The 125495-nt window shown below is 42.7% G+C and overlaps 3 protein-coding genes and 5 long non-coding RNA genes across 11 annotated transcripts in view; 4 read left to right on the top strand and 4 right to left on the bottom strand.

Moving 5' to 3' along the window:
• Positions 1-2308: 2308 nt before the first annotated feature.
• Positions 2309-3631, bottom strand: LOC306831370. The gene is made up of 2 exons (XR_013780076.1): positions 2601-3631; positions 2309-2509 (listed from the first exon to the last, which is right to left on the bottom strand). It is a non-coding gene; the product is annotated as an uncharacterized lncRNA (long non-coding RNA).
• Positions 3632-5718: 2087 nt separating this feature from the next.
• On the bottom strand, positions 5719-7070 carry LOC306831944. The gene is made up of 5 exons (XR_013780152.1): positions 6964-7070; positions 6780-6854; positions 6614-6670; positions 6437-6496; positions 5719-5756 (listed from the first exon to the last, which is right to left on the bottom strand). It is a non-coding gene; the product is annotated as an uncharacterized lncRNA (long non-coding RNA).
• Positions 7071-7425: 355 nt separating this feature from the next.
• Positions 7426-8959, bottom strand: LOC306831849. The gene is made up of 3 exons (XR_013780134.1): positions 8832-8959; positions 7592-7756; positions 7426-7503 (listed from the first exon to the last, which is right to left on the bottom strand). It is a non-coding gene; the product is annotated as an uncharacterized lncRNA (long non-coding RNA).
• Positions 8960-10878: 1919 nt separating this feature from the next.
• LOC306831892 (vacuole membrane protein 1-like) lies at positions 10879-82634 on the top strand. 4 transcript variants are annotated; one of them, XM_079356152.1, is made up of 12 exons: positions 10879-11335; positions 13522-13624; positions 14053-14185; positions 17990-18080; positions 19973-20083; positions 38587-38829; positions 43088-43219; positions 53444-53524; positions 53842-53958; positions 58513-58574; positions 78644-78746; positions 79904-82634. In XM_079356152.1, exons 2-12 carry the CDS (start codon positions 13543-13545, stop codon positions 80045-80047), a joined length of 1299 nt encoding a protein of 432 aa, XP_079212278.1. In that variant the 5' UTR covers positions 10879-11335; positions 13522-13542; the 3' UTR covers positions 80048-82634. The 4 variants fall into 4 exon arrangements, with proteins under 4 accessions (XP_079212278.1, XP_079212279.1, XP_079212280.1 ...); XM_079356153.1 differs by having other exon boundaries at positions 13519-13624; XM_079356154.1 differs by lacking the exons at positions 10879-11335; positions 13522-13624; positions 17990-18080 and having other exon boundaries at positions 14102-14185.
• A 2688-nt stretch (positions 82635-85322) lies between these two features.
• LOC306832072 lies at positions 85323-85691 on the top strand. Its single transcript, XR_013780177.1, has 2 exons — positions 85323-85372; positions 85415-85691. It is a non-coding gene; the product is annotated as an uncharacterized lncRNA (long non-coding RNA).
• A 10860-nt stretch (positions 85692-96551) lies between these two features.
• On the top strand, positions 96552-109625 carry rps6kb1a (ribosomal protein S6 kinase b, polypeptide 1a). Its single transcript, XM_079356151.1, has 15 exons — positions 96552-96986; positions 99585-99628; positions 99885-100005; positions 102141-102209; positions 102895-103042; positions 103798-103855; positions 104423-104523; positions 104673-104763; positions 104867-104957; positions 105940-106047; positions 106265-106327; positions 106421-106498; positions 106593-106700; positions 107842-107954; positions 108515-109625. The coding sequence occupies exons 1-15, from the start codon at positions 96915-96917 to the stop codon at positions 108771-108773; spliced, it is 1524 nt and encodes a 507-aa protein (XP_079212277.1). The 5' UTR covers positions 96552-96914; the 3' UTR covers positions 108774-109625.
• A 3200-nt stretch (positions 109626-112825) lies between these two features.
• rnft1 (ring finger protein, transmembrane 1) lies at positions 112826-118048 on the bottom strand. The gene is made up of 9 exons (XM_079355548.1): positions 117840-118048; positions 116395-116861; positions 116237-116313; positions 116046-116146; positions 115115-115268; positions 114881-115039; positions 114726-114791; positions 114535-114636; positions 112826-113926 (listed from the first exon to the last, which is right to left on the bottom strand). The coding sequence occupies exons 1-9, from the start codon at positions 117863-117865 to the stop codon at positions 113792-113794; spliced, it is 1287 nt and encodes a 428-aa protein (XP_079211674.1). The 5' UTR covers positions 117866-118048; the 3' UTR covers positions 112826-113791.
• LOC306831439 overlaps positions 117208-125495 on the top strand; it is a 34964-nt gene continuing 26676 nt past the window's right edge. Inside the window, exons 1-2 of the long non-coding RNA XR_013780084.1 lie at positions 117208-117320; positions 117475-117515. This is a non-coding gene — a long non-coding RNA (uncharacterized lncRNA). The remainder of the gene's footprint in view (positions 117321-117474; positions 117516-125495) is intronic.

Here is a 125495-nt window from a genome sequence, read left to right as displayed (position 1 = left end):
TGTACCCAAGGAACGAAACTGAAGACGTGTGAAATTCACATTTCTCGGGTTTAACAAACAATTTGTTATCCAGCAGTCTTTGAAGGACTTGGCGGACATGGGTTATATGTTCCTCCAGGTTACGGGAGAAAATAAGAATGTCATCCAGGTAGACGAACACTGACCTGTTCAGGAAGTCTCTGAGAACATCATTGACCATTGCCTGGAAGACAGCAGGGGCGTTGGTTAGACCAAAGGGCATTACTAGATATTCAAAATGCCCAAGAGGTGTGTTGAATGCTGTCTTCCATTCATCTCCCTCCTTGATCCGGACCAAATGATACGCATTGCGTAGGTCCAACTTTGTGAAGACTGTGGCGCCAGACAGGGGTTCAAAAGCAGAGTTGATTAGAGGCAGGGGATACTTGTTCTTGACAGTGATGTTATTTAAACCTCGGAAATCAATGCAGGGTCTCAGGGTCTTGTCTTTCTTAGAAACAAAAAAGAAACCTGCTCCTAGAGGAGATGATGATGGTCAAATGATTCCAGATTTCAGTGAGTCATTGATGTACTGTTCCATTGACTCACGTTCCGGGGCAGAGAGATTGTATAACCTGCTGGTAGGTAATTGAACATTGGATAGCAGGTCAATGCCACAATCATAGGGACGGTGTGGAGGCAGAGATGAAGCTCTTCGTTTACTGAATACCTCAGCTAAGTCATGGTAAATGGGAGGCACAGAGGTGACATCAGGGGGTTCTGGTGGTACAGCACAGACTGAGCTAGTATGCAACGGCTGAGCTGACTTAAGGCATGAAGCATGGCAGAAAGTACTCCAACTCACAATCTTACCAGCAGCCCAGTCGATAACTGGGTTATGTCGTTGGAGCCAGGGCAACCCGAGAACAATGGGAGCATTAGCTGATGGCATAATGTGGAAGGAGATCTCCTCATGGTGATTACCAGCTAACAACAGGGGTAGGGTACAGGTCTGATGAGTTATGCGAGCTAGAACGTCACCATTAAGTGCATTAACAACCAGGGGAGTCTCTAAACGTTCAGTGTCAATGAGAGTTTGTTTGACTAGCTCAGAGTCAATGAGGTTGGAGTCAGCACCTGAATCCACTAGGGCCTGACGATGTACACTGGTACCGTTAACACAAATACTCGCCTTGAGATTAATACGTTGTCGGGGAAGAGTGGGGACCACTGTATGACTCACCAGAACCCCGACTTTGACTGGTGAGGATTGTAGTTTAACCGCTGGGTGCAGTTAACCAGTTGGTGCCCCTGTTCGCCGCAGTAGAGGCAGAGTCTCTCTCTGAACCTTCGATTTCTCTCCTCCACCGAAAGACGGCTTCGACCCAGTTGCATGGGTTCCTCCGGATGTTGAGTAGACTGCCCTGGTGGTACACTGGACTTGTTAGGACTTACAGGCCAAGGAATGGTTTGGGTGAAAGGTGTGTTAGAAGCTAAGGGTTTAGCGGGACCTGACTGCACTCTCTCTCTGCGACGCTCTCGGAAACGGTTGTCTATTTTAATGGCTAAAGCTATTAGCTCCTGCAGGCTCTTAGTCTCCGTCCTCCCAATAAGACCATCCTTTACTGACTCGTTAAGCCCTTTAAAAAAAATGCTTTGCAATGCCTTGTCGTCCCATCCCAGCTCCGCTGCTAATGTGCGAAAATCTACCGAGTAATCAGCAGTGCTTAAAGAACCCTGTCTAAGACTGAGTAAGCGGTTACTGGAATCACTACTTGTGACTGGGTGATCAAAAACAGAGATAATTTCTGAGGTGAACTCGGCGTAAGAAGAATTAGCTTTACCAGGACTATTCCAAAAAGCAGCTCCCCATGATCTAGCCCGCCCCGTAAGAAGACCTAGCACATAGGCTATCTTAGTAGCATCGCTAGCATAAGTGAGTGGCTGCTGACCAAAAACTAAGGAGCACTGAAACAAAAAAGACTTACACTCCCCTAAATCCCCATTATAGCGCTCTGGTGCTGGGACGTAAGGTTCGCGAGGCTGATAACTACTCCCAGATGCCGCAGAGAGAGGAGCAGAATGAGGCAGTGAAGCTGATGCTAGCCCAGGCTGAGAAGACATGTGGAGTTGGCTTTCCATACGGGAGAGGCTTGCCGATAGAGTGGAGAGGGACTCCATAATACTATGCAGGGTCTGGTCATGATGGCCCAACAGAACTCCTTGTGACGACACAGCTTGTCTCAATGAGTCCACCTCTGGCTCCGAGTGTGCTGGGTCCATGTTGGCCAGATCGTTCTGTTACGATCTCCGACTGGATCGGACCCAAATGCACCACTCGTAAAACAAGTTCAAGCAAGTGTCCAATTTAATAAACAATTAAGTGACAGTGAGGGGGAGGGGGTGATGAATCCAGGAATCCCAATGGTGAGGTGAACACTCGGTCCGAGTGTGATGTGAGTCTCCAATCCCGTGGTGCAGTTCCTCCTGAGAAAATCAGCAGGCAGTGAGCAGGTAGTGAAGAACACACACGAATCCAAACAACGACGATCTAAAGTGGGGAAGCACAGAGGAGTTAGTTCCCAGCTTAACCAAGCCAGATAAACAAGCAAACAAGGCCGTGATCCACAAAACACTACTACCACACTGGTAGACGCAACGATCTGGCGCCGAGGCAGAGGAATCACAGGTTTAAGTGCAGCCAGGGTTGATGAGGAGATTCGGTACACCTGGTGCAGCCAGCACCCAGTTAGCCACGCCTACAGCCACACACACAGAGACTAACAGGGGAAAGAAACATGAGGATCACAGACAGGGAATACAAACAACACAACGGGGAAGAAGGGACCTGCCATGATGGGATCATGACAGATATGCAGACAAAGAATGGGGCGAAATATTTAAAAATATTTTGTTTTATTTGAAAAATATTTATGGTATAAAATATATAGGATAAAAAATATATATATTTTAAAAAACTAAAAATATTACAAATATTATATAATCTACGCAGAAACAAAAATATAAGTTTAAAATACTGTTCTAAAATATTAAATATACAGAGCTAAAATAATAAATAAACTAGATTCTTCTTCTTTTAAGATGGCCCGCCTTCAAGAGGGAGAAATAAAAAACGTGACGAAGTGGAAGACGCCTCATTCGATGCCAAGTGGTCCAATGCTCCCCACCTGACCATCTCAGATTTTGATGAAAATCGATATACGAGTTGGTCCTTGGCTGAAATGAATGTGTGCAAAAATGTTTAGCTCTGTAGGTGGTATAGTTCCTGAGATACAGTATTCCCATTTCCCCCCAAACGATGGACTGTGGAACGGCCCTTTCACTAGGACCCCTTTACTCAATGGCTTTCTGCTTTGTCGTGGTGAAAATGACAATACCTATTTAAATTTTCACAAGGATTTAAAAAATGAAATAAGATTTGGCCGAGGTGGCTTAGTTTTTGCACAAACTAAGAGTTAAAACAGAAAAGCATTACAATGACACTGAACTGTGTCACACTTATAAGCCTATATCTCCTGAACATGGTGATTGTAAAGAAAAACCAGAATTTTTCCCCTGCTGGCATATAACTTTAAAGCTTTGGCTATATAAGAAATCTTTCCGTCATATTGTCTCTGCATTAGAATCCATCAAAGTTGGCCTTGGACTGAAAAATGCATGTATTTGACCATCACACCAGATTTAGATCCTCTTTTGCTTGGTATCATTGAAAAGATGCCAAGCATACAAAGCCCAGCCTGCGCTCCGAAAGGCCAAAAACAAGGCAGAATTTAAGCCAGAAGCAGCTTAGAAACCAAAAACATTTGTTGGTCTCTAAGACTTCCTGGCATGCTCTTTCCAATGATACCAAGCAAGAGAGGATGAAAAACTGTTGTGATGGTCAAATAGATGAATAAACATAGGGCACTTTTTGCATTTTTCAGTCCGAGGCCAACTTTGATGGACTCTAATCTCAAAGACAATTTGACAGAAAAACTTCTTATTTGGCTCAGCTAATTAAAACCTATATGCCATTCCAGGGAGAAAAAAATCTGGTGTATACAACCACCACGTTCAGGAGATAGAGGCTTATGAGTGTGACACGAGTGTCATCTTTTTCTGTTTTAAATCTCAGTTTGTGCAAAAACTAAACTACCTTGGCCAAAACCAATTCCATTTGTAAAATCATTGCAAAAATGTAGATGGGTAAAGTCATCTTCAGCACTACAAAGCACTTAGACACTGAATAAAGGGCTCCTAAAAACGTCTTAGTGTAAGGGCCGTCATGCAGTCCATCATTTGGGGGGGGGAAATGAGAGTACTCTATCAGGAACTTTACCACCTACAGAGCTGTACATTTTGCACACATTCATTTTAGCCAAGGACCAACTTGTATATCGAATTTCATCGAAATCTGAGATGGTCAGGTGGGGCAGATTTTTTAGAAGGACCACCAATGAGGGAGCCCCCCCTTTCTGGGTGGACAGGTGCAAAGTGGTCATGATGAGTCTCATGTTATAAACTCAATGCATTCTGCTGGTTTCAGTTAAAGTCGATGTGATCCTTCGTCCTCTAGATAATTGTTTTTGTTTTGTTTTTTCATTCTTCTTTTCTTAATGTGATTTATTCTAATCTAACTCTTATTTCATTGTCTTATTGTCTATATTCACTTTTTGTGAATTCAGTCTGAGCTAAGTCTAGTTTTAAAGGCTTTACGCTCAACATTTTGGTTGATTTTTAGGTTAATTCTAATTATGTCGCCTTTTAAAAGGTTAAGTTCTCTTTATCATGTTTCTTCCGTTCATTTGGTCTGATCTTTATAAGGATTTACTCTCGAAATGATGCCCTTCTTGGTTAATGTGGTCTAATTTGGTCTCTTTTTAAAGGCTAAATTCTCTATCTTTTAGTAAATCTCTTGTCTAATTTCTCATTTTATGGGCTAAATTGTCTGTGTAATGGGGCCGTGTTACAGTTAAAAAATAGCGGTGTGTGTGTGCAGGATGTACGTATCCAGCAGGTCGTAGACCACGTTCCACAGGTTGCAGTCAGGATCTGCACAATTACAAACAGGCACCATGGAGGCCATGATGCCGACATTAAAGTGGACACACTGAGAGATGGCTCCTGTGACAATCACTCCTCTGCACAGCCACTTAGCGACATCCCACCATCTGAACACACAAAACATGAAACACCAATCAATGAAGAAAGACAAAATGTGTTTGCTTTGTGTTTTCTTTTGAGTGAGTTCTGGAACAGGTGAGTACCTTTTGGTCTTCAGGTCATTCTCGCCGTCGCGCCCTTCATCCTGAGAAGAAGAGAGAAAGCTAAGGTTTTTGTTCAAAAGGTGGAGGTTAATTCATTTCATAACCTGCCGACAGCTGGATGAAAAGTCGAATACGCTAAGCTGTCAGGGAATGCAAAAGTTACTGGGGGATTCAATTATCACATTAAAATCAGAAATTAATGTGATCATAACTTTTTGTTGGAGTGAGGGATCATGAGAGAGGCCATAGAGGTGTGATGGAGGGAAAATATGCAGTATGCATCAGACCTACTGCTCTCTGGATATTATACTCACCTTTGTCCCAGCTCCAGGTTGCTTCCTTGTTGTTTCACTTGTCAACACTCTATCAAACAAAATGACAGAAAGGTGTGAGAGAACAGACACCTCGTTTCAAACGCTGCCCATATGAAGGAAAGTAAGTCAGACTGTTCTACCAGCGTAACCAGTAGAATATAGAAACAGATTCTTACATGATCTGCTCCTGAAGTTCTCGTTGATCCTTTCTGAGGTCCTGCAGCAGAGAGATGAAATGTCACAATGGTAAGAAGGTACGCTTCTTTACATTCATAGGGCGTCCATCTTGGGTTGGAAGCATTACATTGTCACAGTGCTGTGTTTCAGGGTTGCAGAAAAGTTGAAGGTAATCTGAAAATAGTTATCACTTCACTATACACTACATTTACAAGCAACAGCAAGACCAATAATAATTCAAATGTGGAGAGGGATATTGTGCTTTATTTGAAGGCGAAATGACGAATTTGAGAATTGCAGCAAGATACAAAATTACCATGTGGCGACTTGTAGAGCACTGGCATGACCGTGTTTTTGGTGGCATGCCAGTTTTACAGCGACAAGGACTTTTCTGTTGCTGGTAATTGAAAAAGCCGTGAAATGATTTTTTTTCAGCTAGCAGGAGACAGTGGGAAAATGCTAACAGCATTGCGATTTAAAACTACGGATGTGACATGCCAGTTCTTCCTGAAGTGGCATGCCAGTGTCATTCATGGCACGCCAGTTTTACAACTAATTTGTGCGTTTGGTTTTGCGACATGGCCTCATAAGTTCACACGTGTACTGCCCATCTTCCATGTTCAGGTATTTCTGAATCTGATTCTGATGTTTCATATCTGAATTTTAATCAGTGGTCTTGCTTCAAAGCTAACACTAAACCACAAGCAAAAAAACACAAACCTTCATGTTGTTGTAATACTTCATCAAGTCGTTGTTTTTTTCAGCCAATGTCGTGTTTAACTGCCAGAAAGAAGACACTTTGAGTAAGTGACAGTTTCATCAACTCATGAACCACTCTGATGTTGAAAGTGGAGTTTAGAGACATTTTGTAAGATTTTAACTTGCTGCTTGTCTTACCTTAGTTATTTCCTCATCCCTTCTACAGAGGACTTCATGTATGTCGTTTAGTTTTTGCTGCAAAATAACCAAAATGTAAATCATCAACTTTGACAATAAAACTTTCTTGGAGGATATTGTTTGGAAAAGTAAGTCATTAGGGAGCTTATTCAAAGAAAAGCTTTACCTTAAATTCCTGCTCAGTTGTTTTAAGGTTGTATATTTCTTTCCCATGTTTGGCTTGCTGAGAGAGTTTGTGTAACTGAAAGAGAATCAACTTGTGGTGAGAGCGGGATCCAGTGGAAGAAAATCAGAAATGAACACATTCAGTTTAAACTCTTGTCTTTTGGTGTTAGAGTTAGAGGTCATACCTTTGTTATTAAAGCCTCGTTTTTCTTTCTAATCTTCTGAATATTATTTTCCTGCACAAAACAAAACAAAGACATTAGGGCAAGAAGTCCTCAGTAGTTCCAGCTTGGGCTTCCAGTTGGTCGGCTAGGTCACAACCTTTTTCTTTAAACGGCAGCTTTTCTTTAAAAGTTACATATTCTCCTCTTCATTAACCAATCAGAGCCCCCCAAAACATGTGTGTGAAGTGTCTTCTCAGATCCTGTATTTGATCTTGCCTATAAACCCCTCTCTTTCAGCCCTTCTCGGAACAGGCTGTTTCTGTGTCTGTTGCTTTAAATGTGAATGAGCTGTGTCTGACCACGCCCCCTCTCTGGAAGAGTTTGAATTTAACATGATAAATCTCACACAATGTACAAACCATAGCACTTACTATCATCTTTATGGAAATGAAATAGATTCTTATCCTTTCCTCCACAGACAGACGCTTCTTGGCTCCTTCTTCTTCTTTTATCTCACCCTCTCTCCATTTTTTTCGAATATCGTCCACTTCCTGTTGGCTCCTGAATACATGAAGACACCAGTGTTATTTTAATCAAAGTGTTATTTGGTTGAGGGGAAAAGTATAGCCGTATTAGACGAGTGTCGTACCATTTCAGCCTGCACGTGAGAGACTTTTTCTCCGCTTCCATCTCGTTGATCAGTTCCTCGATTATAAGTCCATGCTCATACAGGTGTGCATGGCGCCCCCTCAGCTCCCTGCAGACGTCTTCAGCCTGCTTCAGTCGTCTCCCCAGCTCTTCTTTTACATCCTCACTGCAGACACAGCACAACGTAACGGTTTCATTTTGACATGTATTTGATCAACTCAAGATAGGCAACACTACAAAAAGAACATCAAATACGTCAGATGACATATAAACTGACACCCTAAAGGCATAACCCTGAGTGATGACAGGCACTTTATAGAAACATGACAGATGTCACATTAAAGAGTGGTTCAGGGGGATGCCAGCAGCCTGATTGGCTGGTGGCTGTGACCCATGCACAGAGGTTATAGTCCTCCAAGAAGGCGGCCCCGGTTTGAATCTGACCTGTGGCTCCTCTCCTGCATGTCATTCCCCAAAATAAACCTTAAAAACAAAACAGCCCGCCATGGCTCACTGCTGCCTGTCAATCAGAGAAGATGCTGTACTTTTAAGATCAACATGTGATCATAAAGCTGGCCATATCGTTTGTAATACTTCATTTTAAGAGGCATGAGACTGCCATTAATATGAAGGCGGCTTTATGGATGTTTACAAATGTGACATTTAACGCAAGGTTGACACTGTTTAGGATGTATTTGTTATGACAAATTGTACGAAGGTTATAGTCCTCCATGTGGGCGGCCTGGGTTCAAATCTGACCCCTGGCTTCTTTTCCACGTGTCATTACCCAATCTCTGTGATTTCCAGCTCTATCCACTGTCCTGTCTCGACAGTGGAGGCACAACAAGCCCCAAAGTAATGCAAACATATCCCGCAATAAAACTCAAAACAAAAGGCTTTTCCTTCTGCATCCATTCAATCGCTTCGTCTCGTCTGGTGGCAGCTGAGAAAAACTTATGTAGTGACAGTAACCACTTAAAAACTCCTAACACCCGTTTAAACACCACGCTTAATATAAAAAGCACCAACATTATGACATAAATCTAATCAGTGATGTGAAAATCTCAAAACCTTAAAAGTCTCCCAGCATGTGAGAATGTACACGTTAAGGATTTATCATTAAACCGTGTAGATTTACAGAAGTTTGGAGAACAGGATTTTTAAAACAGCTGTTTCGTACTAGATGCAATCATCTCTAAATGTCCAAACCTCTTAGGGACCAAATGCTCCAGCATACACACCTAACATGTTGCTCCTCTTTGTTGATCTCCATTACTTCAAAAATGTCCTTCAACTGATTACCTGACCAGTCGCCGGCTTCACCAAATGAACCTTTGAGATTTACCAATCTCTGAATGTCCAAAAAGAAAAACACATTCCACATTCTGTATGAGCTCACAATGACGAGTGATTATTCTAGAACAGAGAGCAATGGAACACACACACACACACACACACACACACACATACACACACACCTACACACACATGCACACAGTCTATTGTTCAGCAAGTCTGTTTTTTTGCACCTCAGACAAATCCTCAACTTTATGGAACAACGGTCAAATAAAAAACAGGATGAAAGAGAGTCAACCATGAGGACACCACACATCAGGAAAAAGTGACGAAATTAAAGTTAGAGTCAAGCAACAACTACATTTGTATGTGTTCATGATGTACTCTGCTGTCCCTTTGAAGCAATGAGGACATCATGAGGATTTTGTTAATAACACAGCTGACAGCCACAGAACGACTGCAAATAGAATAAAACAGTTTTTATGATATGAATTGAGACCCTGGGCATCTGTTTCCTAATTCAGTGTAACAGAGCAGGAATCAATCATGCACTGTTCATCTAATGTAATGACGTAAAATCTCCAATACGGTGACTATGTTCAGTTTAGGACATTTATTCAGTTGATTTGAAAAACTTTATCTCAACGTTTAGGTCAACACTGCCCTCTGCTGGGTGCAGAAGAGACTCAAAGCCAAGAGACATGTCCACATGTTGCACGTCGTTTTCATCAGTCATTCTGGAAGCTGAAAGAAATAGTTGTTGGGGTTTCAGTCCTGATCCCCTCTTGTTCCAGCTATTAAACTGGTACTCTTCTTCACTTTGTGTTGAAGGATTTTAAAAGATGAGCCTTAGAGCTGTTCTACGTTTTGTGGAGGCTATCTGTGATTCTCAGAGGTGGCTGAGTGCTGACGTAAACTGTAGGCTACTCTGGATAATCAAATGTGTGTGAATTTAAAATGTGCCCCCATGTATCTTTAAGTACCTTGTTATCTTTGTACTTTTCTATCAAGAGGTCACTTCCGTCAAACCAGGGACATTTGTCACTCGAGTGACCCCACTTTGACTTCACACATCTCTGGCAACCCCAGACATCCTCAACATACACAGCTTTTATTTCAATCAATAAAACTGTATTTTTCTGCATTGACGGTTTACATTCATATTAGAGCACATTTTGGCTTTTTCACGTAGATTATTGAGGGCAGAGGAAAAAAGGCTGGGAGGACATTTCTGCCCAATAGGTGACAGACAGACAGAGACTCTGCACAGTTGGAAGTGGTTACAGCTTTCTGTAGTCTGTGTACAATATATTAATTTTACAATACGCTATATTTCTACTTAATCAAAACATTTTTGCCAACCCAATTTGAATTCCCTAAAGTCGGGACCCCAAAGGTTGAGAAAGCCTACATATAGGGGGCTTGTAATCCGGGGCTGCAGATGGATTTATTGCACGTGCATATTACCTCAGGAGAAGTAGGCAACCAGGTCAAAGCGTTCAGTCCTGGCGACACACCTCCATATTTATGATTGTTTCTAAAAGAAGTTTATGGTATAAAACAACTTTCACCCTGAAGTCACTTTGACAGTTCACGTGTTACTTGGTGATGATCACACCCAGTAGGCCTAGTGTTCATCTTTAACCCAGACATAGAGAGGGGCATGAAGCTGCAGAGGAAACCCGAGGAGAGAGAAACACTTTAAGGTGAGAGACGTAAACAGTCACTACACTGAATTATCTGTACTGGAAAAGTGTCCAGGCCTATAGTAGCCTATAGGCTAGTAGGCTAATATTGCAACAACAAGCACATGTTTGCGGAAATGCATTTAGTTTATTCTCCAACCCTCGTTAAAAATGATGCACGATAACAGGTGTGCATAAAATGTGAGGAACATATCTTACATTATTTTCACTTTTTTAAGACAGTGTGCATTTTGAACGTCAGGCGTTCAGACTGCAGCACGGGGAAGGGCCTCACGTTTGTCTTTGCCTGGGGCCCTCCAATTCGCTCTCAGCGTCACAAACATAAGGACATCCTGTTTTTCAGGTCATCTTTTTCAATTTGGGAATTAGCTTAGCACTCTTTGCCCAAATGCCCATTCACTGACTGCGTGTGAAACCTACAGAGGACTGAGAAGTGTTAGAAGTGCGCTCCAGGAAAGTGATCCACTTATTTATAGACCTTTAATTAGACTGGCTCTCTGGAGCTTCTACTCGGCAAGTGATGAAATCCCCCTGCTCTCTTCTGTCAGCCAGCCTGCTCAAAGTCCCCCTCCCCCGGCACCCTGTAAGTCCTCGATCCCTCCCTGGCCCCCTCCATCACCACACCCTGCGTTCAACGTAGGATGCACTTCATATAGCCTACTTTTGCCCTACATTGCTGCTGGGGCTCCTCTGCAGGCTTGACTTGAGCACAAGTTTATTTTGGACTAAACATCTGCTGAACGGTAAGCTGACCCTCTCTGCTTCATGTAAACAAACAGGCTGTTTATTATCCGCATTTCCTTTTCAACTTTTGTTGTTGTCAACTTGTGTCTGTCCGGTGAAGAAGTGTTTGGTTTCCTCTGTTTTGAAGTGTGAGCGCCTGATTGCTACTTCTCAAATGTCTCCCGAAGTGCATGTGTGCTCTGTTTTCAGCTTCTCATTGTCTCTCACTGGAGAAGTTACTCAACAGGTCCGGGTTGTTTTGGTGGTACAGGCGATTGCGCAATCCAGCTAGCTGTGCTTCTGTGCTCTGCAGAGAGGAAGCAGTGTTGTTAACTTTGTACAGCTACTTGGAAGATGCATGGACATTCAATACCAATCTGACGTCTCTTCAGAATGAAGGCGTAACATGGTGTAGAGGCTACAAGCTGCAGAGGTGCATTTTTGGCACTGATTTCTGTGACAGGAGTCGTTGCATACTGCAGCATGTTACAGGTGGCTGACGCACTTTGTTAAGACCTCAGAGCCTGTGTGTGTATTGTTCTCCTCGGTGCAAGGGCAGAAATGATGGGGTGCATCAAGTGCTGTTTTGCATCCTGGGCTCAGTGCTTTCAGGCTGCTTGTGTGTGTGTTTGTGTTCAACGTTTGGAGTTTGAGATGAAAAGCGCTTTTTGTTTGTGGCTCCCTCTCCACATGCCTCACAGTCCAATCCTCTGACAAGATTTTCCTTTTTGTGACACTTCAGTTGTTGCAAAGTGTGTGTGTGTGTGTGTGTGTGTGTCCTTGTCCTTTAGGGTCACACACTGCATCAAAACATGCCAAACCTACTGAGTCGTTGTCAGGTTGTTTTTTTGAAAACAAAAATTATCAGATATTATTGTAGGAACGGCAGACAAGTCACTACAACAGTAAGAGTAATCTGAAGCTCAATAAAAGCAAATAAACTCATGAAGAAATTCTGAAAACTTCAGAATAAATGTTTTTTCCTTGATTTGCAGAGAAACTTAAAAAGCTATTGCACATGGCTTTAAAGTGGTTTTTATGACTCTTTATTTTATCACCCATAGTTTGTCTCTTGATCTTTGCCTGGCATGTGCACATTTATATTCTCTGCTAACCACATGTCCTCTTGCCAACATCTGTAAAGTACTTTGGCCAGCGTAAATATACTTTTAAAACACGCTCTGAACACTCAACAACCAAACACGCAGAACCTATGGAGACGGCGTCTTCACGACATCACTGTGATATTATTAAGAGAAATGTCTCCGCCCGTGCGATTCATTATTTCCAGCTAATGGAGAAAACAAACTCGCATCACTCTCCTCTCGTTTTTATTCCAAGAACAGTAAATGGATGTTTCCACACACGGTGAAAACAGTCAGTTTGAAACGTTGCTTTAGCTCCATCCTTGACCTGCATCAGCCTTTTATTGTGCGTTAACCACCTTTTCTATGGACGCGTCTGTTCAGCATTTCAACGATCTCATATCGTTTTATAGACATCCATTTAACCCTATCAGTCATATTCTGTTGAAATACTTTATGAATGCTCTAATATTAAAGAGGTACTGCAGTCTGATGTAACCCCCCCCCCCCCCCCCAAACAACTGTGGCATAGTGTGAACGCATAGAAACAGGAGCCAGCAGAGGCCCAGACATCGGGCACACAGGAGAGAGGGATTAAGCTGTGAGAGAGAGAGAGAGTGAGAGAGCGAGAGAGAGAGAGAGAGAGAGAACGAACTCCACCAGATGGTAAACTGCATACCTCCGTGTCAGAGTCCCCATCTCGCTGCTCCCTGACAGATTCCTGAGAGACTCGACGCTCTGTAGTGAGACACTGTGTGCCTGCGCTGTCTATGAGCACCAGTGTGAATGTGTGTGGATCAAACCCTGATCTTTCACCCACATATCACTGCTCCATGATCAGCAGGAGAGCCGTACTTACTGGACACACAGGGAGTGCTCTCGGTGTCGACATTAATGCCAATTAAAGTACTCATCGGGTCGTGAACACTCCTGATTAGGTTACCCCTAATCTGCAAGAGCAGGAAAACACCGGCTGCTCAGCTGCTGTGTGGGTCAGCACACCGGCGTTTGGGACACTGCTGTGTCTGCTGTTGCATGTGAGCGTACGTTTGTTTTGGGTGTGAGATTTGGCAGGTACAGGGTGTGATTCTGCCTTAAAAGCCGCTGGTTTGTCTCAGCAGGAGTTCTTCCCACTGAGCGAGATGGCAGCAGAGAGCGTGGCCGAAGTAGACCTGCTTCCAAGGCGTGCCGGTGGCAAGGAACAAGACGACGTGGAGCTGGCAGGTAAAAAAAAGTACAAAAGAATCAAACATGGAGGCAGTCAGTCGGTCAAACAGAGGCTCTGTGCTTCCTTCAAACATATAGAAAGGTTTGTTGACTTTAGTCTGTGATAGGCTTCTGTGTTGTTTTGTTTCTCCGTGTTAAACTCAAGGGGGTTCTGAACATATCAGTATTTAAATTACACCTCCATCACAGGATGTTCCTAAACTGAACTAACTAAAACAGGTGCAGAGAAATGTCTCGCGTCCTGTCCTGTTTTTAAGTTAGAGGTTACAAAGTCAGAAGTCAGAGGTTATTCCTGTTCAAGTTTATAATAAAATACTGTGGTATTGACAACTCATTTTCCCATGATTTAAATTTAGCTTGGTTAAAATGTCAGGTTTTTGTTGTGTGTGTTTAAAATCCCCCGTGCTGTGATGCTTTCGACTCAGAGCCGTCGGTGAGCGAGAGGAAACGGAGGGAGCGAGAGGAGCGAGAGTCTCTGGTGCTGTGGAAGAATCCTCTGCTCACACTTTATTACTTCAGCCTGGAGCTGCTCATCACGCTCACAGAGTGGATACACAGGTGAGACCACAGGCTCATCCCTTCATTGTCTCCCTTCTCGTCTCTGGACCCTTTCGGGTTTAGTTCTGCCTGAGGCTCGCTGAGCGCTCCCTTCAGGGACGTCTCGATTTCCTAAAAGGCATCTGAAGGAGGAGTAAGGTGAGCACGGAGAAGCATGAGCGAGGATGAACAGGTGTGAGCTCTTTGTGTTCCTGCATCTGTGACTTGAATAACAGGTGTGACACCTTCCTGTAATCTGCATCTATTTGTCATAAATAAAGCACTTAGTTCAAACATTGAACATGATTTGACAAAGGGCCCGTTGCTGAGTTCTCAAACAGCCAGAGTTCAGAAATCGGGGTGAAATCGATGCCTTAGTTTTCGAGCTTAAATGGGTGCGGTCCCTTGCTCAAAGACACCTCGGCAGTGCCATGTAAGCAGGCTGGCATCTCTCCAGCTACCAGACAAATCTCCTGATCATTGGTCCGCACCGGACTGGGACTCAAACCGGCAACCCTCCAATTCCCAACCCAAGTCCTCACGGACTGAGCTCCCGCTGCCCCATTATCTGAGGGTGCAGAGAGCGGCTCATTGAACTCCCTCATGTCCCCTTTAAATGTCACAGTCATAGCAGAGGGCTATGAATGACCAGGCTTCTCTGGATGTAAACGTCATGTTCTGAAAATGATGACAAGCGGGATAAGTATTACAACCGGGAAAGCAGAGTCCATTTAGACACAGTCAATAACACGCCACCGAAGCTGCTGTCAACACAATCTGTTCTCAGTGTTTCCATAATAAAAATAAACACACACATAACTGAGCTAAACACAAAGCAGCTGCTTCACTAAAACATGTAAAAGTCAAGTTGTGTGCAGCATTCGATAAATAAAAAATGTTTTATATGTGCTGTTGTTCACTCTACTGTGAAGAACCTAAAATCCTTCAAACTGAAGCTTTATTAACACGCGTACTTCTGCGACCTGCTTCTGGTGACTGTGTTCAGGGCGAAGAAATCGTAGCTTGGTCTGACTTTCTTCCAAAACCTTGATCCTGCACTTTTGAACTTCTGTTACTGATGTCTCTAATTCTTCAAACCCACATAGAAGTAGAGCAGCTCAGCACTGTTTTTGTGTTTCTAGCTTTTATTTATAAATGTGCTAGTGCTGCTTTTAAAACTAAAAAAGAGGACATGATGAGAGTGACAACGAACCCTTCCACACACTGCATACTCTTTCGCCCACAGCCGCTCAGAAGCACAAACACACAAACGAAAGCAGACAGGAGATGACCTTGGTCGTCTCTGTGTTATCACCACTGACGGCCTCTCCCTCATAGTTTAGTCTGCAGTCAGCGGCCTGATGGAACTAATAATGCAAAACAAAACCGACATGAAAGCATCAGTCTATCTGCTTTTCTCTGAATCTTTTCATTGTCCTTTATTCGCTGGTAAGATCGAGCTGAAGTTGCCTCCTCAGACGAAATTACAACAACACCACAGAACACTACGTCAGATCCCCCCCCATCACCTGCTTAACAACAACAACATCTAATACTCTCTGTTGACATCCAGCGCCTTAAAGAAGGTCAGAGTGTACTCTCAGGGAGGCCGTTGTGGTTAAGTGTGTGAGGACAACGTGTTTATTTTCTAAACTACAAGAGGATGTGGTGAGCCGCAAGCACCGCGAGCGAGCAGCGCTGTGACTGAGCGAGGCTGAGAAACACACATGGTGCTGTAAGTGCTGCAGGGGAATACATGCAAAGATGTTACGACCGAGTCCACAAGTGTGCACAGACGTTTGTCCTGACTGCCGATGGAAGTGGTTGGTAATTTATTGCACATGTAGAAGGAGTCCTCGGGGCAACGTGCTGCTCGGAGCTGCGGATCGGCGCTTGTGTGGCTTAAAATGTAAATGAGGACAGCGGTTGTGAATCAGAGGGATTAGGGGATATCATGTGATGTATTTATTTGATGAACTAGTGTAATTTTGGAGCGATTATGGTCAACTTATTTCCAACGCATAGCCGTAACAGCAGTATACTTCAGAGTCAGAGCGGTAAATTAAAGACATTAAAGAGCAGTTCAAAGAGACGTCAATCCTAACGGAGAAAATCGCGATGGCATCGTTATCGCAAAAGTCTGAATTGATCACAATAAAAAACATAATTAAAATGAAAGAATAGAATTATTTCTCACTGAGTGTGTGCACATTGTCTGTTTAATGGAGGACAACAAGCTGATGCAGTCAGATAAAGCACCAGTTCCATCTATTAAAAAAAAAAAAAAGTTTATGCATGAGTAAAAAAGGCCAAAAAGCTATTTTTCAACTGTAGTCCGCCGGCCTCGATCTTAAAGAGGCTTTTTAATGTTCAAGTAAACGAGGAGAACGACAACACAAGCAGAAGAGAACACATGGCTGCTGAGAGCAATAAAAGCAGCAATGAATTGAGAAAACAAAAACATGAAGTACATACACTGTGACTTCAGCACAGTTATGTTTTTTATCAAACTTTAGACCACCTTGTGTTAAGTCAGTGCCCCAGATGGGCAGGGGAAAAAGGTCTTGAAACGCCCTTTTATAGAGACAGGTATAATAATAATAACTTTATTTATATAGCACCTTTAAAAAAAAAAAAAAAAAAACAGGTTTACAAAGTGCTTTACCATGATCAAAAACAAGAACAAATCAAACATACAAAAACATAAACAACAGCAGGAACATGACAAATGTGAAGAACCAAAACCCGACCATTAGAAGCAGCATCATAAGAACCCAACACGAGCTGAGACCAAGAGGACAGAAGATTTAAGAAACTAAAAGGAACTGAAAGGAAATGGAAAGATACTCACAATAAAGAAGACAAGGCAAATAGAGAATAAATGATCGAAGAGACAATAATGATAATGAAAAGTATATAAACGATTAAAACACAAAGTAAGATTACTGAGTTCAAATAGATGAGAGCAGAGTAAAAGGGAGAGTAAGAAGTAAAAGCAGAGAGATTAGACATGAAGAAGACGACGTCAAATAAAAGCACGTCTGTAGAAGTACGTTCTGAGAAGAGATTTAAAAGAAGGTCTTTCCTAAGTCCAGGGGCCCGGTCCCCTTTAGTTTGAAGTCTGGACTCTGGAATGACCAGGAGTCCCCCCCCCCCCCCCCCACCTGAGGATCTACGCCTGTGGGCTGCCTCATGTGCTGTAATACTCAACCAAACATGTATATATTCTCAGTTTATTCCACTTTTAATGTAAGTTGGATATTTTGCTGTAAACATGTAATTCTACATACTAGACCTTTTAAATGAATGCTTGTGTCATGTTAACTTCCTGCCTAAACGTAGATGTACACAGTGCTGGACAGCTCAGCATGAGGTAACTTTATCTGTAAGGAAGCTTTAGATTTGCTTTTTTTTTACACACAAACGACTGGACAAGAAAGTGACCGCGGTGCTCAGCGCCAAGCACTCAAACAGTTACATATTTATATATTACCCATCGCGTGACTATTTTCAACTTTCGTCAAACTATTATTGCAGCCGCTCCACTATTTCCAGCAGATGTCTCTCTTTCTCCCGAAGATGAAATGAGATACACCTCCTCTTGCATCCTTTCCTTTTTCACTCACTCTGCTTTAACTACGAACTAACGATTCCTCATCTGTCATCACACGCTCATCTGCACTCCTCGCCTTTCTCCCTGCCTTCACTAACATTCACTCCTGCTCTCTCTCTCTCTCTCTCTCTCTCTCTCTCTCTCTCTCTCTCTCACACACACACGTGCATCCATCATCTCCCACCTTCATTCTCTTGTTCTCCTTCACCCAGGCTCTGGCAGCAAAGACAGACTGTGTTTGGCCTGCTGATCCTGCTTATCCTCCTCTTCATTGCATACTGTATTGAAGGAACACACCAGAAGGTGACTGAACACCACATTTACTTCACTTATTATCGTTGTTTAGCGTTTGTGGAGGCCAACTTCCCTTTTTTTAGCCGTGGCATTAATCCAAAGTGTCGATCTTAATTTAGGGTGCAATAAATGTTTGTTTTCTCTAAAGCCTGCTGGCCTTTTTATGACGGAGAGCAACGTCTTACCATCATACCACCATGATGCTTACTAATGCACATACTGTACAGTATGTATATGAAGAAGCAGGCTTCTCTTCATCGAATGGGTGTTTTCGTCCTTGGCTCCTCGACGGCCCAGGTTGAAGACGGTCAACACCAGTACTTTATCCTGCTAAGGTTGAAAGGAGCGCTCAGGCCTATACATGCTTAACCAGTGAAGGGCTGCTCAATAAATCATGCTTTCATTTTCCTTTGGATAGGATGGTGGACAGTAGAAAAAACAATAACTGAGTTGTAAATATAAAATAAACATGTCATAGATTAAGTTCTTAACTGTACTCTGTGTCTGAATGTTTGACATATCAGATCAAGTCCTGGATGCAAATGAATCAGTGCATTTTCACTATCCAGCCAATTGGTTGAATCGCCGGGAGCCAAGAAAAACATATATGCAAATATCTTGTAGTGAAAAGTTTAGGAATAGTGTCGTATTCAGAAGATGTTTTACTCTTGTTTCGCTCCTGGACCGCAGCAAATACAAAAAAATCCACCAACAAAGAGAGAAGGATGTTCTAGTTCCTTTGTAGAAAACTCTGGTTAAACGTGCAGAAACAGGAACTGTAAGTTAAAGCTAACATGCACACTTTGGTATATTTTTATCTCACATCTTATCTTCATTGTAACATTGTGCAATCTTACACAAAACAGATTTTGCTCATGGCAGGCCGAGTCTCTGTGGAGTCAGCGCTGCAGGAACAGAACAGTGTCTTTGAGACGTTACCTCTGTGAACATCATCCCAAACAAGTGTGTGCTTGTGTAAGCGTTTATGACCACGTTTGTTTAATTATTAGCTTCCAGTGAAGCCCACTTTGAGCTTCTAATCTCTTATTTCCACAGTGCAAACAACTCAAGCTGTCTATGCAAACCATGTATATATTCTATGACCTGACGAGAGGGCTTCCCTTTTTTACCCACTTTTTCAGTTCTTTTCCTGCTTGGAGCGGTGCTATTTAAAAAGCCACCTCCATAACATGTTTTTTTTTTGTGTGTAATGTTGACACTGGGGAGTTGTGTAATCAGTTCACAGTAACTTCACGTAACAATCGCCCATGGCTGGCACTGCGTTTCCCAGAATCCTGCCAGCAAAGAGAGAGGCCGTTTGTGGTGTGTTTTTTTTTTTTTTTTGCTGGGTTTCCTGGGAAATGGAGTCTTTGGTCCCACACCTCCTTCCAATCGTCAGTCCCCTCCCCTCTTCCGGTAATCTACAAACACCATGCTGCCTCCTGAAAACAACCTGCCCAGGCTGAAGGGAGGGAGCAGCAGAGAGGTGGATGAACAGGAGGAAGAGAACGAGAGAGATAAAGAGTTCTTGGCTTGCTTTACTTTACTAGTTGTGTAAGAGCTGGCTGCCACCAATAAGAATAATAGTTCTGTTGTTCTGTCAGTGTGCTGAACACTCCTACCCTACGGCTCTGTCCTCTAAACTCCACAACCTCTGTGTCTCTCTAAAGGTCTCTCTCCCTCTCTTTCTCTACCACTCACTTGCCCTCTCTCACCCTTTTAAGTGGCCTCTGTTTTGCACACTTTCACTCTCGTACCTTCTCTCAGTCTGTCGCTCTCTTGCCTTCCTCTCCTCTCCTCTCTCTGTAACCCCCCTTCTCCCACCCCCTTCTTGTTTTGCTCACACTCTGTGCATGTGTCTCTGCCATGTGGTTCACCGTCCCTCTCTCTGGCCTCTGCAGTATGTGCACTACATGGAGAAAAAGACGCTGTGGTGCTCCTACTGGCTCGGCCTGGGCATCCTCTCCTCGGTGGGTCTTGGCACCGGCCTGCACACCTTCCTCCTCTACCTGGTAAGCAACATGTTGTTGTTGTTTTTTTTTTTTCTTCTGTCACCACGACAAGTTGTCCACCACTTTCTCACACTGCAGTTATTCACTTGCCTCGGCATGTTTGTGACAGAGCTGCAGCTCAAACACAGTGAGCGGATGGTGTTGGTGGTGGTGCAGTGACGCAGGTTTGAAAAAAGGCTGTTTTGATGCTGTTGTCGGGTTGTTGCTAAGGCTTTCATAAGAGTATTATTAAAAGCTTTTGGAGGCTCCTCGTGCATTTGCACATGCATACATGAGTGCGTTAGTATGGGGTTTGTGCGTGCGTGCATTTCAAAGTGGGGCGGAGATGAATAGGCGCTGTGGTAACCGCACTGTTTTGACAGGCAGTCCAGGAACAATCGCACTCACTGACCCCTCTGACTGAGTGCACATGAGGATAAAAACAATCTCCCTCCCACTCTCGGAGTTCTTTCTCTTTCCTTTCTCCCCACTCTCCTGCTCCCCACTGCGATGCCCCCTCCCCTTACTTGTTCTCCTTTTTTTTTTTTAACGTCTCTCTTCTTTCTTTCCGTTTTTCACCACAACTCTCTCCGTTTCGGGCTGTTTTGCTCTCTTCGAGCATGAGGAGGTGTTAGGTCTCTTCTGCTGATCAGATTAGGGTCCCTGAACATCTGCTTGTCTTCACTGCTCTGAGTCCATCTGTCATCCGGGAGTCCAGTGTCGCACTTGTGCGCCCTTGCCCAGCGGAGCTGAACTGGAAACTTTGAAGTCCACTTTCCTCCATTCTGCAGTTTTTTTTTTTTAAAAGCCAAACTCTTGTGCTCCTAAATGTAACTTGAGAGGTTTTATTTGACTCCCCCTCAGTGGCCCAGCTTCGTTTGTAAGGAGGACGTTAGGATGTCACCATCTAGTGGCGCGCAGCTGCTACTGCAGGATTTGGTGTCAGTGGGTTCATGATAGAACTTGGTGATCCTTGCTAGAGGTGCTGTGGTGCATTTTTAGAGTTTAACTGATATTGCTTTTGGAGACGCCGATACGGGTGCAGATATTTTTGGATTTGATTTACTAATGCACGATGCTGCAGTCAGTATTAAAACAAAACAATCCTGAAAATAACCCGCATTCCTCTTAATGACAAAATCCCACTTTATCATCAAATGGACTTTTTAAGGGCTGGAAATGTCTCTGAGTGCTACGAACCATTTCACTCTGCTGTATGTGGAGACGGGCACACCACAAGCTAACAATGAGTCACAGTGTGAAATGATCAACCTCAGATTGAAAAGACCTTATGTGGGGAGCGAGGATCAATTATTACTTTGAAGATGAGTTCTTAAAAAAAAAAAAAAAAAACATGTTACATAACATTGGCCTGAGTTAGTAGCCCAACCCTGTTTGTTTATATAGGGAACTCTCAGCTTCCTCTCTTCAACTGTGAGCCTAAACCGCAAGAACAACATGAGTCGGCTCAGAGAACTATAATTATTCAGAGGATTTTTTTATTTTTTATTTTTGCAGTTGTCTTGTTTAAAGCAGCCATTACGACTTCTACATCATTCTGTAGGTTTCTGAGTCCTGACATCTTTTTTGACGGTGCATATTTCTAAACAACATGTTGACCTGATTGGAGGACTGGACCAGTGAGTCACAACTGGGTCACCCAGTTTTTAGACGCCTGGCTGACATGTTATACTTGGGACCTCTTTGGGAGGCTGCATCCTTCTCGTCCATAAGACTTGTCATGAGAACATGTACGGGCGGTTTTCATGCTCTTGACTTTGACTCCCTCACACGTCAGCAGTGAGTGTGCAGACAGCTTCTCTGTCAGCCTGCAAACTGATCAAACTCTTCATGTGGTGCTGTAAGATGTGAATGTTCAAGACCCTGAACATAAAGTAAGCTTTAAATCAGATTTAATGAGAGAGACGGTGTGCTCTTTATACTTACACTGCATTATTCATATTAAAATGTTTAGTCATGCATGTTTAGTGACGCAGGTTGGTTTGTTTGACTCTTGCAAATACACACAGGCCTTTAAATAATCTTTAGACAGAAGATGAACGGCAATAATGTGGATAGTGAGGAGTTACCTGTTTGAGTCTTTTTCAGATGAAAATGTGACTTTTTCATCTTCTCTGACAGGAAACTGTCTCGTCGTCTTTCGAGGCTTGGTTCGACAAACGGAGGAATGTCATTTTGAGAACAAATGTCTGAAGTTGACAAACGTTCATGCTCATTGATTTCATCACCCAGCAGGACTTTCTGCCAGATGCCAAATACATTTCCTGTCAAATCGTGCATAATGATCCTCCTTGTCACAGTAAGGCCTTCGTGGGTTAGGTGTTCGTGACTGACCCAGGCTGTTACTTTAAACGACCAGTAGAGGGAGCCGGTGCTCTTAAGGTGTCGACAAACTAGAAAAAAAACAGTGCAGACACGTTTCAAAGGGCTTTTCACTGTTCCACATTACTGTGCTGATAAGAGTTCATATTTCTCTTGAGGACTTTAGCTGATGATTTATACCCAAAACAAGATGGCAGCATATGACATGAGAGCGTGGAGTGTTAGAAAAGAACTCGTCATTTACAGATAAACTGACTGACCCCTCCACTTCCTCACATTTTCTTTTTTTAAAACCCTCTCAAAGATTTAAGAATGCATGAATGCTGGCAGCTCTATTAACCATTAAAGTCGTCTGAAGTGCTCTTTTCACATGACATCACACGTGACTCTGTGATGTCACATGACTTCACCCACCTTCCCGGCTTTCGTCACGCAGCCGTCCACTTTTTTCTGATTCCTTCAGCGGTCTCAGCCTCTTTTATTGGACTTAATGCTTTAATTTCCTGCGGTTGTTGTTCGTGTGTGGTCACATGTTTTCTTCAGCGCGTCATCGCAGTGTTGACAGAACGTCGACCTCGCCGAGCTGATCCCTGCAGGATGAAAGGTTCTCTTTTATCCTCTGCTGCAGGATTGATGTGACGCTTTACTGCTTGTACAGGGTTTGACATGAAACCATGGCAACCGGGGCCACTGAAAATAACATTTAGGTGCCCGCTGCCCCGTCAGAAAGGATTCCTATTCTGTGAAAGATGCAAAGAACTTCCAATAGGACTTTTCCTCCTGATAATGATCGGACACTTCAACTTGTTTAACCGTTGTATCATAAAGGCGCGGTTGGTAATTTCCTCCAGATTTACTTTTTAAAATTTGGATTGAAATTGTCTTTAGGTCCTGACAGAAATGAATAACTACGGTGTTAAAACTACGACCGAGGTCTGCACTCGGTACACGTTTAATGAACCAATCATGTCTCCCTGCTCGTTGCCTATCCCGCGCATGCACGAGCCCACAATCAAAGCCTGAGCTGAGGTCCACTTCTGGACCAATGGCACTAGTGCATGTGAGGGAGGGGCGTGGCTTTTGAGGGAGCACAGAGTGCTCGGTGCAGACGGAGAACGGAGAGGATGCTACTTTCAAAATCATGCTAGTTTTCTAAAACTGCCAACCCTGCCAAGACAGCACAAGCTTTATATGATGTTATACTTTATGGATTGTTATACCTGTCCAAACTGAAGCCTTAATGATCCTTTTTATGCCCCTGTTAAAGAAGCTAATTCTTGACTTTTTAATATTTGTGCATTGTTTGTTAGCATCGCAATGTTGTTGTTTGCTTAGGTCATGTTTAATATCGTCTGAAATCACTGCGGCTGACAGTCAGGTGTTCTGACCCTGTGGTGTCAGTGGTACTTTTTTAGGCTGCTCTCCCAACAGCATTTCCTCCTTTAGGCCATATTGAAGGCATTTCCGATGTTATCAGAAACAGAACTTTTTTTTTATTTTTTTATTGTGAGGTGCAGACAACACGGCATTTCCGTAAACATCCTGATTCCTGCGTCAGCAGCGTCTGATGCTCCAGCTCTGGAACAGAATTCTGAATCAACTATGAAACGCGTCGCTTCAGCTGCTTTTTATTTCTATGTTTTACATCCTGCGGCGTGTTGCTTATCAGTACTGTGCGACCTTCAGATGAAACTTGTGATTGACTCCGTGCAGACGGCTGTCCACCAGTCTGATGTTTCAGACACTTTGCTCTTCTGCTGCATGTTCCTCAAACATCTCGTAGCGATGGAGGCTTCTACTCGACAAACGCCATCAACTTGTGAAAGTCTTCTCCTTTTCCAAAACTCACTAAAGCATGTCCTCATCCCCTGTTAATCTTCTGTGCTCTGCTATCATCACAGCGCCATGTGCTGGGTTCTGGCTTAGTGAATGATGTTGCTTCTCTTGATTGTCGCGGCTGCTTTCTCCTTGTGGTTAAACACCGAACTCGTAAATACGCAAGTTTAACGCCACGTATGACGCGTTGCACATCATTGTGGGTTTTTTTTGGGGGGGTCTTTCTTTTTGCCATGTGTCCAGAGAGTTACTGTAACTGCCGTAAAGCGTTAGTCGTAGCTGCGAGCGTTCTCGCAGGGCGGCGTGTGCATGTTGAACAAACCTGACGTCGTGGCTGGTGAAGTTCTGCCCCTCTGTGTACCTTCTTTTTATTTTGTTACTGGCTGTGTGTGTTTAGAGTCGAGAAGCTGCAGGTTTAATGAGAGGAACTATTGAAGCTTCAATCATGAGGCAGGGCCTGAGATTACTTGAGTACAACATAGATCAAATAAACCTTGTGTTTTTAAATTAAAATAAGTCGTCATAACGAAGTCAATTTACAAGTTACTGTCTTTAATTTTTATCGACATGCTTTAGTTAAAAGGCTGACGATAAAACTGACGTTTCTTTCTCGTTTCACATCATCTTAAATTTGCGACACCAAAACTTGAGGGCTGGGTATCCAGTGGAGCAGCTCGAGGAGTTGGTATTTCACAGCGTTAGAGTTTGTCCAAGAGGCGTTTTGTAAGAGGTAAATAACCACATAATACTAATGAACAGCCTTTTTCTCTTCAGAAGCAGTCAACATTCATTTGAGAGTACTGCAGGGCTTCCAGTAGAGGGGGTTGCATGGCCGGTAACGTGCGAGCGCTCCCAGTCAATGAAAGCGGAGCAGAAGTGGCAGCTCGGCTGTTTCCTGACATGGGCAATTGCCGCCCTGCGTCTCCTCTCTGTGTTCGCATCCTGCTGAGACTGCGGGAGATCATTGTACGGGGACAGCGCTGGGTATCGGAGGAAGACAAAAACCCTGCGACTCATGCGTATAGAGAATGGAGGAAGAAAAAAAAAAAAAAAAAAAAGCACACTTCTTGGCACAGCATCAAGTGTATTTTATCCAGCTGCTCTGAAGGAGGGGGTAGTGCGTGGGTGCCTTTAATACAGGCCATGAAAATAATAAAACCAGGCAGGAACTCTGGAAGGATCTCATTTCGGCAGGAGCTGAGGAGGCGAGGATCAGCACACTGAAAGTCCTGCACCTGCGCACGGACTATCCCCTGTAATTGTTATGAAGTTCACAATAATGAGTGGGGCTGGCTTGTGTTTTTGAGTGTTTGTTTTTAGTGACGACCAGTGTCACTGGCCTCCATAAATCCCCTGTTGACGGAGAAAGGTTTAGCGATGACTTTCGAAAGCTTGGGAATGCTGTAAATATTTTAGAAGAGAGCTCATCTGAGTCATCCGCTATTAAATTACTTTCAGTAATTGCTGTTGCCATTAAGTCATTATGGGCAGCATGAAAATTGTGCTCGACGTTAAATCAACAGCAACAAAGAATTAAAGTCATTATAATTGAAGCCGTGCACGTTGCTGTTTACATAATAGCAACGAGGGAAGTCTCCTCTCTCTCTCCCGTGCTTTGAGAAGCCTCATGGGGGAGAGAGGTGTGTGCATGTTGAGTCTTTGTGGGAGCGTGAATGTAAGTAGCCACGGGGACAAACATAACACCAATCATCCAGAATTGAGCCATGTTTGTTGCCCGTTATGACTCATAATTTACAGTCCCTTGTCTTTCAAAAAATAAACCAGGGGCTCGTCTAAATAAAGGCGAATTCTGCAGCTCTCTAAATTCAGTTGCATTTAGGACCACTAAATTATATGTCTCAGAGGAGGTTTGTGCAGAAGATACAGATTTTCCCCAGCAAAGCCCCTGAAATTACGTTTTGGCTGTTGGCAATTACCAGAAGCACAGCCTTAATTAGTGCCAATGAATGGTGTAAGCAGGTCTGAGAGTGTGGCTTCCACACACTGACGGTCCCAGCAGTGTTTTTATTACACACACACACACACACACATACGGCTGCTCAGAAACCTAAAAGTTTTCCACTCTTATGCTGTTTTAAGTGCAGTCTGCCCACACGTTCACAGCCTGACAAGAACATGTGGGTGAGGGAAAGTCGGTCACAGCGTGGAAGGGGGGCATCAGACAAAAGATTGGTGTGTGTGTGTGTGTGTGTGTGTGTGTGTGTGTGTGTGTGTGTGTGTGTGTGTGTGTGTGTGTGTGTGTGCGTGTGCGTGTGCGTGTGCGTGTGCGTGTGTGTGTGTGTGTGTCACTCACCTGATGCCCATTGTCTGGCATTACAGTGACGAGCATGGCTGCAGCACACAATAGGGCACCTTCATGTTCTCAGAGACAGAAACCTGGCTGCTTTGTTCGAGCCGTGAGTCACAAACTCCTTCCTGTCTTTTTGTCCTGGACGATTTCCACCAGTCACGGGAGTCGATCCTCTTTTTATTTTTCTTTAATCAATTACTAAGTTTTCATTAAAGAGTTTTTTTTTCTTTTTCTGAGCTCGCTGCTGATACTAGTCTGGACTCTAAAATCTACCAGTCACTCTTTTTTTTTTTGACCTGCCACTTTACTCTAACTGGTATTATTTCGTAAGGATGTATTATTTCAAAGGAAGGTGTTCTGTTATCAAGTAGTCACTTATTTTAACAAGAGAAATGTTTCAACTATTAGAGAAAATACTGACGTGCGCCTTGTCTTCCTTTTGAACAGAAATCCTGATTTTAGTTTGATCATTTTGAGCCTGTTGAGAGTTTACAGTGCAGCCATGTGAGCAGATGAACGTCGACTGAGAAGTTATAAAAAATCACTCTGTTACATTACTTTTACTTACCTGCCCCTGGGACGGAAAAGTTTTGCAAATTCACCCGTCACTGCTAAAAAACAAAAAAAACACACCCGTATTTGGCAGGTGACGGGTGCTAACTTCCAACTCTGGCGTGAACTCGGCGTTTACACCCTGACTGCAAGGTTATGATCCTTCGTCTTTGCTGTTCATGCTTTCTGTTTCCAACGTTTTTTCACTTGGATTTAAAGACGTTATGTGACATCACAGAGGATAAAAAAGAAACAAAAGCAAAGAAGAAGAAAACACGAACGGCAAAAAACAAATCCAACTAATTTCAGTGAAAAATTATGATGATTGTTTCAATTGATTTGTTCACTATTGTTAAACACATTTAAATAGAAACACATCAGAATGATAAAAAACATTTAAAAAAGATTAACTGTGTTCTTTATTCACCAACACTTTAAAACATTTACTGCACACAAATAAACTTTTGCACAAAACGACTCGACACAGTCATCCATTTCTATTATTTTTATGATCCGGAGAAGACAAAACTGTGATTTGGCCACTCGATTAACTCGATTAATTGGCCAGTCCCAACTGATTTTATGAATCTCAGCCAGACATCTTAATTCATATTAAATTGTAAACTTTACAACCATTTATAAAGGAAATAAGTTATCATCAGACTTTATATAAGTGCTCGGAGAGCGACTCTCATTTACAACGATGCCAAGGAAACGTAGAATGAGTGAAAGCTACCGCAGAAAATAAAATCAGTAAAACATACCAGCTAGAAATCATGTAAAAAAAAGCTTGACATTTCTACAATGATTAATCAAAAGTTCAAATCAAGCGAAACAGTTGATGGTGCAAAAATATGAATTTTAGGATTTTTAACCTTGAAATATTCTGTATATTTAATTGAAATGATCCTTACATATTAAGTGAATCAAGTAATCGTCTTTTAACCAATTCTTTATTATTTTTTAATAACTGCTGCTGGTGATTCGGGTGTAAAATCTGTCGATGTGGATCGTTATGTTTTTCTAACTGCTTCATCAAATAGAGGTTTTCACTCGCTCCGTGGCGGACAGCCCTCTAATCTACCCACCTTTGGTGCTTGGCGGGTCTTTCTGACCCTGATTAGAGGTGGCACCAGTTGCACGCCTCTCCCTTTTTTCCATCTCTCTTTTTTTTGTTGAGTGAATTCAGTCACCAACTTTTTCCCAATTCTTTATTGATGTAATAATTGCTGCTGATGATCAATAATTAGTCGAGCCCGAGTGATTCATATCGGCCGATATTATCAAATCCAGTGATGATCAGTGTCGACTAAATTTATCTCTGATATGCAACGATATTACTCGATTTATTCACCAGTCAGAAATCATTTTATTTGTATTAAACTATCAGTTCTCTGTCACCAGCAGAGGGCGCTCTATGGATTAAAAGAAGCATCATCACTCTGCAGAGTGTGGAGCGGTGACACACGTTCATGCACAGCTCCTCTCCAGCTGAGTGACCATCCTGTCTTTCCACACATGCTTGATATGTGTATATCTCGATTAATCTATCTATTAAGATATATATATATTGGCTGATTTATCTGGAATTGGAATTTTTTCCCTCTCTGTATCGGCCTAAAAATCCTGTATGGGTCACATCCTAATAATTAAGACAAACTCTTTGAATCTTTGGATCAGGTTCGATATGTTCGGTCAGTTCAGCTTCATTGATACGAAGTAAAAACACTTCGATGAAATATTTTCATTAACATGGATAGTATTTTCTTTTAATTTTTTCTTTTAATTGACTGGAGGAGTTTCGAAAAATAAAAATAGTATTTCAGTCATTTTTTTGTAGGTAAGATGTGACTTCATTTGGTCTGTGATATCGTCTTTCAGAATTACTTCAAATTAAAATTAAATTACAGGAAACTTTGGGAAAGTAGCATCAAGGAGCGCCACCAGCAAACGACAGATTGAGGTGTTTCCTTGCACAGTTTAGGATTTAGATTTAATTAATCTTAATCTCATTTGGTAAGTGTTTTAATCTCATTGGAAGAAAGGGAAACCTCAATGTCCTTTTGACAATCAATAAAGGTTTGAATTGAATTATTTAAATTGCTCTTTCAAATTCTGTATGTCGTCTCCTCATGAAAACTTGTAATTTCATTTAATTCCTTAAACCGTACAATGTGGAAAAAAATACATTTCCCTTTTTTTTTTCTTATAAAAAACAAAAGACAAAGGAGGAAATAAAATGTATAAATCTGTATAAAAAGGTGGAAATGATCATTTTTTAAATACTTTAAAATTAAAAACAGTAATTACAAATACAGTGATGTAGTGTGGCACATGAATACATTCACATTGCAGTGTTTCCTCTCGGTTTGAGTTGTATCAGCGATGGTGAAGGGGAACAATGTTTTAGTTTGTTTAAATTCTTTTCATTCAAATAATTATTAACATTTATTGGACAAAATAATCAACAACCTCCCTATTGTTCTAACCCGGCTCGTAGGTATCACAGCAAAAGACAAGAGGAGTCGGAATTTATTTATTTATTTTAAGAAACTGAATAATTTATTTTGAATCTCTTAAAAAAAAATCAAAGGCATACGACGCCTCGTGTGGGTCCAACCCACCTCACACCGAACAAAGGCAACAAATCTTTGAGCTCATATTTAAGAGCTGACTAATTAAATCAACTCTTCTGCTTCATTCTGGCCAAATATTTCCTTCACGTTAAAGGTTTTGTGTTGTCGAGAGTTTAAACAGAAATGTCCGACTCTCCTCTAATTTGACTCCATGAATTGAAACGCTTCTTTGTTTGAATGTTGTGCTGACGTAGTTCTCCTTAAAATGACATCTCCTCCTTTCAGCACATTTGACTTCAAACATGAAGATTTTTAAATGAAGCAGGTCTTCACGTTTGCCCAGTTGGGATTTCAGTAATAATGTGATAATGTTCTCTTTGACTCGTCTTGAGTCTCATCCTGATGACTTTGAAAGTTTTCGACTGATCTGTGCAAGAATCAGCGAGGAAGCCAACATTTTGAGTGCATTATAAAAAGTAGATATTTAACCAGATGTAAACGAATCGCAATGTCTTTTGAGATTTTTGGTTGCATATGACTTGTGATTTCCAAAATAGTTTTGGATCTTTTATCACACCAAGGCATCGTTGTCCCCACCTCTTTCTTTTTTTTTTTTTTTTTTTTTTTAATTCATCAATGCCTATTTCTTCCTTTTATTACCACAAATACTACATGTTGTTTTTCCTCACATTTAAAGTGATTTTATTAACGTCAAACATATTCTTTAGTTTGGCTCATTCATTATTGGTGCAACCCAACAGCATGTTTAAATCCTCAAATCCAACAAAACATAGTGATGTCATCAGCAAAAAGGAGATATTTCAAGATGGCTGACGAATTGCAAATGGCGTTCATAAACAGAAAGAGTTCAGAAATTTCAACTCCAAACTGTGATTTTATAATCACCAAGCTGTGAAATATCGGCGACACGTCTGACACCGTGGGCCGATCATTCAGAAAGAAGCATTTCACCATGAATGGAGTCAAATGATTTTTTTAAACATCTATAATTGGCACGACAGTATAAAGTCTGTTCTCTGTTTTAGCGTCATATTGAATCACAAACTGTGACTTCTGAACTCTTTAGAAAGTCTTCATTGACTCTTGTGTAAGACGTGCTGCTGTCCCTGTCTCTGCTTTCTATGTCAAACATGACTGGCGCAGCAGAAGTGATACCTCTCGTGCATGTTACCCGTAACGTGGTTGACACATCAGGATCGAGTTCAGTAGCTCTTTGACAAGGTGAAAAGTGACTCTTGACTCACCGGTGGCTGGCAGTAACGGATCTCTCTCACTTTAACTCAGACTCCTCTTAAATTCAATTTGAAGCCATTAATTTTTTACTGCATCGAGATAGTGTGTCAGAACTTTAGCACTCAGATTTGATCCCCCGCACTACTGAAAAGGCCGGATTACATGCGCACCATAGAGATATGTTGGTTGGGAATTTATCCTGTGTAAGCTATGGGTCTGCAGCTGCTCCCGAGGGGAATTCTCTAATTTAGTGTTTAAGTTTAAATCATCACCAACTGGTTAAAAGCACCCCAATATAATTACTGTCTTTACCGTTTTAAGGAATTAATTTTCCTCCCCATAAAGTGGGAGGCATGGGAGACGTCTTGTGTCTTACTCATCTTAACCATCTTGAATACCAGGGAGATGTGTTAACGGGCGCTTAACGGCATCTCAGTTTGAACTGTCACACACCAGCCATGCGAGGCATGCGTCTGAATGTCTGTGTCTTGGAGGCCCTGGGAGTCCTGTTCATTCACAGGAAGCAAATCCAGGGCCAAAGTGGGCTTAGTGTGTAGCCAGGCTGGAGCAGCTCCAACAACCAAGCCAGAGCAAGCCCAACCTGACAGGACCAGACCAGAGCACTGCTGGCACACTGTAGAAATGTAGGATATTTAAAGGATGCTTTTATTTTGAAATTTTCTGTTAAGGTTAAATCTTTCACCCTCAGGTGGGTCCGTGTGTGTGTGTGTCCCTGCGTCAGCCTTCTATTTATCCTGGTGAAATGATTTCGGGGTCAGACCATTTACTTCCCTGCAGGAGTTTTGTTTGGCAGCCGAAAATCACTTAAGGAAGGAATGTACCCCTCCCGAGTTTTATTTTTATTTATTCTGTGAACGTGAGACGTATCCACTTCAGTACGTGTCTTTTTTTAGGCTTCATGTTTTTTATTCGAAGGATTTGTCACTCTGGGTTTTTTTGTTTTTTTTGTCACCCAAATATTTCCTGAATTTATAAAATGAAAGAAAATTTTCAAATATTCCAAAAACACAGCAAAGCATCGAAGAAAGCTAGGCTGATGACTAAGCTGAAAATCATCTACATAAGGAAGCTGGAAGTATTGAACATTTTTAATAAAAATAATTAAGAAGTAAAGACTTAAGATGAATCTGGCTCAATTTAAAAAAAGATTAAACCAGGAGCATACATAGTCCAGAGTGAAAACGATTCTGGCTTCTGATGTTTGATGGTTGACCAGTTTTGACTTCCTATAAATTATAAATTTGATTTGTTCATGAGGTTGACTTTTAAATGATTTGATTGGATGGTTTCAGGTCTGACTGTGACAAAAAAAAAAGAGAGAAATGAAATCAAAGGAAATGATTTGACTTTCTACTGTGTTGTTGTTGTTGTTGTTGTATATTCAGACAAACATGAACATTATGCATAAAAAAACATCAAAGTCCTGTCGGACATTCATTGATGGACCTTCATCAGGCAAACGATGCAAACTAATCACAATTATGTCTCTGAGCTTTCTCATGTTCTTTGAAACGCACGCACACACACACACACACACACACACACACACACACACACACACACACACAGCATACAGTCATTTACTGAAAGTCCTGAAATAGTTGATTTAATGCAAAGTTAGTTACAGATCATTGGGGCTGAAATGAAAGTGACGCCTTGTGGGTGTACGATGCGTCGCTCAGTGGGGGGTCAGTGTCAGTCAGCCAGTTTGGGAGAGGTCTCTGAACATGAAGCCATTTGGTGAAACCACATGGATAAATCATTGGGACCAGCCCCTTAAACCTCCAGCATCTCTCAGTCGGAGAGTGTGTGTGTGTGTGCTTGTGTGTGTGTGTACCACCCACTTCTAAACAGCCCCTCCTTTCTGTCTCTGCTGCATCACTGGTCTCCGTCCAGCCTCCTCTTACCTCCCTCGGAGATCCTGACCAAGCCTTCTTCATAACGAACTAACCTCTAATGTTTGTCCTCCTTAGCCCGGAGCAGTCTCCCACTGTAAGAAGCGGTTAACAGGTTATGCTAGCCCGACCATGTCTAATGCGCCTAAATGGCCCTTGACGACCACAGCGACCTGTTAATGACTGGAGCGTCCTGTGGTCGTGGTCCCTGAGAACTGGTCAGTTTATGGTCACCCATTAATGTCTGGTTCTGGGCTACGTTCGCCACCGTGAACTAACAAGACGAGTCCACACCATGAGTGGTGGCTTTGATGACTGTGGGCTCTCATGATTAAAGACAGCGAATTAGGGATCATTTAATTTCCCCACATTGTTCTTTCGTCTTTGTGGAGTGCAGAACAATGAAGCAGGGAGTGCGTGCAGCACGGCATTGTTTTTTTGCAAAATAAAAACGTGTAACTTATGCACAGCTGAAAGTTCTTCTGGTGCTGGGTTTGAATTTTAAAGGCCCGTCCTTGCTCCGTCACAATGTAATCCTCCATGCTCACACACAGGCACTTTATGAATTATTGCCATAAATAAAAATTCAATGTGACAAACGAGGTCATTTAAGAAAATGTGAATTTTGTTGTTTGCATGTTTAACAACTCAGGTCAGCGCTCCCTGTGCTGTGACGATGTGGCGGATCACTCTGCGGACCCCAGAGGGTCACCAGCGGTCAATGGGCTCATCTCAGCAGCAGTTATTTGCCAACCAGCTTTCACATCCTCCTTCAGCAGGCACAATGTGTTCTTGCTGGGACACCACAAGGAAACTCCTTTTTTCTTTTTTTTTTACCAGCTGCTGTTGTAATCGCAGAGATTTTCCGTTAAATAGATGTCGCTTTTGTTGACTGATAACACGGCGGGGATTTAGCCTATGGCCGACTGATGGGCTCATTACATTTGCCGGATGCTGAAGCTGGGTGATGAGCTGTCACTCAAAACGTTGAGCTCCATCCTCACTGCAGCAGTGCAGGGCAGGTGTAATCGGTTTGTGACGTCTGCTGACTGACAACAAACTCGATCAGACACATGACTGTTGATGATTTGTCTTCAGGGGAAAAATGCAATATTCAAGAGTCCACAGAGAAGCAGCAGGTATGTGGAAGAAGAAAGATGAAGAAGAAGGTATCTATCTGTTAATCCCACGAGAGGAGATTCACGTTTACACTCCGTTATTGAACGCCACACACACAGGTTAAAACACACACACACACACACACACACATGCTCAACCTCAGGAAGTAAACTGGCTCCTCTTCAGGTCCCCACATACTGACCCTCAAAGTAGCTGTTACTATTAATTAAAAAAAATTAAACTGTATTTCCAAATCTAACAGGATCCAGGTCACAGACCAGAGCTGCTTTAAAAACCCTGCATGCCACAGAGAGAGAGATGAGGTTTTGACTCCAGTTTAATGTGAGTGACTGTACCCTTAAACAGCTGTTTATTTTTTCTCACAGGCATCTTCCATAAAACTGTGTGTGTGTCTCCTCTAAGTCTCTGTCCATGCACTCGTACCCAGAAGTGGGGATCCCACTCGTTTGGGAGACCAAGCGTTGGTTTCTGCTGGTCGCCACAGGAATGCCAGAAATGTCTTCTGCATTGTCAGTCCCAAAGACTCAGAGAAAGAGAGAGAGACTTAGCGCCTCTGTCATTGCTGATGTGTGTTTTAGTGGCTGTGAGCATCGTCCGTATCGCACATCTTCAAACAGAAGTCTGTGCAGTAATTTCAGCACACACACAAGTATCACCTTCCCGAGTATACTTTGTTTAGAGACAACAGAACGTGTGAGGTGGAACAAAGGATTCTCTCAGAGCTTCCTCGTCTGTGCATGAAATGAATCCTTCCTATGATAAACTGTGCATGTGCTCCTGAGTGTGTGTGTGTGTGTGTGTGTGTGTGTGTGTGTGTGTGTGTAACAGAGACAGCAGCTACCTGGATGCAGGTTGTGGGAAGGGCTGCAGATGATGGGTGAGTCACCTGGGCTGCATGAGATGACTCGGCTCTTGTGTAAGGTGAGAAGCAGTGACACGGTGTGAGATGGAGAGAGAGAGAGGAGGCACTCCGAGTCACGCAACGCTCTCCGTTGGCAGGCCGTCTGAGTGTGTTTGGTAAACACATGACCTGATATAGAGCTGGAAGGAATATAGTCTTACTTTGCCACACAAGCTTTCTGCTTGAGGAGTCTCTGAGCTTGAAGTAAAGTGCGTGTGTGTGTCACTTAAGACTCAGTGGAGAGGATGTGAGTGTGGGGAGTATCTCGTCTGACTGGGAGTTTCTTGACTTCTGCCTCTGGGAAGATTTTCCCATTTTGTCTTTTGCTTTCATACTAAAACTCCATGTGCATGTGCACCGGACGTTTCCTCTTGATGTCCAGGGAGTGTTTGCCTGCATTATTATGCAAATAAGACTGCACCCACTTTGCAATGCTTTGTATGTAGAGCCTAATCTTTGTCATCTAAAAGGCGTGCGCCGATCCCAGAGAAGTCTTTGCTTTTTTGGCTGTTGCCTCACACGCCACTTTTCCTGCCCTCCCACGTCCCATCCTGTCCTGCCTTGTCCCATGTGGCTCCGGAAGTTTCAGCCCCGCCCCACGTTTGCCTGATCGCTTTGACGCTACATTGCGTAAGGCCAAAAGTGCCCCCCCCCCCCCCCCCCCCCCCGCCGTGAGTCATTGGGAGCACCCTTCACACACACACACACACACACACAGGGGAACTAGCAGAGTACACATGGCCACTCTCTCTTTGTTTGCAGGGATCACACCTGTGTTTCTGACTTGTTTGATCATCACTGTCATTTCACATCCATGTCGGCCTCTGCTTCGTGTGCTTTCTGACTAAACGCAAATGTGACTCGACCTTTTCCCTAACTGACTGGATCCGGTTCAGTTATAAACTTGTTCAAATATTATCCTTACAGACAATATTTACAACCTTATTGTGGCGTTGAGTCACTGTAGAATGACCCAACGGCCACTTGTTCAAAGTTTGTTCTTTCCAGGGAAGGTGCTTTGAAGCAGGAATCCACTGATGACATTGTTCTTCTGTTCACCTCCTGAGCTGCTCTTATATTTAGTAATAGACCTTATAAGTGTCAGCATGGAGATAGCTACAGGAGGTCCAGACGAAGTAACATTCATGCCAGAAGTTTGAGTTACAAGGAGCAGAAATTGTAGATTTGAAAGTTGTGCTGAAAATTTCTGTTCTCAATGCAGAAGAAAGGAAACGAGTAAAAAAATAAAAATAAAAAAGCGCGTCAGGACAGTCGAAAGGAAAGCCCAACGCGCTCGGGTTTTTATACACATGCTTCATGGCTAACCAAGGAGTGTCGATCCAGACGCAGTCAGAAATATCAAAGACATTTCGTCTTACATTTCAACACGTCACACAACATTAATGTCAAGGAAACTTCCAGTCTGGGTATCTTTGATATTTCGCTATTTGTGAGAAACCTTCATCCGTGCAGCGTAGACTAAACATGAATATTATTATTGTTAAATTCAACAGAGTTTTTCCCTTTCCTAAGGAACCATTTTACATAGATCCTCTCTGTTTGAGCTAAAGTCAGATGCTCTCCTGTTGGTTTCATCTCCAGGTTAATGCAAATATTTATTAGGTTAAAAAACTTTGTTGGTTATGTTTTTAAAGCTTATCCAAAATATGAGGCCGGGCCTGATGTGAACACACAGCAGGTGACCTCAGTGTGCGATGCAGAACGTGAGGCTCCGCCCCCTGAGTGTCCGTGCTGCAGGAATAATTGTTGTAGTTCTTGTACCATGTTCTGTTCAGCAGTTTGACTTTTACCTGAACAGAACATTAAATGACTCCTGAAATGACATGATTACTTTTATTTCGGGTGTATTAAGTACATTTCAACCTTTTTTTTTCGTTTCTTTTTAAAAAAAAAAAAAAAGAGTGATTCAAGCTCTTTTGTCTGAAACAGTTCAGTGTGCTCATGTTGAATAAAATGGCATGAAATTAGAGCAAGAGGGCTTGAAATGACCTGCGCTGGAACTGCAGACTGCCAGAAGTGTGTTGAAACGGAGACTTCCCCTCTCAACATGTTTATTTTGGTATTTCTGTGTTTTTTATTTGAATTTGCGTACGTGTGTGTGGCCTGCTTGTTTCAGGGTTTGCCGAGTCAAAAACTCTGAGCTGGCAGCTCAATAAACTTTCGGCACACCTTAAATTTGAACTCTTTTTTCCCCCCCTTTTATTTCCCAGTTTCCATCACTGGAAGTCTCATTGACAGGTAAATAAACACCAGGCAGAAATGTAAACCAGAGCGGGCCTTATCAAAGACAGCGCGTCCTTAGTTATGCTAATGTGTGGCTCTTACAACAGGAGCAGTCAAACATTAATAACTGATGTCTGAAGTCACGATGCTGGAAAAAGGCTGCTTCACCACTCTTCACATTAAAACCTTCATAAACAGGAAAATATGTAAGAGTGATACTTTAAGGGAGATGAAGATATTTTGATTGTGTGAAGCTGAAATACAACGTGAAAGTCTGACTGATTTATTTGGATCGGCCGATAACGCGTGGCGATATTACTCGATTTGTTTACAACTCAAAAAGCATTTTATTTTTCTCGTTTTATTACCCACAATGCACACATACTCCTCTCACCACGCCATAGTTAGCTGCCACTGTGTTCACACGGTGGGCGCTGTGGTCTCTGTAGTATGCTCATGGAGTACGCTTGAAGGCAAGTGACAAGCTGGACAGGATATGACATCCCAGACAGGAAGTCAGACAAGGACACGCACAAAGCACCTGCTCAATTTCCAATTAAATGTAACGCAAAGACTCGTGATTGTATTTTTACCAACATTACGTCAAAACAGGCAAACAAACAAACTTACCATAGAGCATCATGGTTTTTCTCTTCATTCCCGAGTGATCTGGAGGATCCAGCGGCGCGCGCCGTCTGACAGAGCAAACCAGTGGCGCTGATGAAACGCGGCGTGCACTGAGCATGTGTGAATTAGGCGTTACAGGAGCCGTTCTCTTTCAGCAGATGTCATCACTCTCCAGAATGTGTTTGATATGGGCCGGGCCCCAGATAACATTACCTACCTGAGACTCAGCTGATAGATATTAGACGCCTGCTTCTCCGGGATTTTGTGTTATGATTTTAATATCATAACAGCAACAGTTTGTTCCTTAAAATCATTTTGAAACATGAGATTTTGTTTTATTAAAACTGGATAATCAGCATTTAAATCTTAATGACTCAACTTTCATGTAAAGTATCTAGGTCTTGATATTTAGCTTCAAGCAGCTGCATAGAATCGAGGCGATCATGTAGGTCATTTCACAGCAGGAAGAAGCACCTTTTTTGCATAAGGCGCTCTTTTAATCCTGGTTATCTGCTTTTCTCTGATAGTCTGAGAAACTCATGCAGAAGTGAAATCTGAAGGGACCTTCACTCCTCCAGGTTTTAGAAAACACAGAGGAAGACTTTCACTGATGTAGGAACCAAAGGAGAGACGGCCCACATGTCACCGTCTCACTCCGTCTTTGACTCAGTGTGCTCACTTTGTCTCTCCACTCAAAACCAAGGGATCTTCCCTTGACTCAATGATTCTTCCAACAGGTGCACTCACGCCTACTCTTTTTTTTTGTAATTTTTTTTTTTTTTTTTACTCCTCTCCATTTGTCTCTATCTCTTTCTGTTTCTCAGGGACCCCACATAGCATCAGTGACCTTGGCGGCCTATGAATGTGGCTCTGTGGATTTCCCCGAGCCGCCCTATCCGGACCAAATAGTCTGTCCCCAGCAGGAAGTGCAGGCTCCAGGCTCTGACGCTCGGCATGTGGGCGTGGATGAAGCCGGGATGGACGGGCTGGTGGGGCCAGCAGCCATCCAAGACGGCATCTCTCTGTGGACCATCATCTCCAAAGTCCAGCTGGAGGCGTGTATGTGGGTGAGTGCCTCTTAAACACAGGCTGTGTCCAACAAAAGGGAGTTTAATAAACATTTCTCATGGCTCAGTGACCTTGAAGCGTTGCAACACATTTCACATGTCAAGCTTCACGGTATAGTGGAAAAACTGTCCCGTCTCCAGATTTATCTGAGAAGATGTTCGAGTTCATCCAGTAGGTTTCGAAGACGTTACGAGAGAGAGAGACATGTTCATCATTTAAAGTGACGAAGCACGGTCAATCCATTCACTCCCACCAAGAGAAGCTCGGCGTTGCCCCGTCGTCCACTAAGCCAGTCATTTGGTGTCCAAAGTCCATTTTTCTGCAACCACAAAGAAAACTTGCATGAAAACAAAGCAGATACGGCAATTTAGCTGAAACACACAGCCCGCCTCAAATAAAAACAAAGAGAAGAGGTTATAGAAAGTTGATGTGTTTGTCACGGGGAGCTCAGAGCTGCTCCGGGCTGCAGGGACAGACGCAGACTGGGAACTCCATTCTGCACAAATCAATTACACAGAATGAAGACAATGCCTCATTATTTAATGTTTTTTAATATCGTTTAAAGAAGTGACATTTCTTATTTCTGTAAATGTGATAAAGAGTAAAAAAAAAAGGAGACCGCACACTTGCTCCCTTTTCGTGCATTTTACTGTAAGCACGCCCCGTGAGAAAAATGTAAATGTGATGAAAAACATTTCTGTCAAGGTGTCGAACCGGACCTTTCTTTGTTCCCCCATACCTTTGCTCTAATGTTTGAAAGTCATAAAAACATGTCTTTCCTGCTCAGGGAGTTTGGTCACATGTTAGGGAGGAGGTCAGGTTGAAGCAGGAGCACCAAAGAGACAACTAAAGACAACTTGAAATCATCGGAGCTCGCCTGCCGTTCCTGCTCGGGGTTCTTATGCTGCTGGGGAGGAGTTTTTTATTTACATGTATTATTAACTGTCTGCAGACCTTTATAAAGACTCGGTGGTGTCTGACTCTAACTCAAACTGAGCTGCTACATCTTGCTCTCCTTCCCAGTAAAGGCTCAGACTAAGAACTCACACATTTGCATTCACAGTGTGGGTACAAAATGTATTCATTGAGAACTCATTTGCTTGGAAAACCCCAAGCTACCGTGAATTTCCCCCTGTGTGCTTTCAGTGGTTTCACACCTCTAACCAGCCTTTTGGTTGCTAAGAGCTTGACAAACTATTTTGAGTCCACCATCTTTGTTTCATTTCAGAATCCACATTTATAAATGACCATTGACTTTGACAAAGAATAACCTCCTATAAAGTGTAGTTCCACTGAGACAGGGGCTCAGGTTTATCAATAACTCACATCTCTCAGAGTTACTCTGAAAGCTCTGACGGAGGCTTGTGCTGCTGTCACACGCTGATGCAGGAGATGTAAGAACAGATACTACGCACCACAGTGCGTGTTCGGAGTCGCACGCCGTCATCGACTTCTCCGTAACGACATTCAACATTTCTCAGTTTCCTTTTGTTAGTCATGAGAAGGGCAGAAGTGTGGAGTGTTTGGAAAAGAGAACTTGGTCTCTGATACCTGATGGGTCTTTGTTACCTGTTTCCCTGTTCTGGAAATACAGATGCTAAGCTCATTCCTCAGAACCAGGAACTTTACAGGAACCAGGCAGTCTTTCCAGAAGCTGTGCATGGCCTGTAGGCTTCCTCATTCTTTTTTTTAATATATTAACTAAACACACATACTCATTAAAAACTGCAAAATTAGAAGCCTGCATAGAAACAAATGGAAAAATATTTTTTTTGGCCACGGCAAAAAACAAAAACATTTCTATAAAAGCCATTTTGACATCTGCCCCTTCTTCTTCTCTTCTTTTTTGGGGTCTTTTTTGTTCCCTCTTCAAGCTAAACAGTTAAAGTTATATTATGAGTAATATGAGTAATATCAACTGTTATTGTCATAGAAATGTGACTTATTTTGTCATCAATAGCTATGGTGGCATAAATAGTAGACACATCAACGATCCAGCAGAGAGCACACAGTCTCAGGATATACAGAGTTAGTCACTGTTGGATCATGAATGCATGCAGGTGAGCGGGGGAGATAGGAGCTCGCTCTCATGCTAACGAGGCGCCTGGATAGTGTAAGACGTAAAGACACTCCCCATCTTAATATACATCCACATCCTGCTGTGTCCGCATGTTTGATTTATTGCTAATGCGTTATTGCTTTTTTGGCTTCAAACTGGAGACTTTTTTTTTTTTTTTTTTTCTTCTGAGCTGAAGCCAAACGCCAGCAGAAGCAGATCCCCGCTTGGAGGTGTGACATAGTAGTCCTCGCCTGTGGGTGTGTGTGCCACCCAATCCCCTTGGATTCACCAACCACCACCCAGTAAGCGCCACACCTCCCTGTAACCCCAGCCTGGCACGGCCTCAGCGTGTCAGCTCTACAGTTGGAGACACCTGTTGTGCCCAGGATTACAAAGCCCACACGCCAAGTATCCCCCCCCCTTTCCCCCAATACACTGATGATGATGAGACATTGGACGCTCCCCTCCCCTAACACCACAGCCCCTTCTTCTCTCTTTTTCTTTTTTCGTTCCCTCTTGAAGCCTCTCTGTCCTCCACAGCAGCACCCTTAAGTGCCACACTTCAAACGACAGCACTGTGCAGGTGGACGTATTTCACTTGCCCCGTCGACAGATGCACACTCACGTCCGCGCACACAGACGCACGCACGCCTTCAAAAACAGAGGCAGAGCTGCTGAATGGAGCAGCTGCCTGGGAGATTAGGGCATGTCTCCATTATGAGAGAAAGCTGGCAGATTTCATCAAAGGCTGCAGTGTTAACAAGAGAACAGGGTGTCCAGATTAAAGATGCAGTCGGCCAGCGTTTTCTTTTTTTAAGGTAGCGCCGCCTCCTGAGAGTGATTGTTTGGGCTTGTTGTTGCTGCCATGGTTGCTAACAACCCACTAATCATCTTCTGGCTCTGCCATGCAGCCTCGTAGCAGTAAAGTGGCTGTGATTAGTTAGTTATGTCGTTCTGGTGGAGAGATGGAAGCTGAGATTGTGTGTTTCAACTCAGCAGCTGAATTGTACTCCCTCACTGTGCTTCGTAGGATGTCAGGGATTTGTTTAGGCTTGAAATCATCAGTAATTGTAACTTAGACTACATCCTAAGCATCTTCCTTTCAACCCCCCTCGCAGCCCTCCTTTCCCCTCCCGGTGCCTGGAAACATTAAAGTAATGAGCTGTGAGCGACTCCAAAAAACGGCTGTTTTCATTGTGTTAATTAAGACTGTAACCCCCACCACCACCACCACCACCACGTGTCCTCACGTTCGGCGGCACGAACTTGGTGAACCGAACCAAGAGCTGAGGATTTATTTCCCTCAAATCACTTCCGCTTTCTCCCCGTTAAGCCCCTCTGCTTTATAGCTACAAGCTCCATTTGGCTGTTATCGATATCATGCTTCCTGCAGACCCCCGTCAGCTTCTTAGCACTTCTTAAATTCTCCAGAAACTCTGCATTCCACATGTCCAAGGTGTCCTGCGACCGAGCCGTACGCGCTGCTACGTGTTGATAGGGTGTTTCGAGGTGATCCGGTTTATCACCTTCTCCTGACCTGTGTTTTTATGTGTCCATGAACGTTTAATAATCGGTAGGATTTTCCTTCTCTTAAATCCTTTCCGTTTTATTCCTATTAAGCGCTCTGATCGCACAATCCCAGATGTCAAGCTGTGCAAGCTCCTTTGGGACGTGGATATTGATGTTTTTGCCACATTAAACCCCCTCCAATGAACCACGCTTGTTAAACTAATGAGACTAATGTGGAGACAAAATAAAAATAAAAACATTGTGCAAAAAAAAAAGAAAAGAAAGTTGGAACACATCAAACTACTTCTGCTTCTCTCACTCTTCCCTTCCCTGTCTTCAGAGGACAGAAGCGAGGAGAACAAAGAAGAAGAATCCAATATAATCTTACAAAAGACCTGAAGGAAAAAAAAAAGAAAAAAACCGGTGCTCGTCCACTGTAACGATGACTCATTCATAACTGATCACAAAATCAATAACGTGTCAAAGAGCCCGAAACAGAACAAAAAATACTATTGAACACATTTCCTCACGTTTCTTCAACACTGGCTTGAATTTATCTGTTGAATATTGTGTCTGATGAGTGATGGAGGCGTTCTTCTTGTCTTGGACCAGCAGCTTATCTGTAACTTGTGTGTGTGTGTGTGTGTGTGTGCGTGTGCGTGTGCGTGTGCGTGTGTATGTGTGTGCAGGGTGCAGGTACAGCTATAGGAGAGCTTCCTCCGTACTTCATGGCTCGGGCTGCGCGTCTGTCCGGTGCCGACCCGGATGACGAGGACTACCAGAAGTTTGAGGAGATGCTGGACGAGACCAAGTCTGCTCAGGTGACCGTCTGCTCCCACTCCCAACCCTCTGTTCCTCTCTCTCCCTCACACACACACACACACACACACACACACACACACACACACACACACACACACACACACACACACACACACTCGTCTGGTTAAACTCTAACTTCGACCTCCTTCAGTACGAACGCACCTCTTCGCTCTTTTGCACTTGTGTGTCTGCTTCCCACTTTGACCACATTTTAAACTCTGTGTTTCTGACAGTGATTTATTATCTCTGTTGTTTTGATTTTCCAAATCGGTCATCACAAACTCCCTAAAGTGAACTCTGTGCCAGATTCATACTATTGTTCCTCGTGTGTGCGTGTGTGTGCGTGTGTGTGTGTGTGTGTGTGTTAGACCAAGCCCCACCTCTGTGTCTCAACGGTACAGTGGGAATCTATTGCTTTCACAACCATATGACTAATGTAACAGTAATGATGCATTCGAGTAAAATGTTCCCGCCATTTCCGGCTCCTTCTTCTTCTTTTTCTTCATTTTGAAATTTCCTGTCAGAAAATGTTCTCATCTCAAACATCCCTTCCAGATCGCGCAACAAAGCTTAGTGTAAATATTTATTTTTCCGACCTCTGGCGATCATGAATGAAGCGGGAGAAATGAGGGGAAACTTGCGTGCGGTTTTTTTTGTAACGGCTTTCGTCAGAGCCGTGCGTCCTGACACACTCTTCATCCTCAGGAATGTTTCTCTCCCTCCAACATGTGGGTCAAACGTTCAGACAGGTCAAGTGCAGTAACACAGCTGCATCCATAAGTGCTTTTCTGAGCTTCACTCCAGACTCTCTTACAGCAAACATTAGTGAACAGATACCTTTTTGGAGGAGCGATACAGGAGCTGTTGGTAGATCAGGATGGGATTTCAAAGAGTATTGTCACATTTACAGCTTCAGACTCTCCACTAATGGAAGTCGAAGCTTTCAGAGAAAATGTGATTCAGTGGACTGCTTCTCTCAGAAAGGATCCAAAGAAAGTTCTGGAGCACACAAATCACTTCAGGCTTTTTTTTTTTTTTTTTGGTCTTAGGTGTAATGGAGCGTGGTTTGAAACGCTGCGTCGTCCGCGAGTCAAACAGCACAGGTAGAGATTTGAAAAAGCTAAAAACACACGAGTGAGGATCCTGTGTGAGAGAAGGAGTCGACTGAGTTATATTTTTGAATGTCAGGATGCTTACGATGAGATCATTTAGCTCTGGCATGATTCTCTGTTTCTGAAGGAAAAATGACGAGAACAACTGGAGGAACATCCTTCTGACCGTTCCTCCATCCAGAGAAGACTCTCTCACATTTTCACCTCGTGTTTCTGTTGAATTTTGATCTCCAAAAAAATGTCATCATCATTTTTAAAACAATTTCCTCAACCAACAAGATTGTTTTTGTTGAATCAGAAAACAGCTTGAACCCTGCTCTTGGCTTGTGTTGAAATAGTATATGAATGTTGAATTCTTCAGATCATAGTTTTAACTACTGACAACACGTTTAATTTATCTGTCTGGAACATCAAAGATTTTGCTTATTGCTGAAATGATTTGCACGTTTGTTTGTCTTCTTTCACAGCTTTCCCAAAGTGTTTCATCATGAAACATTTCCGTCCATATGTGGAATACAGTGTCGCTCGTATAAACATAAAAAAAACCCAATAATGATAATGAATATGAAATCTAAATATAAAGAATCTGGCGTCAGGGTTCACTGCTTCGATCGTTTCTCCTGGAGCGGAAAAGTTGAAATAATTTGAGTGCTTTAAAAAAAAGTCGATCTGATCCAAATAATAACAAGTGGATTCAGGAGTTCATGTCATCAACATGTCAGCGGTTATTGAGTCCTTCCTCTCATCGCTCTGTAATAATAATATCACTTCAAAAACAGATGTTTACACAATGCGTTGACCCAGAAAGCACAGTCGGTAACAGGAGAGAATAGAGCCGAATAAACAGAGAGTAGACTGAGATCAATGAACAGCTGCGTTCACATGTGGGGGATCCTCAGCTCCCTTCTTTCTTTGACATAAAGCTTTGAACCCTGGTATTCAGGATTTCTGACCACAGCTCCATATCTGATGTCAAAGCAGGTATTTCGCTGCTGGCTGGGTCACATCAACTCTCTGAAACGTGTAAAGCAGCAGCAGATGACGTACACGTGTGTGCTTTAACTCTTCATCCATTTAGTTACGTTAGTGTGAGAGAATATCCTGCACACTACTCTTCCTACGCGTCATCAATTTATGAGAAAAAAAAAAACACAAACATGCCGTTCCCTCTGAACCTTTGTGTGACAGTCCTTCCCCTTGACTTTAAGAAGACAGCGCTCCACCTAGTGTGTGTGCTCAGGTGCACGACATCTAGTCCATTCTGTTTTTGTTTTTGGTGAAAGCATGCTCGCCCCGTGAAACACTAAATAAGATTAGATAAGACTTTATTGATCCCTAGAGGGGAAATTCAGGCGTTGCAGCAGCACAAAGACAAGCGGCAAGTTGGAAGCTCAAACTCAAACACAGAGGAGATCAAATGAATGCAGATAAAACAAGAGAGGAGGGAGTCAGGTGAACTGTACAGGAGGTTTAAGATCATTGAGAAATACAGTCAGACTTTGAGTTGTCTTCTGTATGTGTTTATTAGGATTTTTTTTTATTTAAATAAAGCATTGCAATCATAAGTCACTGCATTGCAGCCGAGTCCCCGCACACAAACCAGAGAGACATTTAAAGACGCTTGATACTGAAACTGAAGATTTGAGGAAGTCACAAAAAGACGTGGTGAGAAGACAACGGCAGCGTAACACCGAACCCGGCTGCTGCACCTCCTGTAAGGTCCACTCGCATCATGATGTGGACAGCTGGGTAGGTTGGCACCAACATCAGACCACATGTGTGAGCGGAGCTCTGACATCACTGATAAAGTGCTGCTTCCCACCGAAACAGTCAAGAAAAAAACAACAAAAAACTCAAGAGACAGTGGACGAGCGAGACGAGCGGACGGGCGTGGGGAGGACGGGATTTTGTCTGAATGATCGCCTCGGTGTTGAAGAGCTCCTGTGTGTCTTTTTTCGCAACCAACCTTAAAAGTGTGATGCAGGAGGAGCATCGCCTTGTTGCCTCGCATCCACGACACGAGTGCAGATTAGAAGTGAGGCTGCAGCTGCTGCCTTCGTTCTCTCTCTCTCTCTCTCTCTCTCTCTCTCTCTCTCTCTCTCTCTCTCTCTCTCTCTCTCTCTCTCTCTCTCTCTCTCTCTCTCTCTCTCTCTCTCTCTCTCTCTCTCTCTCTCTCTCTCTCTCTCTCTCTCTCTCTCTCTCTGATAGTCTTTTTCTGTCCCTCTCTTCCTCCACTCTTACACTTTCTCATGCACAGTTCAACTCCTGCTGTGCAAGCTCTCTCTCTCTCTCTCTCTCTCTCTCTCTCTCTCTCTCTCTCTCTCTCTCTCTCTCTCTGATATGTGGCAGCTGTGTGTATGTATATAATGTGTGTTCGTGTGATTGGACAGCATCTGGAGGCAGGTTGCTTGCACCAGTGAGGACCTGCAACATAAGGAAACATTTTTTCTCTCGTCAGGGCTTTCACCGGCGCTCGGATGTTCTCCGGGTTCCCTATGTCGCTTCAGGAGACTCCGCAGCACGTCATTGCTTTTTTCACTTTTCCACTTTTTACCTTTGAAACCTTTTTTTTTTTTCTTCTTTTCTTTTTTTTTTAAGTGGAAACAGAAGAAGTCATCACTTCTGGATTTCTAATTGCTAATTGCTAATCAGTGGTCGTAGGCCAAAGTGGAGACAGGCTTCACTGAGTTTGGACATGGGGAACTTTTAGGGACATTTGATCGTTTTGTATTTAATAGGAAGTGGTTGAGTTAGGATGTGACACCCCTCAACACACACACACACACACACACACACACACACACACACACACACACACACCCTGTGGCAGCAGCTGGATTAAGATGCTGACTTTGTCCCCTGCGCTCTCGTCACTGAGAGGACTGTAGGTGCGAGCAGCTTGACATAAACCCAGTGGTATTTCTCCAAACCAGCACGTGCCAACTTCCTGCCAAAAGTGCACGTGATGCACGGCAGCAGCACGGCACTCTGGGTTTTTTTTTTTCTCATTCATTCAACAGAGCTATTCAAGAATAATGAAGTCATGCTTTTTTCTAACGGCTCCAGACGCTGATGTCATGAACATCAGCTTCTTTCTTTTTTTTTTCCCCTCTTAAATCTTTAGCTCAGAGCGCTCGTGTGCAGGAGAGGAATCCTCGGTCCCCGCCTCGGAGGATCCTTACTTCAGGGATCCGGTTCATGACTGCTTGTAACCTGATAACAAAGTTATTTCCTGCCTTGTGTGTGTTTTTTGTCATCCGGCACGGAAGGGGTTAACAGGCTGTGAATTCTTGATTGCCAACTCCCAGGATCGTATCTCCTGTAACTCAAATCAGGGCCATCTGCGCTGGGCGTATGCCTGCCTTTCCCCCCTGGCCTACTGCACTCAAAGGCTCTCTGTGGTTTGCCCGGCCCCGTCACGTGACTTCTCTGAAAGTGCCCCCTCCTTCCTCCTCCCTCTTTATTTCCAGTAAACTGTTTGAAAGGAGGGGGGTGAGTCAGAGTAAAACCAGCTTCCCTATAACCACAGCTTGTTAAAGAATTTGTCAACGTGGACTCAGGGGTGCATTTTTATATATATAAATGTGTCTGTGTGTCTTAAAAATCAAGTGTGTCCATATAGATTTCAACATACAGCTCTTGTGTTTATTGCGTCTTGAACGGGGACGGGAGCTTTCTGTTGCGTCAGGAGTCCTTGATCACTCCACTTCCTGTGCCAGAGCGAGCAGGCGCGGGCTTGTTGGAGTTAATGAGATGAACTTTAGCCGTCATCGTGTCGGGGGGCTCGCGGCCGCTCCGGAGATGTGTGTCTTCTGTGTGAAAGACTTTCATTGAGAAAAAAAACGAAAACACACGGAGAGCGGGAGAGAAAAAAATGTGTGTGGGTGTTGACTTGTGTATAGGCTATGCATAGATTTTTCCTTGTCTGACACTTTGATTTTCCACATGGAGCAGAGTGCCTTGTTGCCGCCTGCTTTTTGTTCCGTTTGAACTCTGTACCCCGTCAGCACAACCCAACACTCAACACGCTTTGCAAACGTCCTTTTTAAAAAAGAGAAAACCCCTTTTTGTTCGGGGGGGGGGAAATCCTTCCTCCCTCTTAAAAATAAAGAGACTTTATATCGAACAGTGATGCATCAGAAAGGAGGCAGAACATGGCTTTAAAAGTTGTTGGAAAAGTTGAATATGCAAAACATAAAACAGAAGCTGTTAGCATAAAAAAACAAACAAAAAAAATTCTCCTGAAAAAGTACAAAATGGAATTCCCTTTGAACCGTCATCACCTTGAATCTGTAAACACGGCGCTACAGGCGGTCATGCTAAATGTAGAATGCTGATTCATCCTCATACGTTTGAGTTTAGGAGGCAGACGTTAAGCCTAATTTTGTTATATGTTCAGTAAATGAGTGAGAAGAATCTTAATCTCATGCCAAATGTTCCTCGTTATGTTATGTTGAAACATTAATTCTGATATTTAAAGTATTTGAAAAGCGACGTTTCACAAAAAGTGCTCTCTGGAGAGTTAGTGCTGTAAACAAAAACAAAAAGAAAAAACTCCAGTTAAAGTGGTTTCTGAGGAGCACTTATGATGTTCTTATTAAAACCTATAAACAGCAGATCAGATGTGATGATTGTTTCCCACAGAGGTCGACTCCATGTGGGGTGACTGTGCAGACTGCTGAGTCAAGCATCTGTGCCGAACATCCAAACCTGGAACCAAAAAAACCTCAGTGGTTTTAATGACGCTGCACACCCTCGACAAGGTCTTACCAAATGTAATTGCTGCTAAGCCCAGCCCTGCAGGCCGGCTGTGACGGGGGCGGAGGAGGAGGAGGAGGAGGAGGAAGGGGGGGGGGGGGGTCCGCCAGGCAGCCTTTGGCAAGCTGCCTGGCAAAGATGGTGATTTTCCATAAGCCGCCAACAACAGAGTCTGCATGTCTGAACCCCAGACATCCAAGATAGACGCTTCCCGGGTCCAGAAATGCAGAACAGAGAGAGAGTCAAAGTACAGAGTTCAACTATAGTAAATCACAGTGTCACAAGTTCACACACACACACACACACACACACACACACACACACACACACACACACACACACACACACACACACACACACACACACACACACACACACACACACACACACACCCTTCCTCTTACATCCTCCCATCACCTCCTCTGGGACTCTTTGTTCATGCTGCAGTGATAGTTTAATGCACGCTTTCACCGCATGAGCTAAAAGCGTAACTATAGCACCTCCAATGTAAACAATACATGTGTCATGACGTGATATAACAAATGGGATTTACAAGCCGTCTCCATGGCAATGATTGGTTCTGCGGGGTTCTGTGTGCGCTGCAGTCGTCAGGTGTCTCCGGTCCAGATACAGTCCTCAGCGGTTCAGCTGTAAACCAGCCATACACATTCCTTCTCTCCCTGTCTCCCACCAGCTGAGCAACGCACACACACACACACACACACACACACACACACGCACACACACGCACACACACACACACACGCACACGCACATGCACACGCACACACGGGGACAGGCTAGAATTAAAACTACAGGCTCGTCCAAGGATAAACCGTCCTGATTGGACGTCAGTAGAAGCAGAAATTCAAATGGTGAACCAATCAGATTGCTTGTCTCTTTGCTCCCCCCACCAGCACCTTATTAGGCGACCTCCCATGTCTCTCAAATTTCGTGACCGCTTGGTTGCACCCCGTAAAGAATGTCATCAGCACTGTACTGGTTCTGTTGACCATATTAGGTATGATCATGTTCGGCCAGCCCCCTCTGGAGCCTCGTTTTTATTTTTTTATTTACATGATGCTTTAGAAACCGAGGCCTTAAGTTTCTACCAGGAAAAGATTTCTTCTTGCATGAGCACATAATCATAATTTTTTCGTTTGTTTTTTCATGATGTTATTAAATTTTAAACAGTTAAAGAAGAAAAAAGCTTTATCAGCTCATATTTATTTAAGTTATTAAATGAAAAATGATAACACTCAGATGAACAATTTGAGGGTGCCACTCAAAAGTGAAATAAAACAAAAACATGAAGGATTTGCTTCAGGATCATTTTCACAGCTTAATGAATTTATGGTGTTGAACATAGACTTGTACGTGTGTGTGTGTGTGAGAGAGAGTGGGTGTCAGTATTTAGTGTGAAAGTGAATTTTCTTCACAAAGGAAGTTGTGTTATTTTGATACAAGCGTCCTCACTCTTCTTATCAGGTCGAGTCACATTTATTCATAAAGCACATGAAAAGGAGAGCGGCAGATTGGAGAGCTGAACGAAGAATTCAAGAAACGAAAAACAGGAGATGACAACATGTTTAAGAATGATGAGGAGCTCTCGCAGAAGTTATATTAGTGTTTTCAATGATCTCAAATAACTCGATCAGGAGATAGAGGCCGACCTCCTCCTGAAGGTTCAAAATGGAGCCTTAATTAAAAATCTGCTCGAGCTCTTCTTTTGACTTTCATCTTTTTCTTGTTTGAATCTGAAATCACCAACAAAAATACATTAAAACAAAAACAATTAAATCACTTAGAAATCTAATAATATAGGAATACACAAACATCAAATACCCCCCCCCCCAAAAAAAAAAAACAGCCCACCTTTACCTTCAGTGTTGAATGAGATAGATAGATAGATAGATAGATAGATACTTTATTGATCCCGAGGGAAATTCAAATGACCTTCTTAAACCTCGGCCTTTTTCTGAAACTACATTTTTTTAAATGTACGAATGATGCTGACTGTGAAGTTGTCCTCTGGTTTAATGAATGTTGTCTTTCTTTGTCTTCATGTTTTTGCTCACTTCTTCTCATTGTAGACAAATAAAGTTATTTTCTATGTTATTATAATTATTATAATTCTGATGATTCTGTGCATCTGCTGCAAAAGCAGACATTAAAAGGGAAGCTTTGAAATGTTTTATTTGTTAGAATATTTCTGCTCAGATAAATTCAGAAAACTTTATTCAGCAAAATATCAATTTAGAGCCCCAAAAAGGCAGATTCCTTCAAAATAAAAGTGGGAGAAAAAAGCTTAAAAAAATAACAAAAGTAAAAAGTGTTTGTTTTGACAACTTTAATTTTTTTAAAAGAGGCATTATTAGAAGAAAATTACAAAGAAGGAAAAGTATTTTTTTATCAATGATTAAATCACAAAAAAACTTTTTTATCAGTTCATAATAAAAGTAGATAAATAAGTAAATCAAACATGATTAAAAAACAGATTTAAATTCTCTGAGAGTTTTTACATGAAGGCCTTCAAAATAAAACAAGCTCTCATCAAATACTCAAAATGAAATGCTGAGTATTTGTGTGACTTCAGATTTAATGATTCTTTACCTCTTTAAATTGGACTGAATCATTATTTCATCAAGCTCACATTAATCTTTTATAATTACCCAGATATTGAAAGTCTCCAAAAACAAGAAAGTAAGAAGGTCCGTGATCAGGTCAGGGCTCTCCTTTGTGCTCCCCCTCTGTGTTCCCAGAACCCGTTTAGGTTTTAAAATCCAAACAGATTAAGGCTCCTCTTCCCAGAAAAGGTATATTAGTGGGAAAAATGTGTGTCACTGCTGTGAACAGAGGCTTTTGTTGAGCTGTCAGGAGGAATAGGGTGAGAGGGGCAGAAAACGTACGAGTGTGTGAGTCACAGGAGTGACCAGAGTGTGTGTTCTTCTCATGTTCCTCTCACTGTCACAATGGAGGTTAAAATAGGGGAGAAACAAGCAGCAGAGGTTAAATTAAGACATGTTTCAGGCTCTTTGTGAACTCTTTTTCATGAAGAAATATGTCCGGACATGAGTGTTGAAATAGTTTGAGAATTAGTGGCAGGTGAATCAGGGAGTCTGAAGTTTGAAGATTTGCGTGTCTGCAGGATGCTCAGGGATTTATTTTAGAGCTTGATTAAAATGTTAAAATTTCCTTTTTTTGTTAAATTAAAACATTAAATAAATATAATTCTCCTGCCATGAGCAGAATTGTATCAACTAATTTAATTTATCTGCTGATGAAACCAAACAAAGAGGCAACTTTCCCCCTAAAAAAAAGAGCTCATCAGCACTTATTCTTTACTCGGTAAAATTTTCTCAGATGAAGATAAATTAGACGAAACAAATTCTCTGTACATTAAAAACATAAGTCAGACATTTAAATGTTTTTAACTCATTTAAAAGTCAACACCTTAAGGGGTGGTTTGGACTCTCGTACAAGGGAGGGGGAAATCACCCTGATGCAAATGTTTTCTAAAAAATGACTCATTTCTAATTATTCTCATTAGTGTGTGCTGCTGCAGATCAAACTTCAGAGATTCTCCTTATCATTTTCATTAGCTCATTATTTTCTCAATAATTAAAACAAATGTTTCTTTGAGTGCAGACTAACAGCCTCTCCTGTGAAGCTGCTGCTGCTGCTGCTTTTCCCTCACTAAAAAAAAATGTGAAAAATGTGAAAATCTTTTTTTTAAACATATTTTTCGTTTGATTGAAACTCAAACATGTTTTTAAGGGTAAAAAGGAAAAAGTGAAATTTCAGTAATTGGAGAGAAATTAAATAAAAGAAGCTCGCTCTCTGACAGGCAGGAGGAAAAAGAGAAGCAGATTATCTCACAACCAGAGTTTGAAGACTTGATGTCAAAGAATGAATTGGTTTTAAGGTCACTTTTTAAATGTTTTTAAAAAGCTCTTTATTAAACATGAATTATAATGAATGAAGCAGCAGGCTGAGCAGCTTGACTCCACACGCCTCTGTGATGCTCCTTCCTAAAACACAAGACGTCCTGTCCTTAAATGACCAAATATCAGCCGTCTCTTTGTTCAGTTAATCCCTAAAAAAATGTCCCAATGTCAAACAGCTGAAATAAACTGAGACATAAATATTTTATGAATTATAAATCTGTTATTGCCTTCAATAGTGTGTTCATCGTGTTCATCTTTGATTTGAATCTGACGGGACATTAAATAAAATTGTTCGAATGAATCTCTTTTTACTTTTAATTTGATGTTGATTACAAATCTGTGAATGTAAGATGTCTCCTGCATTGACACATCTTTTTTGTCCACCTCTTCTTTCGTCTTCGTTCAGGACTTCGCCACACGAGCGAAAGTGGCCGTTCAGAGGCTCATCCAGAGGGTCGGCTTCTTTGGGATTTTAGCCTGTGCTTCAGTAAGTCAGATCAATCATTACTCTTCTAATAAATATATAAAACTTCCCCTCATGGCCACCATGGTGATGTGGTTTCATCTGAACACATCAGGGCAGTGGTGTTGTTCCACTTGTGAATAAAAAGGGACGCTTGTGAAAGAGTGAGATATTGAAGTGGGACCTTCTGCAGGGCGACAGGTTGAATACACATGTGGATGCGCACGACGGAGACTCTTATTTTGAAATGTTTTCTCACGTCTTCAAATGTTCTCTCCACGAACTTCTTGTGTTAACTGTTCAAATCATGAACTCCTGTCATCTCTATCCTTGTTCCTCAGATTCCAAATCCCTTGTTTGACCTGGCAGGAATAACGTGCGGACACTTTTTGGTTCCCTTTTGGACTTTTTTTGGTGCGACGCTCATCGGAAAAGCCGTCATCAAAATGCACATTCAGGTAAGCGTGCGTTAAATGAAAAAGATCCGCTTCAAAATGATGTTTTTAATGATGAGTTGTGTGTACAGGACAGCACTCGTGTCCCAGGTGTGTGTGTGTGTGTGTGTGTGTGTGTGTGTGTGTGTGTGTGTGTGTGTGTGTGTGTGTGTGTGTGTGTGTGTGTGTGTGTGTGTGTGTGTGTGTGTGTGTGTGTGTGTGTGTGTGTGTGTGTGTGTGTGTGTGTGTGTGAGAGAGTGTGTGAGACTTCTGTTTTTATGTCTTCCGTCTCATACTGCACATAAATAAACTAAACTCGTCAGTGTGCCACATTTGGAGATTTTGCAAACACATGCATGCAGAGGGGAGAAGAGTGTTCAATAATGAATCATGCTCATGCATGTCTTCTGCAGCACTCTGCTCAGCTGGCAGTGAGGAGGCCATTTTGTGCAGCCTAAGTAGAGGGAGTCAACCATTTTGTGATTGCAGCTGCAGCCCCCCCCCCTCCCCCTCCCCCCCTGTACAGTAGAGTGGTCATGCTGCGGCAGACAGATCCTTCATAGGAAAGGTACATCCTGACCCCGTGAATAGGAAAGAGCTGTTATGAGACTTGGCATCACGCTCGTTTCTTCTAATCCTGAAAATTCCTCAATTTGCGTCCAGGAATTTGCAGTATGCGTGTGATTATCGCCAGGGGCTCGACTTTCTGTTCTGCGAGCAAAACGCTGGAATTTTGCATTGTGACAAAAAGATGAAGGGGTTAAGAGAACTGTTTTTTGTTTTTTTCGTCCACTCTGCCTCATTCCTTATCATATGCAGAAAGCTTTTTCCTGCAACGAGCGGAGAAAGAGAGAGGTGGTGGCTGTGGGGGGAACCTTGTGAGTGAGAGGCGAACGCAGATAAACATTGTCTGTGGGAGGTGATGGAGGGAAAGAAGAGGGAAAAGTGAGAGGGACGGGTGGGGGTTGCATGCATGGCAGGCACAATCACACACACAGTACCAGATTACACCCAGGGGTCCCAGGGGCCCCCACTGACAGAGGTGTGTCCCTCCCCGTTTTACAGAAAGAAAGACATCACTTGGCTCTCTGGCGTGTTTGGGGGGGCCCTGGCCCCTTTTCGTGAAGCTACATGGTTTCATTTTCTTCAGGCTAAATGCAAATGTTCAGTAGGTTGTGCAGTGTGTGGGCAGAAAACAACAGAAAGAGACTGACTTTCTCCCTCGTGGGCCGTGTGTGTGTGTGTGTGTGTGTGTGTGTGTGTGTGTGTGTGTGTGTGTACGTATGCTTCAAAGCCCTGTTTTTGATCTTGCTGTGTACCTGCGCTTCAGGTGTGTTCCCACCAACAGTCTCCAAGGAGAAGGCTCTCTTTATTCTGCACCGGTTTCTCCTTTCTTTGTCTCTGCTTGATTAGCTTCACGTCCGATACCCGCCGCTGAATGGCGGACGTCAGGGCCTTTGAGGCGCAGCATGTCACCGGAGGACGAGGCTCGTTGTCACGGAGGAACTCGTGAGAAAAGGTGTTTGTTGCCGTGCGTGCGACGAAGACCTGCGAGGTGTGGCACTTTGCTTCTGCTGCTTCTGATGTGTAAACACTGCAGGTAGATGTCAGGAAGATTCGAGGCAGGAGAGCAGGAGTGTGTGATGATGACATTTATGGACATGTCACGGTTTTAAACTCTAACCATCTTGAAAGAGTCTGTCCTATGTCATGTCCTGCCGTCCGAGGCCCCTCCTCCTCCTCCTCTCATCATACTGTGAGAAAAAAGTGTACGAAACGAAGTGAGGAAGATCTCAGGGTCAGGCTTTCCTGGAATTGTGTCAACATGGTCGGGAGTGTGCATGTGTGAAAACAGCAGAGAGAGAATAGTTGTTGTGCCGTTAAAGAAGGATGATGACTTGTGATAAACATCTGATGTCACGCTTCCTTCTTGTAAGTGTGCCAGCTTCATCAGTAATCTGAAATCAGAGAGTCATCACCGGATCACCGTCAGTTTCCCAGCAGACACACTTCATGTTCCTTAGTCAGCTTTCCTGTGTGTGTGTGTGTGTGTGTGTGTGTGTGTGTCGGCCATCTTGCTAGCCCTTCCTTCTTCTCCGTTTTTTTTTTTTTTTTTCCCCCTCCTGTTGCACGATAGACGCGTGGGTGCACAGAATCCATATTCAAGTGCATCGCTCCAAAAACTTGTTGCTCAAGTTGCAGCTTAAATGTCAGTGTGGGGGGGGAGATCGGCTTACTGTCCCGCCTGGTGTTTATTTTCCGAGCGGCACAGGAATAGTACGACTGTAAATGTCAAACTTTTTATTTCTATTTTAAATGGCCGCACACGTCAATTATGAGTCGTGTTATTTTTGTGACAACACTGTGACAGCGCGTCTTTCTTTTTCATTGTGTCAAACGTTCAGCGAGGCTTCAGGCCCAGCTCGCAGAAGTAATTATTGGAAGACAAGCGGATGACAATACACGTATGACCTAGATGACATGTCATGCAACTGTACAATGAAGACCGTTACAAAGAGCTCTGTCACATGTGATTAAACGTGTGTGGGGGTGTCGCTGTGCTTTGCTATCTTCACTGTAGGCTTTTCAAGGTGTTTTACTGACATGGCTGTCACGTCGATTTCTGTTCACTGAAAGAGACCCTCCTGTCACTCTTCACGTTTACTCATACACACTCCGCTTGTTGTTCTTGTTGTTGTTTTACGGCTGTTCAAAGTGTTGCATGGTCCTCGTTTAAATCTTGCAGCTTTGGTTCGAATGACACGTGACTGAATCCTGGTCCGGCATCAGGACTGATCTGCCTGTGACGATCAGTCACCTCATCACAACCAAAGCTCGACCAGTATATCGTCCAGCTGATCACATTGGCAGATCTGCAGTCGTAATCTTTCTAGAAGCTTCAGTGCATGTTCAGTACGACCCCGTCATTGTTTATCATTGTGTGTGTGCAGCAGAGCTGAGCAGGTGGTGGGTTTCTGTATATGCATGTTTAGTTTGTGCTTCTCTCTCTCCTCGTGTGTTCTGTTACATTCTTGACTTGTGTGCGTCTGCACGGTTTCCTGCTTTATTTTGTACTTCTCGTCCTCAGTGCTTCTTGTATTTCCCTTACTTGCCTCTGAGTGGGTTTCCCTGCAGTTTGGATTGCCCCGTGTTTGAAAAAACAACAGGAAACACTAAAGACTGAACGAGGAAACAAAATCAACGACGGGGTTGACAATAAAAATAAAAAAGTGTCCTGCACAATTGTATCGGCAGAATTGGCGGACAAGTGAGATGAAAAAAAAAAAGGGTCAATTTTCATCTCTTCTTGAAAGATCAAATGAGGGTGCCTAGTGGTTGTTTAGTCCTCGAAGCAGGCGGCCAAGGTCCAAGTCCGACCTGTGCTTCCTCCCTCTCTCTCTCTCTCTCGCTCGCTCACTCCCTGATGTCTCACTCTCGCTGCTGTCCTGTCTAAATCAAGGCGTAAAAGCCCCAAAATAATTCTGAAATGAAAGTAGAAATAATTCCTCTTATTCATAATCAGTGACTGGAGCAGGTCAGACTCTTATAAGTGCCCCTTTAATATTTCCTCATGATGAGGACGAGTATTGGTGAACAAATAATGTCTCATAAACAGCACGAGATCTTTGGACCACTTGTTGCCATGGCAACACGAGACATATTCCACTGTCTCACATTGTGCTGCAGACTCCTCTAATTAAGCTTCAGGTTTAAATTGAGAGACACATTCAAATCCAGGATGACATCTTTACGGCTCCATCATTACATAAATTGGAAAATTCTAGATGTCTCGCGTATCGTCGTGCACGCCTCCCTGTAATTTAAGGCAGCGTATGTTTAGTGTTTTTTGGAAACCTTCAGATCTGAATGACAATTTAGAAGAAGAAGAAGAAGAAAAAACCGTTCTGCGGGTTTAAACAATCCTTCTCCGTACAACGTGAATTTGTAATGACAGCCCCGGCAAAAGATCGGCTCGCTTTTTCTAATGCTGAATGTTGAAGGTCAACTTTGTGTTCCTGGCTCTAACCACGCTTTGACTGTTTGTTTAAGAGATTACAGTGACCAGACGATCTAGAGGGCAAGTAACTGGTTTATTATTGGTGACATGCTCCGTAACATGGGGTAGATCCAAAATGGCTGCTGGTCGCCTGTCTGTCCCCTCTGGACCTGTGACTGAGAAGGAATCAGACCAGACAGGAACCGGCCTTTAGACCCCTCCTGAAGAAGTGACACATCTCCTTTGATTCTCTCACCATGTACACACACACACACACACACATATACACACACACACACTCACACACACGCTGATCAAGTGCCCTGTGTTGGTCGTGTGTCATAGATGCCGGGCCTTTCATTTCTTGCTTTTCATGACAAAAGCTGTTTATTCAAGTTCAAACGACCTCGGGGGTGCAACGCATGGGCATAAATGACAGGGTGTGTGTGTGTGTGTGTGTGTGTGAGGGGGTGTTCAGGAATTACTGATTAAACTATGATGCACAAGCTGCCTTCTTCTGAACCCCAGCAGTGACCTCACAGCTCAGTTACTGACTCGCTCTTTCTTTCTTTGTCACACAGAAACTGTTTGTGATCGTCACCTTCAGCAGACACATTGTGGAGCAGATGGTCTCCCTCATCGGGTGAGTAAGCCTCAAACGGGTGTGTGTGTGTGTGTGTGTGTGTGTGTGTTGACTAAAAGTACCCTGCGGTGTGCACGGCGATCACACATGAAAGGGTTAAAGTTGAAGTTGACGGTTGAGGGTACGCATTCAGGTACTTCACCTCCCTTTTGTGAGAAGTGCACCTCCTCCTCTTCCTCCTCTCCTGTGTCCTTGATGAAGGTCACACAGTCAGAAAGGGTTTGAAGTTGGACGCGCTGACGTTGCAAGTCGACTTGTTGCTTGAAAAAGAGGTTTTGTCACTTTTTGTTCCCCCGGCGGCTCCTCGCTCTGTATTCACAGCCCGATGTGGTGATTAATGGCTTGGATTTTTCCACTGCATGGCTATGGGCATGAACATGTTCTGGCTGCTTCACAGGCCGGGATGAACTCTCGTCTATCAGAGACACCTCCTCTCTGCTGTCGCCCCTTTTTGACCACTTGTTTATTACATACCTGATCTCAAAGGAGCTCATGCCAGAATTCAGCCTCTTATCTTTTTGGATAAAGTAAAGCCTTCAGGTGTCAGGCCTCAGGCCGGGCATGTTGATGTTTATTAGACTGGAACATTTTTGGAGAAAAGAGAAAGGCGAGATTAAGTTTGTGGTGAGAGGGATTTCACAAAGGAAACGTTCTTGTTTTTGCCACGGTGGGAAAATCATCAGTGTTGTCCATAAAAATTGTTTTTGGGAAGATTAAGAGGCCGTTTGACCATCAAAACACCAGACTGGCGCAAAGACGTAATAAAAAGCAGAAAAACATAAAGATATGCATTGCACAGAGCTGTATTAGGAGTATAAAGGGCCTTGGTGCTGGGTCAAGGTGCTGATGGGTGTCCTTGTAGATGTGCCAGGCGCTGCAGCTGGAAAATGCCCTCCACACACCTGCTGGTGGGAGTGCCGTTTGTTACGCACGCACGCACACACAAACACGCACGCGCACATGCAATAAGTCGATGAGATTGCATCAGCTCTCATCCTTGATTCTTTGTTTTTCTTTTCAGATTTATTTTTGTTTTTAAATTATTTTTTGAAACGTTTAGCTTCAGAAAACGTGTGGAGGAGAGAGAGCGGGCGGATGACATGCAGCGAAGGGCCGAGGTCGGATTCGAACCCATGGCTGCTGCAATAAAGACTATAGCCTCTGTACAACCGGTGCTCTCGTTTAATTGTTAAACTGAATTAATAAAGCGGCTGCTGTTTTCTCAGTGTGCATCTTTTTTCTTTTTTTTTTCTTTTTGTTAAAAAAGGAGGAAAATGTGTCGCACTGAAATTGAAATCAATCAGTGAGCATAGAGTTGAGTTTTAAAAGTTTTGTGTGTGTGCGCGTGTGTGTGTGTGTGGTTGTGAAAGAGCAGTTCCTGCGACAGTCACTGTTCATTGACCTGCAGACTCAAAATGAAACGTCTCTGCGTCAGCGGCAGGTTTCACTATGACTCGCTGCCAGCGTCTTCTTCTTTAAAGGAAACTTCCACTTCTCATTACAACTCTTAAACCGTCAGCTTCCTTCCTCTCTGAGGCCTCTCCACATTCACCTCTGCCCCCCTCTCTCTCTCTCTCTCTCTCTCTCTCTCTCTCACTCTCACTCTCAGTCACACGTCACCTTATGAATGGGTGACAGTCTTTCAGTTTGAGGCCTTGAGGGTGCACAGATCGTAGTGTCAGTGTTAACTAGGCAGGTGTTCAGAAATAAATTTGCACCTTTTTACACCCGTTTAAATGCTGGCACCTGCAGCTCCCCACACACACACACACGCACACACACGCACACACGCACACGCACACACACTGTGCACGTGCTTATTGACTACACACACAAAAACGAAAGGTTTATTCCCGTAAGTGCCTTGAACCACACTTCTTGTTTTACTCTCCTCAAACGCTGGATTCTTACCGAAATTTTTACTGGCGCTTTTTTAAATCCAAATTTAATTTAATTCAAACGAAACTTCTTGTTTTGACATTTCAGCGTCGAGAACATTTCTTGGCAACTCCTTAACACATTTCTAAAATCCCGATTGTAGGGGCAAGACATGTTTTACAGGCTTTTTATTTTTTAATTCAACATTTATTTATACATGTTGTGGTTTGATTAGAACACAGTCATCTCTTAAAATTGTTCAAGCGTGTTTTTGATCTTTCTGCAGGGATTTTTCTTGTCTGATAAAACTTTTCTTTTGGTCTGGGCTAAAAAAAACACACACATTGTGACTTTCTTGTTTCATTCTTTCTGCTCCGGTTGGCTCTGTTTGTTTGCCTCTGTGTGTTCACTCTCTGATAATGGAGGGAAAACTTCTGTGGACGGCTGAGGTCACAGCCGGACTTTGGCCGTAGTGATTTCTGCATGACGTGACATAATAGAAAACTGACACACTTAACTTCCTGCTCTTTGTTTGTCAGGTGAGCGAGTTGGCATACGCGCGCACACACACACACACACACACACACACACACACACACACACACACACACACACACACACACACACACACACATTTCTGTTACCTTTTAGAGTTACTGCCTTGCAGTTCATCCTCTGTTAAATACTGAATTGTTGTCATTATTGTCTGCTCTTTGTGTGTGTGTGTGTGTGTGTGTGTGTGTGTGTGTGGGGGGGGGGGGGATTATTTTATTTAAGTTTCTAATTAATTAAAACTTTTTTTTCAAACACAGACGTTTCTTTGAGAACTCACCGTTTGTTTAAACACAGGGATTTTTACCTGCTGAATCCCCCAGGCTGTGTGTGTGTGTGTGTGTGCGTGTGCGTGCGTGTGTGCATACTAGCTGCACCTAGTTCAGCAACAATGTGACGGGATAATAAACTCTGTATATTCGCACGGATGCATCATTTAGTTCGTATTTGTGTAAGTGTAATTAATGCTTCAAATATTTTCTGAATATTTTCTCCGCCGCTCAGCAGGGAGTGTTCACAACTTGTCCTCAAGTTTCATTGAGAAAATATTTTTTATTGCAACACGACGACTTTTAAGAAATACTTATGAAGCAATAGGAGATTCGGATCATGACACAGTTATGTGACTTATAACTCAACACATTTGGTAAATGACCTGATTTCCAAACAGGCTTTTATTATTTTTTCCATTTTAGTGATAATGATCAATTATTCAGAATGCAGTCAAACTTTCAATCAATCGATCAAACTTTATTCAACTTTTCATACTGTGATGGAGTGTCAAGTGCTTCACATAAAAAGAAAAGAAGAAGTAACTAATCTCTAATCCAGCCTCCATAAAGCAGGTCAGAAACATGCAGATAAAAACAGGAAGTGACAGAAAGACTATCACGGATTCATGACGAGGAAACAGAAGGATTAAGTGTTCAAATTCAAGGTAGAAAATAAAACACAAAATAAAACAGAGGAAGGTAAGAGAGTAGATAATGAAACACGAGGAGACAATTCAAGAAGAAATACTAAAACAAATGAAACACTAAAAGCTCAGGCGGAAAATAAAAGAGCAGATGATGATCTGTAAATCAATGAAAACACTAAGATATAAAATAAATAAAACTACATGAGGTCAAATGAGACTCAGTTAAAAGCCTAAAAAGGGAATAATTCAGTTTGCTTTGAACTGCTCTGTTTTGAGCTCAACTCTTTTCAAATGAAGAACACGAAATAAAAGAGATAAAACAACACGAGGACAATTTAAAGCTTCATGAGGAATAAAGACAGTCATTATTTTAATAAAAGATAAGTGTGTGTGTGTGTGTGTGGGGGGGGTAATATCATATCTTTCCTGAGGATAAATCTCACATAGTTTCTGTCAGAGATGGGACCGCTTTGATCTAATATGGACATCATTTATACATCATCATCGGACTGACAGCGAGGATCAACGTCACTTTAAACACTCTCAGCTCGCTCAGTCTCACCTTGAAGACGTTCAGACTGAGCTGTAAGAAGTGTCCACAAATCGTCTCCATGACGACATTGAGACGAGATGGAACATCTCTTACTTTATATGTACATTTATTTCTAATTTCTTTAAATCACCTCTTTAAAAAAAAAAAAACTTTTTCAGCTGTGTCAGGTTTATTGTGTTGTTAAACATGCTTATTTAAGTCGAGGTGGTCGTTGCTTTCACGCCCTCGTCGCCATCCTGACAGCCGCCGCTCACAGAATGCCATTCATACCTTTCCAAATAGAGCTTCTTCTTCTTCTTCTTCATTTCTTGAAATTTTTTTCTAAATGTTTTCTCTCACTCTGCAGCCGTGATAATCAAAATAAAGAGCAGTTATTCTGTGAATGACAAATGGAAAACACTGTGTTAGGATTTGAGGCTTTAACGTCACGAGGCTCTAAAACTGTGAGCAGACGTTTTCATCACCTCTCGTAACAAAAACGACTCCAGAGTGAATTTACGAGCTGGAAAAAAAAATAGGAGAGAATATTCAAAGGCGATTTTTGTTTTTTATTTAGAACGAGTTGGATGTTAGTGACTTCAAATTTCCATTTAACATTTAGGACAGTCTAATGTTCCTTTTGACAAATTAGTCTGACTTTAACAGTTACTCAGTTTAATGAAGTCTTCTTCTTTTTTAGCTGTGATGTAGCGTCGGAACAAAAAAAGCATCTTAACATTTCAGACTTGATGCATTAGGACTTCTTCATGTGTAACAGATCCCTGTATCTCTCACAGATGAGCTCACTCTTGTTTTCCTGCCATGCAAAGCATTCTAGGTTAAATCTATAACCCTCCGTTGGCAGTAGCTGGATGATAATAAAGATTATTTTGCTTTGAACTGCCAGGAAGTCACAATAAAACTTTCCTCACATGCCTTTTGTCCTGATAAGCAGAAGTGATAAGCCGTGTGTCTGATCAGACTTGTTAGCTCTTCTATGTCCTGTGACTAATGTACAGATGTGTTCTTCAGGGCCAGCCAAGCGTGTACACTCATCGGTGAAGTTAGCAGAAAAATCTGCAAACTCAGTCAAACTGAGGCTTTGATCCACTTCTGAAGTAGTCGTATGTCAAGATGTTTCATACTGTGTTTCCCAGAGAAAGTCCTTAGTCTGCACTTTTTCACCTTCAGTCATTCACATTCCCTCAACAGGCATCCAGGTCTGAGTTTATGGATTTAACATTTTATAAAATCAACTGTTTTGATTGTATGTTATGTTGGGGTTTTTTTTTTGTTGTTGTTGCCTTTTTATCCTCATTTGGCTTTCGGGACGTTTTGTTTATAAGTACAAATATTCTGCTCTTGAGCATCAATGTAGTTTTATATTTTTTCAAGTTGCTCTGCTTTACTTGAACACAATTTTTCAGAGAACTTTTCATGTTTAAATTGTACATGGCATGAGCTTGTGTAGTGCTCGTCTTCTGACCACACACTGATTGCAGAGGCTGCTGTGCGAAGAGACCATCCGTACGAAGCAGCAGGACCCACTTGTGTTTTGTCCGAGGTAACTTCAGACATGTACAGTAGTTGCTTCCTCCTCTTTTATCTTATGCATTTACTGAAATGTTACATTTTCTAAACGGGCCTTTTAGTCGTGTGATTTTAGATGTAGACCCATTTTCAACAAAATGACTCAAAGTAAGAAGATGCCTTGGTTTGTCCCCCCCCCCCATTGCGCATGACAGACGACAGAAATAACACAACAAAAACAATATCAAAGATTATGAAAATAACCTTTATTTACACCACGTCTTAACAAAGTTACAAAGTGTGTCATAAACTGGTTAGAAAACATTATCGCACTAGAAAATAAAATCCATAACTACCATACTTTAAAAGAAAAGAACAAAAGTAGAGATTTGAAAACTCTCAGATTTCAGCAGGTGGGTCATTCCAGAGTTTGGGAGCTTGACTTGCAAAAGCTCGACTGACCATAATCTTCAAATGGACTCTGGGTGCAAGCAGTAAACCCTGATTAGCTGATCTAAGCGGGCGCGTTGCCTCATATGGGGTTAAAAGGTCAATCATACAAAGGGGTCTGGTTATGTAGAGCTTTATAAGTTCATAATAGAAATGTATGCATCAATTGGAAATGGACGGGCAGCCCATGCAAGGAGGCCAGGGTTGGTGTAATGTGATCTCTTTTGTTGAACCAGTGACAAACCAATCTGCAGCTCGGTTCATCACTGGTTCATGAACGATATTCCAGGAGGGCATTAGGAGTCCAACCGTGTCAGAACAAAAAGCATGATCAATGTGAATTGTAAAATAGTAACAAAGGATTTAATAACAAATTAATTTGGGCGAGAAAAAACCCCCAAGACTTCACAACTTTCTTCGCTTGAATGTTGAAGCGAAGATCGTGACCAGGCGTGACAATTTGTGTGCGGGGTCCATTGCTGATTATGTTGTTTGAAGAAATGGGGAAAGAAGATCATTTCTAATTGATATTTGTCAAGTTCTGAGATGTGCAGCAGCAGATATCGAACAGGCAGGTTGTAAGTTGATAGAGATTGTCGTGCCAGGCGTTTGATGTTTGAATAACTCAAACACCATGGATATGAGTGTGATGAACTTCATGACTAAAGGAGAACTTGTACAAACATGGTTAAGAGTGAATCAGCACACATTACTGAAGTGTCGGGATCCGCTTCAGAGCACCAACAAATTCCTGATCCAACTCTTCTTTTACATCTTAGTACACTGATGTTTGATTCATTTTAATTGGCTGTGATTCTAATTTAAAAGTCTTTAAAACAACTTGTGCCGTTAGAGCGTTCTGTGTACTTTTACACTGAGTGCATTTCAGAGCCTGTACTTTTTAACTTTTACTCCTGGAAATAAGTTCAGTCAGTACTCCTTTTTCACAAGTATCTATGTTTGTGTATTTAAGTAAAACAGGTGAGCACTTCTGCCAAAGCTGATTAATGCTCATTATAGAGCCAGGTCAGGTCAATTATGCTTCAATAACTTTAGAGAAAAAACAAGCCCCTGCTCCCTCACTCAATTCTTTCTCCAGAACAACAGATATATCTTTTTCTGTGCCTCCCTGTCCTCCTCGAGCTTATCTCAGCCAGCGAGGAGGTGATCTCCAGAAGGAAACGCTCTGAAATCAACCGAGCATTCCTGTGTTTGACATGCCGTCTGGGTCCTGCAGTCTGCTCGTTTGAGCCATTGTTGAGTCGCTTAATTTAGACTAGATTCCAAACTCTGAGTCGTGCCACTGTCTCAGCAGCCGTATGTGATGACATATGAACAGGAATAAATAGATTTCTTCCGCTAATTATGAGAACAGCTGGGGCGATGAGGCCCATTGGGCGGCTTTGGTGATTCACCGTCTGCAGTAGTTTACAGTGTTTACACCTTGTCAGTGGTGACTGCGGTGGACTTTCTGTTGAGGTCTGGGACAGGATAGTGTGAAAGGTGTGTTGTGGGGATGATTGTGTTAAAAAGAAAGTTTAAAATTAAAGAGGCACATTACAGCTTCATCTGATAGCATCTAATCTCTTAAATTTATTCAAAGTATTCGGAGTAGATTTCGGCAGTCAGGTTGGATAAGATCTTAAAATGTTTGTTCAAGAGAAGAAAATGATCTGATATGGGATTAGGGCATGTAATCCATTTTTTATTTTTTTGATCTGGATTAAACCTCCAGTATTTGAATAGATTTGGGATACTCGCTAATCCCAGCAGACGGGTGGAATTAAGTCCTGTGTCCACTTACGATGGCCAGCACCAACAACCTCAATTTCAACGCTCATCATTTCTAAGGTAACTTCAGCTTCCATCGGTCGTGACCGTTGGTAGCTCTGTGTGCTTAATATTTTCAGCAAGAAAACATAAAAATAATGTAAAGAAAACCACATCATCCTGGCATTAGCAGCAACTCTAGAATGGGAAATAGTAACCACCAAAAATGCAAGTCAGACCAGCGTCTCCTTCCTTATTGCTGATCCCAGAAGCCCGGTCTCGAGATTATGATCGGTCAAAGTCAGTCAGTGGGAAGTGACAATGACGAGTGCAGTGCCATTTAAAAAGTTGAACTGTTTCAAACTCAGAGCGCAGTGACGGATAACAGCTGAGGCTGAGAGCGCTTCTGTGACAAGGACACCGAGCGCTAAAACACTGAACTACATTAGTTTGAAAATGCTGCCAGCTCAAAAAATGTCCACAGGGGACAAATGCCAATCTGTAAGATTTCAGGTCCAAATTAAAAAAATAAAAAATAAAAATGCATTTTTTTTAAAACAATAAAACATTTATATAATGTACATAATTATACAGTCATTTATCATTTGAAATGATCTGGACATAAAGAATATTCTGGCTACATTAAAGCATCATCACGGTGAAGTCAATTAAAAGGAGGAATTTTGACCCTTTAAAAACATACAAACACACACATACTGTATCATTGACTTTTGTTTATCCATGTATGAATTGTACAGGGACACAGTCAGAATTTGAGAGACAGATCAGAGTGGACTTTTCAAACTTTGCAAAGTGGAAGGTTGTCCTTTATCAGTGTGTGTGTGAGTGTGATGTCTTCTGTCCCTTCAAAATAAAACACTTAAACGTGACAACCTGCTGGTCTTAAACATGTAGCTTACATTCTAACACATGATCACTTTTGATCCCCATCTGAGTGATTACATCAAATGTTGCGTTGAAAAAGGGGTTACAATAAATCCAGTTTCAATTCATTGAACAAGTTAGCCCAGGTTTTGCAGCACTGCTTTAAATGACTGCTTACATTAATCCATCATCTTCATTGAGTTTGCCGCTCACGGTGTCTTGTATTGAGCTTCACAAATCCTTCAGATTTCCGTATCAGAGGAGGGACTATCACTGTCAGGCCCTCAGGGGAGAAACCCTTTGAGGTGCAGAGAGGAAGACTTTGGACCTGAAAAGGTTTTCCGGTAGGAACCAGTATGCCGGGGCCATGGGGGGAACCCTTCACGTCTCCATGAGAATAAACACATTTCCATGAGAGGCCATCTCTGAGGTGGGAGTCCATCACCAGCACAATGGGCCTGCAGATGGCTGATCCTGCCACACAAGGCTATCACCGCAGGCGGCCCCACTCAGAGGGAGGCCAGGGGAGAGTCACAAGTCGGGTCGGGGTCTGTGTATTGGTTTATACTACTTTGCAGATCACAATCAACATTTTCAATCACTTATAACAGAACAAAGACAAACGTCAGTTGTTTAATTTCCAAGTATCATGACTAAAGCTGTAACCATTAGATGATTGATAAAAAAAAAAATCCCGAGCAATTTTTACAACTGAGACATCATGTTACACAATTTGCTTGAGGATTTACTCACTACCTATTAGCTAATCATTAAATGGAAGTTAGTTCCTCATTCGTTCCCCAGGAGCTTTTCAAAAATGTGAAGTATGAGTAATTGTATTTTAAGATTTTGTAATGGCCAAAGCGAAATGTTTAAGCAAGCAGAAACTGTTTTAATAAGCGATACAATTATATTGTTTTAACACAGACCTAACCAAAATGTTTAATTTTTCCTGTCATGTTCCTATTTTGTACGAGTGAGCCCACATTCCTCCGACCTTTAACTATCAACTGAAGGAAAACCGTAACTGCAGAAGTAAATTTGCAGCATGCAAACCAGACTATTCTGAGTGTTCACAGCAGAGCAGTTAAAAAGAACTGAAGTTACTGGATAAAAGTGTTGCTGCTTGTTTCCACAGAATTTAACTCATTCTGAGCACATCCCCTCTTACTCACATAGAAACTAGGTTTTTATGTGGTTTTACACTGAACATGAGGTTGTTAAGGGGGACATTGTGTTGTTAGCATGAAAAGTTAACCAGCAGGGCGGGAGTGCTCTGTGTTGTCTTTGTCATAAAGCAGTTTAGGGGAAATATCTGGTTTAATTTTTTATTTTTTATTGAATCATCTTTTGTGTAATCAATCAATCTTGTTGTGTTCTCAATGTGTTGCACCTCAGCAGACCATCATTTGTCTCTTTGTTGTTATGTTAACCGTCATCTTCAAAATAAGACTCGAGTCAGAACACATGAAATAAGCAACACATACCGATGCATGCAGTACTTCTATGTAATCACATCAAACACAAAAGTATGTATAGCTCCATACATGCGATTAGTAAAGTCACATGATGTCTTAAACCTTCCCTTTTTATGAAATACAATCCAACGTTTCCGTTAAACATTGCTTCCTGATGTTAAAAACTAAACTATAAAAAATGTTTATTACATTTATTATGACGGCAACAGAAAATCACCCTGTCGTGACGTCAGCTCAAAAATATTGTATAGTTGCATGATATAATTTAGTCATGATGACTCACAAATGGATAACGCAGCCTGCTTTGGACAAAAAGCAAAAATTTTTTAAAAAGGCCTTCGCACACTGAATCGTTTTATTTCTCAGAAATTGCAGCAAAATTAAAAAAAAAATTTAAAAAAAACCCCCCTGATTTTGTATTGTTTTAGCAACACTTTTGTCTTCTCTTCTTAAGAACCAATTTAATATCAAGGGCCCTTTCCTTGAGTAATTGTAGGTACTGTAATTGTTGTTTTGCTTTTATAGAAATGGTGGCAAAAGTAAATTAAAGCTTACAGTTTATTTTAAATGAATGCAAATAAAAGTGGCCCTAAACCACTCCCCTGAGGCACGCAGTGACTTTGTTTTCCTTCTACATTAGAATAAATACCTCGACAACTCTGTTTAAGAGTTTGTACAAGATTGCTATACTGATGAAAGTAAACCCCAAATGTGTCTGTGTTTCTACGTGAGTTTACTCCTCTGTGACATTACTCCTGCTATAAATAGCCCTGTGTGAGTGAAGTCTTCCCGTTAACCCATTCTGTAATAAGGGAGTGTTCTTCGATCCTGTTAGTCACCGGGCGCTCCGGTCACCTGAGAAGCACCCTGACAAAGATGGCATTGATCAGTCCTTCCACTGCCTGCCCTTCTCTCCTCTAACCCCAAACACAGTCTGACGCCTCGCTCAAGGTGACGGCGTCTGACACAAACAGGGTAAGACAGTGGGAGTGAGGGATGGAGCAGCAGGTCTCGGCAGCCTCGCTCTTTATACAGCATCGTTAAGTTTAATGCGAGGCTCCACGGGGCGTCCATTTTCTCATCTTCCTCCACTTTCATTCTGATTGCCTCGGCCCTCAAGCTGTGACAGAAATACAGAGGCTATAAGACTGAGTTTGACTCTGAGCCAAAAGGTCTCACCGCCGCCATTTAGAATAATATTCAATCGCTCAAGAAGACTTAATGTTAACATGGTGTAGTGGAGGTCTTTTCTAAGCTTAATGGCACACTGAGGGATTTAGAAGGGGAACACAAAGACGTGAATGTAACTGAAGCTCTGATGAGTAAGTGTGAGAGAGAGAGCGACACACAAAAAGAGGGAGAGGTCAGATGTGTGATCCAGGTCTGGTGTCATGTTATGTGCCTCCAGGGCATAGTATGTCCCAGGACTCGAAGCTTCTTTTTTTTTTTTTTTCATCTCTGATTCATTTGTTTCTGCGCTGACTCTCACACTACTCCTGCTCGCTCATCAAATTCAACCAGCAACCGGCCCGTATGTTGTTTTAGGAAACAGTACGCCATTGAGTCACTTTCAGAGCGGCTCATTCATCAAGGGAACACAAGCCGACCTCGAGCTCTCTGAATCAGCATCATCCACTGAAGGATATTGTATTGTGAGTCCCATGGACACTGTAATGTGTGCTGTAATTTCACCAGTTGTCATGAGAACGTGTGTCCGTCTGTGTTCTGTGAGAGGAGTCATCCCAGACGGGCCCTGACTCAGAGGCCAGACAGGCGGCCGTCCGGACCCCTCACCCTCCCCGCCCTGCCCTGCCTCCGCCACACCTCAGTGAAAACCCACATACAGTCCCCCCCCCCCCCCACCGTCATCAGCCCAAATCACAACATGTTATGCAGAGGGAGCAGAAATAGCAAGGAGGGTCCTTTCTGATCATCGTCCCATAAAAACACTCTGTTTCGTCCAGTTATGGACCTCGAAACGAGGGCACGCCATAAATCTTAATTATGAGGAGGCTTTGTTTGTTTCATCCCAGACACATAAATCATTTGCTTATTACTTTATTTTGTTCAACCTCAAAGATTCACCACTGTGAACACATTTTATTACTGTGCAAATCTTTGGACCGGGCTGCAGTGGGATCTTAATTCACATCCACACAAAACAACTGTTTAATTGGAAAATAATAGATTCATCTCTTTTATCTCACTCTTCTCCATGGTTGTTCCAGGGGGGAGATCCCCACACACACACACACACACACACACACACACACACACACATTTTTTCCACACAGACAGAAACGTTTACGTTCAGCATAACAGCTGCAATGAAAGGCTCCTTGTGAAACTGATAAGATTATGAGTTTATTTGAAATATTTCTAAAAGAATGAGGCTGATGTTCTGCACGGGGAGTTTGGAGATGGAGCTCATTTTTAAGTTTTACATGTTTAATAGAAGCAGATTCAGTAGAGCAAAAAAAAAAAAAAAAACACTTCACAGAAAGATGTAAAGAGACACAACTGAGCATCCAAACCCAAAGTACAATGACGCTTTAAAAACTAAATGATATGCTGAATCCATGTCCTGTCAGTTTCAGAGTTGGCAGCCTTTAATTGAGCGTTCAAACGAGCATCATCGACTCTGTTAGATTTCACAGCCTAAAGTTGCTCTTAAATTGTGTTTGTGTTTTTGACACTTGAGCCACTTCTCTCATACAATGTGAAAAATAAGAGTACATGAATTACTGGGCTGTGTGAATTGGTACGCTATCAAATGAATTAGAATCAGTTAATGTCAGTCTTTATTGTTTATCTATAATTATTAGTCTGTTTATATTCTGCCTAATCATTGTCATCAGTCAGTCAGAGAGCTGCAGTTGGGGGGGGGGGGGGGGGGGTGGCCCCGGGCCCCGGGCCCCGGGCCCCGGGCCCATTTAACATCTTAACATCTTGATTAGGATGTCAAACATTTTACAACATGCTGAAAAATTGCAACACATTTCATCTCTGATCACGACAACATTTTTCCGGTTACATCTGTTTGATCTCACAGGATTACATTTTGAATTGATCACGAGCAAACGTGTACGTATACATCACACGTCTGACATTAACTTTGACTTACTCTCAAGTCAAACTCGCTGGATGGATCTGAAGGTGAACGGCTGTTTAAAAAGTTTGATTTGTATTTGCATGTGCACAGTAACACCTTTTATCTCTTCTTATAATGAACTGCTCATGCTTGGTGTTTGGATAAAAGATGGCTTCTCCCTCCCTCCTTTGCTTCCCTGTATAGCATTGCAGTGGAAGTAGTGCAGCATGTTGTGGCTCTTCACATGTACTGTACCTCACTTTTGTGGTTGTCTGTCAGTCTCAGTGCAGATGAACCACATGGTTTCCATAATGCCCCACATACACTTAGAAAAAAAAATCCCTTACACACACACACACACACACACACACACACACACGTTTGTTTTCACTGGTTAACCTGCTGTTGGATTTGTGAGATTTATTTAACTTATTGAACCGTTAAGCTTCGAACAGTCTCAAGTTCTCATATATTCCAAGAAGTGCATTTTTTTTCCACCCTGTGCTGCGTCTGACCTTGGTACTTTGTTATGTTTCTGTTTTTTGTATTTATTCAACATTTTAAAAAAGAGTTAATTTAACCCTTGGCGTGTTTGAGGGTGTCTCAGTCTTTCTGATGTGGAAATAAAGGCCGTTACTCAGGGGCCCTTCCTCCGAGCAAAAGAGAGAATGATGAACGGCATGTCTTACTGAGTTCTGGGTTTAAATGATGGGAATCTGACATGCTGTGAGTCATGTCCCCGGTTTTGAGAAATCAGCTAATGAAGCATTTAACCGCCTCCGAGGTCACAGCACTGTTTGGTTGAGTTACACTGCATGATGGCAAAGGTGTGCATCATCCATCAGGAAGCATATATCAAGGAAAACACGTCCAGGAAGCTGCAGTGAGCTGTTTAATCCTGAGCGATATGTGGCCTAGTGTCTGTCCAGACTCTGATAAGTTGTTGTCTTTTTTTTTGTTACAAAGCGGTGAAATAATCCGTGTTTTTACTTTTTTCAAGCTTTGGCCAAAGTCGTATGACGTTGCTGCAGCACTGAGTGTGACATCAGAAGAAGAAAAGAGCAGTGTTTGGATCTGGTGAATGCCCTCAGCTCTTCTTCTCCTCCGTCTATTTCCAGCCTGTGTGTCACTGCCGCTCTACAAACGGCTGCATGACTCGTGTGGATGCGTCTCTGGTCACATCTGACTCACTGAACGAGCCTTTTCTCACCACTCGACATGTCCAGGCCTGGTTACCCAATGACCCAGCAACTCCACACACACCTCCACACCCAGACCAAGAGGGTCCATGTGGGCATGTGGACCTGAACCTTAAGGGGGAAGTGAGGGGGGGTCGTATGAGGTTGGAGGGCTGTTTTATGTGGCTGTCTGGGAAGTGAGAGGAATAATAGACTGCTATAATTGGTGCCCCCTGATTTCCTGGCAGCACTGCAGGCTCCCTAGAGGATAGCATGTGTCCGAACTTGTGTGTGTGTGTGTGTGTGTGTTTGTGTGTGTGTGTGTGTGTGTGTGTGTGTGTGTGTGTACAGGCTGACACATGGATGGCTGAGGAGCAGGGATGTGATAAACACGCTGGGCAAAAGGGGATCTCCGTCCAGGAGTGGGCTCCATACTTTAGTGGTGAAGTCATTGGGAAAAATCCTCGTTGAACTGGAGGAGGGACAGGCAAACACACACACACACACACACACACACACACACACACACACAGATATTACCATACAACATTTGCACGTGAGTCAAAATTTTCCTTCCTAAAGTTGGGACACACTTCTCCTCCCATAATTCCATTATCTCATGATTCCACATGAAATAAAGCTCAATCCTATCAGCATTCATTCATCCAGCTGATAAAAAGACGTACCCGTGGAGTGTTCTGCGCTCGCCTCAGGTCAGAGTGCTGCCTAACCGCAGTGTGCGCCTTGCCTTGCTGTTGTGTTAGGTGTGAACTGTGGCCCTGTGGAGCGTTGGGTAACACTGGTGATTGCCTAAGCAGTTGTTGTGATGATGTTGTAACCAGTCGGACCTGGCTGGGCTTTGACTGTCATGTGAGCCCTTGTTCTCTATCACTCCGCTGCCTGTGGCGTCAGGGCATGAGTGTGTGCCTGTGTGTGTGATCTGATTTGTGGATTTCATTAGCGTAAAGAACATAAAAAGTGCGACTGCGGAGTGTTGTGCAGCCCTCAGAGAGGAAAGGGGGGCGCGCAGGTCAGAGGTGGCCTCTGTCTCCTGGTTCTTCACAGAGCGAGCACGCAGGACATCCAGACTCACTCCACAGCCGATGAACGGCAGCAGGAAATGATAGATCATTAAAAAATGAGAGGCTGAGATGGAGCTCACAGATTAACTCTTTACAGTAATAATCAGGCAGCAGGAAGCGCACACATCAGGGGATTTCCCTCCATATCTCCTCATGTTGTCACTCTTGATGGCACTTGATGGATTTCTTATTTTTTTTACACTTTTTTCTGCTCACTGCTCTGTTCATATGACATCAGGAGTAGAGTTGTTAAACAGTGATGAATCCAGGTGTGAAGCTCTTTAGTCTTAACTACACTTTTTAATTTTAAGATTTTCTGCAGATATGGAGCGAGGGATGCTGCAGCCGACACCAGGCGCTGTTTTAACCCCGAATGAAAACAGAAGTGAGGATACAAAGCTTTATTCATGCAGCAGACTTTATCAAGTACTTTGACAGGAACATAAACTACAGAAGGATGTCCTTCCCTTGTTTTGGATTCTGTGAAAAGTGACTTTTCTACGCCATAATTGTAGTCTTTTTGGTTGTAAGAGTTATCTCTGTTGTAGTTTACTTTTTTTTCTGGTTTCTTTAGTAGACAGCAAGTGATCTTCAAAAACACCTCACCTTACATATTTAGATTGTGTGTGTGTGTGTGTGTGTGTGTGTGTGTGTGTGTGTGTGTGTGTGTGTAAGTTTGATTCTTTAATTCTAAATCAACTTTAATGAATGGTTAGTCTCCTCTCTGCTGCAGGCGGACACGACCTGTCACACACTTCTTCATCACATCGTTGTTGTTTGTTTTTTTATTATTATTACTGAACGAGCTCTCTGAGAGGGATTAATAAAGATGAAAGAGTGACCACACGGATGGCGTCACACGAGATGTCGGAGCTGATGTGGTTTCTCTCGTCTCCCGTTCATAAATATTGATTTCACTTTTTATTCAGTCTTTGATAAGGTGACGACGCAGTCATCATGAAAACTTCAGCTGGCGGAGGCTTGAAGTGTGTATGAGTGGCACATCTCTGTTTTGTCTTTTCATTGAAAATCTGCTTTTTAAGCTGCTCAGATCTGATGATCACACAAATCCAATCTCTACATTTATATTTGTAGACTGGGGTTTCTCATGCTGCAGCTTTTCATTTCTGTTTCTATTTGAACCCTCAGTTTTCTTCTAAGACACAACGACAGAGCTTAATTAAGAGTGTTTGTCTGCTCCTTTCCTTTATTTGTGTTTTCTTGTTTCGTTTGGTCAACGACTGAAATAAACTCAGACACTAAAAAATAATCATCATTTTAGAGATTTGAACCTTTCTGCAGAATCTGTCATTTAAAAAAATATAGTTAACAAAGTGGTTTAGTGGTAAAGTCTGTGATGAATTAAAGCTGCGAGGATTTGTTTGCAGCCTGCGTGTTTTAATGAGTCGTGTGTGTGTGTGTGTGTGTGTGTGTGTGTGTGTGTGTGTGCAGGTAAATCAAAGATCAAATATCTAAAGTAATGATGGGGTTGATGCTGAGAACATCGATGAACTAGAAGTTTTTTTATTATTTTTATAACCCTCATAAAGTTCAGCTCCTCCAGCTTTGAGCACTTCTCCTTGTGATTGATTCAGAGAGCAGCTGTGACGAAGTTTGAAAGCTTTTAATGGTGATAAAAAAAACACCTACACTTTCAGACTTTTTATGACACTTTTTAATGTCTCTTTGTTTTCTAACATAAAGAAATAAAGGAGAAAAGTCACGTTTATATGGATCCATTTTTTTCTGTTCATACCTCACACTAAAGTTATTTGCTTTCATGATTTTTAGAACACGAACTTTAAAAAGATGATTTCATCTTTTCACTGTCACATTAAATAAGAAAAGAGATGAAAAGAATGATTTTAACTTTTGCACATTTTTTAGTTTCTGTTAATTTACAATCAGTTTTTATTTTGAGACAGATTTATTTGAACGTTTTATAGATTTACATGCGCGCTTTCTTTTCAGAGAGAACTTTAACATTTCTTAATTTTTCTTTGAAAGACTGAGACGAGATTGTAATCTTTTATAATTAACAAAGACTTTTTAGGCTGGATTTTCAAAGCGTTTAAAAAGCTGCCTGTATGTTGGGAAGAGGCTGTAAAAAGAGTGATTTATGTCTCTGAGTCTGACTGACCAGAAAGAGGCTCAAATCAGGAGCTTTCTTTGATTCTTACTTAAAACTCAGGATTCATATGAAGCAGTGCTGAACGATTTTAAAGAAGCAAATTAGAGTCAAACACTGAGATTTCATTTTTACTAAATTACATCTTCTAGCTCTTTGAAATATCCGCTCCTGTTTTTTTTAATTATTATTCTTTGTCTTTTTCAAGTTTCAGAAGTTAAAAAATCCTCTTAGTCTTGTCCATATTAGTCTTTATCACCTGCTTATATTTTTAGCTAATTGTTATTTTTTAATGTTTACATTGTAAAGAGAGAGAGAGCATCATCTACCAAAGTTAAGTTCCTTGTGTGTTAAACATACCTGGCAAATAAAGTTTCTTATTCTTTTAGATTTTATTCTCTTTTACTGAACATTTAAAATAAATAACCTTTAATCCTGAAGCTGTAACATCTCATGATATTAATGATATTTTTATTTGATGCATGCTCAGGCTCTGAAATCTTTGTCAGACTTATGAAAGGTTTAAAACCAGAGAAGTGCAGCTCAGATACTCACGGCTTGTAAATTATGAAACCATCTACAGTAGAAATCCATCATGTCCTGCAGAAGGTGGAAGCAGATCTTCCCCCCCCTTTAAAAAAAAAAAAAAAAGCAGAAAAGGATAAGATTTTTAATTTCAAAAGAGAGACAGACGGAGAGACGCTGGTGACTGTGAGCCATTAAAACCTGTTTTCGACTGCTAGCTTTCAGCGTCTTTGTTGCTGGATTTGCCCGGGCTCATGACTCAGTGTTGCTCATCGTGTAGGAGATGATTCGCCCGCCATTTCTCAAAACTCTTTCTCTTGCTCTTTGTTCTCGCCTGTTTGCTTACAACTCTTGTTTCCCCTTTGTCTCTCATCTGTCTTTGCCTTCTTCATACTCAGATTCAGGTTTGATGTTTTTTCTCAATCTTACTTTGTAGATATAAAAGTCTTTTTTAAAGTTGGGGGGGGATGGGGAATCTGGAAGGCTTTGTTTCCCTCCAAAAACAAACACACACACACACACACACACACACACACACACACACACAAAAGTCCTCTCTTGATTTTTGATACTCCTGACCATTTCCTTTTGTGTAATTTAACGCATGATCCATCTGCTAGACTTCCCGTCTCCTTGATGCCCATTCACATGTAGGATATCCATTACGTGGTTAATCATTACCAAACACCTTCCTTGTTGTAAACTCAATCATTTAACACAACCTTGGGGTTTTTTTCTCACCATTATCAAGGTGTGTGTGTGTGTGTGTGTGTGTGTGTGTGTGTGGGTGTGTGTGTGTGTGTTGAGGTAAGGAAGGGACGGAAATGACTTTGCCTCCCTCGGAGAAAGTTATCAGCCATAAACTCAACCGTATGTGACACGAGAGCCCACGCAAACCTGCCCTTAAACCTGTGGTGTGTGTGTGTGTGTGTGTGTGTGAGGCCTCTGAGACGTGAACAAAGGTGGAGGCTTTAGAAACACTGGTTGAGGGGATGTAATTGACTGTGTATAGGAGCACAAGTGAGGGGTCTTTAGTATGTATTTGTTTAGTGATTAATCACTAACTCCAGCCGAGGGATGGGCCACTGATTCGCTATTCTCAGGCATTCTCTGCACACTCGCGTCTTTTTTTTTTTTCTTTGCGTGTGGATGTACGAAGAGGGTGGTGGTGTGTGCTTGTGTGTGTGTGGGGGGGGAGGGGGGGGGTTAAATCTCGTAAAGGGTTTTCCTAATATGGGCTGTCTTATTTAGCACCCTCCCCCTGTGGGCCATCCCCCCTCCAGGCTTCGACCAGTGATAACACAGCTTCACTTCCTCATTAATTGGCTGAAACCAGTTCTTACAGGAACCGCCTGTGATAAATGTGAGAGTTCTGAGAAGTCATTCATTTCTCCTCGCTGCAGCGGCAGAGGAGGCACTGCAGGGGAGTTGAACGAGTTCACCGATGTGTGTGTGTGAGAGAGAGAGAGAGAGAGAGGAAGCGGCGTATGTGTGTGTGTACAAGAGGAGAGGAGAGGAGAGGAGAGCGGGAGAATGTGGGTGACTACTGCTGCTGTATGAAGATCAGTTAACTTCAGCCTTTCTTTTTTTTATTTCTTTTCTTTTTTTTTACTGTTTTAGGTTTTTTTTTGTAGCAGCTTTGTTTTTCTACAGCAAAGCCTGTACTTGTTTTTGTCCTTCTCTTTACATGCGTGTGGGTTCATGTGTGTGTGCGTGTGTGTGTGTGTGTGTGGGGATGAGCAGTGAAGGGATTGCACTCGTTGCTCTCGCCGTCTTTCTCTCTCTCCCTCCTCGGAGGGGAGAGAGGAAGCAGGGGAGACCGACGACAGTGGACAGGACACAGGACAGCATGCCTTCCTTTGTTGCTGCCCTTGGGCTGGTGAGTAACAATGATGTGACGTGATTTGTGCCCCCCCCCCTCCTCCTCCTCCTCCTCCTCCTTCCCTTCCTCTCTCTCTCTCTCTTTCTTTCTATCTCTCCTCGTCCTTCCCTCCCTCTTTCCCTCCTTTTCCTCTCCACCTTCTATCTCCCTCCTCTCTCTCTCTCTCTCTTTCTCTGTTGGTGGAGGCAGATCTGTTCCTCTTCTGGGTGCGGCACTGCAGAAGCCCTTCAGGGAGTACTTGGAGGCCCAGAAGGCCAAACTGCACCATCACGCCGGAGAGGGGATCCCGACTGTAAGTACGGGGGGCCTCAGAGCCTCTATTCATTCACATGTGCGCGCCAAGGAAAGAATGTGGCCCCCTTACTTTTGCCTCTTTCACTCCTTCTCCCTCCTCTTTTTTTCTCTTCTTGAAGTCCCTTTCTTCTCTTTATCTAAGCCTTCTTTTATTTCTCTCTGTGACCTATTTTCCTCTAAAGAACACATTCATGCTGTTTCACCCTTCCTCCCCGTTTCATTTAAAATGTTAAACTTAATTTCATGTTTATAAGATTTTTATGTTTTTTATTTTTTTATTCTAACCCGTGGTGTTACAGTAGATTACAGGGGCTTGTTTAGGACCAGAATGACAGAGTAGCTCGGGGCTGCACTGGGCGGGCTGGAGGGGGAGGAGAAAAGGGGGGGGGGGGGGAGAGGGGCCAGTGTGGGGTCTGGTTGTATTGAACTGTACTACTGTAGCGCGGGGCGTGCTGACTCATGCTCCATCTCACCAATTGGAGTGTGTGTGTGAGTGTGGTCACTCCCCTATGTGTCACACACACACTTGCACTCAGTGCCCCGCCTGAACCCAGCACTGACTGTAGACCAGGGTGGGGGCCTCTGTCCCCCCCCCACCACCCCCCCCCCCCCCCCCCCCCCTTCACCTCAACCTCCGTCAGTGACAATCCATCAAAACCCCCCAGTCTAGAACAAAAAGAGCCAGTTGTAGTTCTCTTTCAAAGCTCCTCACTCCCTCTTTCTCCGTCTGATTCATTGAAAACGGGTTTGCTTTTTTTATGCGCCTTACGAGGCAGGAGAACGAAAAAAGGAGTTGCACAAGGACAGATTAAGGCATTTTCTAGAACAATGTTCCTTTTTTCTTGTAACTTGAGCCTCCTGCAGTTACAGGAGAGAAGCAAGGCAATTTAACTTGGTGGAGGCAGGCTGCAGGCTGGGGTCAACGGGGGCGTTCGGAGGGGAGGACGGTGGGGGCTGCCGCGTGTTTTATTACCCCTGATCTCTATCTGTCCTGCACATGGAGCTGGATCCCCACCTAGCCTACAGCATCAGGAGCAGAGAGGGGAGAGAGCAGGGTGTGGGGTGAAAGAGGAGGAGGAGGAGGAGGGGGGGGGGGGTGGCCCTGAGCGTACTGACCGAGCTCCTCTCTGTGTTCTCTGTGGTTCTCTCTGGCAGGAGGAGAGCTGGCTGCCGTGGCTCTTCGAGAAGGTTGTGGTCATCATGGTATGCTTCTTTGTCTGCTCCATTGTCAACTCCATGGCGCAGAGCTACGCCAAGCGCAAGCAGCAGGAGAAATTCTCTGTGGGGAAGACGGAGTGAAGGCCGGCACGCGATCGTATCGCGAACTTCAGAGGCTCGCATCACTTCGCTCCCGCTGATGCCTCCACATTTTCTGCCGCTTCGTGTCCGCCTCCATCTGGTTTCTCTTTTCCTTTCCGTAGCAACATGTTTACGTTGAACTTGGACTTCCATTAGTCTTGCTCTTTTTGAGTGCTTTGTGTGCGGTAGTGCTTTTGTGCGGTTGTTTTCGTTAAGGTAGGTGCTTGTCGGGTTGCGTGAGACATCGCCGTTGCCTTTAGATACTCGTGAGCACGTGAGAGGAAGATGCTGGCTGTTTTTACGCTGCACTGTGTGATCCTTGGACCAACAAGTCTCATATGACTGTAGAGACTCCAGATTGAAATAAGCTAGTGCTGTTTCTTTGTTAAATAAAGTATGCATTATGTACCCTTGCTGCTTTAATGATAAGTTATTCTGTGCTGTTCTGTCGAGTTGTTTGGCTGAATCTGTGTAGAGCTCCCGAGTCAGTTGGAGTCGTGATGCGAGTGATCGTCCCGTCCTGGTCATGGACCGCTTCTTTTTGTGAATCCAGTGTCGTTCTACTTTTTGGATTTTAAATGATAAATGGGCCATGGATCGCCCTGCTGGTCCCTTTGTCTGCCCTTATTGTTCTGCTTCCAGGAAGAGAGCACATGAGTCAGCCCGGGGGCTACTTTACCAGATGCAGCCGTATATTGAATCACATCTACGACTCTGCTTGTGTGCGTGCCTGTGTTTGTGAGAGAGAGAGAGAGAGAGAGCAGCGAGATAGTCGGCTGCGTGGCTGCCACATTTGTTTCCCCCCTTTTATCTTTTATGGATTAAAGCTGATTTTGCTCTGTTAATAGACTGCAGTAGGAGTCTGCGTGGAAGTGGTGCGATAGCAGATAGTAGCTAAAAACAGTGTGCGTCCTGTTTGTCTTTTGTCTTTACTTGTCAGGTTTATTTTTTAATCCTTTTTACACGAGACGAGGACAGCGAGCAAATGTTTGACATCACCGGAGCCTCTCTTAAAGCAAAGCTCGTCATTTAATACAGTCGCTCCTTTTTTTCTTTTTTAATCACGTCAGCTTTCGTTCTTTCTCCTTTTCCCCCCCTTTTATTCGCCGGAGAAACGTGCTATTTTCTCCCTCTCTGTAGCGCCGCTGTGCTACGCTGGACTGAGCACAGTGGGCGCTAGAGCAGGCGCAAGCAGGAGGGAGGGAGGGAGGGAGGGAGGGAGAGAGGGAGGGACTGAGAGAGAGAGAGAAAACCTCAAGCACAGCACAGTGAAAAGCGTCTGTGCCGTTACCTCAGCTGAACCTTCGAATGAACTCGTTGCACTGCCCCAGTCACGGAGCCAGGAGACGAATCACTCGAGTAGATTCAAAACAGAGGGGTACTGTTGAGCGGGCTGAACCCTGCGCTCTGCGCCAGCTCTAGTCAGAACATTTTACATCTCCCTTTTTTCTCTCCTGTCATGGTAAGTGGAATTAGGATTTTTTTTTTCTCTCTCTCTCTTTTCATTGTTGTCTGTACATGCGTTCGTCACTCTCTCGGCCTGTCAGATAGCTTATCAGACTGGTGTTGGCTGTTAAGATTTCAAGGCGACAACAGTCTGTAGGCTGTCTGACATTTCGGGCTCTCTCATCTGACCAGCATCCTGTTTTGTCCTCCTTTCTGTTACTGTCATTGTTTCAGTTAGCATCAGTTCCCATTTTTAAAGGTGTGTGTGCGCGTGTGTGTGTGCGTGTGTGTGTGTGTGTGTGCTGCCGCTGCGATGTCACTTCCCTTTATCCCAACCGCTCCTGTAGCATTGAGACATGGCTCTATTGTTTATTTCCTCCTTGCTGACGTCCGTGAGGGTTTTTGTGGTTTTATGTGGGGGGAACTGTGTCTTCTCATGTTTGCAAATGCAGATGTAGTGATGTCAGTGGTGTACCTCTGTATATGTGTGTGCGTGTACGTGTGTGTGTGTGTGTGTGTGAGTTGGCTCTGTCCTCTTGAATTTCCAGAGAATCCAGACAGTACACACCTTATTGCAACACATCACATTGTGACACCCAGTCCTAGGTATGGTACACACAGTGCTCGCTCGGCTCTCCCCTTCCCTTTTACACTTCCCTCTTCTCTAATCCGAGTACTTTCTTTTGTTTCTCAATATCCACTTTTTTTTTTTTTTTTTTCTCAGAGGAAGCTGCATTTTATTGGGGATTTTTTATTTTTTACTAAGGGGCCACAAATTGGTGATTATGCAAAGCTGGAAATCATTGCTTGACCAGTGGATCTTTTTTGCCACAAAGCCTCAGGTTTATTTAGAGCTTTTTTCTTTTTCGAGCTTTTTTCCTCATCATTAAAGCAAAAATCATTGGATAACACTGGAATGGCTCGCTGGCTGACTGAGTGTTTTTCTTGGCAGTTTCAGGATGTCCTGTTCCATAAGGGAGCCCCCTTTTGGCATGCCTGTCTGAATGCGTGTGTGCATGCTTGTCGAGATACTCTTGTTTATATCTGGACTTGTAATTCTCTGTATTTCTTGTGTTGTTTTAAATATGTATGCACAGTTTTTTCTCACTCCTCTGCTTAAAATAAAGTCTGTTAAAACGAGGATCTGCAGTCTCCTGGTTTTCTTTTTTTGAAATACGATCAATCTTGACCACGCTGGGCCGGTGTTGACCCTCAGGCCTCAGAAGAATCTCACATGTCAGCCGAGGAAAGAGCGACGAGGAGAGGTCCATCACAAGCCCGATTTCTCCGTCTTGAGTTTCACATCCAAACGCTCATCACATTACTGGTTTACTCTCCTCACACTGACATCATCTCCATTTTCAGATACCAAGCTAACCGTCCTCTGTGCGCTGTAGAGTATTTATGCAATCTTGTTTATAAATGTAGCTTTATAAGAACAGAAGTTTTATTTTTAGGAGTAACACTTAACATTTGATGCACAAAGAGCGAATTCAAAGATATTCGTCTTGACTGTTTTTCTAACTTGCTCAAAATAAAAATGAATGATTCGTGTTATTTTGGGGTTGCATTAAAAAGTCAAAAATCTGTGAAATACATGAAGCAGTCAGTCCAACTGTTTGAATGCCTGTTAATGACGTGATGTAATTCAGGTGTTTTTCATGTCAGAGCTGTTTTCTGATGGTTGTAAAAAGATAAAACGACGTCGGCGTCTTCAGGTCAGACGACTCCCCCTCTTACTCACCCACCTGCCCCTGTCGAAGAAAAGTGGTGTACCCCGAGCAGCAGCAGCAGCAGCAGCCACACCCTGAGCACCATGAAGAGGACTGTTTCCACCCCACCCCACCCTACCCCGGGGCTCCAGCTGAAAACCCAACATGCAAATCCTGCCTGTCCAAACAGGCTGGGGGACCGACGATTCAAATAACCACACCGCTTTTGTCCTTCTCTCTCTCTCTCATCTCTCCATATGCTCTACATGTACAACCGTTGAGTCGCTGGTTTAATTACCCCTCACCCTCCTCCAACACCACCTCCCTCACTGTCTCTCACGCCACAGTTTTTTCTCTCGCTCTCCTTCCTGTCAGCAGGCTAAACCACCGAGGGATGCTGAAATATCCCTGACTTCATCCAGCACCCTCCCACTCACAAGCCCACTCTGCGTTTGGTTATCCATTTAGCTCCTTCCACACTCTGTCCCATTAAATTAGGCTGACCATTTGGATTGTTTCATCCCTTTTTTTTTTCTTTTTAAGTTTGATTTAAAATCACTTTAAGCTCCTTTGTTTTTGTGAGAAGCTGTCGGGGTGGGTGGGGGTCACGTCGGACCACAGAGGAGGGAGGGAGTAGACCGAACGTTGCAGAGAAGCGTTTACTAATGCAGGTTCACATCATCGAGGAGTCCGGCCTCTTTTATGCACAAAATCTCAGTATTAAGATGAACAGCTTTTATCTTCATTTATCATCTATCATTTATCGTGTAATAAAAATATACATAAACTAAGCAAACAACAAGAAGAGAATATCCATAGTGGCTCGATCCGGTCCTACAGCCAACACTTCACAAAAATAAAGTGGAGCTCGCTCAGGAACAAAAGCAACAAATCTAATGTTTTACATCTGATACAACTCACATCGCTGTGTAAACGTTTGACAATTCAAAAATATTTGCTCAGTATGAGTCAGAAGAATTATTCTCAGGTTGAGTGGATTTAATATTTTTTTAAAAATCAACTTTAAAACAAAGTTGTCCTGATCGATGCGTTACTCACGTGGTTTCGGAAATGTGAATGTTTTTAAGTACGTATTTTGGCCACAGTAGATCAATGTATTGTGGGTATAATACGGAAGGTTGAGGGTTTGATCCCCAACTCCTGCAGCAACATGTCCGATGTGTCGTTGAGCAAGGCACCGAACCCGCTGCTTCGTCAGTGTATGAAAGGATTAGTTACTTCTGATGGTGTCTTTACATAAGACATCGACCATCAGTGTGTGGATGTGTTTAGTTTGAAAAGTGCAATACAATCTCAAGACCATGTAGCATTTTTTTGTAACAACGATATGATTAATTTCTACTACTCTATTATCATCCCCCCCCGCCCCCCATATTGTATATGTTCAATATGTTGGTCTTGAACTGTCTTGATGTTTACATACAGCCAGATAGACAAACAGACATGCAATAAAGAAAGTTGAAGGAAAGTGTTGAATGAATACACTGCACTGGGGTTAGCATCCTCAGACGTCTTTCTGTAGTCGTAGTTTAAGATTTTCAGACAGATCAATAAAGTCAACATTATGGAAGGATTTTTTAAGTGTTAACTTACAGAATCATAACGGACATAAATGACTGAAAAGTCTTCAAACATATTTTGATTTTTACATTTCAAACTGCTTTACGTGTTTGTCAGTGATCTTTATCAATGACTCGACTTCCAACAGATATTGATTGAATGAAAATAGATCCTAGCATGACATTACATACCTAGCGGTTATGTTGCGGCTACATCCCTCATCGCGGCTGCTGTGGGTTTGAATCCCACCATGGCCCTTTGCTGCATATGACCCCCCCCCCCTCCCCCTCCCTCTCTCTCTCCTCCTAGCAGGAGTCTCAGGTCTCTCTTCAGCTGTCTTCTCTAATAAAGGTGAAAAGGCCCAAATTAAAAATAATATATACATGGATGAGTTTGTCTTAAGAACTACAAAATGATCGTCTTGGAAACAGCTGTGTAAGTTTTGCATTCCTGCTCATTGTAGCATCACTTTTGTTTATGTGCATGCATATTGATGTTTATTGTTCTCTGTGTGTAATGGATCTTTAACTGTGTGTTATAGATCTCTGTGTTCTACAGAACTGCAGGTGCGGCAGTAGCTCAGTCTGTAGCGACTTGGGTTGGGAACCAGAGGATGGCCATGTTCAAGTGCTGGTGTGGACCAAACCTGGAGATTGGTCTGGTAGCTGAAGAGGTGCCGGTTCTCTTCCTGAGCACAGCCAAGGTGTCCTCGAGCAATGCATTGAATCCCAGCAGCTTAGGAGCGCCCGCTGTGTTACCCCCTGACGCTGACATCTCTCATTGTTGCACTTCCACAGAATCCTGTTTGTGCATGTGTTTGTTTCAGCAATGTGTGTGTCATGTTTAACCACAGAGTACAAATCTGAAGTTCCCCTCACGGGATGAATAAAGTGTATCTTACTTAATCAACTTTTTTTTTCCTTTTTTTTTTTTTGGTACCTGCTGTGTTTGTTTTTGTATGTTTAAGATGGCGACTTACAAAATACAAGAATGAAGAAAAGCGTGTCGGCCTCGAAAAGTTCACATGTTAATAAATCCTTTCACTGGGAGCTTTTTGTTGTGCGGATCGTGTTTGCTTCTCTTGACATGAAATTGAAGTTGTTGCTGTTGATATTTAGAAGAATAGCAGGGAAAAAATCTGTGAAGCATGAGTTGCATACAAAAAATAAAACCGGATCTCTCTTGAAATATGAGCTTCCTGTCTGAAGACTCTCTGTCTCTTACTTTGTCATACACGTTTATTAGTGCGCACGCACACACACACACACTCATCATCACTGTGGTTAGTGCCTCAGCCTCAGATCCAAAGGCCTTTGTTTCCTTTATTGTGGCTTCGGCATGCCAAGATCAAACAGGCTTATCAGCCTCTTCTGACTCTTCATAATTCACTCCATGTGGGAGCAGAGATTATTGGTCTCATTTGAAGTAGATCACTGGGTTGATTCTCAAGATGTAAAGCCTAAATCAACGTATCAACAGGAACTTGGCTGCACTCTGTTTCTCCATGATTTACAATTATTTAAGTGCAGCCCTTCAAACCGTTAATATCCACTGATGCACTGTTTCTCAGATTGACTTTGACACAACAAAACACATCTTCCTGCGCTGCGTTAAGCTAAACTATGTGTGGGTATTTTAACAGCTAGAGTTCGGCAGAAGCATCTGCTGTTCCTGCCCACGCAGTGCCAACATGGCAGAACGCCTAATGGTCCATGCCAGGTGGCAGCGACCAGGGCAGCGTGACGAAACACACATCCGTGCTCCTTCCGCTTACTCAAAGAGTTAACACTCCCATCCAGTTCAGACTGCGTGTTTGTTGACTTTAAAGGACAGGTGACAGATTAAAGACATCAGTCAGTTTAAGCTGCGTTAGTTTGTGAGGAGGACGCTGAAACATCAGTGAATTGAATTTTTGTCTGCCATAGTCCAAAACAAAACTCAATCTTGCTCTTAGCAACGTTCAGAAATGGGCACGTGTCTCAAACATAGATCCTCTTTTCTTCATGGGTCCATGATTCAGAACGAGAGGTGGAAAGTACAAACTCTTTTAGAATTATTTTGGGACTTTTACGCCTTAATTAAAGAGACAGATAGGATGGTGTCTGAAATCAGGAAGAGAGAGAGTGTCGGATTTGTACCCGTGCTGTTGCCTCAGTGCATGAAGCGTGCAAACTAACTGCGAGGCCACCAGCACCACCGGAAATCCCCAATCTTAGTTACGATTAAAATCGATTGTTCAGGTATAACTACAGTTCACTGAAGGAATCATTGTCTTTATTTGAAGGGACCATGCACAACAAAACTGTCTGAGTTAGCTAAGAAGCTAATTTACATCTGTCAGACTGCTCATTTGTTTTTATCACGTTCTGTATAAGTGGCACAGTGCAGAGGAAGTCTTCCTTTTCACTTTGGTCGAAACAAAGAACAAAAAGGTGCAGGGAGGGAAAAACGTGATGACTTGCCATGCATAATTTTTCCTCCCACCTTTTGTGTCCCAGGAGTTCTGCCAACGAATCTGCGTCATCAAGGTGTGTCATAGATAACAGTGTACTTGACTTTTAAAGTAGAGCGAACACAAAGCGGTGGCATGCCTGAGGGCCGCAGTCAGCGTTAAAGTGAAGAAATGCATCTACTATTCCAGCCCACACAGAGACAGAAACCTCACCCCTGAGATGTGAGGAGACGTCACAGAGTCGTCCTCTGCTGCAGCGTTTTATCCTCGGGCTCTGAGTGCAGCTTAAGCTCAGCTTTACATGTCAATGCAGGTGTCTGTGTCATGACATGATGCCATTACAGAAATATTACTCTGGGAATGTTTCACACTGCCTTCCAAGCATGCCAGTCCTGGGAATGTGTGGTCCGCTCTTTCCACTGTAGATGCAAATTAGGCAACACAAGAAACAACCACGAAAATTGCCTGTGGATGCATATTTAGACTTTATTTTGAAGGTGCATTGAAGACATGTAGAACAGCTTGGTTTGCTGAGGGTGGTGGTGCTTGGGGGGGGGGGGGGGCTAATGGAAATAAGTCACTTTTCAGCTTCAGCTAGTAAAGCAACCTGCTGGTGGCACAACATGAAGTCAGGGAGGTCACCCAGATCAGTCAGATGCTTCCTCTGGAGACCATGCATAGCTTACCTCACTGTAATTTAATTTGTAAGTGATCTAATAGGGGTTGACCTACCACACAAACCAATAATGTCAACCTCACATTGAGATCAGTAGGAAAGAGACGTCGGATAAATTCCTCCTCTGGGGACCATCAGGGTTTACACAGCATTTCATGCTACTGTATGTAGGCCTAAGGTTGAAATCAAAGTGGCAACCCCATTGTCTGCTGTTAGGATGGATGTTCTTCAGGGTGCGGGACAATTATTTCACCAGTAAAGCTCAACTTTTAACGATTAATGACATGCGAGCCATGAACTGAGCCTTTGTTGCTGTCCGGGTCTTTAGAGAGAAAAGTATACGCCTGCCAAAGATTATCATGCGAGCTAAAGGTTAGCATACTTTAACTGATCTGTCAGAGAGAACGTAAGTAGTCTGTCACGTTTACTAATGATTCATAGATAAGATATGTATAAACAAGCTTTGGTATTTCTTGGCATAAAGGACTTCCCTGGAGTCTTGTCACATTTGTTTTCATTCCTAACATGCTTAGCTTGTAATGTTGTGTAAAGTGTGTTTGCATGGCGGTATACACAAGCGATAGCATTAAGCTAAGTATCGAATTGGGGTTGATTTCTATTCCCATTAGCAATTTAACATTTTTAACATTTTCTATTCTTCACTAAGTGGAAAATCTATACCTCTAAATACAAACATCATTCATGTGTATTAATGTTAGTTGACCCCAGGAGTTTCTGCAGCTCTAAATTATGGTATAGGAACGGTGGCTTTGTGGTTATGTAAGACCTTCAGAAAGAAAAAAATAACAAGCTCTTTTTAGATTCAAAGGTTTGAAAAAAAGATCACGTGAACAGAACACAGAAAGAAATCTAACAGTCACACAGCCATATCCTCGGTGTCTATAAACAGTCATCAAAAACATATGACATTACCATTACAAACCTAAGCTCTCAGCTTTTATGGCATTGCAATCAGAGCTAATTTTAGTCCTGTCCACATACTCTGCATGAGGCCTGTTTACCACATGCAGTGTGGTTGTATGCAGCGTGCCCATCAACGTGCTGCAAACGACCACAAAGTGCAAACAAAACCAGACACATCCATGCCAGACTACACAACAAACACACTGTGCTCCCAGTTCGAGCTTCTCTGCAGTGATATTCCACGAGAGGACTTCTACTATTTTAACAATTTGATCCCCCTAAGATTCTTCGTTATAATCACCATACCTAGCTGTTAACTCTATATCCTGCTGACGGCAAAAAGAGGAACAGATTTATGAGAGGGACCAGAAAAGGTATATTGAGAAGAGATTACAAAGAAAATAGTTTGGATGATAAATATTTATTTTTGAATTGTAATTTTTAGCAACAAACTTGTCTGCAATGTAAGAAGGTACATTTTTCCTTTACCGGCTATCTTCTCCCCTGGGAAAAGACAATAGCCATCCTGACTCCAAACCAAAAGCCTTTACAAGAGGGTCATCGAGGACTCAGTTGGTAGAGTTGGTTGAGTTGTCACTCAACCATAAAGTGAGGGGTTCGATCCCAAGCTCCTGCAGCCCCATGTCCGATGTGTCCTTGGATGAGACATTTTACCCCACGTTGCTCCTGCTGCTTCAGTTGAAGCATATGAATGTGTATACATGGAATTAGTTAATACAGATGGCCACTTCAGGCCCTGTGTCCATCTAGCATTTTTTCTAAGAATCTTTTTTTATTGGTAAACACTGAGTAGAGTGACACTAACTATACTCTTCTCCTCTGTCGCGGTCGGTGTCGGTGCTCCATTCACTCTGTAGAGTCCCTTTGCACCTTTAGGAAAAAGCTAAAGAACCAGCCTTTGAAGAATACCTACGACCTTGATAATGATGATTAGGATGGTCTCAATTTCATTGATGATGAGGATGGTAACAACAATGGTTTTGTTTGATAACAAGATGGCTCTGGTTAGAGCGCCCAAGAACTGCTGTCAATGTTGTGCTTTGCCTCTGTGCCCTGCCTGTCAACACCTTTGTGTCAAATCGGACTTAAAGCTGTTTGTTTGCACTTACTGGCATTGTTTCCTTTTTTTTAAGATTCTTGCTTTTGTTGTACTTTCTCTTTGATGTACGTCGCTTCGGATAAAAATGTCAGCTAAGTGAATTGTAGTAGAAAGCGGTCGTCTGCGCAGCACTTTTTATTCCAAGCGTTTTGCCTTTTTTTGTGTGGCTGCTCAGAGTGCTCAAGTTGAAAATCATTCAACTTTTCAGAAAGGTGCTCTTGACGTCAACAACGCTCTTTTCCAAATATATGATGCTCCCTGTAGTTTTGCTGTCTATGGATGGTATCGTGTACCCAAAACCTCTTTGCTCCTCGTCTAATCAGGAAATAAATTATCTAAAATTGACATGCAGTAAAAGATAACGGAGAGCACAGCCAGCACTTTTCTGCCCGGAGAAAAACGGCAGGTGGACACAGGGCCTTACACAGCAGCCTCTACCATCAGTGTGTGAATGTGTAGTGACCTGCAGTGTAACAACGCTTTGAGTAGTCAGAGAATAGTAAAGAACTAAACAAGCTAAAAGTCTATTAGCGTGTTGCCATTACAATTAATTACATAATAATTAACATGGCAGTGACTGAGTTAGCTGAGGCGATAAACAATGAGCAGAAAGCAGCACCCACCTGCCAAAGCAACAACACACCATGCTATGCATAACTTTAAGGCTTAATATGACTGAAACAGATATTATAACATTTGGACTTTATTAGTCACAGAGCCCAAATGTATCTCTTTGTGTTTGTAGCAGGCTGGGAACATGTTTAGATCTGTTCTAATGTTGCTCATTTTAATGTGGGGCCTGGCTCACTTTTGGGGTCTGCCTCAAGTGACCATTTTGGGAACTGCATGATTATTATTATTTTTACGTCCAGAAGGTTACTGCTCAAGGAACATATGTTGAGGAACACCGAGTTTGCACGGCAACTGAACATTATAGAGATTGATATGGTTCTGTGTTCTCAAGTTATAGGGATTTATAGCTCACCTAGAAAAACATTTACATTATGATGGAAACCGCCACAAGTCTTTGTTCTGCAATAAACACCAGGAGAAGAAAAAATCAGACCAAGATGCTGACAGCTTTCACCCTCCATCTTTAAATTAATGCCTTTCCATATTGACAAAGTCCTAACATGTGAGCAAAACGCAGTCGGTTCGTACACAAAGTAATTTTTGGTGAACGCAACCTCAAGTCATCACAAGGACCCACAACAGAGCCGAGCGACTTTTTAACAGCGTCTAGTCTGTTCTCCCTGTAAACATAAACAAAGCTAAACAAAACAGAGAACACACACAGAAAACATATTCAGTTACTCAGGACAGCTGCATTTGATCACAGAGCAATCAAAGTAAAACAAACTATCAGAGGGACTCAAGGCAGTGCTCAAAGAAACGCTGCCCAGCAGGGGGCCGCTGACAGACAGATTTCAGGCAAAGCCCACCGCAGTAAAACAAGCTGTGGTGAAGATTGACCTTCTCACTCCTTCACTGATCTGTAATCATTGTCACTTTTACTTACATAAAAAAAGACTCATAACATTTAGGACAATCGTCAATAATGTAAATCTTGCTGCAGTGGAGCACCCTGCTGACATCGTTTACATCAGATGTTCTAAAAAGAAGGAGTAGGGAGGGGATTGCAGAGGGTTACATTTACCAAATATTTCATTTCATCGTTTGTCCCGGGATCACTGTGAATCAGAATCAGAAACAGCTTTATTGCCAAGTACATTTACACATACAAGGAATTTGTCTTGGTGTATCGTGTGATATTATCAGATTCTGGAAACAACCACTGGATGAAACCAAGGAATTTTTTCCCTTTTTATAAAACATGGAGTTAACATCATCACAGTGAGGCATGAGCTGTTGTTAAGAGCAGAGCCGCTGCTTGTCAATAGGCAAGGCAGGCAACTGCTTGGGGCCCTTGGGGGCCAACAAACTTCTAATCACAGCACTGGCCCAAAATATGCAAATTTTTCAATGGCGGTAGAAAACCTCCATAAGTAGCTCTATCTGCTATCACTCACTCTCTTTGACCTCCTGAGCATCGCAGACATTAGTACTGTGAAAACCAATGTTTGTAAATAAAAGTCAGAAGAGAAAAATAAGGGAATTATCCCTCTACAGGACAGAAAAAAAAACAGGAAAAACCAGAGAGAGGAGTATGTGTTGGGACACTGGCAGACATAATGGTTGGAGGGACCCTCAATTGATTTTTGCCTGGGGCCCCAACAGAATCTAGAATCGCCCCTGGTTAAGAGTAAAACTGTATTTTTAAACAGAAACACTCTCTTTAGTTGCTCTACAAGAAAAAAGAGCACTATGCTTAGTTTCATGTCCACGACCATCATGAAAAGGTGTTTTTCCAAACTCAAGCGATGGAGCAGAGTATTGTGTGCTATCTCAGTTCAAAGAGATGACTATAAGTCTATAAGTTATAAGTACGACTATAAGTTAGTCTGATGTGCCAAATTCAATTATGTCCTGACCAAGACTCAGTTGAATTAAAAGGCATAGACATGTCCCTTTAAAATGAAAGCTTTTTATATTGCATCAGAATGCCTCAGACTTTCAGTTTAGACTGCCTTTCACACGACAAACTATGTTATCAGGACAGTCAACCCTCTATTAGCTGTTAGCAGAGAATCAAATTCCAACAGCAGCAATTCCCAAGTCAAAGTCACAACAAGTAACTCAAGAATCAGATCTAAATCACAGTGTTAACAATTTTGATTCTACACTATGTGACCTAATAAACAAATACACTAAAACATGGAAAATTCGACCACTAAATACTCTCTTCCATGGATTAATAGTGATATCCCCCAAATCACCAAAGGCGAGGTCTTGCTCTGAAAAAAGTCTAATAACAAAAATAATACTGACAAGCTTTTTTATACTGGCTTGAGGAACAAAATTGTGTCTGAACTGCGGAAGGCCAAGTCCTATTATTTCTCCAAACTCATTGAAGAGGCCAGGGGCAGTAGTTCTAAATTGGGGCAAAACATAAACAAACTTACATATTCCAGGAGGCAAAAGCACCCTAAACTAAACCCTCTTAAAGTCTGTTATTATTTCACCAATAGTAACGAGTCTATTGCAAATGTTGTCATAGATTTGTTTTACTGAGAGTGTACAAGAATTAGCGACTGATTGTAAAACTACTGAGCCATTTCCTGATGAATTTGACCATGATCACACTGACTCCTTTTATGTAAAAGTGGCATCACATGACAAGGTTAAAAAAGATTAATTAAAACGTGTAACTCTATGTCAAAGGATATCCATAACCTTCAAGCTGCTTTAATTAAGAAACATCAGAGCAATCGGTTGGAGCCAGTTACCTACTTAGTCAACCTGTCCACACAAACAAACGTTTTCCCAGATAGCGTGAAAACTGCCGTAATTACTTCAGTTTACAAATCAGGAGACAAAGACTTAGCCAGTAATTATAGGCCTATTGCTATCCTCCTTGTATAGTCTCAAAGATTCAGGAGAAAATTGTAGCTGAGCAATTGATGGAACATTTAAAGTCTAACCAAATGCTTCCTACACAGCAGTTTGGCTTCAGACAAAAATATTCAACTGAAACAGCAAAAAAAAAAAAAAAATTGTTTGAAAATATTAAAGAGCAGACCTGAAAAAGGCATAAGATACTGTCAATCACACTATTCTGCTCAATAAGTTAAAGCAATTTAAAAGGTCATCAGAAGCTCTACAGTGGTTTAAATCTTACCTGGGGGAGACAGTAATGTGTTAGAGTCAATGGGTTGAAGCCTCATCTGCATGCTAACAGCATGGGAGTACCCCAAGGGTCAGTACTTGGTACACTGTTGTTTCCAATGTATATTAATGACCTACCAAACTGCTGTCCACTCACAAACTGCCAGACGTATGATGATGACACAGTTATCCATGTGTCCACTCAAACACCGAGCCTATTGGTGAGCACCTAACAGAGGAATTACATAGTGTTTCGAAATGGCTCGAGTTATCTCATTTAAATGTTAATGTTAAGAAAACTGTTGCTATGTGCTTCTCCATAGACCTGTAAATGATGTATTTGAGGTATTAAGAATGAAGAAATTAAGCTTGTGAAAGGAGTCAAGGACCTCAGCATCATTATAGATTAGAATTTTAATTCTTTAATTTATTTTTGTACATTGTGAAGAAAGTCAAACCACATCTAAATTGTTTTTGTTTCATTAAAAAGGATTTGTCATGCCAAACTGCCAGATTATACATGCATGCAATGATTTTTTTCACATCTGTCATATACTGCCTCACATTACGGTCCCAAACTTCTCCAACTATAAAACCGATTGTTTCACTGTATAGAAGGCAATTATAGTCATGGACCAAAAACCAGTGAGATGGCATCCCTGTGGCATTATAAAAAAAACCCTCAAACTTCTCACCTTTGGCAATTTTATGAATTTCAGTAATCTAGAACAGTTTTTTAAATGTGTAAATAAGCATGTGTCACCCCTATTCTCTGAACTATTAGGCGTCAGAGCATATAAGGCAGTCACCCAAGCCTCTATTAGTGATGATTATCTTGTCCCTATATCCAGGACATCTTTTGGCCAGTCTGCTTTCTCTGCAAAAGGAGCAAAACTTTGGAACCCTCCACTCACAGTTTAAAACTAGAGAGCAACAGTATTGCTTTTAACAGAGGGCTCAAATATCTATCTATCTATCTATCTATCTATCTATCTATCTATCTATCTATCTATCTATCTATCTATCTATCTATCTATCTATCTATCTATCTATCTATCTATCTATCTATCTATCTATCTATCTATCTATCTATCTATCTATCTATCTATCTATCAAATAAATATGAATATATATGATGTTTAATGTTGTATGTTTAGGGTGCACACAGTTCACTGTGTGTGAGCATACCTGGCCAATAAAGCAGATTCTGATTTTGTTCAGGTGTAAACCTCCAGGAAGATGAGTAAAGTATGAGACATCTCGTGTTCAGCATTAAACTTGTTCGCTTTGAACTACTTGATACAACTTGTTTTTTTTATGCAACGAGGAAGAGTCACAATCAAAGATTCAGAGCAGAATATAATTAAACGCCATGTAAATGGTAAATGGACTTCAGCTTGGACATTTAGGAACTGTACCATCGACCACATATTTAAAAAATAAATACTAACTACACCTTCTCAACGCTTACACTCATCAAATTGTTCATGTATTGTTTGCACTCGATGTGTTGTCTGTTTTTATCTGCCTAGCCTAATGCTGATGTCCTCTAAATGACTTTGTCTTGATGTGACATTACTGTGGTTTACGTTTCATGCTCTGCAGAAGAGGAACCTGCTGGAAGTCAGTTTTTAAACTGAGTCAGGCTCGTTAAACAGTAACTTAATGTTACTTTTGAATTTTCTTGTCTTCTGACTACTCAAAGCGCTTTCACACCGTAGGTCACACCTACACATTCACAAGACCTGACGTTCTCAAATTAAAATGCATTACTGCTGGTGGGTATCTTATACTTGATCTCAAGAAAGTGCTTTGGATGGGTTAGAGGTTAAGGTTGAATGAAAAATGGCTTTTGCCAAAAGGATTGCCTTTTTCTTGCTGCCACCTACTGGTGACAAAAAGGTATGAAGACAGTCTGCAATAAATTTTAAGGACATAATCTGATTATTACTGGGTCCAACTATAGACTTAATCTCTTACAACATAAAGCCTTAAATAGGACCCAATAAATAATCCTGTAATAGGACATGAGTAAGCATGCAAAATACAAGGAATTCAATCCATTTCCGTTGAATTCAACCATCTTTATTTGCATGATTTACACCTGTGTTTACCATGATTAGATTAATCAGGGTGTCTTTAAGGCCTGTAAGGTGTCCTCATAGAAGCCGGTTCAGCTGTTAGCCAGAATCTAAACTGACACATCGGAATATGAACGCAATCTAAATATAAATCTAAACTAATGTCTCAATGTATTTTTAAAAAGACCATAATCATAGGCTATAACTTCATGGTCTAGTCCTGCTTTTAAATGACCCGCATCAGTGCTTGGCAGGATATGCCTGACAGACTAAAGAATTGTAAAAGTAAAGAGCATGTCAGGAATGAGAACATTTGTATTATCACATGTACAGTGCTGCACAGATTTTGCAGTTTTCCTCGGTGACATTGGACAGACTTCCACTTTACTGTCCCAAATGGGAAATCAATTTAACCTAATGTATCTTTTGATGTATATCACCTGAACAGAAAACACAATCCGCAAAAAGGAACATTAACAAAATCTTAGACAGTGTAGATTTGATAAAAATAATCATGAGACAAGATTATTATAATATATATTCTATATATTGAGCAACTGCAAACCAGATTAGTGTGAAAAAGTGTCCTTATATGATGCGCACAGGTTATAATCTTGTGCCACTAGATAATTATATTTTGCTAACAAGTTATTTTGTTGTGTGCAAAATATAAACAAGGGCATGATATATTTATTTTCTTACTTTTTGGGAATTCAGTGGTGTTGACGAATAAAAACCTTTATTCTAGAAAGTTCTACATTCATCCATACAATACAAGTAAAAACAACAACACACATTTAACACACTCCAACCCGTTTTGAGGGAGGAAAAATTGTTTGGAATTTTCTTTAGGAAGGTTTAACGATTATTATGTAGGGTGACTTAACCCATTTATATATGATACTTTCTTGATGTATTTCTGTATCTCTAAGCGAGCAGTGAGTAGTGCCTGCAGCTGACACTAGAGGCTTCCTGCTGCGCGCTCCTCCGTCTGTTGTTTTGGTTAGCTGGATGGATGCTAGCTGGATGCTAGCACATGCTGCCGCCTACTGTAGCCGGCTGTAGCGGTGATCATGGCGGCTCTCCCATAAAGCGGGGGAGCGGGACCGCGTTTTCCGACCCCACGCTGACAGAAGAAGTGCCGGGACCATGGCTGGAGTGTTCGACCTCGATTTGGATCAACCGGATGAGAATGTCTCTGACGACGAGCTGGAGGACGCGGTGAGTTTACGTTAACGGTCAGGTTAGTGTTACGTTAGCCGGCTAGCTAGTTAGCATGTCACTAGCACTTTCGAGGCCTGTGTTGCTAGTGCGGGCGGTTCCATTATCGGACATGTCCTCAGATACCCTCTTTTCCGCGCGGAATCCGGTAGTGCCCCATCACAGTCACTACATCGACTATCTGTAACACGCTGTACATGTTTACGGACACATCTGTTTGATACACCGAATAAAACTGCCCGTGCTGGATGACATTTAACACGACAGTTCAGCTGACATGGTTAGCCGAATTGACTGTTGTTTCCCGGCAACAACGTTCAACCTTAAATACACTTGAACACCGCAAACAACTGTGAAATTCCAGCAAAGCCATAAAACAAAATTACAAAAAATATATACGAATGGAAGAAGACGTCGTAAAAAGCCGAGTTTAATGGAAAAAAAGAGACTTTACTCCCAGCGGGCGTAGATAACTATGTGTCCGACAATGGAACTATGGTTGTAAATGAGGCGGTTTTACTCTATCGGCATCCGCCTGTTGTGTGTATGGGTGTAACTGCACAGTAATCAGTCACTTGAACGCCACATACATCGTGCTAATATACCAGTAGATCGTTTAACAACTACTTACACTAACACAAAGTGAGATATAAATGATTTAACAGCTGACAAACAGCGGCTACTAAAGGCTCCACTGTTTGTTTGTTTTGTTAGCTGTCTTATCACTCACACTCAGACTTAGTTACACTTTTTTAAACTTGTAATATCAAACATGGACTCATTACTGAGCATAAAACTAATAGATTTTGAACGTGCTTATTTATTTAACAAAAATACAACATTCATTAATGCAAATAGACTAACGTGAAAATATTAACAAAGTAATGTAAAGTGGTTCCTTTTGTAAAACCTTTAATAGTCTCTGTGCTTGCATATAGGGTCAGGACTGCTTATGTGTAGCCCAGTTTCCACCAAGCGGTCCGGTTCAGTTCATTTTGGTACTGAACCCATTTATCGGTGTTTCCACTGTCAACATTTGGGAATGGTACCAAAATAAGGGATCCATATGGTCCTACTTTTTTGCCCCCCTTCTGTTGGGGTGCCAAGGATGCTGATCTGTCTCTGTTTACTGTGCTGAACCAAACTGGACTGACCGGTCTCGTCTTGGTCCTCAATGAGATTCACGAAAAAGTTCAAACGTGCACTAAAAACAATTTCAATCGTCACATACTGTATTAATCAACGGGTCACCTTGTGTTGTTGAGAGACATGCTTCTCTCACATAGACTGAAATACACACATGGACATTCATTATATTAACTGAGAGTTTTGAGATTGGGGTTGCTACATAGGGTGAGCACCAGAGGTTCAGTCCCTTGCTCAAGGGCACATCTGCTGTTCTCTGGAAGTGACCTGGCATTGAACTGTCAATAAATCATAAATCCTGTTAAAACTGCCGTCAGTAAATTAAAGGGATGGGCAACTAATCAAGTTTTAATTTCAGTTATGATTTTGGCTTCCAACAATCATGACTGCAAGATAATCGAGATTAGACGATTACCGTGCCGGATGCTTTGCTGTGTTCATGTTGTCCTGAGTCTAGACCAGCATGTGAACAGTTATTTAAGAAACATTGATGAACTCTGTTGCGTTCAGCGCTCCAGATGATGGTCCATGCTTTCGTTTAATCAACGCTTCATTGTTGTAACTTTCCTCTCGCATGTCCGAGCGTCACATCCTTGAACCGCTCACTCGTGGACCAAAATGCTGCTGACGAAATCGTCTTAGAAGGTCTGATGTCACACTCCTCCTCATATCTTTGCACTGACCCCATCAGTTTCAGAGTCTTTTTTTAAATTTTTTTTTTAAATTTTTTTTAAGTTTTGTTTTCGGCCTTTTTGCCTTTATTGATAGAGGGAGGACAGTGGATAGAGTCGGAAAGGGGGAGAGAGAGTGGGGAGAGACATGCGGGAAATGGGCCACAGGCCGGACACGAACCCGGGCCGCCCGCGCGCGAGGACTGAGCCTCAATACGTGGGGTCGCGTGCACTGCCGCTGCGCCACCGGCGACCCCAGTTTCAGAGTCTTGAGTCTAAAAGTTTCATTAACTTGTTTGGAGCCTTGCACGGTCGAGCTCCTGCACACATCACTGAGCTGCTGAAGCTGTCTTACACCGACAGGACCCTCTGATCGGGGTCTGCTGGGGCTTCATGGCACCAGATTTAAACCAGAAGGAGACGGTGCCTTTAAGGTTACGGCACCTTAACTTTGGAACCGTCTTCCTCCAGAACTGAGAGCTGTGAACTCAGTGGACGCGTTGAAAAAAACAGCCAGAGACCCGTCTGTTTAGGCTTTTTAAAACATTAAATGTAACCACCAGGTAATTCATCCATTGAGATCACGACCTGTAGCAAGGCTGGCAGGGCTGTAACTGTCTGTATTTAATGTCTCTGTTAGTCTTTTAATGTGAAGCGCTTTGTGATGAATAAACTTTACTTACTCATTCTAACAGCTTGGTTTGATGTACCTGATGACTTAAACTGTAACTGTATCCGTATAATGCTGCTTCCTGATCTCATCCGCTCTTCTTGTTTCCAGGGCCAGCTCAGTGAATACATGGACCAGTGCAGTGGCTTTGAATTGTGAGTAAAAGTAGAGCTTTCATTTAGTGTGACCTTTAACAATTAAGAGAGTCATTTGTTTTGATTTTTTTAATGACTCAATATCAATCACAGATAATTGTCGTTGTGATGAAAACTGGAGCAGCCCTCCTTGTTCATACTCTCATTGATGATACTGCTGTGTTGTCTGCTCCATCTGAAGTGACTGTTTTAAATGTGATTTTTTTTATTCTAATCTCTTATCTTTCTTTTCTTTTCTTTCTTTTTTTTTTGCCAGTAACATGGATGACTGTGAGAAGTTTGAAATCTCAGAGAACAGCGTGAACCAGGGGACCGAGCAGATCAGGCCCGAGTGCTTCGAGCTGCTCAAAGTTTTGGGGAAAGGAGGCTACGGAAAGGTAAGGCATCTGAATTCCCCCAAACCCTGGAACGTGTACACATCCAATCCCCTCACCCACCAGTCTCTGATGGAGCTGGCTTCTTTCTGATTTCATCGTCTAAGATGTATCTGATATTTTGGATATTGATGTGTGTAAACCCAGAGCTTGAAATTGGATGTATTTGAAAACATTTGAATGATACTACCAGCTGTGCAGAGCTGTGTAGTTGAAAAGCATGAAGCAATAAGACCCGAAGTCGTTGAGATATTCTGAGACATTTTGTTTTCACAGTGGGGGAAATACCCTTCAGTCATTCAGTGTTTTTGTTTTGGACCTGTCGTCACATTGTCAGTTTGTGGCGGACGACGTTTCAGTCGTTTTATAATTCCAACGGGTGGGGATTTTTTTTTTGCTAAATAAAGTGGTTGGAAATTAAGCTCTGCATGCGAAAGACGCTTCCCTCCTTTATTTTCACGGCTCCTTTTGAGAACATTTAAAATTCACGCTGTTGGAAAGTTTGAAATTCATAATGCGACTTCAAATGTAGCATCTGCCCTCATCAAACAGCCTCCTCCTCCTCCTCCCACATCGACACACAACTGTAATCATCTGCAGCGCCTTCACCCTCTGACAGGAGGACGTTTGGATTGTTTGATTTTGGTGTCACCAACACATCGAGCTCTGGAAATTTCCGGGCCTCTTCTTTTTATTCTTTGGCACAGAAAATGCACATCACAGTTATTTTGGAAACACTTTTCACTGGGCAAACAGATGCGTGACTTAGTCCGTCTTGAAGTGGTTTTCATGTCTGATGACTAAGAAGTCGTTTCCTGCATCCTGGGAATTTTTCCAGCTTTACAATCCAACAACAGTAAAAGAAAGCACCATCTTGTCTGTGTTTATAGTCTCATGTTTTGACACTTGGGGGTTTTGCTGAAAGGTTGGAAGTTCTTTGCCCTTAAAAACGAAGTTAGTTAGTGACTAATGTGCAAAACGTTATCTTAAGTCAATGCAGTCCCTGTCTGCATCAGTCACAGCACTGCAGTGATAGAAGCCTTTTCACACATGCACTGAACTCCTCAACATGTTTGGTTTTGAGCCACTTGTGTGAATGCAAACAAACTTCCTGCAGCCAGCCTCCGAGTGGAATATCATTGAAAAAGTTGAGCTATGGTGCCTTCCATTTAACTGGGGACTCAGGTCTCGGGGCTGGGAATGAAGTCACACTCATTCCCAGTCAACTGTGTCCCAGCTGTAATAAAAATGGACGTCTCCAGGAGTGCCTTTTGTTTCGTTAGCTTATACCTGACAGTAAGGACACACTGACCCATGAAAAACACCGGACATGTCCACAGAGAGAGCTTGCATGACACCCGAGGTGGGATTGATTTCATGACAAAGAAAAAGAGGACTAAGCTGCTGACAAGCACAGCAGTTAAGGATAACGTTTATTGATCCCCTGATGGTTGAAATGTGGGTGTGACAGCAGCTCAAAAACAGGGAACAGGAAATATATTCACAATAGCTTTAGTGTCACTGTTGATACACTGAGCACCGTTTACGACAGGCTGTTTGTCCACATAGTTCATTTGTAGTTGTGAGTGACACTCACTCAGTGGGTCTTGGTCTTTTATGGGTCTCTGGTATGTTGGTCTCAGTTAGTGTGGCCTTGACTATAACACTACAGAATACCTAAGAAATAACAGAATAATATGACGTGTACTGTCTACCTATTGTCGTGCGTCATGTACCGGTACTTTATTTTGTCGTTTTTTTGTGGTAGTTATCTGTGTTCTTTGCTTTTATTTTGAAAGCTTCAGCCTTTGCTTGATTGATAAAACTGAAAAGAAAAGAGGGGTTGGACTGGATGCATCTTTTTGCTTCATTATAGATCCAAGACTATTCTGAACTCTTAATTTATTTTTTAATTATTATTTTTATTTGCCTTTAAAATCTTTTAAATGTTTTGGACAATTTAAAAATGAAGGTTTTGAAAGAAACGGCAGAATATTCTAAAAAATCGTCCGTCATATTGTTGCTGTTTCAGTCTTGTTTTTATGATTTGATCCAGCATGGAAAAGGTATCGCGTTACATGCAGGAGCACTGTGGAGATGTATATCGACTGTGATTGACACCTTTGAAATCTTTCCAGGTGTTTCAAGTTCGGAAAGTATCGGGTGCCAACTGTGGGAAGATTTTTGCCATGAAAGTTTTGAAGAAGGTGAGTGAATCCTTTTTTTAAGTTGGTTCATAAGGTTTTGAATAACTTTCAGTGAGAATGAACTCGTTGACTGAAGGAGAAGCTCAGCGTAACAGTCATCCTGAGCCTGTGTGCCCCCTGGTGTACAGACAAAGTAGTGCGATGTCGTGGAAGAGGAAGAGCTTCTGTGTTCTGTAAGCCATATGTTCCCTACATATACGGGGCATTAGCACCTTAAATACTTGAACTCTAAAGCCAAACACAGATTAACCGTGTCTCGTGTTCCATGTGTGCTGAATGTCACCGTGTGCTGTCTCTGGTGACACACTGGTGCATTCAGCTGTGAAGCCAGGAGCTCAGGGCAGACCACCCAAAATAATGGCAGCAGGCTTTCTCCCATTAAAACCTCAGATATGCTGCTTCTGTTCAGCTTGGCCTCCTCTCGGCAGCTGACACTGAGCTGGTGCCTGCCTCTGCCTGAAAAGCCAGCTCTTATTCCCCGAAGCTTGAGGTTTTGAGTTAATGACTGTGTTTATTGGCTTAATGAGACTTTACTGTAGCGACCAACCTGGCTTCCTGTATGTGCTCTGCCCCTGCAGCAGCTGATGTTGGGGCTATGACACAAACTGGGCTAAAGTTACAGCCTGAATAGTTCCACAGCCCTGAGTGTGTGTGTGTGTGTGTGCTTTTGCGTGTCCCTCTCCAGGCCATGATCGTGCGCAACGCAAAGGACACGGCGCACACCAAAGCGGAGAGGAACATTCTGGAGGAGGTGAAGCACCCTTTCATCGTGGACCTGATTTATGCCTTCCAGACTGGGGGGAAGTTGTATCTTATCCTGGAGTATCTGAGCGGTGAGCAGAGGGATGCACATACAAACAAACATACCGTTTCCTTAAGAGGGGAAGTTTACTCGTCACTTCACATTTTCATTATTTTATTCATGATATCTTTCTTTGTTCTTTGTACATTTTAATAAAAGTACATAACAAATAAACAGAAATGGGTTAGGGTTCAACACATGCTAACAGGACCTGATCAAATCGGAGTAGGACGAAGTTTTCCCGTTATTTTTCCCCATATGAGAGATGAGTACAATCACTCGGTTGCTTAAGTACTCTTCATTGACGCCATTATTCAGGGAGCGTTTCTCTACTCCTGAACGAGCACATGCATTGTTTGAGCGTCAGCATTTCATGCAGCATGTCAGTCGTGTCCAGGAAAAGTGACGTCTGGAAGTGCTTGACAAAAAAAGACCACGGTAACGTGCAATGCACGATATGCGTCGTTAAACTCGGGAATCATAGAAAGACCAGTTTGTTGGCTAACCACATGCGCTCCAAGAACAAGAAGAAACAGAAAACAGACTGTCAGATGATTGAGACGCTCACAGAGCGGAGAAGATTAGCCTGCTGATAATAGAAACAGTCTTTGCTGAGTTTTGGTTGTGTTGCATCAAGCTGCGATTTACAGTGACCTGGATGACTGAGAACCTGCACACACATTATCTTATCCTCAGACTAAAGATACGAGATGGGGACTTAAACATATGATTCATTATTTCCACTGAAATGCATCTGACTGGTGTTGTTTTGTTCTGCTGCTGCAGGTGGGGAGCTATTTATGCAGCTGGAAAGAGAGGGCATCTTCATGGAGGACACGGCGTGGTGAGTTTAGGCCGTCTGTCGTCATCCTCTCCTGACAACTGAAAACAAAAGATAAAGTTTCTGGAAAGAATTCTGACGCAGGATGTTATTCTTGTCAAACACATCAAACCTAAATGTCTGAGGATCCTTCATCTCCTTCTCCCCTCACCTCACATGTTTGTACACATATTAAAAAGCCACCCACACAAGTTTCACTGAACTGGTTTGAAATGTGCACGGTATTAGTAAATAGACAATAAGAATTAGACAAGCAGCTCTGGTCTGAAGCTTTTAGTTTTGGAAAACAGGCTGAAAGTGACACAGTGTCTGAGTCAGTGTGAAGAGCAGCCTTACATGCTGTTTTATAAACACAGCCTGCGGAGGAAAACAGCCATTACACAAACCAAAGCTGCTGAACAAATAAGGGTGTGTAATATTCCTGGACAACTCTATATGACATTTAAAGTAACGCCTTCACTGCACAGTAAGGGAACGTGAATACGCTCACTGGTTACAGGTTGGGGGGGGGGGCTTGATTTTATGAAAATGTTTCTGTTTTTAAGAGCTTTTCTCTTTCTCTGTCGACAGTTTCTACCTGGCTGAGATCTCGATGGCTCTGGGTCACCTGCACCAGAAAGGCATCATCTACAGAGACCTGAAGCCTGAGAACATCATGCTCAACAACAACGGTACAGACACATGAGGACAGAGCTCTCCATATGTGACCTCCAGTCCCCAGACTGAATCATTCCTCCGAGTCATCTGATATGAAATCTATAACTTCTGCGGTGTGTACTTTCACTCGTGTTGCTGATTGTAGTTTCTGTTTTCCTTTCAGGACACGTGAAGCTGACAGACTTTGGTCTGTGCAAAGAGTCCATCCATGACGGGACGGTCACCCACACCTTCTGTGGCACCATCGAGTACATGTATGTCACACAATCACCTCCCACATGATATGGGCTGCAGTCCCGCCTCCTCACTGAGGGATGCATCAGCTGTATAATGTTTCATCGACTTCTCCTCCCTCAGGGCTCCAGAGATCCTGATGAGGAGTGGACATAACCGAGCAGTGGACTGGTGGAGCTTAGGGGCTCTCATGTACGACATGCTGACAGGAGCAGTAAGTACGAACCAACCATACTGTAGGAGCATTTCTAGAAACACTTCATGACTGCACGGCCGAGCTGTCGAGATTCTCTAAATCACCGATTCATCCGTTTCAACCTTCAGCACCTCAGCCAGTGGCTACATTCCCAGCAAACTCATTTTCCTTTGTAAACTTGAATAGGAAATTCTGATCATTTAGTTTTCAATATGGGCTTTTATTCTTTCAGCTATTTTTCAGGGAAGTTGTGTGTACTGTAAACATCAGAGCAATTATTCTAAAATTAGTCAGAAGGATGGTTAACAGGCTCCTACAGATGTGAGTCAATAAACGATCTTAAAACAATAATCATGAAGTAGATAAATAAACCAAACACAGACAAAAAAACCAGAGAGCATGCAAAGTCGGAATATGTTTCCCATTTGGGGTTTTACAACATTTAGCAACACATGGCTTCTTGCCCTTTTACTGTAACCTGTGTGTGTGTGTGTGTGTGTGTGTGTGTGTGTGTGTGTGTGTGTGTGTTACCAGCTGACTGCTGTCTTAATAGAAGCAGTGACAATGATTCCTCTGACAGTAGCTCCAGTAGTGGGCTGTGTGCTGGTACAGTGGTTAGCACTGAAGAAGGTGTTCTCGCTGTGCATGCAGGAGTTCAGTCAGGGTGCTCTGACTTCCTCCCACTGTCCAGAGACGTGCTCATCATCTCTGCATGTCAGACCTGTGATTGACTGACAAACGCTCCCAAGGTGTAGCCCGCCTCTCGCCCCATGACAGCTTGGGTCGGCTCTCGTCCCTCCAGCCGGATAAGAGTCTGAGATGATTGGTAGACAGCGGATGTCTCATATAGTTGTGGGTGGAGAGAGAAAAAATCTGATTTTGAAAGCTCTTATTGATCAAAGTTCTGTTCAGATGTGAAACGGTGAAACCACCCCCCCCAGCATCCCAGGCTGCTGATGCTGCCTCTAACTATTTTTTCCATCCACCCTTTGTTTGTTAGCCTCCATTCACTGGTGAAAACAGAAAGAAGACCATTGACAAAATCTTGAAATGCAAACTCAGCCTTCCTCCATACCTCACACAAGAAGCCAGGGACCTCCTGAAAAAGGTGAGCCGTGAAAAAATAAACGTGTGTGTGTGTGTGTGTGTGTGTGTGTGTGTGTGTGTGTGTGTGTGTGTGTGTGTGTGTGTGTGTGTGTGTGTGTGTGTGTGTGTGTGTGTGTGTGTGTGTGTGTGTGTGTGTGTGTGTGTGTGTGTGTGTGTGTGTGTGTGGAGACGTCAGGAGTGTGAGACTGAAAACTGACTTTCCAAATGTTCTCATTCAGCTGCTGAAACGAAATGCCTCATCAAGACTGGGAGCTGGAGCAGGAGACGCTACAGAGGTGCAGGTAAAGACTCCGGAGTGTATACATGCAGCGTGTTCACATATTGATTTGTGATAATTCGTCTAAACCTGTTTGCGGTCATCTTATTTTAAAAAGGTCCACCCGTTCTTCCGACACACAAACTGGGACGACCTCCTGGCTCGCAAAGTAGAGCCTCCATTTAAACCTTTCCTGGTGAGATTTTTGTATTTTTTTTTTTTATTTCATGCAACATTGTGGCCTCTGACTCGTCCCTACAATGCCATAACTGAACCGTATCTTTTGGCAGCAATCAGCTGATGACGCCAGCCAGTTTGACTCCAAGTTCACCAGCCAGACTCCAGTGGACAGTCCTGACGACTCCACGCTCAGCGAAAGTGCCAATCAAGTCTTCCTGGTGAGTCCTCCATGAGGCGGCTAAACCTGAAGAGCACGTAACGTGATGGCTGATGTGTCAGTGCTCAGCAGTACAAGATGGAGAGCTTTTGTTTATAAAAAGTTACAAACCCGGCGAATCCTAAGTGCACTACTGTAGGAAGCATGTAGAACCGTTTGACCACTTACTCCCTGTTTACAAGCATGTGTCAATGCCGCTCAGAAAAGGTAGATTCTGAAGAAAGAGGCGACAACCAAACAACAAACAACCTGACCTGCAGGTTTCATGCTAGGCTTTAAGCCTAGTTTATACTTTTGCGTCGCGCCGATGTCGTTGCTACGCGGTGGACGCGGTCCCTACGCAGGGGCCTTGCCAGCACCTCCAAAATATCCTGATGTCGCTGTGATTGGTCGGCTCAGAACATTTGCTTTCGGGTCACAATGGAAATACTAAAAGGCTACAGCCTTTTACAGCGAAGAAAATCAGCTGATTCACATTCAAAAGTAGTGAAAATGCATTTCTTCATCCAGGTTACTTATTGGGCTATTGAGTGTTAAATTCACTCGTTCGTTGCCACTGCCCCCTAGCGGCATGGTGGTGAATTGCAGAGCAACGCATTCCCTCGACGCAGAACTATAAATGCACAACAATTGCGTCGGGTCTAAGCCGTCAACGATCATCGATCAGGCCTACACGATGTCATGAAGTGCGATTCATCCCAAGAAAAGCTATATCCTGTTTCCATCTGTGGTCTCTGAGCAGGAAGATCTAAAACATCTAGAAGATCTAAAGACGTCACACTGACATGTTCTCCATCATCTCAACAATGACATCTCATTAAGGTCAAGGTCCTCGTGTTGCATAGACGCACAATGTCAACAAAGACTTCCACAAAACGAAGGTCAGCTGCAGACTCTGTGTTTTCTGCTTCCTCTTCATCGAGTCAGTCTTACGAGAATCACTTAATTTGTCCCATCTGGTTTAGTCTTGTTGGTTTTCCTGGAAGCTTCTCTCACTGCTTCGCCACATTGCATGATTCGGTTTACTCAGTTTTTCATTGTTCATCATCAGCTGTGGGTTGTTTTTGGAAACTAGGTCTTTGAAGAGGTGAACTCACATCTCTCTCTGTTGTTGTGTCCCCCCCCCCACCCCCTTCCCTCAGGGTTTCACATATGTAGCCCCATCTGTGCTGGAAAACGTCAAAGAGAAGTTCTCCTTCGAGCCAAAGGTCCGCTCGCCGCGGAAGTTCCCTGGAAGCCCAAGAACACCTGTGAGGTAACAACAAGATGTTTTGTTTTCCTCTGGTTCCATTGAATTCCTTTGGTCATCATTTACAGATTTTCCCTTTCCTGCCTCGATTACTCATCTGCTGAGCTTGTACATGCTGCAAGATTCATCTGAAACAACAAGACATCGCCAGAAGGATAACTAAGAGTTACGGCACAAGCTCTCTAGAGATCAGGAGAGCTGGACGATATACACGTCTCAAATCTGATGCCAAGTGTCTGTCCACTTCATCCTTTGTTACACTGTGCTGCAGCTCAGCTTCAAGCGTTTAGGAATGAACTCCATGCCACTGTAGTAGCCTGTTCCTAAATTCTCAATCCCAGCTGAACACGACCTGAGGGAGTGCAAGTGGTGATATCTGCTTAATGTGAACAAAGGTGTCTGTTGAAGCTTGTCGTCAGCCTGCAGCTTCTTTCCTGCTTTGTTTTTCTTCGTGAACAGTCACACGCGGTTACTAAGCTGCCTCTTTGACCTCACGAAGAACAGTCGGTTCCCCTCAGACATTCGCTCAGAGGAATGATCTCAGTTTCTCTCCCTCTCTCCTGCAGTCCTGTGAAGTTTGTAGGAGGTGACTGCTGGCCCCGGGGCCACGCGCTTACCGGCTTCCCGTCCCTGCTGTCCCACGCTCACTCTGTGGATCAGCCCATGGAGGTGTCGGCGGTGGAAGAAATGGACACGGGCGGCGGCAGTGAGGCCTCTGCGCCTCTCCCAATCAGGCAACCTTCAGGCATCAACGCAGGGCTGTACAAAAAGCAGGTCTACCCGCTGAACTCCAAAAGACCGGAACATCTCCGGATGAACTTATGACGCTCGGTAACCATTAGGACTCTTCCACTTCCTCCTTTTTTATAGTTTTATTTCAAAGAGACTTGTAGAATCTTTTTAAATTGACTGACTTGCAATGTCAACGCTGACCACCAGCTCTCGCAGCAGCGCCTTCCCGACTCTCAGCCTCTGAAATCCTCCGGACTCCGCCTCCACAGCGTCTGAGTGCAGAAGGGATGCGCTCAGTCGGAGGAGAGGGGGCTCCTCAATGAAAGTCGACTTTGCTTGTTTGCTGGGCGATGCCAGCTGATGACTGTGCTGAGGTGGTTTTGGTGTAACTGGCTTTATCATATGATTGATTGACTGGTGCTCTTTTATACTTTGGATGATGTTACTTTTAGTGTTTACAACTAGATGCCTCTATCACAGTGAGAGATATGGTTACAGAAGGCAGTTATTTTTTCCTCTGTAGGTCAGTTTCTTTTTTTCTTTTTTTCTTTGATTCATGATCAAACCATGCAGCTCATTCACCCAGGAGCAGCGCTGTGCACGCTTTGGTAAATCCATTATGGTTCACAGTGAAATTCACCCTGGAGCGCGCTGTGTACCCATTAATACTAAGTCACTCCTTCACATGCTTTAACCTAACCTCGCTGCGACTTTTTCAGAAAAATGAAAGAGATTGCAGTCTGGTCAGGCGAAGACATTGAATCCAGCATTCAGCCTCTATGATGCTGAGCACAGTTTTGTTCTTTATCATAAGGATTAATTTTATTTTATCTGTCAGGAAAAGACAGCTGAAGATCTGCAGCGAGGTCTATTCCTGGTTGCATCCATGAGAGCTGCAGTCACACGGAGTCTGAGGACTGGTTAATAAAGACAAATACTAAATGACCTCTGTTTTGAAGTTACACTTAGACGCGGGCTCTTCGTTAGGTTGGATTCTTGGCTTCAGGGAAAGTTGAGGTTATTAAACTACTTCTAAAGTCTAGGCAACAAGACAACCAATCAAAACACACAGGACAACATTCAGACAGTAAACAACGCTCATGTCCCAGGTTGAAGCTGTTTTCACACATGCACTCCTTGAAATGATGAGAACACTTCAGCACCTGACATCTGACTTTCATATGCACAGGTTTGGGTCATAGTGTGACGTGCACCTTGTTGGAAGAGTCGGGTCTCAGGATGCACAGCCCTCCCTGAAGTAATGTCAGTGTTGTGCATGTGTGAAAACACCTTTTATTATGCAGCACTGTATCAGAATAATTCTGCAGTATTCCTTTCTGTTTGAGGAAAACTATCCCATTATCCCATTGTCTGGATTAGGTAGAAAACAGCAGCTCTGAAAAGATAAACAGTTTATATGAACACAAACCCCTCCCATTATCTTCAGTACGAGCTGAGCGGGATGCTCCTCGCTCCAGGAGCACTGTTCACTGTCGAATGTAAACAGACTCTAGAGTCAGTGTCAGTCTCTCAAACCTTCAGACGCCTGATTTAACTGACGGATGTTAAAGCTTTGCAGACCTCCGTCTGTTTCTCATGAAGATGCTCAAATAAACATTCAGCATCTGTACGAGACACACAAGGCTTTGTCTAGCTCCACTGAAATCTCAAACAGAGGGGGGGGGGGGCTCGAGTCCCACATGAAAAGAAAAGTCCACCTTGAACTCAGATCATGATGTGCTTCCTCACAGCGCAGGCTCGTCCCTGTGGGAGGCGGCAGAAAGACGCGCGTCTTCATGAAACACTGACCAGGCGTCTGTATCGGACCACCTGTAATGAGAAGGTGTTTAAAGAAGCCTGCAGTTTTCTTTTTAATGCAGCTTTATCTTAACTTTCAAGGTTTAGAGACCAAGGAACTAAACATGTTCAGCTAAGTACCCGAGCCTCCGGAGCCCCATTGAAACCCTAAAATGGACCACACTGATGGGTGCAGATTCACATGATGCTAACTGATAAAAAGCTAACAGGCTTCAGTTTACACAGCTCTCTTATTTTCTGTTTTATCTAAATACTTAAAGGAGCAGTATGTAAATCTGACACCTAGTGTTTGAAATGAGTACTGCAGGCCACATTCAAGACATTGAATGTGGCCTGCATTATCAAAACATAGAATTTTGAGCTTATTAGAAACATGCAGAGGCCTTTTAGGTCGGGTACAATCACTTCTATCTGAAGCAGTTCCACTGCCCGCTTCCATCACTGCAACACCTGTTGACCTGATAACTGCTCTCATATCTGACAAACCGAGGGGCGTCCAAAACGGCCTTTAAACCGCCTACCTTCTCTGGTCCAAACAAATCCAGAACATTCAGGAGCAGAATCTAAAGTTAGAAGGAGGACATACTGGCTGCTGCATTGTTGTCAGAGAAGCTTCAACACAGCATGTTTCCTTCATGTCTGATCAGAGAGCAAGCTCATTTTATCATTTACCTCAGCAGAGATTTTACATATTGCTCCTTTTAAGTGTTCGAACAAGATGACCAAAACCACTGTTTGAATGAGCTAAATGCTGTTGTTGGTAGACTCTGGATAAGATTCTTCATCATGTCACATTTGATTTTATTGAGGCTTTCTTTTTTTTTTCTCCTGCAAGTTACTTCTCTGTAAAGCTGACGAGCTGCTCGTTGATTTTTCATTTTCTACCATTCCAGTACCATTGTATTTAAGACCAGTCACTCCAACTTCTCCCTTTGTTCGATTGTTACTGTATTTATTTCAAGTGCCATTTTGTTCCCTCTGCGTTGTTCACACTATGCAACCTTTGTATTTATTATGTCGTATTATTTAGGTAAGGCTGCAGGATGTGTGATCCTTTGATTTGGAGACCTATATTCTCATTATGATTAGCGTGTACAGTTATGATTTTTCTTTCTGCAGAAAATGTCCGAAAAAAACCTCAGATGCATCTTCTTTTTTTTCCTCTTGCCAAAACTGATGACGGTTACCTTAAAGTCAAAGAGTATTTATTGTGTGGCAGTGTCATGCTCACAGGCAATTTGCAAAAAAAAAAAAAAAAGATATTTTAAATCGTTGACTTCCTTTGCAGAAAACTCGAAGTTGAGTTTGTGTTTTTGCAGTGCTTAAAGCCGGATGGTAGTTTTTATGAAAATAAACCGATGCATTGTGCCTTTGCGATATGATCCCATTAGGATCAATGCTGTGACTGTTTAGTCTGAAAGGGATCACGAATCTTCAAAAGATAAATGTTTTAGCTTCTGTTCAGGGATGATTGCATCTGTTCTGACAAACAGCATCTTTGAGATGTGTTCATCACGTCAGGCGTTGAATAACATTTCTGTCGCTTTATCAGCTGCTGTAGACCCGCCTCTTCAGATGGAGAATGTTAATCTGTATCATGTGCATAACGAGGTCACAATAAAGCATTATGGAACTTGTTTACAGGCATGTAATTGATTGGAGTGAAGAACAAAGTGTGCTGGTTTAAACGGCTCAATCTGTCATTTTAAGGACCATTAGTTAACAGTCTCGCACAAAATCCACTTCACTGTTTTTCTTAAAAAATAATGTCTCTAGTCTGTCTACAAACCCCCCAATGATGAGAAAAGTCCGCCCTCTCTGCCTTCTGCCTGCTCCACTTTCTAGAAAATGTGTTCATACAGGCTGTTTGGAGAATTTCCCTTCATGACATCACAAAGGGCCGTAGCCCCTCCCCCAGGTGGGTGACACTCCCACAGCTAGGTGTTTGTTCTGCCTTCTTACAAACAATAGGACATGGCGTGAGAGAGCCTGAGCCATCCGAGCCCTTCCAGAGAGGGGGCGTGGTCAGACAGCTCATTTACATATTTAAAGCTACAGGAAACCAATCTTTAAAAAAGGGGGCCCCATTAAATCTACTGATGTTTCAGCAGACTCTGTGATGGTTGTGCAGCTACTTTGCGCCATCAGACTACGTAAAGGTTATTTGAGGCCTGATTATTTTAAGGTTTTTATTTTGATAGAGCCAGCAGCTGTTGAGGACGGTGCTTTCCACTACTTTTTTTTAAACAATATAGCAGCACAGTTTCTATTTTTTAAGAGCATTTCCACCAATTCTAGTTTTATTTATTCAATAAATAAACACAGGATTGAAATTTAGAGCTTTATTGAGATAGTTTATGGATTTAAATGGGTAAAAATAACATGAACTGACCTCATAATAAAATAGATCTTTCTCCCGCTCTTTGGTTGATTTTTTTTGTTACAAAAATCAAGGTCACATTACCTCGGTAGAAAAATAATTTATGCGTAAATCAATCTCCCAAGCTCATTTGCATCGTCATTATAGGTTATGAAAGCAGAAAGCAAACTGATCATCTGTCACAAACATTTACTCGTTAACAACCTCCGTGCCTGGATGCAGGCTGACCACCTGATGTCACCGCGTACCTGGGCTTCATTAAAGCCTTCTCACAACACTCGTCAGAGCTCAACACTTACATTTTAACACATTCAGGTTCAAAGGGTCATTTCACACTAATTCAGAGAGCACTCCTGAAGTGTGCAGCTAATTAACGCCACACATTCATCATTACAAATAAACAAAAATTCACATCCACAAATTTAGAAACACTGGGTAAAAAACAGGGATTCATCTTTTTAGATGTTTGACCGTATTATAAAGGAAAACATCTTTTTAAAATACTTATTTATATATTTCTCTGCTGCCTCTCTATTTACAGGTTGACACAACATCTCTCTGCCCCACAAGGAAAGTTCATATAAAGATGAATAAAAGTAAAAGAACACAAGAGGAGGAAAAACTTCAAATAGATAAATCAAAACAACACTGGAGGCATGAGAGGAATAATCATCTCCTGCGAGTGTTAAGTAAGGATGCTCTGGTAAAGAATCCAGAAACACAATCTTCTGTAGGAGCTTCTGAAGTCACATGTCTTTATAGACCACCACCCGTCAGGATCACAGCCCTTTGCCGATGCATGAAACAGTGTGTACAACATTATTTGTCAATGAGAGAAAAATAGAACTTCCCTTGTTGAAATACTAGCTAATACCAGTGTCCCACATCCCAACGCTCCCTACGGTCCGCCTCTTCAATAAATCTGCAGGTGTGGGGAAGTGGCTCCGTCCCTCCATTTGTAGACCTTCTCTGTGATCACAGTGCGGCACAGAGGGCAGCTCTTCTCCCGGTTGAACCACAGAGCGATGCATTCATCACAGAATATGTGCTGCACAGAAGAGAAAACAAAAAAAGGTTTCAGAAGAACTTCTCCTCATGGTCCCCTCTCCTGTTGTCAGTCTGTGAAACCTACAGAGCAACTTCGCAGCTCTTCTCTGATACTGGCGTCATTTCAGCTTCTGTTTAAAACACTTTGTTTCTGCTACTGTTTCTTTAAGTCCTCCCCATGTGCTCACTCTCATCTGATTGGCCAGCTATCTGGAAGCCTTCTGCAGGAGGAGAACGCTGCAGGGCTGCCAGGCTGGAAGAAGAAGGTCTATATAAGGAGGTTCTAACGGCTTACGTAAAGGTTTGAAGCAGTTAACTAAAATTCTTTATATCATCTAGTTACGATTAAGGATGAACTGCACTCCTCTCCATAATGCTTGTCCGTTATCTTGTCCTGCATTGAAGCATGCTCACGTGTTTTAGAGTATCTGGGACATTTTAAGGAGGGTTCTGTTCAAATCTAGATTTCTCCAATTGCCTTCTCTGGCTTCAGTTGAGGGGTGTAGTAAAGTGTCCACACAGCACAGTAAGAACTTCATTAAAAAAAATAAAAAATACAAGGCTTCAGTAATGCTTTAATAGTGTGGCAGATCTGGTGTGTGGTTTTACCTGACAGAGTAGAGCTCGAGGCTCCCTGTACTCTCCCTGACAGATGGGGCAAACGTCTCCAGCCTCGCTGCACTGAGTCCTGGTGGCCGCGGAGCCTGTATGCTGTGAAACCAAAGGAAAAAAAACCCCACTTCAACACTGCAGGTTTCCGACTCTGAAGATGATCAACAGAATTACTAAACACTTCTTACCTCGCCTTTGAGAAATATCCTCACAGTTTTCCGAAAAGACGTCCACTGTGAGTACAAACCTAAAAGCTAAAAGAGACAGAAAACAAAAAAGAGAGATTTCAGTTTTTATTTTCTCATCGTCAGAAAAGGCGGCTGGTCACTTTCACTGAACACACCTTTAGTATGAGGTAGAGCAAAGCCAGCAGGACCCCCAGTGTGAGTCCAGGGGTGCCGTCAGCCTCCTGGTAAATGACCAGGTAGCGGAACCAGAGTGGAACAGGCGCCAACGCCTGGTGGATCTGACCCACCTCCTCAACCAGCATCATCCAGCGGCCCTGGAAACACAAACGCAATGAAAACTCTGCAGAGAAAACACAGAGAACAGAGAAAAGAAACGTTTAAGCTCTCACCTGAGCTCTGTAGGTCACCAGTGAAGATGGCAGCAGCAGAATAAGGCACTTCATCCCCATACAGAGGAACTTTATTACAAAGTTGGTAACACCAACGGCCCATAGCACCTCCCAGAAACCCAGCGGCTCGATGGCTGGGCTGAGAAAGATGAGGCTGGAAGGACGAGGACATAAGTCCACACAGTGTTACCAGTGAAGCAGAACAAGGAAGATGTATACACATAACATGGAAAGTGTTCCACTATCAAGACTTCACTTCACGTTTCCTTCCAAACGACGACCGAACCCTAACTCTTTCATAACTGCTTTGTCTGCAGTAAACAAGCAGAGCGTTGGATACCAAGGTGACCAAACAGGAGCTGAAGAAGTCGACCCATGAGCAGAAAGAAAAACAAGGTCTTGTTGGGCAGTTTGGTCCCACAAATTTAAATCCCGCTTCAAGAAGGCGACAAAAGCAGCTTTCGTTCTCTGCATAAGTTTGGCATGGACCCATCGACGAGATGAAGAAATACTTTCCAGGAGATTAAACTTCTACAATGCTCCTTTCACCGCGCTTCCAGAGAAATCTATTAATAAACTCAAGCTGTTTTGTTTTATCGTATGCTCTCACGAAAGTTTCAAGGGAATTTCAGAAGGACTGCTCCTACAATGGTCTTGATCAGGCTGTACACACATGGACAAGGAAGAGTTGGTTCAACAGAAACCTCAACAGAAGAACACAGTGGAGAACAGAAAACTTCATGCAGCAGTTTCTCATTACTCTGTTACTATTTGCATGTTGTGAGGCGCATGTGTGAGCTGTGAGGTCAGGAGAATATCAGGAGTGCAGATGTGTAAACGGCTTTAATGAGATGACGTCACTGATTCCAGGGAACAGCTGTCAGTCTTGTTGTTTAAAGTAAGGAGCATGAGATGACACATTGACTCTTACCCATAGTAAAGTGTCTCAGTGAGAAAAGTGTAGTAAAGCAGGAGGGTGGAAGAGATGAGGAAGAGCAGCAGCCAACCACTCTGCAGTTTGGACTGACGATCCTAACAGTGCACACAGACAAAACATGGATTTAGAATGAGACAGCAATTCAACATTTGAGGAATCAGCAAGCTTTGTTTTTCTTGGCTTACCTGAAGAAAAACTTGAGTTTGAATGTTTTTATTCACATATAGAAAAGTTGTAAGGAGGCCAACCCCAACAGCTAGACCTGGAAAATAACGAGAAGGAGTTGGATATGTGTTCTTGTTTTGAATGTTGCTGTGCAGGTGTTTGTTTTACTCTGACTCACCGAGAGCATGCTGGATGACCAGTTTAGCACACAGTAAGATGAGGAAAGGAAGACTCTTTTGGATCCAGCGGAAGAGACAGCGAAGCTCCGACATGGAGGTGCTGGGCTCTCCAGAGTCCGTGTCAGAGTCAGGCGAGTCAAGCTCTGGCTCTGAGTTCGGGTGATGCTGCACCCCGTGGTGTCCGTGTGACTGAGAATGGGAGTGGCCATGGGAGTTGATTCTGCACCTCCTGGATGACGCACCTCCGCCTGATTCCCCAGGACCGCTCGTCATGGGTACCCGTACCTCAATGTTCTCGAGGTTTGTGGCGCCTGCAGCAGCAGCACCAGGGGCCGGAGTCCTGGTGAGAAGCTCCGGCTGCAGAGTCAGGGATAATCCACTTCCTGCATTAGCGCCCCGCTGGCTTGAATCAGGCTGCATCACAATAGAAGACTCCCTCAGTTTCAGTGCTCTTCCGGTATCACTCCTTCGACATGGAACCAAAAGTTAATAGTCAGAGTCATGAATATTCATAATGGGGTGAAGTCAAAGGCGACAGTAAAGACATGATGTGCAGTGAATGACCAGTGATGATTTAAAGTGACAGCGTGTTATGTAAACAGCAGTTTGACAGTTATAAAGTATAATATAATAAAGTACAATAGTCAGTTATATACTGCAGTGCATTTTATAGAATAGAAACATAATATAATAGTGTGATATCAGTCAATCAATGTTATATTCTATAGCAGGGGTGTCAAACTCCAGTCCCGGCTTCCTCAGACTTGTAGATGTCTCCCTGCTCCAACACACCTGCTTTAAATCAATGTGTTGTCTGATAACGAGTCGCTCATTGGATTCAGCTGTGTTGGAGCAGGGAGGAATCAGTCTGAGGAAGTTTGACACCCCTGTTCTATATAGTTATGTAGAGATAGTATAGTAAACAGTAAGTAAAACAATATTATATAAATAAATATATCTTTACTTTTTAAATTCCTGTGTAATTTTTAGAGCTGTCAATTAATCTAACATATTATGTGACAGAAGACTTTAAAACGTATGTTCACTGCTTTTCTCTCCTTCTCTCAAACTCGACACAGTTTCTACAGATGCCTCCATCAGTCTGTTTCTGCCTCTCACAGTAAGTAGTTATGAGCTATCTTCCTAAGGTTTAATGGGTGTATGTTTTTTGATCAACATTTGATTTACTGAATCTGGATGACTTTAAACAAACCCGAGCCTACAGACGAGGCTAGCCTTAGCTTAGCTTTGACTTACAAGTACTCTGATATTTCAGACAGTAAGGATCCAACGTAAAATCTTTTATAAAGTTGGTAAGAGTTGGCTTATCTTCACATGGACAATTTCAAATTATTTAATTAAAGTGGTGACAGTTTGTTAGCTTGTTGCCGCTAGCATTAGCAGCTAACAGACGTCAGTTTCCGTTTGAAACGCTTCCGCTCACCTGTCATTCTGCAGCCGGAGTTTCATGGTAAGCGCCCTGTCTCCATCTAATCTCAAGCCCGAGCTTCCAAATTTAACAAAGGAAAAAATCAAAGCAAAAAAGAAAAACTAAGCTGCAATCTTCCAGGCTAGGCTGCTTGATCAGACATCTTGACGTCACCGACTTCTTCTGTTGGGCGTTAATGGCGTAAAATACGGCGATGTCTCCCCCTAGTGGTCCAAAACACACCGCCGATTATTTAATAAAGCAATTCATTCTTCGGGTTTATTCCTGTTACGTAAATTTATACTACAAGCTCTTCTCTTTGTGTATTATTTGAGAAATATTCTGTGTATTCATACTCTGATAATCAGAATCTGTTTATGAAAAACAGCAGGACTAAACTTCCCACACACATGCATCATCACAACCACAGCTTCCACAATAATAAATGGCCTTCACACACATTGCAACTTTCTATAGAACTGGAAGTCACACATCCACATGTGGTGTAGTGGTGGCAGAATGTCTTTAGTTGTTTAAAGCAGACGTTAAAGCGTTAAAAGTTTGCATGAAAGAGCAATCAAAGATTTATTCTCATGATCTCAACATTTATTTCATCTCTAAAGACAGCCTCTAACTCACTGACGTTTAAATGTCTTCAGTTTTTATCAGATCATCGTGCTGGAGCCTCTGAGGCTTAATGCGTGCTATCCTTTTGTGTCTATACTTTTGCAACTCTAAATGCAAAATAGCTTCTAATTAAGACCTTCCTCCTAAAGTGTGCATCAATAGCCAATAAGAAGGCCTGGGTCTTTAAGAATGGGATTTTTTTTTTTCTGTTCAGAAGATTAAACAAAGACAAAGTACTTTACATAAAAACTCATTTTAAACTACAATCACTTAACCAAGAATACAAAACTATGAGAACTATATGTGCACATTGACACAGAATGAGCGTGATTTAAAAATGTGTACGTGACCGCCAAATAATCAGTGAGTATGTTCTTCTTCTTGTCTGTAGTCCTTCACTAAAACAGCTTTTATACACAAGGGGAGGAGCGGGCTGTCCCGTCCATGTAAACACAGCTCTCACAACAACACAGACGGCAGGATTCGAGCGTCTCCCTCATTGTAGGCAGTCAGGACTCAGAGACGCATTCACACAGGACATACTTGATTTCTGATATGTTTGTGTAAAATGTTGCACAGTCTACTTTTAAAGTTTAAGGAAGAAAATATTCAGAATTGCAGATGAATGAGGAATCCCTTCTACTGTGGATCATATCTTTGAACTTGAAGAAACCACAGAGACGGCTGCAGATAAAGATTCCTCAGGTTCATCATTTACAATTTTACCCACAAAAACATTTGCCGCTCGTGTTTTTCGCTGGTTATAATCTTTGCAAAATCTGTGTACTTTAATACAGTTTAGATTTGTTTAAAACAAACTACTCATCCGATACGACTCCTGTGAAATTACTCATTTGATTACAAATCAATGCAATTGTTTTTCTTTCCAACTTAAACAGTCTTCTGATACCCACAAAGAAGCCTCATATCTTACAACATACCAACTCAGCCTCCTTTAAACAGTTTCCAGCAGTGCTGATTCTATTAAAGAGGTTATATTTCTATAATGTCTGCCTTTACATTGTGCAGCCGCTGTATGCGAGTATGAAGTGGGCCGTTGTGGTGAAAGGAGGTTAATGTACTATGGCTGTTAGAGCTGTTCCCAGCTCTATTCGCCGCCCTGTAATTGTGTTATTGCACCATAGTATTGTCAGAGGAGTTGTTCTGCCCCAGTCAGACACCGGAGCCAAGTCTTTGGAGGGAGGTTAACTTGACATATAAATTGCTATCTGCCAAGATGAATGGAGCTCGGCTGAGAGCAGATGAGGAGAGCCGTGCCCTGACATTGCTTCTGACAGACTCCGTATATCCCCCGTCATCTTTCTGCCTTCCGCTCTCTGAACACGGTGCCAGCTGCTGCCTCCTCTGATGTCTTACTGGAGCTGCCAAGATTCACTGCTAGAAATGTCCCATCTTGAGTACATGCATGTGCGTATGTGCCAAGATAAATCAGAGTAATTCACTAATTTCTTTTTTACGATCTGGGACATTTATGTGATGAAATAACGATGAAACAACTTGCACAACATAAAACATCTTTAAACTTTCCCTCGAGGACACGTCTGCGAACCTGTTGATGTCATCAATGGCATCATAAGATCTTCTTGCACACGCTTGCTTTATTCTTCTGATACATTATTGACTTAATAAAGTGCCATCAGGTGAGAGGAAGGGTTTGAATATTCCTTTATTATACAAACAATTCACCTTATTTCCATATCTTTCTGTACATCAAGGTACTGTCGGCTCCCAGCTTGTGATAGTGTTAGCTGTTAGCATCATATGCACTATGAGGGTAAAAACACTGATGTCAGAGCTGCCGTTTTCTTTTGCTGCATCGGTGTTTTTAACCAGCAGTTGCCTGTGACCTCAAGTTATCTGAACAGGGTCATTAGACCACGTTGTGCAGAAGGTTTTTCTGCAGTTATCAGTGCAGGAGTCCCATTTCATCACTCCATATTGACTTGAACACCCCATGCACATTAACAACGCCCCTCCTCTGCACCTATCGCTGACCTCAGAGCCTTGTCCATCCTGTCAATCAAACTACTCCTGAGTGAATCGTCACAGAGGAGGAGACAATCCTCACCTCGGTTCTCTGGACTGCGTATTTATTATTTCAGCCTCTACACGACCATGAGACTAAACCACACGCACAACAACACACTGAACAGCAAACATATTTTCAATAAATGAGTGGCATCTAAGAGAGAGAGAGAGAGAGAGTCTCTTAAATGCACAACTATAGAAGCATCTTTAGGTCTTGAGACTGCCAATCATTTACCTCCTTCACATACTGTACATAGCAAGAAAAGTAGGAGAAAAAATGTGTAGGATTTCTTACCTGGAAGGTCAGAACATGCTAATTTTAGCCATCAAGATCATAGCAGACCCTCTGCACCCCCTTTGGGTGACTAGAATGACCAGGAGGAGGACTGAAAGAGGAATCTTCCTTTGGAGGATTCTGATCCTGTATTTGATCATAGACCTTAAAGAATATGCACTTAACCTTCACAGAGTTTAATGGCATCAGGTGTGCAGTGAGTGTGTTTGTGAGTTATTAGATAGCGTTAAAGCTGAGCCCACACATTATTATGACATCACATATTTCCTTGAAACAAGATGTGCCATACAGTATAATTGAAAAATGAGCCAACATTAATTGTACATTTTTTGAATAAGATTAGAATTTTTTATTTAGTCATTTTAGAAATGAGAAAAGTCCTAATACTTAATCCTTTTATTTGTGTATATTTAGCTTTAAACCAGAGCTGTCGGTGTTAACTAATCACTATTAATTAGGTCTGAAATTAATGCATTAATTGTTTATAAATCTTAAATTAATTTCATGTTATTTTGTCCCTTTAGGCTCACCGTAGATAGTGATGTAAAAGAAGGACACTGCTGCATCTTTGAATGTCTTATTTCACTTTAACAAACTCAGACAGCTCAGCTGACAAATCCAAAGTCATATACTGTATATGTTCCTTTGAGCTGTTTGACCTCGCTTTAGGATCTCTAACCACTTCCTGTTTCTGGGTTTAATTTCACATCCTAACCTTCAATCTACAAGAAGGGTCCTTATATTATTTCAAAATAAAAGCACACATTAAACACAAAATACTCCTTCAGCATGAAAATTCAAAATAAAAGCCCAACAGTTTTTAAATGCAAAATAAGTCTTCCTTTCACTAGTTTATATGCAGCTTTGTTTATTTGAATTTTAAAAGGTGCAGTAAAAGCAGAGTAGGGTTTCTGGCACAAACTGCAAAGCTGCATGGAGAGTGAAAGGCTTGAAGAGGTCAAGAAGCTCCTAGCACACTGTGACCCTGATGAAGTTCACAAGCTGAAACACGGCACTCTAATCAAGTTAATAAAGTTGATCTTCATGCTGGAGCTCTCTGACCTCTTCAATTGTAAAGCACAATCCAAGCTGTTAAGATGACCTCATATAAATGAACAAGTACATCACTATCTGAAGGGGCGACAGTATAATTCACATAAATATATTTTTATAGCTTTCCATACACACGAAAATTTGAGTGTTACTGCGTGCGTCAAATATCACCTCAGTGCTTCCCTTTTATAATGTCTGCATCATAAAGACTGAACTGCAAAGACACTGAAGGACACATACGCACACATGTACTTCCCTCAGTGGCCAGCAGGTGGTGCTGTGACATAAGTGATGGAAGGAAGCTTAAACAAAGCTTTTATTAATTCCTTCAGGAGCACTCAGAAAATGTATCACCCTGGCTATAACTGTGTCTTAATGACGTGAATGATTTATATGTATTAACTAATTCAATATGAACAATAGTCTGACTGTTGTGTATTTTACACATGGGAGACCCTCGCACGTGTCTCTGGTTAGGATTGTCTGGATTTAATCAGACATCCCAGATTATCTAATTGGACTGGTTCACTAAACGACTGGAGGTCTAAAGGAGCTGCAGATAGACTTTCAGAGCTGATGCATTTCTCTGCTCTTTTTTTCCATCCTTGCAGCATGATGGCGGCCGCCAAGGTGAAAGAAAAGGTGACCTCTGTGTCTGCTTATTCAGAACATGCCCTTCCAAGCCTGTCCTCCTCCCCCTCTCCATGTTACCATCCAACAACAGACACGGCTTCACACGTGTCGGTTTTTTTCCCCTTTCATGGATGCTCTTCTTCCCTCCTGCCACCAAATAAAAAATAAATAAATAAAAAAAAAACAGCCTTATCGTCCACGGCATGGCCCCTCGGTTGTCAATCTGATCGATGTGTGGAGGCTGGATTCAGGCCGCTGCATTAGCTGTGCAGTCTCCGAGCCGCTCAGCATGGATACACATCGCTGCGCACATCTTGTTGCAGCAGTTGGTGTAATTGTTTTGTTATTGCTGTTCATACTGGTTGTCCATTTAAATGTTCACATAACAGCGACCTGCTTTTGTGCTCACCGGTACATTTGTTCCGAGTCATTGTGACGAGCAACTCAGTGGATTCACCTGGAAAAGATACACATTGATGTAGAATAGAGTGGTTAAACTTGTAGGATGCATGCTGAAAAAGTGAAATGAATGTTGTCAGTTTTAAAGGCACATTGTGATCACATCTACGTAAAAGCAGGACAAAGTTTACCGCCTATCTAGTGGCGTTCATTCCCTGCGATCAGTGCACCTGTACATGTAGACATAATTAAACAGCTGCCTGATGATTTCTGTTCTCCAGTATGTTCTTCTCTGATCTTTTGATAATGTTGTGAATCACTTGAACTACACGTAACATTGATAAAAAGACAAATATTCTCTTGTAGCTTCGTCAAGCAGGCTCTGATGCTTCGTCCACTACTTCCACGCCGTTCTTTTTATGCCACGACTTGCCCGAGGAGACCCCCCCCCCCCCCACCTCTGTCTGACAGGGGTAGTCTCCCGCTGTGAGGTGCATGTGTGAACAACCAGATCAGGACGATTTCAGGGGCAGCTGTCTGAAATTCTCTAGAAATGTTCAAAGGTGCATAATGTAAAAATGTTTTGTTTGTTTTGTTGGACTTGAACCCTTCTTGAGCTGCATGGTGGTGCAGTGTTTAGCACTGTTCAAAACTAGAAGGTCCATGGTTCAACCCCCCCCCCCCCCCCCCCCCCCCCATGACAGTTCCTGCCTGTGTGGACTTTGCATGTCCTCCCTGTGCATGCGTGGGGTCTCTCCCACACTCCACAGACATGCTCGTTAGGTAAACTGACCCTAAGTTGACTGTGGGAGCGAATGTGAGTGTGGCTGGTTGTTTGTCTCTATTTGTCAGCCCTGTGATTGACTGGCAACCAGTCCAGGATCTACCCGGCCTCTCGCCAAATGACAGCTGGGATCGGCTTCTTGGCTGTATGCTTCCTTCAGTCTCAGCATTTAGCGATCACCTGTGGTGGTAAAAGTGAAGAAAGCTGTGTATAAAGCATCAAAATAAACTCAAACACAGGTTAGAATTTCAAATAGCATTCCTTTAAGAGCTGCTGTATTTTGTATTGATGGCATGTAATAGCTCAGCAGAGGTCCACCTCCTCCTCCTCCTCCTCCTCTCACTCCTGCTCGTTGGAGGCCAAAAGCCTGCGCCGCTGTGCCAGTCCTAATAAATCCTCCGCTGAGAATGGCGGCGGCAGCAGCAGGCCTGCATTCTTCAGGAGCCAGCACTTCCCCTAATCTGCCCCGGAGATGGAGCAACAGTTGGCCCTGCTGTTGGGGAAAAGAGAGGAAGGGGGGGGGGGGGGCTCCCTGGTGACAGGAGCATGACGTGTTTGCAAAAACACAGGGAATGTTGGAATTGGATCTCACTCCTCCTTCAGTGGGCTCTTGTAGAGATGCAGAAGCTGATTTTGGCAGATGTTGCCTGTGCTTAACATAGCAACAAAAGAAAGCATTACCCTACCTGTAACACTTGTTTTCCGTGATGTTCAACACTTTGATCCCCTCTGTGTGTGTGTGTGTGTGTGTGTGTGTGTGTGTGTGTGTGTGTGTGTGTGTGTGTGTGTGTGTGTGTGTGTGTGTGTGTGTGTGTGTGTGTGTGTGTGTGTGTGTGTGTGTGTGTGTGTGTGTGTGTGTGTGTGTGTGTGTGTGTGTGTGTGTGTGTGTGTGTGTGTGTGTGTGTGTGTGTGTGTGTGTGTGTGTGTGTGTGTGTGTGTGTGTGTGTGTGTGTGTGTGTGTGTGTGTGTGTGTGTGTGTGTGTGTGTGTGTGTGTGTGTGTGTGTGTGTGTGTGTGTGTGTGTGTGTGTGTGTGTTGGAGAAAGCAGGAGAAGAGAGGAAGAAACTCTAGAGAGGCACTGGACAAGGAAATGTCTTACAGATGTGTGCACCAACGTGTCAGCCAAGACATTTTTTGCTGCTGCAGAAAAGAACATAAATCCATGTCGTAAACGGGCTGAGAGGTTTCATATGAAGTCGTTGAAATGTCTTTGCATCTCTTTAGCTCTTTAGCTTCCTGTTAGCTTTCCATGAAGGTGATTAACACACTGATTGTGCGACGGACCAGGTCAATACGCTGGGTTTTGTCTACTAATACAGCTGACACAGCGGTGTGCGGTCTTTATAGGGATCAGGCCTCCTTGAATGAATTCCTCTCTGCTGGTTTCTAGTTTCAATTGATTGCTTTAATTTGTCCTATAATGAGTAGGATGCCTCCTGCCTGCAATTAGTGCATGTGTGTGTGTGTTTGTGTGTACTGGTGGGCTGTGTTTAATTACTGCAGTGGATTGATGCTGTGTGGCCCAGCAGGAGGAATGGGAGGATCCTCGACACCTCTGTCCGCCATGATTCACGGCCAGAATTTTACACGATGCCTCTCTGTCTAATGAAACTGCCAGATTAACACAATCCTCGTGTTTGACCTCATGAATGGAGCTCATTTGGGCTGGGTTTGGGAGTTTGTGGGAGTAAATGAGGACAAAGTGTGTTGGGAGAAAACTCTGCATAAACATTTTTTTTTAAATCAAATAATCTGAATTTAACTTTAGCTGGAGATCTGGGATCTGTTACACAAAGTGAGGGGATGCTCGCTCACCTCTGAATGAACTCCAA

This window comes from Symphodus melops (genome assembly GCF_947650265.1).
Source record: "Symphodus melops genome assembly, chromosome: 11".
NCBI lineage: Eukaryota > Metazoa > Chordata > Actinopteri > Labriformes > Labridae > Symphodus > Symphodus melops.
Note: the sequence above shows the minus strand (reverse complement) of the source record. Positions and strands in the feature narration are given on the sequence as shown.

Excerpts from the sequence above, each read along its gene's own strand:
- rps6kb1a (XM_079356151.1), top strand. The coding sequence starts at position 96,915 with ATGGCTGGAGTGTTCGACCTCGATTTGGATCAACCGGATGAGAATGTC. Across the intron at positions 99,629-99,884 it reads CAGTGCAGTGGCTTTGAATT|TAACATGGATGACTGTGAGA; the intron begins GTGAGTAAAAGT and ends TTTTTTTGCCAG. Across the intron at positions 104,764-104,866 it reads TGTGGCACCATCGAGTACAT|GGCTCCAGAGATCCTGATGA; the intron begins GTATGTCACACA and ends CTCCTCCCTCAG.
- LOC306831892 (XM_079356152.1), top strand. The coding sequence starts at position 13,543 with ATGGCAGCAGAGAGCGTGGCCGAAGTAGACCTGCTTCCAAGGCGTGCC. Across the intron at positions 20,084-38,586 it reads ACACCTTCCTCCTCTACCTG|GGACCCCACATAGCATCAGT; the intron begins GTAAGCAACATG and ends TCTGTTTCTCAG. Across the intron at positions 58,575-78,643 it reads CAGATGGTCTCCCTCATCGG|ATCTGTTCCTCTTCTGGGTG; the intron begins GTGAGTAAGCCT and ends TGGTGGAGGCAG.
- rnft1 (XM_079355548.1), bottom strand. The coding sequence starts at position 117,865 with ATGAAACTCCGGCTGCAGAATGACAG. Across the intron at positions 116,862-117,839 it reads CTCCGGCTGCAGAATGACAG|GAGTGATACCGGAAGAGCAC; the intron begins GTGAGCGGAAGC and ends TCCATGTCGAAG. Across the intron at positions 116,314-116,394 it reads GGTCATCCAGCATGCTCTCG|GTCTAGCTGTTGGGGTTGGC; the intron begins GTGAGTCAGAGT and ends GTTATTTTCCAG.